At 37.6% G+C, this 144,179-nt stretch overlaps 3 protein-coding genes and 1 pseudogene across 4 annotated transcripts in view; 3 read left to right on the top strand and 1 right to left on the bottom strand.

Moving 5' to 3' along the window:
- The window catches only part of KIAA1586 (KIAA1586 ortholog), an 8,942-nt gene extending 1,485 nt beyond the window's left edge, over nt 1-7,457 (top strand). Inside the window, exons 3-4 of the mRNA XM_028097695.2 lie at nt 3,528-3,608; nt 4,633-7,457. Coding sequence (XP_027953496.1) covers nt 3,528-3,608; nt 4,633-6,807 — 2,256 coding nt within the window. The 3' untranslated portion in view covers nt 6,808-7,457. The remainder of the gene's footprint in view (nt 1-3,527; nt 3,609-4,632) is intronic.
- Nucleotides 7,458-36,653: 29,196 nt separating this feature from the next.
- On the top strand, nt 36,654-125,808 carry ZNF451 (zinc finger protein 451). Of its 2 annotated transcripts, XM_028097555.2 has the most exons (15): nt 36,654-36,765; nt 37,331-37,414; nt 46,181-46,261; nt 70,939-71,064; nt 75,458-75,569; nt 80,995-81,145; nt 82,407-82,533; nt 90,837-90,990; nt 91,466-91,613; nt 94,461-96,070; nt 100,403-100,546; nt 101,613-101,743; nt 103,555-103,741; nt 111,126-111,194; nt 124,007-125,808. In XM_028097555.2, exons 1-15 carry the CDS (start codon nt 36,745-36,747, stop codon nt 124,051-124,053), a joined length of 3,192 nt encoding a protein of 1,063 aa, XP_027953356.1. In that variant the 5' UTR covers nt 36,654-36,744; the 3' UTR covers nt 124,054-125,808. The 2 variants fall into 2 exon arrangements, with proteins under 2 accessions (XP_027953356.1, XP_027953357.1); XM_028097556.2 differs by lacking the exons at nt 70,939-71,064; nt 75,458-75,569; nt 80,995-81,145; ... (7 more) ...; nt 111,126-111,194; nt 124,007-125,808 and adding an exon at nt 47,764-57,968.
- Nucleotides 125,809-127,592: 1,784 nt separating this feature from the next.
- On the top strand, nt 127,593-142,638 carry BAG2 (BAG cochaperone 2). The gene is made up of 3 exons (XM_028097717.1): nt 127,593-127,789; nt 139,020-139,129; nt 141,254-142,638. The coding sequence occupies exons 1-3, from the start codon at nt 127,677-127,679 to the stop codon at nt 141,664-141,666; spliced, it is 636 nt and encodes a 211-aa protein (XP_027953518.1). The 5' UTR covers nt 127,593-127,676; the 3' UTR covers nt 141,667-142,638.
- A 372-nt stretch (nt 142,639-143,010) lies between these two features.
- LOC148164108 (chromobox protein homolog 3 pseudogene) lies at nt 143,011-143,707 on the bottom strand (annotated as a pseudogene).
- Nucleotides 143,708-144,179: the final 472 nt, after the last annotated feature.

Raw genomic sequence — 144,179 nt, 5'->3', positions numbered from 1 at the left:
CGTCTCTAAGCATTAGGAAGTGTAAATGTGCAGATTCCTGGGCCTCACTCCATACCTACTGAATCAGAATCTGAAGGTGGGACCCAGGACTCTTCACTTTGGAACAAATGAAAGGAAATACGAATCTGTGAACCATGCTTTGTAAAGCCTTGGTTTAGGGGGGAGGAGGTTATGATGTATTTTGGGATGGTTTTCACCCAAAACTGTAAAGTTGTGCAAAGGCTCTGTTTAAAAGTGGTGTCTTGGCCAGCTAAAAACTTCTCCAAACCAGTGATTAGTTGAGGTTTGTTGTTAAAGGTGTATAATTTTTGTTTAAATGAGTAGCAGTTTAATGTTTGTTAATTGGTATAGGTTTAGGGCAACCTGATAAACCAATTTTTTTCCCCAAATCTCAATTTTTTCCTAAATCAAATAAAATCCCCTCTTTAAATGTTGCGGTGTTAGGATGTTGTTTCTTGTTCTAGTAGGGACATATAGAAATTCTTTACAAGATCATTTTCTTGACATTCTTCCCCATTAACAGTACATATAGTAACCCCCATTTTCTTTTTTTTCACACTTGGGGCCTTATAAATTTGGGGGTGCCAAGATAGGTTTTATGCTATTCTGCTTTCCTGTGTTGTAGAGTAAGTGATGTAGCTATGGAAATTGAAGAGCCACAGTGTGGGGTTTTTTTTTGTTTTTTTTTTTTTGTAATGGAAAGCATTTGTAAAGAATATTTCAGGGGTCTTCGGGAAAAATAATTTTGGTTCCTCCTGACTGTGGTATAGAAACAAATGAATGAGACATTATAAACGGGATGATATTTTGTGCAACTAGAACTAGGAGTGACATGGGTGTTATGACATGTCCCTTTGAGAAACAGAATCTGCAAGATTAAGGTTGGAAAAATAGGTGTAAGTTTGTGTAAAACTCTGTGGAATAAACTGTTATAAATTCTTATCAAATTAACATATCAGCTTTTCTTCAGCTGAGATTTAAATCTTTCTTAATTTGGGGTGCCTGGCTGGCTCAGTTGTTAAGCGTCTGTGTTCCACTCAGGTCATGATCCCAGGGTCCTGGGATCGAGCCCAACATCGGGCTCCCTGCTCCGCGGGAAGCCTGCTTCTCCCTCTCCCACTCCCCCTGCTTGTGTTCCCTCTCTTGCTGTGTCTCTGTCTCTCTGTGTCAAATAAATAAATAAAATCTTAAAAATAAATAAATAAAACTCTAAATTTAACTTTAAATACAGAGAATCTTTTGTATGTTTGCATTCAGAGTTTTGTACATCCAACTTGATAGAACCTCTTATTTAATTTAGCCTTGTTTCCAAAAAGAGGATGAAATATTTGATAGCTCCATAAGGAGAAGTGAATTATACAAGCATTCCAGGTTTTATTGCCCTAGATTTTATTGTCCTTCACAAATACTGTTTTTGAAGATTTGTGGCAACCCTGTATCAAGCAAGTCAATTGGCACCATTTTACCAACAGCATCTGCTCACTTTGTGTCTCTGTCACGTTTCAGTAATTCCCACAGTATTTCAAACTTTTTCATTATTATTGTATTTGTTATGGTGATCTGTGATCAGTGATGATAACTCACTGAAAGCACAGGTGATGGTAAGCGTTTTTTTTAGCAATAAAGTACTTTTTTAATCAGCTGTGTACATTTTTTTTTAGACATACTTAATAGACTACAGTATAGTATAAACATAACTTTTATATGCACTGGGAAACCAAAAAATTCATTTGACTCACTTTCTTGTGATACTCGCTTTATTATACTGGTCTGGAACTGAACCTATAATATTTCAGAGGTATGCTTGTATACTCTGAATGGAATTCAGTATCAGAAAGAAGAGAGTAAAAATACCCCTACTGCCTTTATTTATTTATTTTTTCAGATTTTATTGTTAAGTAATCTCTATATACAACATGGGGCTCAAACCTACAACCATGAGATCAGGAGTCACACACTCCTACAATTGAGCTAGCCAGCCACCCCCCTATTGCATTTAAATGTTTCCACATTAAAAAAACAGTGATAATTCAGCTTTAACATATACTCAGAGACAGGGCAGGGCGTCTGGGTGGCTCAGTCATTAAGTGTCTGCCTTCGGCTCAGGTCATGATCCCCAGGGTCCTGGGATCGAGCCCCGCATCGGGCTCCCTGCTCGGTGGGAAGCCTGCTTCTTCCTCTCCCACTCCCCCTGCTTGTGTTCCTGCTCTCGCTATCTCTCTCTGTCAAATAAATAAATAAAATCTTTAAATAAAAAAAATACTCAGAGACAGAATTTACTTCCCTTTGTAACCCCATCCTATGCTGGGCTCTACCAGGGTATGCTTATTTCTCTTTTTTTTAATAGTACCATCCAGTAAAGATGAAATGCTGCTGGGTACAGTTCTCTGCTTGACGGTTCTTCAGATACAAAAAGTTACTACTTGATGTATTCTATTATGGGTTCCTTAGTCTTTCTATAAATCGCTTTCCAGCCTTCAGTCTGCATTATAGCACAGCTTCCTCTTTGTGTTCTGCCATATACATATATGCGTGCATGTAGCTAAATAAACACAATATCCTGAAAGAAAGGAATGATAAAAATTTGTAGGTACAAAAAGAGCCCTTACCTTTGACATAAAATTTTATTGTAATATACATACAGAAGAGTGTACTTCCAGATTGTTCTTCTGGCCTTCACTCTGGTTTAGTACTACGTTACTATTGTCTGGATTATCTTGTTACTAGTCTTCCCACACTTCATACTTTCCTAATGTTGAACCACAGCTCTAATGTTATCCCCATCTCAGCACTATTGATTGGTTCATTTACCTATAGAGTAAAATCTAGGTTTTTCATCCAGGTATTTAGGGCCTGGTGTATTCTGTAGGTAGTATATATGTAAAGAAAGAATTGAGAAAATCAGGGCTTGATGTTTGCTTGTGAAAGGATACGGAGGATAAAGCAGAGCTATTTAAGAACTCTGATTTTGGGGCACCTGGGTGGCTCAGTCGTTAAGCATCTGCCTTCGGCTCAGGTCATGATCCCAGGGTCCTAGGATCAAGCCCTGCATCGGGCTCCCTGCTACGCAGGAAGCCTGCTTCTCCCTCTCCCACTCCCCTTGCTTGTGTTCCCTATCTTGTTGTGTCTCTCTCTGTCAAATAAATAAAATCTTAAAAAAAAAAAAAAAAGAACTCTGATTTTGAGCTTAGATATCTAAAAGATTATTGATAGTCATCCAGTTAAAGAATATAGTACTATGATGTATCTTTTTAATACTATTCCTGCACTATTTTTCATTTCCAAAGGAATCCACATGGCTTTATTCCCCTATGTAGATTTAGTTTCTCTTTGGGTTTTGTCATCATTGCTTATTCATCTACTCTTTTCTTGTGCTGCTTCTGTTTCTGATTATTCTGTGCCACCTGCAATCCTCCTTAGGAAGGAAGAAGTTTTGCTAATTCCAACAACAAAAACCTACTGATTGTAAATGCAAGTGTGGTTTGAATGGTTTTCATGACTTGTAAATTTGCTCAATTGCTTTTTAGGAAGGACCATCAAAAAGTGTTCTTGAATACTTTGATTTGGTCTGTGGTGATAATGAAGAGCCTAGCACCTGTCATAGTGATGTAAGTATATTATATTTGTGGTTTTTCAGTTCTGTCATTAAGTGCAAAGTGTGTTGGTGGTGGCTTGAACTGACTTGGAAGAACTGATTGTAAGATTTTCAGGAGAAAAAGATTTTGTGAGCTGATATGTTAAACATAGCCATTATTAAAAATTAAAGTATATGTTAAAAATTGAAGTATATAAAGTTACAAGGAAATAAATTATTACATTTAAGGTAGTAAATACTCAAAAATCATATCTTAATTTGAGATTATTTACACCTATTGTATCTGAGTGGTAGAAATACTATATAACAGCATGCTCCTGCAACTTGATTGGAGTATTTACACCAAGGTAAATGTCAAACTACAAATCGGGGCTTGATTTATTATTTATTGATTATCTAAACTTAAGAAAGTGGTGGATAAAATGTTAATTCAGATTAAGCCTAAAAATGTGATACATCTCTAAATTGCTGGACTGTGTGCTGTATGAACAATTGAGGAAACCTTGTAATACTTGAAAATTCTTCTTTGATTCAACAAAGATGTTGATGTCATTGATGAGCCAGTGGAGTTCTGGTATACATCTTCACTTTCACTTTTCATCTTATTAAATGAAAATATTAACCACTTTTCACATTGGAGCTATACTCATTTGTAAATCATATGAGCAACTTCTTTGTTCAATTGGATGTTAATCAAACATTCAATTTCGTGACATTATTGGCTATAAAATTTTTAAAACCACGCTTGCCTGACTCAGGAGGAGCATGCAGCTTTTGATTTCAGGATCGTGAGTTCAAGCCCCACATTGGGTGTAGAGATTACTAAAAAAATAAACTTTATAAAAAACTGATAGTGAATTTTTCAACAAATAGCAAGTCATATTGAAGTTACGGGTACAAATTGAAAATCAACGTTAAGTATTTTAATTCAAAATTTATTTCTAAAATTTTATAAAGAAATCATTAACAGAAATTTTTACATTAACCCTTAAAGTGTTATCAAGAACTTTACTTATATATGTGAAATTATTTTTCAGATTCTGTTCCCTAAAATGCCAAAACGACAGGGAGATTTTTTGCGTTTTTTAAATGTGAAGAAGGTGAAAACAGACACAGAAAGTAATAGCAAAAATCGTTGTGGATTGTCTAAGTCAAAGGAATCAAATTTCAAATATGTTGAACAACCAATCATTGAAGAAAATCCATCATGTTCATCAAAGGAAGAAACAGATAATCTTGTGCTTCCAGATTGTTGGAATGAAAAACAAGCATTTATGTTTACAGAACAGTACAAATGGCTTGAAATAAGAGAAGGTAGATTAGGATGTAAGGATTGTTCAACAGTTCGGCATTTGGGATCGAAAGCAGAAAAGCATGTCCATGTGTCCAAGGAATGGATTGCATATTTAGTAACCCCTAATGGCAGTAATAAAACTACTAGACAGGCTTCTCTGCGGAAAAAAATTAGGGAACACGATGTTTCTAAAGCCCATGGTAAAATTCAGGATTTGTTAAAGGAATCAGTTAATGACTCAATTTCTGATTTAGTGCATAAACAAAATAATAAAAATATTGATGCTACAGTAAAAGTTTTCAATACTGTTTACAGTTTAGTAAAACATAATAGACCTTTATCTGATATTGAGGGGGCAATAGAATTACAAGAGAAAAATGGAGAGGTCAACTGTTTAAATACACGATACAGTGCAACAAGAATAGCAGAACATATTGCAAAAGAAATGAAAATGAAGATATTTAAAAATATTGTAGAAGAGAATGCCAAAATCTGCATCATAATTGATGAGGCATCTACAGTTTCGAAGAAAAGCACTCTAATGATTTATCTCCAGTGCACAGTTCAGTCGGCTCCTGCACCAGTTATGTTATTTGTTGCTTTAAAAGAATTGGTGTCAACCTCAGCAGAGTGTATTTTCAATACAATACTGAGTTCTTTAAATGATTGTGGCTTTACTAATGAATATTTGAAAGCAAATTTAATTGCATTTTGTTCTGATGGTGCTAATACAATCCTGGGAAGAAAGGCTGGAGTAGCTACAAAGTTGTTAGAAAATTTTCCTAAAATCATTATTTGGAACTGTTTAAACTATCGATTGCAATTGTCGCTTGATGATTCAATATCTGAAATAAAACAAGTTAATCATTTTAAACTATTTCTTGATAAAATTTATTCCATTTATCACCAGTCTAATAAAAATCAAAACAAGCTTTTAGAAACTGTAGCTAAAGATCTTGAAATTGAAATTATTAAAATTGGATGGGTGATGGGACCAAGATGGGCGGCATGTAGTTTACAAGCTGCTACTGCTGTATGGCATGCATATCCTGTATTATATATGCATTTCTCTAATTCTTACTCTGGTTTGGCAAAGAGATTAGCTAACATTCATTTTTTGCAAGACCTTGCTTTAATGATTGACATTCTTGAAGAATTGTCACTACTTTCAACTGCATTACAGTCCAGATCAACTAACATTCAGAAAGCACAAAAATTGATCAAACGTACCATAAGAGCTTTGGAAAATTTAAAAATTGGTACTGGAAAGCATGAGTCTCAAATTGAAGGTTTGATTAAGTCAGATAAGTTTAAAGATATTCCATTTAATAAAAATAATAAATACAATGCTCTTCCTAGGAGTATGTTAATAGAAAATATAATTGAACACATGCATTTACGTCTTGTATCTGACAGAAACCATGATGAAAGTATTTTTAATTATTTTGACTTGCTAGAACCTTCTACATGGCCTTATGAAGAAATAACTTCACCATGGATAGCTGGTGAAAAAAAATTATTTCATCTATGTGAAATTTTAAAATACAAAATTGATTTGAATGATTTTCGGGAATTTGTAAATAATAATATAAAATCAATCAATGTTTCGATTCCTACAACTATACAAAAAGCTAAAAAGATAGTTAACACTATTGCAATCAATAATGCTGAAGCTGAAAGAGGTTTCAATTTAATGAACATAATTTGTACAAGGGTGAGAAATAGTTTAACAATAGATCACATATCAGATCTAATGACAATAAATTTATTAGGGAAGGAGTTAGCAGATTGGGATGCAACTCCATTTGTAAAGTCCTGGTCAAATTGTAACCATAGGTTGGCTACAGATACAAGAGTTAGGCAAAAATCAACAAAAGCCTTCTATGGGAATCAGTTAGCTATATGGAATTTACAATAAAGGGTATTATATATGTTATCATTTGTAAATTGTGTGCTACACATCTTATATATAAAACATTTTTTTAAAGCCCATTTTTAAACTTACATTAACATGTTTAAAAGGCATTCTCCAAAGAGATAAAGTTGATTGTTTTTAGGAGCTATATAGTTTTTTACAGATTGGCCCATGTCTCCTAGAGTAGGCCATGGTGTATATTACAAGGAGTCCTGTACAGAACATCCAACCATTTCCATTTCTCTTGCCTTTTAGTAAGGATGCAAAAGTTCAAAGCCCTGGAAATTATATAAAATAAATGAGAAATAGAATAAAAACTGCAAGCTTTTTGGCTGTTAATCACTTCTGTATGTGCTAATACAGTAATCTCTAGCTATGGGTGGCTATTAAGCACTTGAAATGAGCTCAGTAGGACTAAGTTAATTAATTAGAAAAATGCATTGTAAAATACTTTTAACTCAACTTTTTTTTTGTAGAAATACATTTAACTTGTTACCTTGTTCATGATTCTTGTAGTGTGCCTGTCAAACTCCTGTGTCATGTGTAATATTACTTAAAAACACATCAGTGAATTGGTGTCAACAGATGGATTCGGTGCACATTATTTTTTTCTATGAATTGGATGTAACAGCATCTTTACCTGAGTATTTTATATAGACAATAGGAATTACAGTGATAATGTAAATCATAATTGATAATTAAATTGAATTATTTATTTTAAATATATTTTTCTAGTTCAGACATGAATATGCACATTTTTTAATTTAAAATGGCTTACTGAAGGCTTACTGAAAAAGAAGTAGAGATGCAGAAACTAGTACTACAACTGGAACAATAAACAGTGGAAGAAGGTATGGTATGCATTTCATGATGAATGGTTAATTGCAGTTGGCTGTGGCTGAGAAAAACTTATTTAACAAAGACAGTAAAGTGGGTAATACTGAGACAGTTTCAGCAAATGCATAATGAATGAAATCTTTCAAAGTAAAATTAAATTTAGTCACTTGAAATCAGAATTAAATGTTGAACAAAAAAATTTTTAAACAATTTTTAAAGGGTTGATTATAAGTTTAGCCAGCTATAAAACAGCTTGGATTTTCACATGACAAAAAATTGGTTTTGAATAGATAATAAAATATTTCAGTAATAGAAATTGTTAGAAAATTATGAATTAAAGCCTTAAAAATGTTTTATTAAGAAAGTACAAAGTCCTGGGGTGCCTGGGTGGCTCAGTCGGTTAAGCGTCTGCCTTCGGCTCAGGTCATGGTCCCAGGGTCCTGGGATCCAGCCCTGCATCGGGGTCCCTGCTCAGCGGGAAGCCTGTTTCTCCCTCTCCCACTCCCCCTGCTTGTGTTCTCTCTCTCTCTGTCTCTCTCTCTGTCAAATAAAATCTTTAAAAAAAGAAAAAAAGTAGTACGAAGTCCTTAAGTAACCAAACATTGTAGAATACAGGACCTTCCTAACTATCAAAGATTAATTGATCCAAAATCTGAAAAATAAGTATTTTTCTTTGGATGAGTTATGTAATGTAAGAGCTGCAGATCAAAACTTGGAGTACATTTTGTCTCATAGGACTTAAACATTTATGCAGAAATAATTTGAATTCATGGCCTAAAAAAATCAAACTTGTGTAGCTTTTTTTTTTTTTTTTAAAGTAAGCTCTATGTCCACAGTGGGGCTTGAATTCATGACCCCAAGATCAAGAGTTGTTTCCTCTACCAACTGAGCCAGCCAGGTGCCCCTGTGTAGCTATTATTTTTTTAAGAACTTTTTATTTATTCATTTGAGACAGAGCAGGAGCAGTGGGGAGAGGCAGAGGGAGAGGGAGAAGCAGACTCCCTGCTGAGCAGGGAGCCCACGCGGGGCTTGATCCCAGGACCCGGAGATCATGACCTGAGCCAAAGGCAGACACCAACCATCTGAGCCACCCAGGCGCCCCTTTGTAGCTGTTTTTTAATCTCTCATATTTGTTAGAGGAGTTTCAGATAGATGAGAAAAATTACTTCTCTTACAATAAATAGCATTCTAGGTAGGTTAGGTAAAATGTCAGATCTTACTGAAATTTTTAAACGAGACATTCCCCTTATTCATTCTACCTGTATGATATATTTTTTTCTTTTTAAGATTTTTATTTATTTGACAGAGAGCAAGAGCAGGAACACAAGCAGGGGGGATGGGAGAGGGAGAAGCAGGCCTCCCACTGAGCAGGGAGCCCGATGCGGGGCTCGATCCCAGGACCCCGGGATCATGACTGAGCCAAAAGCAGACGCTTAACAACCGAGCCACCCAGGCGCTCCCTGTATGATACATTTTGAAGATAGTTGTGGTCAATTTTTTGAAATGGTCTCTATGACAGGTCTCATGGGTACAGTTAAGTGTTCATTATATGAGCGCAAACACTATGAATCAACATCAGCTAATAGGATTGCTGAAAGAATTAAAAGACAGTTTAGTGATCTTACGTACTTTGCTAGTTGGTTGAACTGTGGAAGAATTCTAAAAAACTTACTGTAAACACTAGTTCAAGATTCTCTTGCAGCAACAGAAATGCTAGCCAAATATTTAATAATCAAGGAGAAAAAGGTGGGGGCACATGGATGGCTCATTTGGTGGAGCATGTGACTCTTGATCTCGGGGTTGTGGGTTCAACCCATATTAGGTGTAGAGCTTACTTTAAAAAAAAAATGGAGATGAACCATGAGAGACTATGGACTATGAAAAACAAACAGGATTCTAGAGGGGGGGGGCGGGGGGATGGGTTAACCTGGTGATGGGTATTAAGGAGGGCACGTTCTGCATGGAGCACTGGGTGTTATACGCAAACAATGAATCATGGAACTCTACATCAAAAACTAATGATGTAATGTATGGTGATTAACATAACATCATAATAAAAAAAATGGTGGTTTTCTCCCCAATATATGGCATATGAATGACCTAAATTTGAAGCTCCAAGAAAAAGAAAAAGCTTTGTGCCCTATTTAGACAAGCACTAGAATTTATTTTGAAATAGAAACTTTAAAAAATAAATAATAATTTTACACATTTTTCTAATATGAATCGGCATGCACAAGATTTTAACTGTATTTGACATTGTTATGTAAATTTCCTATAAAAATTATATGAAAAATGTTTTATTAATTTGCTTTTAAATTTACTCATTAATTTGGAATTCTGTGTTAACAATACTGAGCTGACCCAAAATTTATTGGATTTACTTAGACAAATACAATCTTTTCAAATTGATACACTTTTGCTTTGAAAGTAAACCAATTCTTTTTAAAAAGGATGAACAGGATTTTTTCGATGTGGATGTAAATAATAAAGGAAAATTATTTTCTTTCGGTTATTGGAAAACAACTGTTTGGAACAATTTGGATATATGAATCTGCTTTTCAACTGTAAATTTTATGAAATTTATATATAAATCAAGTACTTGTGATGAAAAAAGGCATTCAGATTAACAGATGTGCTTTATGTGTAAAATACACATCAGATTTTAAAGACTTAGCATGTACATTATCACATTGATAATACGTTGAAATAATATTTTGGTTATTTTGAGTTTAAAGTAAAATTAGTATCTATTTTTACTTTAGAATTACATATGTGGCTTACATTATTAGTTCTGTTGGACAGTACTACCCTATATGATGGTTACTGTCAAATCTGGATTTCTCCAATCCAGACCTCACTCTTGACTTCAAGAACCATAGTCAACTGCCTTCTCATCGTTTTCACACTGTCCCATAGGTATCAAACTGAGTATGTCCAAAGCTGAACTTATCAGTCCCTCACTATATTTGTCTCAGAACAGCACAGCCATCCATCTATTTGCTCAAATTAGAAATTTAGAAGACATTTGAGAGTTTCTTCATTTTGCCCTGTCTCTTCCATCTTTTTAATATCTCTGTAATCCGTATTTTCCTCATTATCCCCACTGCAGTTATTTTAGTTCAGGCAGGCCCTTGTTTTTCTTCCTTAGTGTACCTTAATAACTTCCTAACAAGTCTCACTACCTTCCTACTTGCCCTCTTCTTAATCCACCCTCCACACTAACTCAGGAATGGCATTCTAAAACACACATTTTTACAAATTTTATTAGTTAGACATTTAGACTCGGATAACAGAAAGCCCAATTTAAATCACTTAAATAGATTTATAATTTTGAATAAGAAATCTGGAGATGGCTGCAGGCTTTGCTTAAGTAGTCCAATGGCATCATTGCTGTGTTATCTGGGACACTTTTGGTCTTGCCCTTTGGGTTACAGCATATCTGGCTAGTTTTAGGTATAACCGGAGTTAAGTCAAGAAGGCAAGGGGTAGAGCAAACCCTGGATAGTCATCAGGAAATCGGTAGCTTTGCCGGAAGCCTTTGCAAGTAGATTTATATTTTACTGACCAGAATTTTGTTAACATGACCATCTCTCACTGCAAGAAAGGCTTGGAATGTGAGCCTTTACCTTTCCTAGTTTCTTCAGTAAATGTAGACAACAGAAAAAGGGGAATGGATAGTGGGTTAGCCAGTCTATGAAATTTACCATATTTCTCTACTACTGAAAATCCTTCACTGGTTTCTCAGTTTCTTAAAGATAGTAAAGTTCAACCTTTCTGATTCCCTTATAAGGAGGCATGCCCCTACTAGATAGTGAGTTTCTTGAGTCTATAACCCTGATTATTAATGTCAAGCACATAGGAGAAGCTCAGTGAATGTTTTCTTAGTATGTGAGGTTTCCTACATGTCAGTTCATTTTTATGAATTGTTTACATCTTCAAATATTTCTATTTCCCAGTGGACTTCTAAGAGAAATAAGATACTCTACAGCTGTTAATTTCAGACATATTGGTATGCCTTAACTTTTCACATTTACTTTGAAGACATGCTGAGGTATTCTTTAAAATGAATTGAAAATATTACTTGTTTTATTTAATATTGTAGATGTGTTAATAGTTTGGACCAAGAATTTTCATTTATTTATTTCCTATTTCTTTTAGAGAGAGAGAGCTCACGTGCTCGCTCAAGTAGGGGGAGGGGAGAGGGAGAGGGAATCTCAAGTAGATTCCACGCTGAGTGTGAAGCCCAATGCATGACCCTGAGATCACGACCCAAGCCGAAATCAAGAGTCAGAGGCTGGGCGCCTGGGTGGCTCAGTCAGTTAAGTGACTGCCTTTGGCTCAGGTCATGATCCCGGAGTCCTGGGATCGAGTTCCACGTCAGGCTCCCAGCTCAGTAAGGAGCCTGCTTCTCCCTCTGACCCTCTCCCCTCTCATGCTGTTTCTCTCTCTCTCCCTCTCTCTCAAATAAATAAAATCTTAAAAAAAAAAAAAAGGCTTAAATGACTGAGCCACCCAGGTACCCCTGGACAGAGAATTTCAACAAGAATTTGTTGAATATGTAGCATTTTTTAGAAATTGCAACTGATAATGTGAAAAACAAAAACATCAGTACTGCCACCCAGTTTCTTTTTTTCTTTTTCTTTAAGATTTTATTTATTCATTTGACAGAGCGAGAAAGCACAAGCAGGGGAAGCAGAAGGAGAGGGAGAAGCAGGGGGTTGGATGCAGGGCTCGATCCCAGGATCCTGGGATCATGACTTGAGCCGAAGGCAGACGCCCAACCATCTGAGCCACCCACGCGCCCCATGCCACCCAGTTTCATTACTTAAATTTGTGTTTTAGTTTCCAAGCGCATTGGTTGCAAATGATATTTCTTTATTTGTCATGAGTTAATGAAAAAGTTCAGTCTCAATATGTAATTTATGTGTTCATTCACAAAACGGGGCAATGGTGTACTTTGGTAGTCTTTAAGTTTAAGTAGTTTTGAGAAGTGGTGCAGATTTGGCCAAAAAGCATGAGAAATGGTAAATAGGCAAATATAAAAGACCATTTTCTTGTTAATTTCTTTAAAATATAGCAAAAGTGGGGCGCCTGGTGGCTCAGTCAGTAAAGCATGCCACGCAACTCTTGATCTTGGGGTTATACGCTTAAGCCCCACATTGGGGGTCGCAATTACTTAAAATATTTTAAAGAATAAAATATAGCAAAAGTTATATCATTGCTTCAGATGTACTAGAGCATAAAAAAGTAGCCTGGTAAAATAGCGAGGTATATAGTTGCAAAATTCTATGTATTACATGAGATGGTACAATATTAACTAAGTAGAAACAAAGTTAAGAATGTATTTTTTTAAAGATTTTATTTACTTATTTGACAGAACATGCGCAAGATGGGGAGCAGCAGAGGGAGAGGGAGAAGTAGGCTCCCCGGTGAGCAGGGAGCCCAACTCGGGGCTCCATCCCAGGACCCTGAGATCATGACCTGAGCCGAAGGCACATGCTTATCCAACTGAGCCACCCAGGCGCCCCAAGAATGTATGTTCTAATTTTTTTTTAAAGATTTTATTTATTTATTTAACTGACAGAAAGAGAGAGACAGCTAGAGAAGGAACACAAGCAGGGAGAGTGGGAGAGGGAGAAGCAGGCTTCCGGCCGAACAGGGAGCCCGATGCGGGGCTCCATCCCAGGACCCTGGGACCATGACCCCAGCCAAAGGCAGCTGCCCAACCAACTGAGCCACCAAGGTGCCCCTGTATGTTCTAATTCTTAGAAAAACTATTTAAAAAAGAATTCAAAGAGTTAGAATTAAAAAAGAGATCAATGGAATTTTGTTAAATGTTCAAATACTCAGAAAAAAGGGCAGGAAAAGGTACAGAAGAACAAAAAACAGGACAAACAAAATACAATTGTAGATTTAAATATAGCCATAGTGGGGCACCTGGGTGGCTCAGTTGTTAAGCGTCTGCCTTCAGCTCAGGTCATGATCCCAGGGTCCTGGAATCAAGCCCCGCAATGGACTCTCTGCTCTGCGGGGAGTCAGCTTCTCCCTCTCCCACTCCCCCTGCTTGTGTTCCCTCTCACTGTGCCTCTGTCTGTCAAATAAGTAAATAAATAATCTTTAAAAAAAATAAAAATATATATAGCCATAGCAATAATTACATTCAATACAAATGATCTAAATATACCAATAAATAAGGCAGATAGCCAAAATGAACAAATAGCAATACCCAACTCTGTCCACAAGAAATAGATTTTACAGGGGCGCCTGGGTGGCTCAGTCGTTAGGTGTCTGCCTTCAGCTCAGGTCATGATCCCAGGGTCCTGGGATCGAGCCCCGCATCAGGCTCCCTGCTCAGCGGGAAGCCTGCTTCTCCCTCTCCCACTCCCCCTGCTTGTGCTCACTCTCTTGCTGTCTCTCTCTGTCAAATAAATAAATAAAATCTTAAAAAAAAAAAGAAATAGATTTTACATATAAAATCACAAGTTGAAAGTACCTGAATGGAGAAATGTTCCTGTTCCTCCTGCTGCATACAATTAAAAACCTTGAATATATATAAACGACCCCCAATATAAACAAAGGGGTGCCTGGGTGGTTCAGTCCCTTGAACGTCCAACTCTCACCTTCTGCTCCGGTTGTGATCTTGGGGTCATGGGATTGGCCCACTTTGGGCTCCGCACTTTGTGGGGAGTCTGCTTGTCCCTCTCCCCTCTGCTCCTCCTGCTTGCACTTGCTCTCTCAAAGAGAGAGAGAGAGAGAGAGAGAGAGAAAAGAAGAAAGAAAGAAAGAAAGAAAAAGAGAAAGAAAGAAAGAAAGAAAGAAAAAGAAAAGAAAGAAAGAAAAAAAGAAAATAAAATAAGTAAAATCTTTAAAAGAAATAACAAAAAAAAAAACACACATAAGACTGAAAGATGGACAGAAGGCAAACCAGGTAGGGGTCTTAGAACCATACAGTGGTGAGTTCCCTGATTTTTCTATTTGCCTCATATATCTCAGGCTTGGAGCAGAAGAAACTAGCAACCTGGAAATGCCAGTGGACGCAGACAGAAAAATAAATGCCTGCCCTCTCATAGTCAAAGGATCAGGAAAGGGCAGGCTAGCAAGACAATACATATTATTTTATGAAACAAGACGAAACCGGAGAGGGAGACAAACCGTAAAAGAGACTTTTAATCTTAGGAAACAAACAGGGTTGCTGGGGGGAGAGGGGGGAGGGGATTGAGTAACTGTGTGATGGACATTGGGGAGGGTATGTGTTGTAATGAGCACTGGGTATTATATAAGACTGATGAATCACAGACCTATACCCATGAAACAAATAATACGTTATATGTTAATTGAATTTAAATTAAATAAATTAAAAAATAATTAGAATTTTTAAAATATTGGGGAAAACATTATTTTACTACACAGTAATGTCTCTACTTCAGGCAAATACATGTTCAGTTATAAATCTAACATTGGATTTTGTTGGAGAATCTGCAACCTCCCTGGCTGTGAACATAGAGAGACATCTGTAACATCATTGGTTCTTTTGATGGAGCAAAATGCTTGCTGAAGAAGCTATATGTAGATTCCACCCTAATTATCAAGAGATCCATCAAACCAGAGAATTTCTAGTAGCCAAATAAGCATGAAGTATGTTTACTTTGGAAATACGTATTTCCCCATCCCAAAATAAAATTGGTATATGAAAAAAATTTAAGTTATATTCCTACCTCAAATCAAATTCCAGAAAAAAAAATTAAAGATTGAGTAAAGATAAAATTGAAGCTATACAAGAAAAATAAACATTGATGAATATTTTTATGTTCTTTAAAAGGAAAAGATACTCTCAACATAAAAGTATTACAGCAAAAGTGCCAAACAAAAAAACTAATGTATGAGTTCCCGCATGTGTATTTTGTGGACTTGCTACATGGAGATGATAGTTTCATTAAGATTTTTACTTCGGGGGTGCCTGGGTGACTCAGTGATTAAACGTCTGCCTTGGGCTAAGGTCATGATCCCAGGGTCCTGGGATGGAGCCCCGCATCGGGCTCCCTGCTTGGCAGGAAGCCTGCTTCTCCCTCTCCCACTCCCCTGCTTGTGTTCCCTCTCTCCCTCTCCCACTCCCCCTGCTTGTGTTTGTCTCTCTCTGTCAAATAAATAAAACCTTAAAAAAAAAAAAAAAAAAAAAGATTTTTACTTTGTGGTGTCAAGTGTGGTCAGTATTTTCATCTGTTCTATGATACCTTTTTTCTGTGAATGTCATTAATGCATTTGTCATTTTTGCAGCTTTTTCACATTTTTCCTTACAAAATTTTTGTGCTAATATTGTGCCATAGCTTTTCTTCAACATTTATTTATAATGACATGGTTTCTCCTGGTCCAGCTTTTGCATTTGAGTTTATGGTTGGTGAGAGGGGCCAGGGCTCCCTGCCGGGCTTCAGACCTTTCTAAGGCCCTCTCTTCACTGTCATAGAGACCACTGACTGATTGCAGCCACGATGACTCCCCTCAGAAATATTTTGTGTAGCCCTGTTCCCTTTGGTCCTCTGACCCAAGCTGAGTCTGGAAGGATTTCTGTCACCAGCCCTGCATTCCCAGACCTTTCACCAGCAGCGGCAAATAGTACAGGGCCCTTGCATTTACCAATGAGCCCTCGACCTTCATAGAGTAAGATTCTGCTGGATCTTTCTGAGATCTGCTGCTAGGAGCCCTCTTAGATACTCTCTGTGCATTTTCTCTGTATCCCAACCTCATGACTTCTTCTGAAGCTCACCCCTCAGTTGTTAGATTTACAGGTTAAGGAATTTGCATTTCTGGATGAGTTTCTCCTTTTCACAAAGTATACTTTTGCTGGTACTTTCTGAGTTTTACCATGAGGCCCCTTGCTGTTTTCTTTGCATTTTCTGTTTAATTTTGATTGGTTTTCTTTAGGGCTCTACAGATTTTGTCTGACACCTATTTGCTAAAAAATGGGACAATATTTTTTTAATCTTTATTTCTTTTTGTTGTTTCTAACTTTTTCTTGTTGTTTGATTTCTCAGGGGAGGAGAAAAAGTAAAGTTACCAATGTGTCATACCAGAGTTACATCCAGTGTTGCTATTTAGAAGCCTAATGCAACTCTGATTCTCATTTTATTCAGAACCTGTCTCCTCATTCTCCTTGAGACTCTTTTTATCTTCTCTGATATGCTAGAATTGGATGAAAATGTGCCTGTTTTGTATCTTATTCATTGTTTGGAGTGCATGATGGACGCTTTCAATCTGAATACTTGCATCCTTCAATTCTGGGAAAATTTATTTTATTACTTTTTATATAATTTTTATTTAGTGTACTCCTCCCCATTTTTCATTTTGCCTCTTTCTGGAATTCCAATTACCCTGGGAATTCAATTATTATGGACTGAATCTCTAAGTCTCCTATCATTTCTTACAGTTTTTTAAGTCTTGGCTTCTTTTTTCTGTTTTCTGGGAGGTTTCCTTAGCTATATAACTTCCAGCCATCTATTGAATTTTTTATTTCAACTGTGAAAATTCTAATTTCCAAGACCTGTGTCTTGTTCTCTGTTGTTTCTTTTTTTTTTTTTTATTAAAATACCATGCTTATTTCTGGATTCCCTTTATCCTGCTGAAAAAAAATTTTTAAATATTATTTTCTAGGCATTATTTGTTTCACCCAAGATCCCTTTTTCTTATTATCTTAAATTTACTTTTCCTTTCCAAGGCCTTTTGATTTGATTCCTGGATGTTCTTTCATATTTAATGTTACCTGTGGAGCTTCACTTGTGAGTCACTGGTTAGAAAGCCATCTATTTTGGGGGACATCCTTCATATCAGTCTGATATTGAGCCTTGTGCTTAGTGCTGAATTGCTCTCCAAATCTTTTGGTTCTCCCGGCTGATAATATTTTGCATATAGGACCGGGAAAAGGGACTGAAAGTGACAATGTTTCAAAAACAGACTTTCAGTGACTTCCCTTTTCAGCTCCCACTCATGCCCACAACTATACCTTGTGCCTTGGGCCCTGTATGTCTCCTTTTGACTAAATGCAAAGAATGTCTTGTGAATAGGTATGTGGAGATGTTTAGTAGGAGGGGTTTACAGTCTCTCAGCCTCTATGTTATGTGGAACCTTAATCTCCACCATCCTTTGTATCTTATGTCAGTTCTGAGTCCCTCTTGGGTTTTCTGGGGCAAACTGGTTTGCTTCCTCTTCCCTGTGAAATCAGTTACTACTCTGTTTCCTGTCTCCCAAAGTTTTCTCAACTGTCTAATGGAAACAATGCCAGATGATATCTCATAAGGTTGTATGAATCAAATGAAGTTTTACGTATGTAATATGCATAACAGCACCTAGCTTGAAGTAATCATTCTACAAATGGTAGTTATTAGTGTTATATAACCTCTCAAAATCCCAGACACTCCTGTTCATATTAATTCTCTAGATGATGGTGCCCCCCCAAAAAATCTCTGTTGTTGTCTTTGTGGATTTAATTTCTATATATTCATCTTAGAAAAAAAATTGGGAAATGAAAGAAATTCATTCTTTAATTCTGCCATTTCAATGTCTTAATTACTAGATATTTATAAATTATAGCATCTGATAGTTAATAACTATTCTTTAAAAGATTTATTTGTGAGAGAGAGATCACATGTGCACAAGCACAGGGTCGGGGGTGGGCAGAATGAGAGGGAGCAGACTCCCCTCTGAGCGCAGAGCCTGATGGAGGCCAATCCCGGGACCCTGAGATCACAACCCATGCCAAAATCAAGTGTTGGCCGCTTAACCAACTGAGCCACCAAGTAACCCCTTTAATTCAATATTCTTTAAGATTATCATTACTATTGGGGTGCCTGGGTGACTCAGTCAGTTAAGCATCTGCCTTCGGCTCAGGTCATGATCCAGGGTCCCGGGATTGAACCCCTTGTTGGGCTCCCTGCTCAGCGGGGAGCCTGCTCCCCCTCCCTGCTTGTGCTCTCCTGCACTCTCTCTTTTCTTTAAAAAAAAGTATTATTACTATTTTCATTAATTTATTAATCCAGATGAGTTTTACAATCATTTGACTGGTCTTCCCCCACTCCATTCTCCCCCAAAATACCCTTGAAATTTTTATTGGAATTATACTTAAGTAGTTTTCAAATCTGGAAAGAAGTTATATCTTTACAAAACTGATTCTTCCAATTCAAGTACAAGGTGTTTCAACTTACAGTTTTTCTTTTCCTCAGTAAATATTTGCATTTTTAAAATATAGATCCTATATACTTATGGATTTAATTCCTATGCATTTCATATTTTTATATTATATGTTGCTACTCCAAATGGGACATTATTTTTATTTTTATAATTGGTCATTGCCATATAGAAAAATAATGATATTTATATGTTTTCCTTTTAAGTCTCCACATTACTCTTTTGATTCAAATCAGTTTTACAAGAAGGGGGAAAAGGTTTCTTCCTCAAATAATGGTCATTTACCTCTTCTTTCTAATACATTTTGCTCCATTCTTTTCTTTATCTTAGAGCATTGCTTATGACTTATAGACATTAGAGTAGCAGTAACAGGCAAGTTTATTTTCTCCCTTACTTAAATAGGAATGTCTTTAGTGTCATTATGGCTGATTACTTGGTTTGGTTGGAGATAAGACATTCTTTTTTTTTTTTTTTAAGATTCCATTTATTTATTTGAGATAGAGAGAGCATAAGCAGGGGGGCAGAGGGAGAGGGAGAAGCAGGCTCCCCACTGAGCAAAGAGCCAGACGAAGGGCTCAATCCTAGGACTCCAGGATTATGACCTGAGCCAAAGGCAGGTCTGACTGAGCCACCCAGGCATCCCGAGATAAGACATTCTTTAACAAGCGTCCAACTGATTTGTATTTTGCTTTTGCTCTTTAAGCAAAAAAAAGTTTACACATAAACACACATACATGCACACGCACCCATCTCACACGTATTCTCATTAAAGGAAAACAATTATTTGGGGTTCTAAAATCTGGGACCGTTGTGGCAGATAATCAAGCTCCTCAGAGGAAAAAAGTAGGCCATTTTGTATTTGAGAGTGGCAGGATCCAGAGGCAAAAAAGAGGGAAAAGGAAAAGAAAGGAGCTCTGTCTAGCTCCTTGGAGATACCTGCCACATAATCCTGGTAGCACTTCCAGGGTCATTTGCTTCCCACGTAAATCTATTTTATGATCATGCTAGAATTGTGTGAAGACTACACCTCATGATTTTTAAAGTAATCTATTTGGCATTATTTTATTCTGTCATTATGAAGTAAGTCGAATATGTGAACAGCAATTGCTATATCATTGGTTCAAAAGTTATTGAATAGGTAGGGCCATTTGCTCCTTAACCAAATGATCCTGATTGTATTATTCCTGTGGGTTATTTCATCTACACTTTTTCTAATTTTTGTCTACCACTCACTTTCTAGCTCTTCTCTTTACTTGTAACTTTCAGTATCCTTACCTCTAGTAAGTTCCTCTGTCTCTGGTAATTTGCTGCTTATGATCATCTTGGACTCAAGAATGCACTAAACTGGGGCACCTGGTGGCTCAGTCGTAAAGCCTCTGCCTTCGGCTCAGGTCATGATCCCAGGGTCTTGGGATCGAGCCCCGCATCAGGCTCCCTGCTCCGTGGGAAACCTGCTTCTCCCTCTCCCACTCCCCCTGCTTGTGTTCCCTCTCTCGCTGTCAAATAAATAAATAAAATCTTAAAGGAAAAAGAAAGCACTAAACCCACTTAATGTAATTAAAGAGTAAATACACTATGAGGGTCTGAGGATACCACCCATGGTTAGTAGAATAATTTTTATGTGATGACATTTATTTTGGGTTCTAGAGAGCTAACAAAAATTATTTAGGGGTGCCTGGATGCCTCAGTCCGTTGAGTGTCTGCTTTCGGCCCAGGTCATGATCTCGGGGTCCTGGGATCGAGCCCTGCGTCGGGCTCCCTGCTTAATGGGGAGCCTGCTTCTCTCTCTCCCTCTGCAGCTCCCCCTGCTTGTGCTCTCTGTCAAATAAATAAATACAATCTTTAAAAAAAAAGATACTCTTAATTTAAAGAAATATCAAAGATCAGAATAGTGTATGTAAAATCCTACAATTTGTAAAAAACATATGTGCATGGTTATACACACATGGACAATTTGGAAATGTAGATAGGAAAGTGGTAGGAGTGGTTACCTCTGGGCCATGTGTTTGGTAGAAGACATTTTTCAATATGTAAGCATTTGGATCTTTAAAATAAATATTTCACTATGTGCATGCATTACTCATTCAAAATTAGTATAATTTATTAATTTAAATAATTTTTAAAAGATTTTATTTATTTATTTGAGAGAGAGAGAGACACACCAAGTGGGGGGGATGGGCAGAGAGAGGGAGAGAGAGAGAGAGAAGCAGACTCCCCGCTGAGCAGGAAGCCCAGTTAACAATGTATCTTTAGGATAATTGCACGTAAGTACATAAAACTGCTGTATTCATTAAGTTTTTTTCTTGAAGCATAACATATATATAAAACAACGCATGAGTTGTAAGTGTCCAGTGTGATTTTCCACAAATTGAACATACCTATGTAACCAGAACCCAGATGAGAGCAGTTAACATTACCAGCATCCCAGAAGATCATCTGTGCCCCTTACAGCACTATGCAATCACTATTTCCCAATCATAACCACTATCCTAATTTCTTTTTTTTTTTAAGTAATCTCTACACCCAACCTGGGGTTAGAACTCAGACACCCCAATCCTAATTTCTAAAAGCCAATTTTGTATGGGTTGCTAATGTTTCTATTGTTTGGATATATCCTACTTTATTTGAAACCACTTTAAGATGGACATTTAGGTTGTTTCTGATTTTTTATTGTTACAAACAATGCTGCTAGGAATATCCCTGTGCATGGGCCATTTCAAATACTTGAGTACAACTGAAGGATAAATTCCTAGAAAAGAATATTATACATTTTGACAGATATTACTGAATTGCATTTCATTAATGTACAAATTTATAATTCTAGCAATCCTTTAAGATGCCTCTTTCCCCATATATTTGCTTATAAAGCATATTAAAAAATTTTTTATTTTTATGGGGTGCCTGTGTGGTTCAGTCAATTAAGTTTCTGACTCTTGGTTTCAGCTTGGGTCACGATCTCCTCGTGGTGGGATTGAGCCCTGTTTTGGGTTCTATGCACAGTGCGGAGTCTGCTTCAGATTCTCTCTCCCTCTCCCTCTCACCTACACTCTCTCAAATAAATAAATAAAATCTTTAAGCAATTTTTTTTATTTTTACAATATGTATAGGTGAAAAATAGTATCTCTTTATACTTTTAGATTACATTTCTTTTTATGGATAAGTGTAAGCATTTTCATATATATTTAGGAGGTATTTTATTACTTATGAGCAGTCTGTTCATGTCCTTTACTTTTTAACTTACTTGAAGTCATAAGTGTTAAGAATAGAAAGGAATCCATGTCTTCATTTTTATTTTATTTTATTTTTTATGTAATCTCTCTACCCAATGTGGGGCTCCAGTCCACATCCCTGAGATCAAGAATTGCATGCTCTACCAACTGAGTCAGCCAAATGCCCCTCCATGCCTTCATTTTTAAATAGTGGAAATTAATCCAAGCAAAGTTATGGCTCAATATTATTGTATTTCAGATATTAATGGCTACCAGAATCATTACCTCTAGATAAATGAGACATAACTATACACGAAAACTTGAAATGGGGCAAAAGATAAATTAGGGGATTGAGAAATAAGCTGATGTCCTCAATGAAGATCTTATGAACTACAAAAACAGACCCAAGACCCAAGTATTCCCTCAAAGTTCTTAACTCAAGCCACAATAATAGACCCAAGGTCCAAGTAAATCCATAAGAAACATCTCCCTCCAGTTAAAAAATCTTGCTTTGAAGCACCTGGCTGGCTCAGTCAGTGGAGCATGCAACTCTTGATCTCGGGGTTATGAGTTCAAACCCCACATTGGGTATAGAGATTACTTAAAAAAAAATCTTAAAAAAATTATTTAAAAAGTCCATAATCAAAAATCTTGCTTTGACTGTGATGAGCACCAGTTGCTGTATGAAAGTGTTGAATTACTACATTGTATACCTTAAACTAATATTACACTGTATGTTAACTAACTGGAATTTAAATAAAAACTTCAAAAAAAATAAAACAAATACTCTAACGCAGAAAAGAAAAATCTTGCTTCGACCCTGAACCCATTAGTAGATAACCTCACTTCTCCAACCCTACCTATTCCAGTCAGCTAGCCACATTACAGGACCTATATTTAAACCATTCAATAGAAATACTAATACCCATTCAAAAGCCCTTCCTAACTTCCTTAGATTATGATTCTCCTAAGCTTTGCCCTGGTGTGTGTGTAGGGGGAAAAGGGGTTCTCCCTTGATGTAACAAGCTAAATATACTTGACTTATTGTGACTTAGGCATGTCACTGTTGATCTTCCATTGGTGGGCTTTGGCAATTTAGAAGTCCCACAGAGACTCTGTTGAGATCCCTATTATCATGGACCAGGATCCTCAACATGGTAACTATGTGCATATCTGAGACTGCTTAAGTCTACCTTGCCCATGCTGATGTGGTACTTTCATAACTGAATCTGAGCTTTAAACTTTCATGGTGCCTTTCAGCATAAGTTTATTTATTTATTCTTTTTACTCCTAGAATTAAGAATAAAATGTTAGATTCTGATCAATTTGTATTATTTTGTCTTTTGGTTAGATTTGGCTTGTATCATTGTCTCCTGTTCCTTTTTACCTTTCATTTCGATGTCTTCTATGTTGTTTTTCTGTAAAGGAAAAGTCTTTGAGGAGAGGGCAAACATCGGGCTGATGAGCCTATCATTTGAGTTAGCCCTGAAGACTCAAGAACAGAAAGTCTTGTTAGAACGTCATCCTTTTGGGGGTGCGTGGCTGGCTTGGTAGAGCATGCGACTCTTGATCTTGGGGTTGTAGGTTCGAGTCCCATGTTGGGTGTAGAGATTACTTAAAAATAAAATCTTTAAAAAAAAAGAATGTCATCCTTTCAACAAATTTTGTCTTGGGTCATCTTTTAGAAGCTTATAAAAACTCTTCTCAGTATTGGTTTTTGTACCTCTTAGAACTGACTTGATTATCTTCACCTGTTTGAAACTAGGATTGCAAGTTGTCAGGCCCACAGGCCTTAACAATAGCCATTAGTTAGTATATGGAGACAAAAGGTGTAAAAACAACACTATCTCTTTCAGTTTTCATGCGTTAATCTACTCTCCACTAGGATGGACACTTGCTTCTTACATATTTTCTCATTACTGTCCTAACTAATTCTCCTACCTTTCCAAGTGGCACAATTTTACCAAGGGTAATTGAGAAATATAGTAGGCACTTTGGGGAACTTTAATTATGAGTAAAATTGGACATTTCAGGGGGGCATATCAGAGATGATAAATTTTGAATTAATCAAGAGAATTTAAATCTTGACTTCCCTGAATTATACCAAATAGCATTTTTATTAGTATGTCCCTAAGCAATTGAGGCTTTGTTAGAAAAGATGGACATAGGAAAACCAAAAAAAGGATCTAAATGTTTCTGAGGGCCATAGAACTCCATCCAAACATCATCCATGCCAGCAAAGGTTCACTGGGGGGGAGAGGGGGGTCCTAGATTTCCACCCTCATCAGCCTGTAAGGGGGTGTACTCATCTCCATCCCTCCCCCACTGGGCTAAAGAAGAAAAGTCACATTGTACTATCAACTGACACAGAAAAGGCATTTAACAAAATTCAGTGCTTATTTGTGATTAAAAAAAAAAAACTTTCAAAAAACCACAAAAGCCCTATAGTTAACGTTATACTTAAGGTATAAGAGTAAATGTTTTCCCCCTGAGATCAGGAACAAGATGAAGATGTCTATTTTCACCACTCTTCTTTAACATAATGCTAGACATTCTAGCCAGTACATGGAGGCAAGAAAAGGAAATAAAAGGCATACAGATTGTAAAGGAAGAAATCAAAACTGTCCCTATTTGATCCGAAGGGGTACGTGCACCCCAATGTTTAAAGCAGCAACGTCCACAAAAGCCAAACTGTGGAAAGAGCCAAGATGTCCATTGACAGATGAATGGATAAAGAAGATGTGGTATATATACACACCATGGAATATTATGCAGCCATCAAAGGAATGAGATCTTGCCATTTGCAAGGATGTGGTTGGAACTGGAGGGTGTTATGCTCAGTGAAATAAGTCAATCAGAGAAAGACATGTATCACATGACCTCACTGATATGAGGAATTCTTAATCTCAGGAAACAAACTGAGGATTGCTGGAGTGGTGGGGGGTGGGAGGGATGGGGTGGCTGGGTGATAGACACTGGGGAGGGTATGTGCTATGGTGAGCGCTGTGAATTGTGCAAGAGTGTTGAATCACAGATCTGTACTTCTGAAACAAATAATGCAATATATGTTAAGAAAAAAAAAAGAAGAATATAGCAGGAGGGGAAGAATGAAGGGGGGTAAATCGGAGGGGGAGACAAACCATGAGAGACGATGGACTCTGAAAAACAAACTGAGGGTTCTAGAGGGGAGGGGGGTGGGGAGATGGGTTAGCCTGGTGATGGGTATTAAATAGGGCACGTTCTGCATGGAGCACTGGGTGTTATGCACAAACAATGAATCATGGAACACTACATCAAAAACTAATGATGTAATGTATGGTGATTAACATAACAATAAAAAAATTTAAAGAAAAAAAACCAAAACTGTCCCTATTTGCAGATAAGTGACTATATAGATAATCTCAAGGAATCTCAAAAAAAAAAAAAAACTTGCTAAAACCAAATGAGTGAGTTCAGCAAGGTCACAAACACTAGATCGATATATAAATCTCAACTGTATTTCTGTATACTAGCAATGATCATATAGACACCAAAGTTAAAAATACAACACTATTTACCATCACTCAAAAAAATCAAAACGAAACGAAACAGAACCTCAAGTATAGGAGTATATGCTAAAAACTACACAATGCTAATGAAGGAAATCCTAGAAGACCTAAATAGATGGAGAAATGTGCTGTGTTCATGGACTGGAGTACTCAATATAGTAAAAATGTCAATTCCCATAAAACTTATATACAGCTTTAATGCAATTCCAATCAAAATCCCAGCAAGACTTTTGTAGATTTACACAAGATTATTCTAAAATTCATATGGAAAGGCAAACGAACTAGAATAACTAAAACAATTTTGAGAAAGAAGAATAAAGTGGAAGTAATCAGTCTACGTGATTTTGAGACTTACCATATAGCTACAGTAATCAAGATTGCATGATATTGGTAGAGGGACAGACATAGTTCAATGGAACAGAATGGAAAACTTAGAAATAGACCCACGCAAACATCTCCAGCTAATTTTTTTTTAAAGATTTGATTTATTTATTTGACAGAGACACAACGAGAGAGGGAACACAAGCAGGGGGAGTGGGAGAGGGAGAAGCAGTCTCCCTGCTGAGCAGGGAGCCCGATGCAGGGCTCCATCCCAGGACCCTGGGATCATGACCTGAGCCGAAGGCAGACACTTAACGACTGAGCCACCCAGGTGCCCTCCAGCTAATTTTTGATAAAGGTACAAAAAGAGGAACTATAGCTTTTTCAACAACTATTACTGAAGCAAGTGGACATGATAGTCCAAAAAAATGAACCTCAACCTAAACTTCATACCTTATAAAAAATTAACTCAAATGAATCATGAACTAAAATGTAAAATGTAAACTATAAATCTTTTAGAAAAAAAAACAGGATAAAATCTTTGGGATCTAAGGTTTGACAAAGTGTTCTTGGAGTGAACACCATGATCCATAAACGAAAAATTGATAAAATGGGCTTCATCAGAATTTAAAGTTTTGCTCTGTGAAATACACTGTCAAGAGGATGAAAGACAAGCTATAGAGTGTGAAAAAATACTTAGAGACCACATATACAATGAAAGACTAGTATCTAGAATATATAAAGAGGTCTCAAACACAATAGTAAAAATTTAAAAAAAATCCAATTAGAAAATGGGCAAAAGACATGAAGAGACATTTTCACACGCAGACTATACAAATGCCAAGCACACGAAAAGATGATCAATATCATTTACCATTAGTAAAATACAAATTAAAACTATAATGTGACAGTACTACACACTTAGAATGGCTAAAATAAAAAATAGTGACAATACCAAATACCAGCAAGAATGTGGAGAAACATCACTCACCTATTGCTGGTGGGAATGTAAAATGTTACAGCAGCTCTGGAAAACAGTTTGGCAATTTCTTTAAAAAAAAAAGGGAAAAAAAAGTAAACATGCTAAAACCATACGACTTGGTAATTGCACTCTTGGGTATTTATCCCAGAGAAATGAAAACTTATGTTCACATAAAAACCTTTACAGAAATGTTCATAGCAGTTTTATTTGAGACAGCCAAAAGCTGGAAACCACCCGCATGTCTTTCAACATATGAGTGGTTAAACTGTGTTACATCCATACCATGGAATACTACTCAGCAATAAAAAAGGAACATGAAAGAACCTGGACGAATCTCCAGAAAATTATTCTGAGTGGAAAAAAAAAAGCCAATTCCAAGTTATAAACTATGTGATTCCATTTATATAGCATTCTTGAAATGATAAAATTATAGAAGTGGAGAACAGATTAGTGGTTGCCAGGGGTTAAGGAGGAGGTAGAGTAGGGAGGAAAAAGGGTCTGGCTAGAAGGGGGCAACAAGAGGAATCCTTGTGGTAATAGACATATTTTGTATCTTGGCTATATCACTGTCAATATCCTGGTTGTGATACTGTACTACAGTTTTTTTGTTTCCCCTTTTTTTTTTTAAGATTTTATTTATTTGACAGAGAGAGAGAGAGTGAGAGCAGGAACACAAGCAGGGGGAGTGGGAGAGGGAGAAGCAGGCTTCCTGCTGAGCAGGGAGCCCGATGCCGGGACCCTGGGATCATGACCTGAGCTGAAGGCAGCCGCTTAACCGACTGAGCCACCCAGGCGCCCCTTTTCGTTTGTCTTTTAAAGCTTTTATTTTTAAGTAATCTCTACACACAATGTGGGTCTCTGACTCACAACCCCAAGACCAAGAGTTGCACATTCCACCAACTAAGCCAGCCAGATGCCCCTGTCCTACAGTTTTGAGTAATGAATAATGTTACCTTCAGGGGAAACTGGAAAAAGGATACATAGTATCTCTCTATATTCTTTTTGTTTTGTTTTAAACAGCTTTACGGAGATAAAATTTACATACAAAACAACAAACTAAAGTGTATAATGTTTTTTAATATATTCACAGATAGGTACAACTATCACTACAATTTGACTGTAAAATCTTATCCATATATCCCCTTCCCCAGCCCTAAACAACCACTAATTTATTTCTCTGTAGGCTTCCCTGTTATGGACACTTAATATGAATAGAATCATATACTATGTGGTATTTTGTGATGGTCTTTCACTTAGCATAATGTTTTGAAGGTTCATCCATGATGTAGTATGTATCAGTACTTCATTCTTTTTATGGATGAATAATATTTCACCGTGTATGAATATACATTTTATTTACCATTTATCAACTGTGAGTATTTGGGTTGTTTCCACCTCTTGGCTATTATGAATAGTGAGTGCTTCTATAAACATTCTTGGACAAGTTTTTGCATGGACATATGTTTTCACTTCCCCTGGATATAAATCTAGTAGTAGAATTGCTGGCCTATATGGTAAACGTTTATGTTTAATCATTTAAGAAGCTGCCATACTACTTTCCAAAGTAACTGCAAATTTTTACATTCCCACTAGCAGTGTATGAGTGTTACTATTTTTCCACATCCTTGTCAGCTCTTGTTATTATCTGACTTTTGATCTTAGCCATCCTAGTGAAGTAGTATCTCATCATGGTTTTGATTTGCACTTTACTGATGACTAGTGATATTGAGAATATTTTCATGTGCTTACTGGTCATTGTATATCTTTATATTCTGGATACACATCTCTTAGCACATAAATGATTTACAAATATTTTCTCCCATTCATTGGGTTGTCTTTTTACTTTCTTAATGGTGTCCTTTGAAGCACAAAGGTTTTTAATTTTGATGAAGTCTAATTTATCTAGTGAGTTTTTAAAATTTTAGTTATTACACTTTCCAACTCCAGAATTTCCACTGGGTTTTTTCTTATAATTTCTATCTCATTATTGGTATTCTGTATTAGATATGACAATGTCATACCTTCTTTTGCTTCTTAATCATGTTTTCCTGTAGTTTTGTGAATGTGCATAATGGCTAATTTGAAGTCTTACAGATCTGTTTTCAAAGGAAATTTCTGTTGCCTGCTCTTTTTTTTTAATGCTGTATGGATTATACTTCTTTGCTTGCCTTTATTTTGTAGGAAACTGGACATTTTAGATAATACATTGTAGCAGCTCTGTGTACTGGTGTCCCCCTCCCTTCAGGACTTATTATTTGCTCATTTATTTAGTGACTGGCTGGATTATTTCAGTGAAGTCTAGGTCCCCCACCCAGGTAAAGCCTGTATGTTGCTTCTCAAGGAATGTGCAATGTCCCACAGTCACCATGGGATGACATTGGTTTTGCTTGGGCTCTCTCACTCCTTCCCTGATCATACCCAACAGATAAAATGCATTACTTCCCACTGGTCATTCTACTATTTTCAACAATGCCCTGGAAGATAAATTGCTCTACAAAGTAATCCAATCAAATTCTCTCTCCTTTGAAGGAACAGTTTCTGAGATCACTGTTTGATATTTATTTTGTTCTCTTAGATATCTTAGTCCATGGTTCTCATGAAAACTAGGCAGCCTCCAGTTTATCCTGTATTTTGAATGTCCTCCCAATTGCCTTTCACCACAATTTGCACCGTTCTTGCAAGTATCTACAGGGTTGAACTTCACCACCTTTTGCAAATGAAGTCAGCTTCTGTTTGAGTAGATTGGGAGCTTTCTGTTTCACAGCCTGCTTTTCCTCCAAGGCAAAATTTCTAAACTAGGGCTCTGGGCAATGGCAAGCTTTTCTTTTAGTGCCATTCCATTCTAGGAGCTGAACAGTCGGTGGAGGAGTGGAGGCATCAGCCTGAGGTTCTCTGGTCTTCCCTCTCCTGGAATAGATCATTGTTTTACCAGGTGAGTCAAGGGTGGTAAGGGGCTCAGTCTTCTCAGTGTGCTGTGTTCAAGGTAGAACTTCTGATCCATTAGTGTCAGTTGCATGGAGAAGGTGAATTGCTACCTCTCAGCTGCACTCACCTGAGATTGAACCTCAGCAACAGGTAGCTGGGGACAAGATGACAAATGCAGATATCCTGCTCCCTTCCAGGAAAAGAGCTCTCTCTAACTGAGAGCTAGGGGTTAGGGAGTAGAAGGAAAACCCTTTGTTCCTGGCTGCACCAGTCTGGAATGGAGTCTCTGTCTCACTGAGGTGGGAGGGGAGTGGTAGGGAGTGATCTTGGTTGGAATACTACAGACTCTTCCCTTTGTTAACAGAATTTTCATAGATTTTCTTTAATAGATGTTTCTTCATTTGCTATTTATCCTTAGGACTGCTTCCATAGGCTTTAAATGGTTTTTTAGATACAATCCTCACCAGTTTCACTTGGGAACAGGTCATCATATCTCCTTACACTATCATGCCAGAAATACTATGAATTATTTTTTAAAAAGTGTATGTGAATGTAAACTTATCTCAAAAGAAAATAAACTGGGGCACCTGGGTGGCTCAGTTGTTGAGTGTCTGCCTTTGGCTCGGGTAGTGATCCCAGCGTCCTGGGATGGAGCCCTGGGATGGGCTCCCTGCTCAGTGGGAAGCCTGCTTCTCCCTCTCCCACTCCCCCTGTTTGTGTTCCTTCTCTCACTGTCTCTCTATATAAAATGAATAAATAAAATCTTTAAAAAAATAAAAAAAGAAAATAAACTGGGGGCACCTGGGTGGCTCAGTCACTTAAGCGTGTGCCTTCAGCTTGGGTCATGATCCCAGGGTCCTGGAATCCAGCCCCATGGCAGGCTCCCTGCTTCTTCTTCTCCCTCTGCCTGCCGCTCCCCCTGCCTGTGCTCTCTTTCTCTGTTGAATAAATAAATAAAACCTTAAAAAAAAAAAAAAGAAACTAATCACAACATAAATATATAGCATGGCTAAACTACAACTAAGACAAGTGTTATAGGTCTCTTGGTAGTAAAAGTAGACCCACAAAGAAAGCAGTTAATCAATTATCTCTGATATTCTAACCCCTAATATCTACAAAGTGATTACCAGGTAACACGCAAGGAAGGCTCTTGACATGATTCTGAGTATCTGTATTCTCTGTACAAACATCAAGAAATCATGTAATGAATGGAATTTTTAAAAAGGAAGTGAATGAGTTCGTAATTAAAAATTTTAAAAAAGAGGGGCGCCTGGGTGGCTCAGTTGGTTAAGCGACTGCCTTCGGCTCAGGTCATGATCCCGGAGTCCCAGGATCGAGTCCCACATCCGGCTCCCGGCTCAGCGGGGAGCCTGCTTCTCCCTCTGACCTTCTCCCATCTCATGCTGTTTCTCTCTCTCTCTCAAATAAATAAAATCTTTAAAAAAAAAATTTAAAAAAGAGAGGAGGCAAGACTCTTCCTTATAGAAAAATGCCAACTGAAAAAAGTTGAGACACAGTAGAGTTGGAATATTACCATTTTGTAACCATCATAGTAAAAATTGGTATCATCAAATTATACTCTCTATAAAGGAGTAAGTTTCATGAAGAGCATAATGTCTGCGTGGCCTGAAAGTATACCCCCACAGATTACTTATTAGTTGTAAGGGGGGAAACTACATAGTGGTGATACTGGATAACACCTAGAGCAGATGATTAAAATTAAAATCCTTTTTGTTTAAAGATTTTATTTATTTATTTGAGACAGAGAGAATGAGAGAGAGAGAGCACATGAGAGGGGGTAGGGTCAGAGGGAGAAGCAGACTCCCTGCTGAGCAGGGAGCCCGATGCGGGACTCAATCCAGGGACTCCAGGATCATGACCTGAGCCGAAGGCAGTTGCTAAACCAACTGAGCCACCCAGGCGCCCTTAAAATTAAAATCCTTAATGAGGGGCAGTTAACCAACATGTGCTTCTAGATGCAATAATCTAAAACACTTCAACATCGCTTACAAGTGTTTTGTCTGGTAACGTAAAACTTGAATCTAACTGTGAGGAAACCTCTGACAAACCAAAATTGAAGAACATTTTATAAAATAATTGGTAGTTGTACTTCAAAAACATTATCATGAAAGATAAAGGCTGAAAAACTCCAAATTAAAGAAAATTAGAGCTATGACAACTCAATGCATTATGTGATCCTGGACTAGACAACTGATAAAAGGTGATAAGGACCGTAGATCAGGGGAAAAATTTTAATAATACTATTCTTTGGACTGCATGTTTTTGTGTCCCCCAAAATTCATATGTTGAAACCCTGATTCCCAATGGGATGGTATTTGTGGAAATGGGACCTTTGGGAGGTAATAGGTCATGAGGGTGGAGCCCTCATGATGGGATTTGCGTCCTTATAAGAAAGACACAAGAAGGCTTGCTTTTCTTTCTGCTCGCCATCATGCGAAGATCTAAGAAGACTGCAAACCAGGAAGAGTGCCCTCACTGAGAACCAAGTCTGCTAGCATCTTTTTTTTTTTTAAAGATTTTATTTGTTTATTCGACAGAGAGAGTGACAGGGTACAAGCAGGGAGGAGTAGTAGAGGGAGAGAGAGAAGCAGGCTTCCCACTGAGTAGGGAGCCTGATGCAGGGCTCGATCCCAAGACCTTGAGATCATGACCTGAGCCGAAGGCAGACACTTAACCATCTGAGCCACCCAGGCACCCCAGTCTGCTAGCATCTTGATATTGGACTTCCCAGCCTCCTGACTGCGAGTAATAAATGTTTGTTGTTTAAGCCACCTATTCTATAGTAAATTGTTATAAGCAGCCCAAGCAGACTAAAACAAGTACTATGGTTATGTAAAAGAAAATCCTGATTCTTAGGAAATACACACTGAAAACATTAAGGTGTAAGGAGGCATGATAAATGCAACCTACTCTCTGATGATTTAGAAAAATATATGTGTATCCTTATGTCTCTCTGTTAGTATAGAGAATATGATAAAACAAATGTTTTTTGTGCAATTTTTCTTTAAGTGTGAAACCATACAGAGATGTTTTGCTTCTGCTTAGGATTTTTCATTCTCTCTTAGCTTGTGTGAAGAGACATATTAAAAATGATTTAAATTCCTTCACAATTGCTCTTCAATAAATGGAGTTTGACAATTATTCTAACATGTACATTATCACAGAGGAAGTTAGAGAGATCTTAATACTTATGGTTGGCCAGCAAGACTGTTACAATTACATCTACACATATACTATTGCAAGAAGACCAATTCCTTTAATGAATATAAAGCAGTTTTAATACTTTTGGTTGTCTATGGTGTTTTCAAAACTTGGGATGCCTGAGTGGCTCAGTCAGTTAAGTGTCTGTCTGTTTAAGTGTCTGCCTTTGGCCTCAGATCATGATCCCAGGGTCCTGGGATCCAGCCCCCCGCATCAGGCTCCCCACTGAGAGGAGAGCCTGCTTCTCCCTCTCTCTCTGCCCCTCCTCCCCTTGTTTTCTCTCTCCTTTGCACTGCTCTCTCTCTCTCAAATAATCTATTTTTTAAAAAATTTTATATATTTATTTGATAGAGACAGAGAGCATGAGTAAGGAGGAGAGGCAGGAGGAGGGGAGGGAGAAGGAGGAGAGGGAGAAGCAGACTCCTCACTGAGCAGGGAGCCCAACATGGGGTTCCATCCCAGGACCCTGGGATCATGACCTGAGCCGAAGGCAGACGCTTAACAACTGAGCCACCCAGGTGCCCCTAAATAAATAACCTTTTAAAAAAACAACCTCTTATGACACCCGACAAGCTGAACCTCAAAAGTTTTGTTCAGTGGCTTTACATGGAGAAATAATGTTACTACAGTGCAAATACAGTTAATGATGATCCTCCAAGTATTTCTAGAAAGGGGGTAGTAAGTTTTGCAAATTACTCAAAAGGCACCAAAAACTACTCTCCCCATTTTACTCATACAGGCAAATATATCATTGCTTGAAGGGGGAAAATGTCCATATTCTAAAGAAGTAATTATTACAGCTTGCTCTAATAAGAAAAGTGGCACGTACTTCTGAATTAACCATAGAAATGAACCACCCTCATTTGTCCCCTCCAACAGGCTTCTTTTCCTTATGTGCAACACTTGTACAGAATTCCAGACCTGAGAGGAACAAAGAAAATGTACCTATAGATCTATGGGCTAGCCATTTATACTCTTTCAGAGCCGAATGCTTTTTGTTCTGCTCCCATAACTCCCAGAAAATGATTATGTCAACTGGTTCCATGTTATCCTAAGATCCATCTTCTTCCCTGAAGAATATTCTGTTTTGGAATAAATGCCTATAAATCCATTTCTTTATTAGAAATTGTTGAAGAGGCTATTCCAGTTGCCAGGTCTTAAAACCAGAGCATTTAATCCAAACCAAATATGGTTTTTAATAACAGAATTGCATGGGATGTATTTGTGCTTTTACTAAAGCATACTAAGATTTGGTGCTGTGTGTATATGAATTATTTTGCCCGAGCTGAATACCCCTTAAGTAAATTACAGGTTCATGCTACTTTCCCTTTTTTTCAGATTTATGAAAATATTGGATAATAATTCTCATTGAGGGTTTGAGCCTTTCTGATGCATTTAATTTGCCTCTTGGTGGCATTCTCTTAGTCAAGAACCTGGTCTCCAGAATCTTAAATGCTGTTATGCAGGCAATGTTCAGACAGATGGTTCTATAATCATTCAACACAAAAAGCAAGTCAATAGAAAACTGATGAAAACAAAACTAAAGTCGAAGCCTATACTCCTCTGTTACATGGTGAGTTGAAAGAATAATATCAACATAATGTCACTGATGTCGATCTAGAAATCTTTTATGATGTTGCTTAGAACACAGTCTAAGAACTAAATTTGAGGAGATATCAAAGCCAGTGATGGACTCTCTTCACAATCTTAACTCATAAAGCAAAATAATGGATCCATGGCCCTAAAAAAAATTTTCCTCAGTCACACAAAAAAACATTTCCCCATAGTTAAAAAGTCTCCATTTTGAACCCTGAACCAATCAGCAAACAACTCTACTTCTTCCAAATCTAACCAGTTTCCTACTATACACACTGGCCTTAATATCACCCATCCCAATCTCTTCTTAATTTCCTCAGACTGAGGGGCTCCTAAGCTTTGTCTATGGTTTCTTCTTCTTTGCTACACCAAGCTAAATAAACCTGGCTTTGTGGTAACTGTAGGCATGTCTCTAATATTCTATTAGTGGGTTTCACAGGATTTTCTTATGAACACATAGTCCCCCTACCCAGAAAAAAATTACTATTAATGTGTAGGTAGTTTTCCTATTTCAGGCATGGCTTGGTGGTTTGACATGGTTCTGGTCATATTATATATCTTGCATTTTTGAAAAGTCAGAATTTAGAAATTTTAGCTAAACATTTTCAGTGGAGATAAAAACACTCTATAGTATAGAGTACATGCCAAAGCTTAACCATTTCATTTCCCAATCACTAGACATTTAAATGTTTTCCAATTTTTCTATTACAGACAAGTCTATGATAAATAATATTTTGCGTAAAGATTTTCCTACAGATTAAAGTGTCCTCAGGATAAAGCCTTGCAATGACAACTGAATTGAAGAGTGTGAGCATTTGGTGGCTCTAGCCACATAAAGCTTGTTTTCCAAGAGTTTTACCCATTAATTCCTACCTGTAACTGGTCTCTCGTTCTCAGTTTGCTTCTGGAATTCTCAAACTTAGGTAGAAAAGCAAATGAAATCATAAAGCACTTGCTGGAAATACAGGAAATACCAAATATTAAGGATAATTACTATAGACATAAATACTCAGATGGTAGATTTACATACAGACAGGCAAAAACAGGCATCTAAGATGTAAAAGAATTTTCCGGCTTAAAAGGTCCTTTTCAAAATTATCGGTGTGAAAAATAAGCCGGATTTTTTTGTAAGATAATAACGTGAGAAAAACCACACAGGTGAACATGAGTGAACTATTTTATAGAGGGCTTTTTGACTGTGAACACTAAAAAACGGTAAGCTATTTTAGTAAGGTAGTATCTGAGAATATCCTTAAACAGCACGTTATTATCACTGGTCTAGGGCTTAGTATTAGTTAGCTAGGCCTTGGCCCCCTGTCATTTTAGGCCCCAGACTCTGTTGCTTCGCCAGGTTTCTTCAGGGCAACCTGGTGAGTGGAGCTCTGGTCCTCAATTTTCCTTCTCAGGTGGATTAATATATGCTGTGGCTCAGAGAATGAAGCTAGGTGAGTAACATAAGGACACCTTGGATTTCTTTCCTTATCACAAAATTCAACTAAGCCTCCACATTCCAGGCCCACTGCAAAAAAAAAAAAAAAAAAAAAAGGAAAGGAAAGGAAAAGGAAGATGAGAATTTAGCCCCCATCATCCGTATTTACGGCCAAAACTGATGCCGGTGAGCTTGGCTTCCACCCCCACACAATATCCAATTCCAAACCCCCCACCACAACCTCGTTACGGCCCTTCACTGTAAAACAGACCCTAGCCGGCCCACGGCTCTGCAAAGCTGCAGCTGACGTCAGCGTGGCAAAACGCATGCGCCACACCTTGGAGTCCTTTTCCTCTCTTTTCCACCGAAGCCGGACAGTCTCAGGAACGACCAGAACTACAACTCCCAGCGTCCTGCGCGGCCCGGGGAAGGCAGGCCGGGACTGTGAGAAAGAGGCTCCGGGGGATAGCGAGCCAGAGCCGGCTTCTCCTTTTGAAGCGGTTTCACACCTCTTTCCGCCCGCGGCGTCGGTGGCGTCGGCGGCGTCGGCTCTCACGCAGGGGCGGGTCACGGCGGCGCGAAGCGGTGCTGGGCGGGAAGGGAAGTCGTGGCGGCGGCGGAGGCGGCGGCAGCGGGGACAGCGGCGGCGGCGGGGGCCGCAGGAGCGGTGGTGCTGTCAGTTAGGCCGTCGGAGAAATGGGAGACCCGGCGTCGGAGGTGAGTGGTCGAGCGTTGGGTCGCGGCATTCTCAGCCGAGCGGGCAAGGGCTTTGTGTTTTGTTGGGTGTGAGGCCTGGTGCGCGGCGGAGCCGCAGCGGCGGGGCGATAGCCTCCGCGTCTCGGGCCGAGCCCAGCGTTCCGGCCTGGTGCGGGTCTGAGCGAGGAACCAGCAGTAACAATGGCCGCCCGACCGCCCCCGGCCCCCTGCGTCGGCCCCGGAGGTCGCTGTTGCGGCTGCTCTGGCCGTGAGAGCGACATTTTGAGACAGGCTCGCTCTTCGGCGGTGTGCGTGCATCCCTCCTCCTGGAGGAGATTGGGGAATTCGCGGGGGCTGGTAAGTCGTTTTCGGCGTCCGCTCCCTGTGGCTGCGCGTCTGCAGAGGCATAACCCGACTCCATCGAGTCCTGTTCTTGGTCGGATTTGCATGCAGTTGTGCTCAGTTCGGTTTCCTCAAGAGCTTGCTGTGTTACAGAGCTCTTCCTTTTTCGTTGCTTTTGGGACAAATCTCTTCCTCCAAGTACGTGGCTGTATATAGATAAGCATGTTCTGCCTTATCTTTATAGATAATAGAGTCTGTCCCTGCAGCCGGGCCTGAGGCATCTGAGGCAACAACGGATGAAAACGAAGATGACATTCAGTTTGTCAGTGTAAGTAGCAACGATATTCGGGTTTTTCCCAGAATCCCAAACCTATGCGTGGTAAGCCATTATGTGATGATACCTCACCTGTCCGTTCATCATTCAGCAGCGAGGTATGAATGTCTCGCAGGTACTAGACCCTGGGGAGCATGGCGTAGGATTAGGACATTTCCCGAAGGGGGTCTCTGAGCACCTGCAGTGGCCACCACAAAGACTGTGCCCGAAAGGACATGGTGCGCATTGAATCACGCTTCTCGTGCCTTCGTGAGCGCCATTTTATACTTCATCTAGGCGAAGTTCTGGTCTCTTAGAGTGTGTGTGGAAGCAGGGCAAGAGCGTCCTTTCAGAGATGACCTGCAGGTTAGAGGGAAGGGTCGGCTGAAGATGAGGAAGGAGGTAGAAAATAGAAGGGTTGCCCGAACTCAAAATCTGAGTGTTCTGGAGCTTCATAACATGAAGGCAAGTAGCTTGAAGACTTCACCAACCTCTGAGATCATCATGTTACAGCATAGTACAAGAGTTGATGTTCTTGTAATAATGAAGATCCCTGCATCACCAGGAACACACATGGTTTTCAGACTTCCTTCCCTTTGGGACAGTCGTCTCTAAGCATTAGGAAGTGTAAATGTGCAGATTCCTGGGCCTCACTCCATACCTACTGAATCAGAATCTGAAGGTGGGACCCAGGACTCTTCACTTTGGAACAAATGAAAGGAAATACGAATCTGTGAACCATGCTATGTAAAGCCTTGGTTTAGGGGGGAGGAGGTTATGATGTATTTTGGGATGGTTTTCACCCAAAACTGTAAAGTTGTGCAAAGTCTCTGTTTAAAGCGGTATCTTAGGGGAGCCTGGGTGGCTCAGTTGTTAAAGCATCTGCCTTCAGCTCAAGTCTTGGTCCCAGGGTCCTGGGATCGAGCCCCACATCGGGCTCCCTGCTTGCTTCCCCTCTCACACTCCCCTTGCTTGTGTTCCCTCTCTTGCTGTCACTCTCTCTCTGTCAAATAAATAAATAAATCTTTAAAAAAAATAATAATAAAGTGATAGCTAGCTAAAAACTGCTCCAAACCAGTGATTAGTGTAGGTTTGCTGTTAAAGGTGTATAATTTTTTTTTAATAGATTGTCGGATGTGTATTTGTGTTCATTGATTTGGGGCACTTTGTTAAACTGGTTATTAAATGATATCCTTTACATACCCCAACATTAGGGCCATTGTGGTGGTCTGTTGTATTGTGGTTTAATGGGTTTATTTAGGAGTCTTTACAAGATTTTGTGGGAGGGAGGCAGCTTTCTTCACCATTGCCAGTGCATATTGTGCTTTGTCCTTTTATTTCAATTCCAGTATAGTTAACATACACTGTTATATTAGCTTCAGGTGTTCTCTGTCCTCACTTTAACTTAGAAGGATTTCCGGGATGGGGTGAATCGAATTGTATCCTGCCCCTTCTTCACAGTGGACTAAAATGTGTTGGTAATGGGATTCCATGTTCCTTAGGACAAATATTTCAGGTTTCTGAATATTGGTATATTTGGAGAATATTTATCTTGATATTTTGTGCAAATAAAGGAATGAGATACTTTATAAACTGTGGGCCTTGCTTTGAGAATCACAGATGGAATTAATAAAAAGATTTGAAATCTTTTTTTGGTACTTGCGGAGTGAAAAATTATAACTTGGGATTAACAAGCTTAATAAGGTATTAAGCTGAAGTTTAAAATATTCTTAAGTTTTAAATAGTCTTTTAAATTTTAAACGTAGAGAATCTGTATATCTTTGCCTGGAGAATAAAAAATATACAATCAATGCATTGTGTATTCATCTTGATCCAACATCTGTTTATCCCTAGGGGTTGGCAAGTAAAGGTTCAAAGTTCTGATAGTGCAAGTGAAGAATTTTATGTAATAAGTGCAATTACAATAGTAGAAGAAACCTATTAAAAACGTTTCTTCTACATTTTTAGTGATAACATTTAAATGATAATTAATAAAACCTTAATTCTATTTCAAAATAAATTCAGAGACAGAGCCTTCTGCTTCTTTCTGTAAACTAATCTTATACTTGACTCCTTCAGGTAATGCTTATGCAATAAAGGTAACAAACTGTTCTCTGCTTAAGATTTCTTCAGATACAAAAAGGGCATTTTGGTGTTGCTTCTTGATTTACTCTGGTTTGAATTTCTTAGTTCACTCTCATTAATCTAATTTTCCCATCTTTAATCCACATGGTGGCACAGCAGTCTTTATGTGGTTTGCAAAATATATAGTGTCTGGAACCAAACAGCATGCTGAAGGGACGGAATAATAAGGCTGTGGAGGTGCAAAAATGAGTTCTTTCATTTGCATTTTTTTTTTGAAATGTACATACAGAGAATTGCACTATTTTTAAGTGTACTGTTTGATTTTGCAAAGTCAGTAACTTTGTGATCTCAAATGAGAATGTTACCATAACAAAAACTTCCAAGATTTTGCTCTCATTTTCTGTTAAGTAGTATAGGTATGTCTCCACCCACCCCGTGCCCCACACCCCACTATTGGAAAGTAGAAATCTTTGAAACCTATGAAAACTTCCATAAACTAAGATGGCATACAGTGAAGAAGCAATTACCATTAATGTATGTGGAAAGTTTTTTAGCATTTCCAGACCAAAAAAATAACCCCTTTTAGGCTTTTTTGATACCTTAGGACACATTTTGCTAACGGATGCATGAAATAAATCAAGATATGGTACAGGCGCTTGCAGATAATTCAAAGCTGTGGCAATGAGATGTTGAGTTTAGTTCCCAGGGAAGGAGCTCGCTTGGCTGTGCTACTCTCGCTACTTGGGGTGCATTGCTGCTTCTATAATGGCTTGCAACAAGACAAACACTGTACAGTAGTTTGGCTTTTTAAAAAAAAATTTTTTTGTATAAGCTAAAATCCTCTTCAGATTTCCTTCAGTTAGTGAAAATGGGTACTAATGTAGGTTTTTTGTTAAAGTGAAGTGATGTTGAATGCAAGCTTTCCAACAGTGAGAATACAATACCTCTCTGATCCCTTATTCAGCCACCATCTTTCTGTCTTTGAAACTGCAGATATTTTAGTTAATTTTACTCCCAGAAAACTTATTTTAGCTAAGAGCTGATGACATTTTCACAGTGCTACTTTAGCTATAAGATATAAAAACTGCTGAGACAACGTATTGTAATCTCAGTAATAGCTCATGAGATTTAGGTTTCAGCCAAGGTTATCGGTATTATGTGAAATCATTGAGCATGTAGAAATAGTGAAGAAAACCAAGGTATAATTTCATAAATAACTTCAGAAGCACGTAGGTGAAAGGATAGTACTTTAACTACAGTAGAAAGGAGTCATGGGCAAAAATATCAAGGTATCTTTTGGCTGGGTATCTTGGGCCTGTAATTAGATCAGTAAATAAAAATAATGTTGGAGCTCATGATATGTAAAGTCATGAAGGAAGTACTCTAGAACTACAAAGATTAATTGGAAATATATCCTACCTATAAGTGTCCATATTTTAATGTGGGAGATAAGATAGGTGATGAGAACTGTGTAAATAGTTCTGGTAGAGGGATGCCTGGGTGGCTCAGTCGGTTAATCAACTGCCTTCGGCTCAGGTCGTGATCCCAGAGTCCTGGGATCGAGTTCCACATCAGGCTCCTTGCTTGGGGGGGAGCCTGCCTCTCCCTCTGCTGCTCCCCCTGCTTGCACGCATTCTCTCTCTCTCTCTCTCTCTCTCTCTCTCTCACAAATAAACAAAATCTTTAAAAAAAAGTTCTAGTAGAAAGTAGTTCTTTTATAAAAAGTACATGGTGCTGTTTTGAAAAAAGGCAGACTTTTTGGCATAAATAACATTTAGTATTTGTATTTAAAAGCGCATTTTGAAAAGAAATAAGGAAAGCATCAAGATGGGAAAAGCAGAGAGGATTATGTGTAGTTCTGGAGGATAGAAATTTTTTAAGTAGGAGAGGAAAGGGTGGGCCAGATAGTGTAGATGTTGAATTGTGGACTAAATTTGAACTTAAGTAGTCAGTTGGGAACCATTTGAAATTTTTGAACTGGGCAGGACTACAGAAGTAAACTATATCCCTAACTTCTATATATGGAAATACATGAAAAAAGCACATGTATTATATATAAGGTTTTGTTTTATTTATTTATTTATTTATTTTTAAAGATTTCATTTATTTATTTGACAGCGAGAGAGGGAACACAAGCAGGGGAGTGGGAGAGGGAGAAGCAGGCTTCCTGCTGAGCAGGTAGCCCCATGTGGGACTTGACCCCAGGACCCTGGGATCATGACCTGAGCCGAAGGCAGACGCTTAATGACTGAGCCACCCAGGCGCCCCTATATTTAAGGTTTTAGATTAGAGTTGTGCATCTATGCTCAAATCCATATTCTTTGTTTTAGACTGGGGTAAACTACATTTCTTGTAGACCATATCTTAGTGTATTGACATCCACTTACACTTAACCGTCAAGCGACGTGGGTTTGAATTACATGGATCCACTTGTACGCAGATAAGATTTTTTACAGTACTTTAAATGTATTTCCCTTACGATTTCCTTAATATTTTGTTTAGCTTTATTGTAAGAATACAGTATGTAATATATACAACATACAAAATATGTGTTAACTTTGTTATTGGTGACACTTCCAGTCAACAGTAGGCTTTTAGTAACGTTTTGGGGGAGTCAAAAGTTATATGTAGATTTTCAATTCCGTGTGGTGGGAGGGAGGCTCAGAGCCCATAACCCTCATGTTCTTCAAAGGTCAACTGTAGTAGTAGGTAATTGGTGTCTGGCTTTGTATGAGAATCATTGTTCTGACAGGAATGAAAGCATTTTGTGTCATTAAAAAATTTTTTTTTACTTAGAATATTAATTCAGCTGTGTTCCTAAACTATTTTGCTTGTGCCTGTGCTCCTAGCCGTAATCATGTGGCCTTGGGGAGTAGAATCCCTTGATTTTGTTACTGGTACAAAAGGGATGAGAAGAATGATGGTTTACTGGTTGATGGATGGAGCAAATTCAAATAAAATACCTTTAGTTGGAGGACTACATGGATTTATACTTGTTAAGAACTTAAGCAGTCATTATAAACATTTTAAGAAACCATGTTTGACATTTATATAATAAATATTTTGGGGGGGAATTAATAACTTATTTTTTGGTTAGTGTTATGAGTTATTCAGAGTTGGGGACAATAGTGGTAAGTCCCATTTTCTCTTATTGAAGGAAAACAAAGTATCTCAAAAACTTAGGTAATAAGGCATTGATTTAAAAATAGTATGTAGGGTTGCCTGGCTGGCTCAGTTAGTAGAGCATGTGACTCTTGATCTTGGGGATGTGAGTTCAAGCCCCATGTTGGATACAGGAATTACTTAAAATTAAAAAAAAAATTGTTTGTTTTTTTAAGATTTTATTTACTTATTTGACAGAGAGAGTGCACAAGTAGGGGGAGCGGCAGGCAGATGGAGTGGGAGAAGCAGGCTCCGTGCAGAGCCCGATGTGATGCGGGGCTGAGCAGGATCCTGGGATCATGATCTGAGTTGAAGGCAGACACTTAACCCACTGAGCCACCCAGGCGCGCCCCTCCGCCCCCAATAGTAGTATGTATACTTTGAACTTAGCCTCAGAATTATAATGACCACACAGCCAGTTACATATTTAGAGAACCAGGTGTAGCTCACTTAGTTTTCTCATTTGTTAAATGGAATAATAGTAATAATTCACTATTTCACCTTGTAAAGTAATTAGGGATTAAATGAAATAATGTATATGAAAAGTTCAGCACAGTGCCTTTATAGAGCCCATACAGCAATGACAAATGTTATTGATTAGTAGTAAAATAAATGGAATACTAAAATGTTTTGATTCTTTAAGTTATTATGTTAAAACTTTTCCCGTATCCAGTGTGGAAATTAGCTAAAGTGTAGAGTGTTTGTTTTTAAGTAATATTTTCCTTTGGGATACTTCTCTTTTTAACCCAGCCTCTGCCTTTTTGCTTGTCTCAAATATGTGTTTTCATCTTCTACTACTCTTTCGCTTATAAGTTCACAATTATTTGTTGAGTGAATGAATACGTATTTTAAATGACTTTTGGTTTTTCTCATTTTTGGTTTTTCTATCTTGGCTCTTTTTATTCTTTTAATTAGTGTGAATTATGAAGTTATTTTTCTTCAGTAGTTCAGAAATGGTTGCATATTAGTCTAATGGTTCACCCCAGTAGTAAATCTCTAATAGTCTTCTCTCATCATTCCCTGCTCTTGTCCTTTCTACTATTTCTGCAGCTGTTTTTAAATCCCATCTGTACCATTTTCCTTATTCTGGTTTTTTGTTTTGGGGGGGTTTTCTTGTTTGTTTCTCCCCATTCTACTTTTTGCTTTACGTTCTGTTACCTTCCTTCATCTCTCTTTTTTTCCTGTCTGTTCATGGAAGCTTTCTCTGCCCCACCTCTGTGTATTTCTGATAACCTGAGACTTTCTTGGTGTGCTGTTTCTATGGACGTACATTTCTTGAAGAGACAAAACGTGATGTGATTATATGAACAGGAGAAGCTATCATATTTTACTTCTTTCTTTTTGTGTTTTGTTTTGTTTTTTGTCTTTTTTAATTCTTATTTATTTATTTGACACAGAGAGAGAGAGAGAGAGAGAGACAGCTAGAGAGGGAACACAAGCAGAGGGAATGGGAGAGGGAGAAGCAGGCTTCCCGCGGAGCAGGGAGCCCGATGTGGGGCTCGATCCCAGGACCCCGGGATCATGACCTGAGCCGAAGATAGATGCTTAGTGACTGAGCCACCCAGGCGCCCTTCTTTCTTTTTGGATTGAATGTATGATATTGCCCATAGCAGTGGTAGATTTTAGTCTTAAGGTAGGTGACTCATCTCTGTTGATCGTAACTGGAAAATACTCTTTCCCTCTTTTCTAAACCTCCACTTTTACAGCTCAGGCAAAAATCTTAATTATTTATTACATGATCCCTGCCCAGAAGTTCTGCTCTCTGGTTTTATTTTAGTGGCTAGATATAAAACCTATCTGAAAGGATAGCAGTTTTCTGCTTGGGGAGAAGTGGTAGCCTAAGAGAGAAACAAGTTATGTTTGAGACTAGATGCCTCCTCTCAGGAGGAGGATCTTTAGATCTTAGCTTCTGTCTCCTCTCTTCTTTTTCTGTTAGTTTTTACACCAAATATATCACTTTGGTTTGCCAACAGTCAGCTTTCTGCATCTTAAGAAATCTTTCCCTCAGCTGAATTCGCCTCCTATGTTCCTTACTCTTGTTCTCAACATACTAGATTTTTAAAAATAATATTCTTTACTCATGGCTTTTACTGCCTCTTTTTTAAGATTTTATTTTTAAATAATCTCTACATGCAGCATGGGCCCGAACTCACAACCCCAAGATGAGGCTGCATGCTCTGCCGACTGAGCCAGCCAGGTGCCCCTACTGCTTCATTTTCTACTTAATTTTTTTAGAGCGTAGCTTCTGTATGCTTGCTACTTTATTAAAAGTTGCTCTCAGGCATTTTAAAAATCTTGTTGCCAAATTCAGTGGCAGTTTTTTTGGTTGTCAGCATTTTGGGCCACATTAGCATTGACAACTTTTTGTTGAGGTTTTCTCTAGCTTCTTTGAATTTATGCATTCCTGATTCTTTTCCAGCCCCTGATTACCTGCTTAGCAGTTCTTCCTGAGTCCTAAAATTCGGGCATTTTCTCGAGAACCTTCTTAAGTTTCTTCTTTCTCCTCTTTGCTTTCTTTGTTGGCTCTGTCACAGTTTCAGTTTAGTCTTTTAGGGGAGCAACTCCCAAATCTGCTTATCTAGCTATGGTCATACATCCAGATTACAGCCCTGCATTTCCAGCTATCTGCCAGTTACCTTTGGGTACCACTGGTACATCAACCCATTATGTCTACAAGAATGTCAGCTTCCTGTTTCTGTATTCCAGATTTATATTAAATGGCATTAGTATCCTTCCAGTTGCCCAAGCTTGAAATTCTAAGGACTTTTTTGATTCCTTGTTATTGTTGGGGTTTGGTTTTGTTTGGGAGGGGTGTGTGTGTGTTTTTTATAGCCAATCTTTTTTTTATTTTCATTATACCCACGTATTCTCTTATATGTGTACCACAACATATTCTTTTTGCCATTATTTTAGTTTTGTATTATTGGACTGATTAATTATCCTGCCCTCCCCACTTTCCATACTTGTCTGTGTGATATCTATTTAAAGCACAGCTCTCATGTTTTTCCTATCTTTGTATTTATTGATTCCCTTTCGCCTGTAGAATAAAATCTAGGCATTTAGGCCTAGCATTCAAGGCCTGGTCTGTGATGCAGTCAGAATGGTTCCAAAGAGGATGAAGAATCAGGTTTCATGTTTGACTATAGGAGTGGGAGATAAAGCTGAGCTGTTAGTCAAAGAACTGCATGTTTTTGAACTTGGTTATCTAACATAGTTAATACTCATCCCATCTAAAAAGCATTGAATCATACTATCTGCTATCTTTGTCCTTGTAGCAGTGTTCCTTTATTGTTAATCTTTTCCTCAAAAAATCAACATTGTCGTAATATTCTACCAAGGTTTAAACTCTTAGATCTTATCGTTTCTTATTATGCATGTATCTGAATATTTTTCTGTTTGTTCTGATTACTTTCTGCCACCCATAGGCTTCTTCTTTAGAGGAATTTTTGCCAATCCCAACCAAAAAAGTGATGTTTTAAATGACTAGTTCGAATAACTGTACATGATTTGTTAATTTGCTCAATTCTTTCATAGGAAGGACCATTACGACCTGTTCTTGAATACATTGATCTGGTCAGCAGTGATGATGAAGAACCTAGCACCTCTCATAGTGATGTAAGTACATTATATTTGATTTGCATTTCTTTCACTTCTGTCATTTAAAAGGCATTGCCTAAAGAGAGTTATCAAGTCAATGATCACTGTTTTTAGGAGCTATAGTATTTTAGAGAATGGCCTGTTTCTGTAGAATGAACCACAAAAGGTGTCCAATGAGTCCTGGCCCAAAATATCTCCTACTTCCAGTTTTGTTTCTTTACTTTCAGTGAGGATGTGAAAGGATAACACAACACAGGAAAGTTCTAAGCCTTGAAGATGGTATCTGATAAAAGGAAAATGGAATAAAAACTGCAAGCTTCTTGGCTCCTTGTGCCCTTCTCCCTTCTCCTTTCCTGTCTCTCCTCAGGTGCCATGTATAACTGGATCCTTTTCTTCCAGAACCACCTGGCCACAGAAAGTTTGTTTTACCTTGGAAGGAAGGATATGTGAAGATCCTTTAGGAAATGGAATGTGGGAAAGGATTTAGGTGGCGTAGTACTTCAGTCGTCACTCCTTTTAACCTTGTTTATCCCTCACATATTTAAAGTTTTTTTTCTCTTACCTGTGATTTTTCTAGTTGTGGGTTTGACCCTTAAACTAATACTTCCCTTACTCTGAGAATCAAACTAGCTGAGCCCTTGGTAGCAATCTTGTCTTTCATTTGTTTTAGCCCAAATTTCTATACTGGGTTATTTTCTTGATGGGTTGAGAACTCCTGGCTCTTGTTCAAGGTGGCCAGAAGACTTCTTTCTCTATGATACAGGGGATTGAGACTTGGACTTGGAATCAGTATACATAGGTTTTAGTCTGAGCTTTACTCCTTATTAATTCTGTGACTTTGGATAAATTAAGAAGCCTTTAATCTTAGTTTTTTTATCAAATAAGAGTAATACCTACCTCACAGGGTTGTTGTGAGGACAAAATGAGGTACAAAATACATAATGTAAGCTCTTTGGAAACTACAAACAATAAAGTAGGACTATGCAACTGGAAAGTTTTGTTATTCATGGAGACTGAACAGGAGAAAATTTTAAAGGGGCTTAAAAGTGACTCTGCAGCGGGGACTTTTAGAAATATTTTTTGTTCTCAGTGGAACTTTTCTCAAGTTCTCTGTACCATTTTTAGCTTCTACTTGTTGACTTACATACACTGAATGGGATTTTTTTAAAAAGATTGTTAATCACCAGTAGTCTCACCACCTCTTCGTATCCTAGCATGGGACCAAGCAGCAGGCCAGGATGGCAGCACTTGAACTGGGCTTGTTTTCACTCTCTTTTTTCATAGACAGAGTGCCACAGTAATGGCCATAGTTGGTATTGGGTTTTTGGGTAGTGAAGCTTGTGGATTTGACTTCTGTGATCCCTTTGCTGATCTGTAGTGGATTGCATCTTTCATTGTTGTTATAATAATTTAAAAAATTGAGTTCTACTTACTGGACATGCATCTCTGCACTTGAAAGTTAACATATTAAAAGCATTTTTTTTTCTTCCTTGGTTTTCTTGTTCATGTGGATAACCCAGAGAATGCCTGAGTCTAAGGTGCCATCCTCTGAGAATCATCGCCCAGAAATGTGCTCTAGCTGCAGTGTTCCTCTTCCCATTGGAGACAGCAGCTCCTCCTCTGGGAGTTGCACCAGCAGTCCACAAAGGATAGTTTCTCAACCTTCTTCTGTTGAGAACCCATTGGAGAACCAGAAAAATGATCAAAATAATTCAGATATTAAGATCTCTGAGACAGAGACACTTAAACCATCACAAAATTATCAGACTCTGCCTTCATCTCCAGTTCTGGTCCCCCAAGAATCTTTGGCCTCTTCAGAGGTCAAGGAGGATTTACCGGTAGAGTCTTCTTCAGCTTCACAGCATGGACAGGATGCCATCCTTTATCTTCAGACACAAGTGGCTGAGATGTCCCGAGTGATCCGTGATCTGCAGTCTAGGAGCTGTTTTAGATTTCATCATTCTAGGCCAAGTGAGAACTCCTCAGTGCCATGGGATATCTCCACCTCCAAGGATGAAAATTTATCCACAGTTGATGAAGAAGCTGACTGCAAATCCCCCTCAGCTGATGACAAAGGGCAGCCAACTGACCCCAGTCAGTCTAGTTTCACAGGTCTTTTGAAAAGAATGGAACAGAGAGGTGTTATAAAGAGAGTAACGTTACAGTCTGAAGCAGAATCATGTGAAGGGAAGCCTGATTATGTGACCTCTAAGAAACGTTTGGTTCCTCCATTGCATCCTCTTCTGAGAATTGCCACCACTGAGGTTTTTAAAGACCCTGCTGATTGCCATCCTTCTTCCTTCATGGGGCACAGGGTATATCCTGTGGCCAAGGATACCTCTCCTTTCCAACCAAATCCACCAGCTGAGGGCCCTATTGTAGAAGCATTAGAGCACAGCAAAAGAGGAAGCACAACATCTCCTCTAGATTCTACCTCAAAAGAAATGGAGGTCATGGGTTGTAGATTCTACCATGCTGCTTCCATTGCAGCCCGAGCTGCTAGCTACATGGCCTATATGACTCAATATCAGCGTAAACTCTGGGAAGATATGGAGGATCTGGTTCATGACCCAGAGTTTGATCGTGGAAAAGCAAGATGTATAATATCTGATGGTATGGATGCAGGCCTTTGGCAGCTTTGTACTACTAGGGACATAATGGATTCTGTAGTCAGAGTTATGGCAATGGCAATAGACTACAGAAGACAAGCCTGGCTCCGACTTACATCTCTCACTAAGAAAACCCAGGAGAAGATCTCACACTTGCCCTTTGATGGTACTTCCCTCTTTGGCCAAGATGTGAATGCTGTTGTTGCAGAAGAAAACAGTATTAAAGAAAATGACTATAGAGACCACAACAAATACTATAACCAACATCGATACTTTTATAGTCATGATCAGAAAGCACATTATCACAATAGAGGATATTCCAAAGGAGATTGGTACAAACCTCGAAACCACCCCTATAGATACAGAAAAAAGGGAGAATCCCCAGAACGCCATGGGTACAAGAATTAATAGCCTGTTCGCGTTCAGCAGCATAGTCATCCAAGATCCTATTTTACTTGCTATTCCCCACTCAAACAGGATCTACAGGTAGGAGTTCACCTCAGAAACTGATGCATGTCTGGAATTATCACAGCTAACATTTAAATTCTAGACTTTTCAAATGAAGTACATAATAAAGAGACTCATGTTTTATTGGCCAAGTGAGCAGTAGAGACTTTCATCTAAGTAGGGTTGGACAAAGGTTTACCCATTATTTCTGGTCCAGAATAAGTTCAGAGGAGGGTACTCAGGAATCTGAATCCTCTTGTGATTAAAGAAAAATAAAAAGATTTGTTCCTCAGGAAAATCTTACTGGTAAACTGAGGACTAGCTGATTTGGGGTCTGGAAATAACCTATTAGATCTTTGTTTACTAATACCAGAGGCAGATCCTTCGTTTTTAGGTCATCAATGCTTCCTTGTTCAGGCGTCAGCTTGTCAGATCTTCACAAAATGACAAGTCTTGTACTCTGTTTATGTCAGGATGATCAACTTATCAAGAGTCCATTCTACTCTCAAGCTCTCTCAGACTTCAGAATCAACCATGAAGCTGTATGTCAAGAACTGGAATACAAATAAAATTTTGCCAAATCCAGTTTGCTTCCAGTGGGATGGCTAGATGTTACAGGTCTACTGTGGACACCAGCTGGAAAAAGACTTTCCTACCTGTAACATCTCTAGAAATTTTCACAGTAACTATCTTTATCGAGACTGATGGCTACCGTGTCATTACCACTCAGAGCTACATGTGAGAGAATTCTTTTGTTATCATCACGCCTAAGTCTCCGTCCTATCAAGCTCTCAGATATAAAGAAGCTGTGAGACCCAGTCATGGTGTTCTCTCAGGATATTCTGGGCCTTTCACCAAGATGACCTCCTTAAACAAACCTACCTTCTAAACAGTTAACTTTTTTGAGCTTGATAATTCATCACTCTAAACACAAAAAAGATATGTACATTAGTGCCCTGGATGTAAAGGATGTTATATCATCCAGGCATGCAAATCTGAACTCTACAAGAGAATTCCAAACATGCCTGACAATCTGGTCCTCTTATTGAAATAAAGAAAGAGGGATGCCATCAAACTAAATGATACTGAGAATTCTTAAGTGTTAAGAGTATTACTGTGGATACCATAAAGAGAACATCTCACACAGCTCTGTTTCTGGATATCTATGTAAATGATATCCATTAGAGATTTCTTAAAAGTCTGAAATCGAGACTTCAACAACATGTTCTTGGTTTACTGGTCCCTTAATCTAGTCAGACTCTTATCACGAGAGACGACGTATGTTTTTGCTCCCAGTTGGTTGCATTAATAGTTCTTCACAATTCTGGAACTGGCAGCAGATACCTCAATTGTATATCCCACAGTATCTTTTTAATCTCAAGGCAGTGGCTGTACAGTATACCAGCCCTTAGATCCTCGTTTTCGCAGCATGACTTCAAAAATGGAGAAAGTGTCAAGTTTGAGGGGTCTGAATACATCACCTAGTATTATTTGCTTGGCAGCCAAAAAAAAGTTTTTTTATCAATAGACTTAAAATTTTGTAACTTGATTTGTCAAACATCTTCATTTATTTCATCTGCTTGATCAAAATATTTTGGGTCTACTGTTAGTGGAATATAACACTGTTTTAGGGTTCATGTGGTTTCTGTTTCTTGCCATAGTTCTTGCACAGTGGTGATTGACATTTTCCCTAGTGCCCCACTTTTTGATGGTTGAAGCTCATTCCCCCTCCATTGTAACTATCTTCACCCTTTACTACTATTCTTCCTCTCCCTATTTGTGCTAGAGGTTGAAGACGCAAACATCCCTACTTAGAAGAAGCTATTTTATTTTGCAGATAATTTCAGAGTACTCTATTGGTCCTATTTTTAGATTAAGCCTAAACAACAGGCTTGATAAAGGAAATCGTCTTGCAAGCAAATTTGGTCAAGTCATATCTAGAGTTAGCATATACCTTTATTTTTGTATATTTTCCACAGTGTTTCACTTCTGCCTTTTTTAGGTCCATGTCAGTGATGTAGAAACTCTCTCAAATTAAACTCTAGAAGAGCATTGATTAACTACCTTAACAAGGGCCTAAAAAAAATCATAGATTTTTATAGTTTACAATATATATCACATCAATCAAGCAGTCTCATGTGCCCTTGACATGGCACTGTAGGTTTTTTATGAAAGGAATAGTCACAGGTGAACTTACTGGAGAGAGGAGACCTTGGCACTAGTCTATGTGGCTGCACAGTTGTTCCCAATTAGGCAAGGCTACTTCAGTCTGTTCCCACTTTCCCATTTCTCCCCTTTCTTTCCCTGAATTAGATACTGGGTTACAAATGTGATGATTTTTGAGGTACTCTTATTTTCCAAAATCTAAACCAAAATAAATGATGCGTGAAGATGTGATTCTCTGAAACTGCTATGGCATTTCCACTTAACATGCTCCTTTTCAATTTTTTGTTTTGAATTGTGGTCAGAAAAAACAACAAAATTCACCACCTTAACCATTTTTTAAGTGCACAGTTCACTAGTGTTTGCTGTATTTATATTGTGTAGCTCCTCCTTAAATATTTATAAAACGGCATTGCTATTCTCTTCCTCTTGTGTTATTTATGTTGCTCAGTATTAAAGTAACATTGCTTTACCACTCTCTGACTGATAAGCGCAAACGTCTCCAGAAAATTTTCCTAGAAGTGGAAAGGTATTGCGGAATCATCGAATTGTTGATCAAGTAGATAACTTCTGAAAGGGATTTGTTAGTTGAGTGGGGACTGTCTCAGAATGCAGTAGAATGGGAACAGCTTTTAGCTATGGATGAGTTGGTCTCTTGATTGCAGAAGAAACAGTATCCTTAATCTGTTTGTTTTAAAATCTTTCTCTGGCATACTTGGATGATGATGGTGTTATAAAATACAAGGGGGACTTGGTCTGAGGAGACAACCCCTAAAGCATATGGAATTCAAAATTGGATACTAAGTTTTCATACTGTGCCTGCCACAGGATGCTCCATTAGGTAAACCTTGGATGTTTAAATATCTCTAGATTTTCTAGGAAGCTTTGGGATAATTGCAAATTTAATGATTTGGTATTCTCACTGGGGATGCGTCTAATGATCCTTTTTCTTCAAAATGTTATTTCTCCACCAGACATAAAATGTATGTGAAGACAATATGATTTCTTGCAGTTATTGTGTACAGAGAAACTGTTTCCATTGTTATATGAAGTGCCTTTTTAAATTTCACCCTGTTGTTTAAAACTTAACATTTTGATGTCATGCATATGTTGCTGGTGATATTTATGTGAGTTCTGTACAGTGACTTTTTTTAATCTTGTAGTTTATTCATCATCTGTACAATTGCACTAAATGTACTCTCCTTCTGAATGTTAATTTGTTTTCTCTATAGCACTGTTAATCCATTTCAGAAGGTTGTAGAGTATGCCCCTCCCCCTTTATTTAAATAACTTCAGAGTAGTTCTTGTTCTTTTTAGTTATTAGTGATTGGCTCAGTTTCCTGAGCATTAAGGCAGCTTTGTTTTCTATCTGCACGTTCTCGATTTTCGGATTGAGTCATTTGTCTCATTAACTAACCTTGTTCTAAGCCATGGTAACGCAACTTATATTTGATAAGTGGATGTGTTTACTTGGTAAGAAGAAACAAGAGTATTAGGAAAAGCAGTAAATTTGCTGACACTTTATCCTTTCTTTTTAGACCAGTGTGACAGTTTCCTTATCAGTGTAATTGCATTTAAACTTTTTTTTTTAACTGCGTGGCAGCTTCTTTATAATTCCATTTATTTACTTAGCCCTCAAAATAACATTTTGAGGGGAACATAAACTCTTTCAGGATACTTGGATACTATTTAGTATATTACATTAGTACTATACTAACAATTTACTGAATGATACCTAAGTGACCTGATTGATAATGTCCTTAAGGGCCCAATACATCAGGATAACCTCTCAGGTACTAAATGAGGAGGTTGGAATAGACACAATCCAGAATCCCTTCTAGTTATAAAATTGGATACAGAGTTAAATGACATGGATGAGCAGAGTTAAATGCCACATTCACTATTCTTGAGGATATAATTTGGTGGGATTCTGATGAAGGTTAGAAATCATGGACTAGAACTTTGTAGAAATAGTTTAAAGATTGCAATAACTGAAAACTTTTTTTTTTAACGTGAGGCATATTTTGCCCCAGACTTGCACTGTTTTAGGTTTCCTTGTCTTTTGAAATTTACCATTCTTAATGTTAGTGGCTAGTCCAATAATTGATTGTGATATCTTTGTGCATCTTATGCATGTCATTCAGTTGGCCAGGTCCATTCTATATAGTTTCCATTTGTGGATACAGAAACCAATCAATTCTTCCGTTTTTCACTTAAGAAAATACACAGGCGGAAGTTTTATTTAACTGATGATCACTGTTGAATGCAAATCTTTTAGTTATTTTTCCAGAAATAACGAGTTTTGTAAGCCATTAAAATATTCTTTTGTGGAATTTCCCTTCCTGGATGAATGATAATATTGTTTTGTTAAATTTTTTTTCTCTTGTTGATTAGTGGGATAATATTTTTGTACTACTTTGTGTTTTTGTTTGCTTGACTTTATAGTAATGAAAACTTTTTATAGTAGTGTTTGGTACCATTGAGATTTCTTATTACTGGAAATTATATGTTTGCTTCCAGTGGGGTATATCTGGAAGTGATCACAGTCCAACCGTGTCCTTTTGATGTTATTGTTTCATTCTTTATATTGATCTTTTCTTCCCCTTTGTGTAATACCTTTCTAGAAGGATGTCTGATCGTCCCTTAATCTCTTTGATGTAGATTATATTTTTCATTCTACCAGTAAATACTAGCCAGGATTTGATGTGGCTTTGTATTTGTGTACTTAAATACAATGCCTTCAGCATTATTGTAAGAGATTTTCTAGTTTTCTCTTTTGTCCTTTTTTAAAAAAGCAGCCAGTCCAGTTTCTGGAACTATTACTTCCTGGCTATTGAACTTCAATCAGTTTTTAATGCCTTCTTATTTAATGGTAGTCTTATTTTTCTCATTTTGCATAGTTTTCACACAAATGTATTACTACATATGATTTATCGTTAATTGCAACTTATAAAAATTCTAAGCCCATCACCATGAAGTTCTAGAACAGCTCTGACATAAACTGTATCTTAAAACTAACCAGTTTTCTCTAGGTCTTAAGGGCTTTACCTATTTTATTGAGATAACTATTTCAAATGATCTCTTGGATTTTCTAATGCCTTGTCAAGAATTCAGCAAGAATTCTCAGTTGTCTGTACTTTCTTTTAGGACTTTGGAGATCTCTCAAGTTGTATTGAGTTTTCTAATATTCCTAAGTCTATTCCTTGGTAGCAGTGAAAGTAAATGGTTTATATCTAGTTGTATTTTAAACTCTTCTTTGATCATAAATGCTTCCAGTGTTATTAATGAGTTCTGTTAGTAGTCTCTTTATAAGACCTATTTTCATGTGCTATTTTTTCCCATCAACTGTCTATCATATGCCTTCTCTTTTCTGTCATTGCCCATAAGAGTAGGTCTATCACATCATTCGGTTTTGAGGGCTACAGTTAGACCTCTTGTCAACTCCCACTTTTATCTGTGATGGCTATGTTTCACACTACTTAGTGTGCATTTAGTACTAATATCCTATAATAACTATCATGTTTGTGGTCCCTTTATCTGTACCACTTTCAATTACTAGGGCAACATGATTTGGGTGATTGGGGGGAGCATTTTCCAAGTCACTAAACAGTCTCAAATTTTCAGTTCCATTTTTTTGAACATATTTAATTACATTAAACATCCTTCTGGGTGTGCAGCCCTTCCTTTCTGCCTTGGTTCAAGTATAGTCAGTGTTTAATCAGCCTCACTTAGATTCTTAGCAAGAGTTGCATGCAGGTTGGTCTTTGTCTAATGGCTTTTAACAACTCCTGTTTACTTTTAGCAAAAATACCTTTTGAGATCTTGGAAGCACCTTGATAGCCTTGGGCCTAACGGTTGTCTTCCTGCCCAGGAAGCAAGTAGAGGAGAGAATTTTCATCTATAGAGCTCATATTTACTGCACTGTGTGCCAAAAGTTACAAGGCATTCTTGAGGAAGAAATTCACCCTTATTTTGCAGATGAGGAAATGAAACATCATTAAACACGTTGCTCAAGTGGTGGAGCCTAGCTTTTGAATATTGACTCTATTCCTCCACAGTCTCAGTTTAGCATTGTACTAGGCTGCCTCTTTGTATTTTCAAGGCTCAACTCAAGTCTTAACTTCTCTGATAAGCTAATTTGACCTTTTTTCTTCTTCCCTAAATTTTGTGTTTATGGCTTTACTCCCATCCCTTCGTACCTGATGTCTTCTATTATCTAATTCCTGGTCATTTCACTTGTCAGATCAGAAATTTTCCCATTGAGATTTCACTGTGTGGGACTAAGATTGTCTTGTATGGTCATTGGCTTGTTTCACATATTCCATTCATTTTCTGCACTGATCATTTTAGTCAAGGGTCTTTTTTGCTTTTTTTTTTCTTCTGCCTAAAAAAGTTTAACAAAAAGTTAAACCGTTTTGTTTCAGATACACAAAGTTTGTTTTTTGGGGGTTTTTTTCTGGCATCTTTAGGATATTGGCTAGAAAGGAAGGTGGAATGGTGCAAAGCACATGGCATTTAAATTCTAAGACCTTGATCTGAGTATTAGTAAGTCACTTATTTTCTGAGCTTCAGTTTTCCTACTCTCAAATGAGGTAATGCCAGGAAGTACTTTGAAATTTCAAAAGCCCAGTATAGATTTCTTTCATAGGTGTGCTGTTTCTACACACGTAGATATAACTGTGGGATGGTATTGGATATAAATACAGATACATTTTAAGATGTATATTTAATAGCATGTAATTGTTCATGTCATCAGATTATGTTCCCCTTGTTTACAGTTTTTAAGGCTCAACCATTAAGCTGTATTACAAGCCCATCAATGGACTAAGTCATTGAAAGGCATATTTAAAGTAAAATAGTCTCTTAAGTGCAGGCTAAGAAATGCTCATTATAAACAATAAGGAAATAAAGAGAATGTAGAAGGAAGAGCTAGGTTATGTAGGTATGTGTATATGATTTTTGATGGATGCTGTTTTGTTACTTTGTGTCTGTGTTGGCAACAATCTTCTATCATAGTTTTCAATACCTTTGTGCAGGCAGACACTGAGGAAGGTCTGGGGGAACCTGGAGTTAATAAGAGATGGTATATTCTCTTAAGAGAAAGAAATAACACAATGTAAATTGTCCTGTTTAGAGGCATGCCTGCAGTGAAGTTGAACAAAAGAGGGCTATCTAGAGGGATCAAAGAAGCATTTTTTACTTAGCAAATACTTAAGCTGAGGTCTGCAACATGATTGGAGAAGAGATAGTTGGACCAGTGGAGAATCAGGAGCCAGGCATTGAGATGAAATAGGGCATGCAAAGGCGTGTGGAACATTGCGTCTGGTTTCAGAATTGTGAGGAACAGCCTTTATGGGGGACAGTTGGTGAAGATTAAGTTGAAGAAAGGATAAATTACCCATGAAAATGTATTGGTTCCTATCTATTCAAAGTGTACCAAGTTTGTGTGGCTCTCTGTAAGGTTATAGAAGTCGTCTGTCTAGAGTTTGCTTTGTACCAAAATCCCGTGACCATCTAGAGCAATTCTTTTTCTTCTCTTAACTGAGACAAAGGAAGGCTTTCAGTCAGTGCACCTCTAGTCCCAGGGACAACTCAAGCAGTGAAAAAGAACTAAGACACTGGTAGAGAACAACTTTGAAGATGAACGGGAGAATGACACTGAAGTGGAATGTGACAGACCATTATGGGTATACAGTTGCATACTTCAGGACCTCCTTTGGCATTCTGTCCTCAGTGTAGCTAAATGTGCCTCATTTCCCTGTACATTGGCTTACAGATAATTTGAGGGTAGACTTGGGGAAAATTAAGGTATTTCTAAAAATGTTGCTTCATTGGGATTGGAGGTGTTGTATTGAAGAAAGACCTGTGAACCTTGTGCCAGTGCTATCTCCAGCAGCACCCAAAACACATTTTGTCAACTTCCTGTTTGTTTTTTCTATGATTTGAGTTTCTTTTCTTGCTTTTGTTGCCACTTTCACCTTTTCTTTTTTCTCTTCATAATTCATCCTTTTTCTTTCTGTGCCAGAGTTACAGCAGTGGCACTCAGGGTTACAGTTATAATTCCCCTTTGCAACTTCAGAGATACTTAAAAATTCTCAACTTCCAAATGTTTTTGTTTTGTTGTGGTTTTGTTTTTGTTTTTTTTTTATGGTCCTGTACTGAAGGAGAATCAAAGTCATTCTTCCTAGGAGGGGATTTTTATAAGTATACTTATAAGATACTGGCAATTTACCCAAAAGACAATACAGGAGGAAGAATCTTATTTAACAGGTTTGGTGGTACTAGCCTTCTTAACTGAGTAAAGTACTTTACAGAACGGGGTATATCTGTATGTATGTTTTTTTAAGTTTGCCATATAAAGCAGATGTTCTGTGTACTTTGTATTTGTAAACAATAACCAGTTGGGGGTGGGAAGATGATTGCTTTGTACAAAAGGGTTGTTTCCTGGTTCCAAAGCTTTGCTGCTGGAGATGGTAAATAAATATTGTACTGCTTCGCTGTGTTTATCCCTTCTGCTCTCTCTGTATTTGAATATAAAATACTTGAGAAAAATTGTTGCTTTTCAAAATGTTATTTTGGGGGGTGGTTTGAGCTGTAAGTTGGGCGGAAGGGGCTTCTGGTAAACAGAACTTCTGGAAATGCAAACTATGGACCACAGCTTTAGGATGGGCAATAATAAGCAGGCTTTTAAATTTGAGTTTGTATGGAATAAAGCAGTTGTTTAAGGAGTTTTATTCAAACCCAAGTGCACTGGTCAGATGGATAGCTATAATTAATGATTTACAAAGTTAATTCATTCCACTTCTGCGGTCGGTTACTCCTTTGAGCTTTCTTTAAACTTGGGATCCCTTCTTTACACAGAAGATAAGGATAATGGCCAGAATAATCATTCTCCATTGGATGCCCCGCTGACTAGTTTGTGTCAGCTGACATTCAGGAAGATACTATAACAACAACAAATAAACCTCTGCCTTGGATTATTCTCTATATCCCCTCTTCCTATCCCTCCCCCCTACCTCCTACAAAATTCATCTTATTACTGGCTTTTCTGTAGCCAGAAAAGTACTTTTGGTGAGTCAGATAGGGAACTGGGTTATTGTGATCACTTCTCTGGATAACTCTTTTTTATAGAGTATTTTCTCCTAGCTTATATCACCCTGTACAGAAGTGAAAGTCCATTTCAAAGGGAAGATCCTTTGACTATATTCATATTTCCATTTAAAAAATAACGTTGTATAATGCCAAATTTGATAGTTACTCAAAAGCTAAAGTGCTTTTTAGAGATTAGCTGTAATTTTAAAATAAAAGTTGCTCATTATAAAAAAGCCTCAAAATGGTATAATGCCACAAACTATTGTAAAATGATAATTTCTTCTGTGAAACCCTGCTTTTTTTCAGTATTGTGCTTCTAGAAATTGCTTAAAGCAGAATTATTCCTTTAATTTTGCATTTCCTTTGACTTGATCTTGGCAAATATTTTTAGAAAAGTGGTTTAGCTAGTTTATGGCAGTTAAAAAGTGACTTAGAAGCTCAACTTTTGGGTGAGCAGATGAAGGGTAAAATTAAAATGAAAAATATGCCTGTATTTAATATTTGAAAAAAATTTTATTAATGAGACCTTAAAAAAGTTTATTAAACAGATTATAGCCCATTTTCTCAGCATTCAATACCAAGCCCAGGTCTTAACTACCACAGGGGAGTTGGCAAGTATATGGCACTTGGCTTCTTAAACCATAATACACTGAAGGATTGAGAGTGAATGGTTCAAGAAACAGGCATTTGTAGATGAATTCCAGAAGAAAGCCCGCCTGTGAAATTCTCGTTCTAGTAAAATTACTTTTGAGACATTATTAGCTTCCATGCGAATAAGTATATTAAACACCGAGTAAATTACCTTGGTCATTGGAAAAGCTAAGAGTCTTTCCAGTCTTATACCCCAAACAGGAAAAGAGGAAGGTCAGGTACAGCAGAATAAGCTAATATTTTTAAGTTTCAATTTTTAATTTGCCTAATTATATTTTTTAATAATTTAAGTACACTTAAAAATACAAATGAGTATGTGTACTTTGCAGTTTAAGCATATATGTATTTAAAGAAAAATACAAAATTTTAAGTATGTTTTAGCTAAATGCTTTTGGTTTAAAATAGTAATGGTGTTTGACATCAAAACTGTGTAAAATACACTTTACCAATAGTCATTAAGGCTGTTGAATGTGACTTGCCTTAGTTATGATTAATATCTCTTTCTGTTAGGTTTGGAAAATAATGTAGCCTAGTCATTGGATTTCTAGAGAGAAAAAGCTAGAGAGGGGAAAAAAAATAGTTTATTAACGGATTATTTTCCTTCTAGGTATAAAATTTCCATCTACCTTTATGAAGGATAAATGTTAAACTTACATTTTTGCAAGGGATTAATTTAAACCAAATCCATTATTCCCAAACAAAAGAGTGAGATCCTCAGTACTTTTTGTCATTATTCCATCTTGTTGGTTAAAAATTGAAATTTTGTTAATTTTATTACATATGCTGATTGTAGAAATACTAGAAAATGAAAATAAAAAAAGAAAAATTCTCCAGACAGAAAAACTGTTAACATTTTGATTTCTAACCTTCTAGATTTTATTTATGTATTTTAATAAAAGACAAGATTATTTTCACTTAAATGTAAGTGAGGGAAAGAAAACATTGAAATATATACAGATTATAGGTTCATTGATTAGTGGTGTTTTGTGCCGTTTTGTCAGTCTGTTGATACTGTATGATTTATTTTACAGTTCACATAGATCAGTTTCACATTAATGTTAAAAATTTTAATAGTTTCCAGGAAATATTTGTTAGCTCCTTAAACTTGATTAGTAAGTGAAAGTATTAATTACTTTGTTGAAAATTTTGTCTAAATATGGAATTCGCATTGAATGTGACTCCTGATATTTTATGATCAGGATTTTGAGTTCATGATGAGAACCAATTTTAAGTTCAACTGAACTGATTTCAAGTTTGAGGTGTTATTGGTCTGTAGCAAAAAGAAAATTCAGGGTGGTGCAGCTAGTTTTTCATAAGGATAAATTTGTTTACTATGAGACTACTAAGGGAAATTTTAAAGTATTAGCTTGAGGTGTTGTGTCTTACTCTTTAGAAATCATGGTGACCATTGATACTAGTTCCTTAAAAAATGCCCTTACATGGGGCGCCTGGGTGGCTCAGTTGGTTAAGGATCTGTCTTCAGCTGGGGTCATGATCCCAGGGTCCTGGGATCGAGCCCCATGTAGGGCTCCCTGCTCAGTGGGGAGTCTGCTTCTCCCTCTCCCTCTGCCTGCCAGGTCACCTGCTTGTGCTCTCTCTCTGTCAAATAAATAAAATCTTAAAAAAAAAAAAATGCCCTTACTTGACAAAATAAGAGAATCCTGTGTCAGGCTTTCCTTTTCCTTTTGCCCCCAGTTAGGTTGACCCATTGAATCCCATCGTTCCAGATTAGATCCATAGGAAAGCCCTCTTCCTTTCCTTCCCAAGTTATACCTGCTTCTAGACTTGGAATTTTTGCTGTGACTCTACCACACTACATTAAAGCTTAAACATTTTGTCCTCAAGAACAAAAGAATTCTTGCTTACTTTCACCTGTATAGGCATACCTTGGAGATATTACAGGTTTGGTTCCAGACCACAAATACTTTGTTGCTAAAAAATGCTAACCATCATCTGAGTTTTTGGTGAGTCTTAACCTTTTTGCTAGTGGAGGGTCTTGCCTTGATGTTGATGGCTTCTGACTGACCAGGTTGGTGGTTGCTGAAAGTTGGGGTGGCTGTGGCAATTTCTTAATATAAAACAATAGTGAAGTTTGCCACATCGATCAACTCTACTTTTCAGGAATGATTTCTCTAGCATAGTAGTGTTCTACATCCCTTATTGTCACTTCAACAATCTTCAGAGCATCCTCACAAGGAGTAGATTCTATCTCAAGAAACCTCTGCTCATCCATAAGAAACATTTCCTCATCTGTTCAGATTTTATCATGAGCTTTCAGCAATTCAGTCACATCTCAGGCTCTACTTCTAATTCCAGTTCTCTTGCTATTTCTACCACATCTACAGTTACTTCCTCCATGGAAGTCTTGAACCCCTCAAAGTCCTCCATGAGGTTGGAATCAACTTTTTCCAAACTCTGTTAATGTTGATATCTTAACCTCTTCCCATGAATCATGAATGTTCTTAATAGCATCTAGAATGGTAAGTCCTTTCTGGAAGGTTTTAATTTATCTTTGCCCAGATCTTTCAGAGCAATCACTATCTGTGACAACTTACATTCTTACAGAGAAATAATGAGACTTAAATAAGATATATATAATAATATAATAATAAGACTTGAGAATTAAAGTTGTTCCTTGATCCATGGCCTGCAGAATGAATGTTGTGTTAGCAGACATGAAAACAACATTCTCTCATTGTACATCTCCATCAGAGCTCTTGGGTGACCAGTCCATTGTCAATGAGCTGTCAGATTTTGAAGGAATGTTTGTTCTAAGCAGTAGGTCTCAACAGTGGGCTTAAAATACTCAGTGAACCATCATGTAAACAGATGTGCTCTCATCCTGGCCTTATTCCATTTATAGAGCAGAGGCAGAGTAGACTTAGCATAATTCTTAAGGGCCCTAGGATTTTCAGAATGGTCAATGAGCATTGGTTCCAACTTAAAAAAAAATCAGCTGCATTGGCCCCTAACAAGAGAGTCAGCTTGTCCTTGTAAGTTGGTTTTTTTTTTTTTTTAAGATTTTATTTATTTATTTGACAGACACAGCGAGAGAGGAAACACAAGCAGGGGGAGTGGGAGAGGGAGAAGCCGGCTTCCTGCTGAGCAGGGAGTCCGATGTGGGGCTCGATCTCAGGACCCTGGGATCATGACCTGAGCCAAAGGCAGACGCTTAACATCTGAGCCACCCAGGTGCCCCTGTCCTTGTAAGTTTTGAAGCCAGGCATTGACTTCTCTAGCTATGAAAGTCCTAGATAGCATCTCCTTTCCAATAGAAGGCTGTTTCGTCCATATTGAAATTCTGTGGCTTAGTGCAGCCACCTTCATTAATTCTCTTGGCTAGAGCTTCTGGGTAACCTGTAGCTTCTACCTCAGCACCTGCTGCTTCATCTTGCACTTTGATCTTATGAGACGACTTTTCCTAAGCCTCATGAGTCAACTTCTGCTAGCTTCAAACTTGTCTTTTTCCTTACCTCTCTCAGCCTTCACAGAATTGAAGAGTTAGGGCTTTGTTCTGGATTGGGTTTTGGCTTAAGGGAATGTTTGGTTTGATCTATCCAAACCACTAAAATTGTCTTATATCAGCAGTAAGGCTGTTTTGCTTTCTTATCGTTTATGTGTTCACTAGAATAGCACTTGTAATTTCCTTCAAAAACTTTTCCTTTGCATTCACAACTTGACTGTTTGGTGCAAGGGGCCTAGCTCCCAGCCTGTCATGGTTTTCAATATGCTTTTCCCACTAAGCTTAATCATTTCTAGCTTTTAAAGTGATAAATGTGCAACTCTTCCTTTCACCTGAACACTTAGAGGCCATCATCAGGTTGTTGATTACCCTAATTTCAATAATTATATCTCAGGACATAGGGAGGCCTAAGGCAGGGGAGTGAGACAAGGGAATGGCGAGTCAGTGGAGCCGTCAAAACACACACAACGCTTATGCAGTCTTATATGAGTGCAGTTCATGGTACCCGAAAACAATTACAATACTAACATCAAAGATCACAGATCGCTATAACAAATATAATAATGAAAATTGAAATATCTTAATTACCAAAATGTGACACAGGCATGAAGTGAGCAAATGCTGTTGGAAAAATCATGCCAACTGGGCGCCTGGGTGGCTCAGTCGTTAAGCATCTGCCTTCGGCTCAGGTCACGATCCCGGAGTCCTGGGATCCAGTCCCGCATCGGGCTCCCTGCTCGGCAGGAGGCCTGCTTCTCCCTCTCCCACTCCCCCTGCTTGTGTTCCCTCTCTCGCTGTGTCTGTCTCTGTCAAATAAATAAAATCTTTAAAAAAAAAAAAATTGTGCCAACTGACTTGCTGGATGCAGGGTTGCCACAGACCTTCAATTTGTAAAAAACGCTGGATCTGCAAAGTGCAATAAAATGAGGTATGCCTGTACAGGCTTAACTTTCATGGATATGTGCTCAGATTTAACCAGTATTAATCTGACTGCCATTTCTAGGACACAACCCAGAATTGCTTTCTACAACCCGAGTTTTAGATTTAAAAAATGTAAAGAATAGGGGTGTGTGGGTGGCTCAATTGGTTAAGCATCTACCTTCGGCTCAGGTCATGATCTCAGGGTTCTGGGATCCAGCCCCACATTGGGCTCCCTGCTCAGTGGCGAGTCTGCTTCTCCCTCTCCCTCTCTCTCTCTCTACTTGTGCTCCTACTCTCTGTCTCTCTTTCTCTCTCTCAAATAAATAAAATCTTTTTTAAAAAATGTAAAGAATATACTGGAGGATATAAGAAGTCATAATGTCCAAGGTGAGCACAGACAGGATCAGAGGCCCTATTAGCCTGGCTTCTGAAGTTCTGGAACAGCTTTTCCTTCTGTACCCCATGTGACCCTCATTTTGTAACTTTCCAACTCCTGATCATCCACAGATTTTTTTGTGTCAGACTATTATTTTAACCATATTATTTTTTTAATTAAAACTTTTATTTTTTTAAAAATTTTTCATAGTTACTGAATTAGAATTTGCCTTTTAATGTTTTCTGACTTCACAACTTTCTCCTTAATTCTTTGAAGATCCCACACAACTTCCCCAACGGGAGGGGAGAGGTTATGAAAGAAAAACTTATGCAGGGAGTGATCTAAAATAGAGGCAAATAGACTCTCCCCTCCCCAGTATATTTCTTAAGACTTTCCTATCCTTCTCCCCAAAAATAACTGAGTGAATAGCATTTTCTTGCAGCTCATTTGCTATCACTGTGGACTCAATAGTATTCTTTAATAGTATCTAATATGGAAGTTAATACAGGGTGACCACAGCATGTGTTTCAAGAAGAATGACTGAAAATCCTATAGCTGCTAACATTTTATTTTTACCATTCTTACATTGAGAGCCAATTCCATTTCTAGCTTGAGAATTTAGTCTGAAAGTCTGACCTTAGAAAAGTTCTAAGGACCTAAATGCTTATTGATACCACAGGCTTTGGGGAAGATTGGCAAATCTAACCTAAGAACAGTCCTAGAATTTTGTGATTTCACATTAAATTACAGTTCAGTATTTTGACACTAATGGAATAGTGGAAAACTCCCAAACCTGAGACTATGGTGTCCCCTTTTCATCTTAATTTTACAGGAAACATTTAAGACACTTTCATCTAGCCTGAAACGAGTTCACTTTCTGCCCATATTCCTGACAAATAATACTATAGCTTTGGTTCTGCAGTTGAATCAGTAACAAGGTGGCCTGCAGTGAATGTTTCCCCCTTGCCTTCTGATAAGTTAAAATTTGTTTCTGAACATATTGATTCCTTGAATTACCTATTATACTTCTATGCAAAATAAGGCTTTCTGTGACCTAATAGGTAAAATCCCTAGTATGTATTTCAATATCCATGATCTCTGTTTTTCCAATGTGTATATGTTCTCTCAGAACCACAGAAGTATGTAATTTAGTAAGATCTAGAGGCTTCCCCTCATCTTGGATCACTAACAGTGGAAATCCAAGGGATTTGGCTTTCTGGAGAGAGTGAGTGTTCATAAATAACCCATTACTTGTACCTGGCTTTAACCAGCAACCTTGATTCCAAAACCTAAGTTGTGTTGGAAAAATAATCATATGAATATCATCCCCTGCCTCATATAATAATTTTTCCCCATTTTAGGAGAAAACATTTATATTAAGGACTTCATTTTTCTCATAAATGGTAGCGTTTCAATGTTGAAGCTCATTCTTTCTCTAGCTCTGCCATTCATTCCTTTTTATCTGCTCCTAGTAAATTGTCTTTCTCATTACATGCTTTCCATATAGGTAGCCAGAGGATTTTTGTTCTGTTTTGTTTTCGTTTTTGTTTTTAAGAAGAAAATAGAAACTTTCCCCATGGAGGAAGAAGAGAGGGAAACCAAACTCAATTTTAAATGTCTTTTTGAATTCAGTATCAGAGCTGTTAGGTCTTTTGAGCCCTTCAGAGTCATGAAAGATGATAAATAGATCAGAATTAGTTGGGAATCACAGAAGTAATCTTTTTTATTAACATAACCAGATAGTTAATTAAAAGATAACATAGGCTACTGATAGCTAAATATGAGGAAAATAATTTTAGCAAACGGTAATACCAACAGGTTTTGCTTTTTGACCGCCAAAGAGTAATGTTCTAGGGCCAGAGATTAATTTTAGAATGAGGATGAAATTTAAACAAATGTTTTAATATTGATTAAAGGGCTGAATAATTTATCTTCCAAGTCTGTGAGTATAGTTTGAAGGGAATAAAGTTCTTATCTAAGGGGCGGCTGGGTGGCTCAGTCGGTTAAGCTTCTGCCTTTAGCTCAGGTCATGGTCCCAGGGTCCTGGGATCCAGCCCCACATCGAGGTCCCTGCTCAGCAGGGAGTCTGCTTCTCCCTCTGCTGTTACACCCGTGCTCACTTGCTCTCTCCCTCTCTCTCTCTAACCAATAAAATCTTCAAAAAAAAAAAGTTCATAGTTAAATTTTGTGACAAATGGATTACTAAAAATTTTTCCCTTTGGATATATAATCTCTGTGTTTCAAACTTTAGTTTTCATTTAGTTTTGTGTCCAGAGTATATTTGTAATTTATAACGTAAAGCAGAGAATCATTAATTGTGTTTTAAAGGAAACTTTAAGAAGAGTAAATATTATGTAAAGTCTTCCTGAATGAGTATAACTTCAGAAGTATTTCAGGGGTGCCTGGGTGGCCCAGTCATGCTCAGGTCATGATCCCAGAGTTCTGGGATCGAGCCCCGCGTTGGGCTCTCTGCTCGGCAGGGAGTCAGCTTCCTCTCCCACTCCCCCTGCTTGTGTTCCCTCTCTCACTGTGTCTCTCTCTGTCAAATAAATAATATATTAAAAAAAAGAATATATTTCAGAATGGTTGTTTTGTGGTGGCCTAGGAAAAAGTAAAATGATAGTGGAACCATAAATTCAAAAGTAGCTCTTCCTGGATTAGGATTACTTTAGTTAATCCAAAACATGGCCGCCTTTCTATCCTCAGAATATTGTGATCCATCAACATATTTTTATAGGTAAACCCTAATTTATACCTTTGTCTACTTCATGCGTTATTATGACCAAGCATGACTTTTGCTAGAGTTTAAAACCTAAAAAATGGGGACGCCTGGGTGACTCAGTCGTTAGGCATCTGCCTTCGGCTCAGGTCATGATCCTAGGGTCCTGGGATCAAGCCCCGCATCTGGCTCCCTGCTCAATGGGAAACCTGCTTCTCCCTCTCCCACTCCTCCTGCTTGTGTTCCCTCTCTCGCTGTGTCTGTCAATTAAATAAATAAAATCTTTTAATAAAAAAAACAAAACCTAAAAAATGTATCTGTGTCAGGAAAAATAACATACTCTAGGCCCATGTTTAAATATTATTAACTTCCTTAAATTAAAAGATTCTTTTAGGATCTACTCTAAATTTTCTTCTCGGGGTGCCTGGGTGGCTCAGTCGTTAAGCGTCTGCCTTCGGCTCAGGTCATGATCCCAGGGTCCTGGGACCGAGCCCCGCATCGGGCTCCCTGCTCAGCGGGAAGCCTGCTTCTCCCTCTCCCACTCCCCCTGCTTGTGTTCCGTCTCTCGGTCTCTCTCTGTCAAATAAATAAAATCTTTTAAAAAATAAATAAATTTTCTTCTCAAGGTAGCATCAATGTTTGAAATAGATAATATTTTTGTCTTCCCAAAGAGTACGTTTAATTTGCTTTTAAGACAGGTAAATGCGCCTTTACTAAAGGATTGGAGCTCAGATAAATAGCTTTTTGTGACTCATTTCTAGTAAGCTGCATTGTCCTGTGACTTGTAAAAGAATATTTTGAAGTTAGGAGAATGTCATCTATTACCTGGTACAAGGGTGTAGGCTGACCAAGTAGTCAGAAAGTGAGTTGGAACTACTTGCACCCAGAGTAATTCTGTGAGTATTTCTTACTGCAAAGATGTAGCCTCATACTGAAAATGCCATTTTGGCCTTTTTATATATATACTCACTTCTGTGTAACTTTTGTGTAGTTGGAAAATCATACCTGTTGTTTGACATGGATGATGCATTTCTGTCCCACTGTAGATAAAATTTGGGTTGTACATACATGACTGATTTGCCTAAAGAGTGTATTTTAGGTAGTAACCCAGTCTTTCTAGTTGAAAAAGATTTTAATAGACTATTGTTTAGAGAAGTTTTAGGTTTACATTAAAACTGAGAGGAAGGTACAGAGATTTCCAATATATCTCCTGCCCCTACACACGCATAGCTTCCTTCCTTATCAACATCCCCCAACGTAATGTTTGTTTTAATCATTGAACCTACAGTGATACATCATTATCACCCTAAGGGCTCACTGTTGATGTGTTGTACATTATGTGGGTTTGGACAAATTTATGACGATTTTTTTTTAAGATTTATTTATTTGACAGCGCACAAGTAGGCAGGGCGGCAGGCAGAGGGAGAAGCAGGCTCCCTGCTGAGCAGGGAGCCTGATACGGGGCTCCATCCCAGGACCCTGGAGTCATGACCTGAGTCGAAGGCATATGCTTAACCAACTGAGCCACCCAGGCACCCAAGGTATCCACCTTTATAGTGGATATAAATCATACAGAATAATTTTACTGCACTAAAAATCCTCTGTACTCTGCCACTCATCCCTTCCTCCCCCCAACCCTGGGCAACCACTGATCTTTTTTACTGTAACCATAGTTTTGCCTTTTCCAGAATGTCATATAGTTGGAATCGTGCAGTATGTGGACTTTTCAGATCGACTTCTTTCATTTAGTAATATGTATTTAAGTTTCCTCCATGTCTTTTCATAGCTTGATGGCTCATTTAGGTGGTGGTGGGGGGGAGAAGGGCAGAGGGAGAGAGAATCTTAAGCAGGCTCCACGCCCAGCATGGAGCCCAAGGCTGGGCTGGATCTCACAATCGTGAGATTATGACCTGAGCCAGAATTAGGAGTCGGACGCTTAACCAACTGAGCCACCCAGGTGCCCCTTGATGGCTCATTTCTTTTTAGCACTGAATAATATTCCATCATCTGGATATACCACAGTTTATCCATTCATCTACTAAAAAACATCTTGGTTGCTTCCAAGTTTTGGCCATTATGAATAAAGCTACTATAAATATCTAATTACATAGGTTATTTCACCCCTAACTACTGTTTATTTGATTGTTGTTTTCTTAGAAAGATCATGTCATCTGTGAACAGAGAGGGTTTTATTTCTTCCTTGATTTGCGTTTTGGTGTCTGACATTTATTGGGGGAAATTCTCAGCCATTATTGCTTCAAATATCCTGTTACTTTCTCTCTTTCTCCTGGTATTTTCATTATGCATATGTAACATTTTTTTGTAACAGTTCCTAGATATTCTATTTTGTGTTTTTTCAATCCTTTTGTTTTTCAGTTTTGGAAGTTTCTGTTGACATATCCTCAAGCACAGAGATTGTTTTTTCAGCAATGTGCAGTCTACTGATGGGGCTATCAAAGACATTCTTAATTTCTGTTACAGTGTTTTTGATCTCTAACATTTCTTTTTGGTTCTTTCTTATATTTCTATCTCTCTTATATTACACATCTGTTCTTTCATGTTGTCTGCTTTTTCCATTAGAGCCCTTAGCATGTTAATCAGTTGTTTTGAATTCCTGATCTGATCATTCCAACATCCCTGTCATGTCTGCCTTTCTATGCTTGCTCTGACTCTTTAAACTGTGTTTTTCTGCCTTTTAGTATTCCTTGTATGTTTTGGTTGAAAGGTAGACATGATGTATTAGGTAAAAAGGGCTGTGGTAAATGGGCCTTTACAAAGTAGTGGTAAGTACAGGGAAGTGGTAGCACTCTGTAGTCCTGTGATTAAGCCTCAGTCTTGTTGAGCTTATGCCCCTGGACTGTGACCTTCAGCACTGATTCTCAGTCCCTTCTTTTAAGCGGGAAGGATGGCTAGAGTGGCCTGGAATTGTGTATTTCCATTCTCCCAGGTTAGTTAGGCTCCAATAAAATTCCTACAACCAGGATATGTTCTGGTAAAATAGTTTTTGTTGAGGGCATGTCTTGTTAAGAAGAACAGAATGCTCTGGCATATTTAAAAATGCTTACTTTTCCTCTCCCCCGGCTGGAAGCAGTGTGAGGGGATTTTTCTCCAGTTTTTACTGTGAGAACCTGGTGTAGAACTCCAGGAGATAAACTCACAGAAGTGTGAGGGCTCTCCGTGACTGGGTCATCTTGTGGTTTTTAACTCTTAGACTTATCCCATTGAGTGTCCAGCAACTCATCAGTTATAGTTCAGGTTTTTCCTCAATACTGGTTTCTGCTGAGGTTTCCACTCTTGGGTTTCTGCTCCATTAACTTGTGATCCTCTGTCTCTGCCCCTCTGTCTCTCTTTTTTGGAGCACCGGTTTACACTGTAACCTCACTTTTCTGGTCTAAGAAAGAGATCTAAGAAGAGCTGTTGACTTCTTGGTTTGTTCAGCTTTTTACTTGTCAGGATGGAATAGATAGATGCTGGACCAGAAACTGGAAGTTAGATCTATTTCTTTTTTTCTTTTTTCTTTTTTTTTAAGATTTTATTTATTTATTCATGAGAGACAGAGAGAGAGAGAGAAGCAGAGGGAGAAGCAGGGTCCCAGGGAGCAGGGAGCCTGATGCGGGACTCGATCCCAGGACCCTGGGATCACGACCTGAGCCGAAGGCAGACGCTTAACTGTCTGAGCCACCCAGGCGCCCAGATCTATTTCTTTAAATCATTTTCTCTTAAATAAATACTGTTCTGGCATTACTGAAAAACCAGAACCAAGGATGTTTGTATGTTAGACCTTTTTCGGGGGGACTAATGGCTTAATGGTATTACCTTATAGACTCAGAGCAAAGCAACACCAAACCCTTCAGTATCCAGATGATTATAAAGTAAATAAAGATGGTAAATTGTCTTAGCAGTTAGTGTATCTAACATTTTGAAAACCACAGATGCTGGTGGAAAATTGGCTGACCTACAAAATACCACATAAAGCATAAAATACATAAGACACCTTCTTAGAAATTTGCTAATGATAAAAATAAATGGTTCCTGGCGCACCTGGCTGGCTTAATCGGAAGAGCATGTGACTCTTGATCTCAGGATCCTGATTTTGAGCCCCACGTTGGGGGTAGAGGTTACTTAAATAAGTAAACTTAAAAAAAAAAAAAGGTAAATGGTTCTTTAGCATAATAACTCGTTAGTAAATGAAATCATTATCCCAAAACTAATTTTGTTATTTAAAATAAATGAACATTGTTTTTTCAATTATAGGATAATGTTAAGCATAAAGACTATATTGACCATCAGAAGGATAAAGTTGCTTTAACTCTGGCTCGTCTAGCCCGCCATGTTGAAGTGGAGAAACAGCAGAAGGAAGAAAAGAATAGAGCATTCAGGGTATGTGGCTATTTTAATTGGTGTTTTACCAAATCATGGAATTGTTTATAATAAAACAGTAACAGAAATTTGTTATCAAAAAATGTATACTTGAATCCAAGTTCAGCATGGACTCTAGATAGCTCATCACTTTAGTACTTCATGATAGCTTTCTATATCTCTGTCTTTAGTTTGTTAGATTCTGATCATATATATATATAGGAGAAAAACTAGAATTGAGTGGACTTTATTTTGGGGAATTAAAAATCATGGGATTTCTTTATAGCAGGTGAACAGTTACGGGTTTCTGGTTTCTATATCACAAGAGTGAAAAAGAGTTTATTGGTGCTTTTGTAGACATAAGGTGTTAAAAGGTTATTTTCTACTAAATAGAATCAGACCACTTTCTCAAACTTCAGCATGCCCCTTCATATTAAATCTGTTACTAAAAGGAAGAAATTTTAATCAGGTTTGTAGAAGAGCTGCTATGTGGAAAATGAAGCCTAATTTAGAATCTCTAATGATAACAAATCTTTTTCTTCACTTGCTTTAGAAGGCCCCAGATGAATGACCTAAAGAATCTCTCAATATTGGGGCACTTGGCTGACTCACTCGGTGGAGCACGTGTCTCTTGACCTGGAGGTCATGAATTTGAGCCCAACATTGGGAGTAGAGTTTACTTAAAAAATTTTTTTGAATAAAAAAAGAATCCCTCAGTACTAACAGATGTTTATTAGGAGTAGAAAGTTGATGAGTTGGGTAAATGAAGCTTCATCCTAGGAGTTTAAAAATGGAAATTGAGGGGTTCCTGTTTGGCTCAGTCAGTAGAGCATGCCACTGTTGATCTTAGGGTCCTGAGTTCAAGCCCAACATTGGGTGTAAAGCTTACTTGGAAAAAAAAAATGGAAATTGAAATCATGGCTCTGCCAGCCCCTGTTTGGATTCCAGCAGGTCACTTAGCTTTTGCAGACTTTGGGCTTTATTTAATCTGTATAGGGATGGAGTTGGAAATGATCTTCCAAGTTAAGATAAGCACTATGATTTTTTAATTTTAATATCTGTGTTTTGATTCCTTGTCCATTGGTTATCATAGAGGAATTTATATATTTCTATAGCCTCTGTTTAGTATCTCCTAATCTGGTATAGAATAAATTAATATTCTTTACATTTAGAAGTAGATTTGTTTGGGGACTTTATAATGTAATACCAATTAAATTAGAGCATAGTATTCTAGGTGTATGTTTAAAATGCTTACTGCAAATACATACATACATACATATATACGTAAGTAATAAGTAAAATGCTTAATGCATAGAGATATAAAAAATAGGTTTGTTTCTCTCCTGGCAGAAATACTGTTCAATTTTAAGGAAGATTCTTTTCCAAAACTATGTTAAGTGTATTGTTTATGGGGAAAATCTCTTTGACAGAGGGATGATTTGCAAGCTGTCCTTTTCCACATATTTCCTGAATGATGCTAGCTTCTTTTTCCAGGAAGTGTTCCCACATAGATAATAAAATGTTTGTAATGAGTTCAGAATCTTACAGGCACTATGGTAACTGGGGCTTTTCTCAAGGGTGGTTTCAGCTTCCACTCATGTTAAGTGTTCATTCATTTTTTTTTTTTTAAGATTTATTTATTTATTTATTTATTTGACAGAGGAAGAGAGACAGCGAGAGAGGGAACACAAGCAGGGGACAGTGGGAGAGGGAGAAGCAGGCTTCCCGCTGAGCAGGGAGCCCAATGCGGGGCTCGATCCCAGGACTCTGGGATCATGACCTGAGCTGAAGGCAGACGCTTAACGACTGAGCCACCCAGGCGCCCCTCATTCATTCTATTAAAGACTTTATCTCAGCATTGAAGAAAGTTTTCTGAAATTCTGAAATTCTTGTTTAACCAATTGTAAAGAATAAATATATATTTAGATTTCATTCTTTTCTAAGGGAAAAACCAACTAACATATCTTAGTTCATTGCTTGCTATCCATTAATGATTTTTTTAAATTTGGTTTCCTGTATGGATAACTTGTTTTTTAAAACTCAATGACAGGAAAGAAAAATGGAACTACCCAGAAAGGAAGATAATCAAACTAAAATAAAAATGATTCTTGAGGAATTCTAGTGGCTGATAACTCTGACTAAAACTAGATAATAGTAGAAAATATCTTCCAACTATTCTTAGGCCTTTGTGAATTATTGATGTATTACTATTAAGGTGATTTCTTTATCTTCTGTGATGGAGTGATTTTAATGAAATAAAGAAAATTCATTAAAATCTTCACTGGATATGGGGCACCTGGCTGGCTCATTCAGTAGAGCATGCAACTCTTGATCTCAGGGTCATGAGTTCAAGCCCCATGTTGGGTACGGTGCCTATTTAAAATTAAAACAAACAAACAACAACAAAAACCCTCTTCACTGGATAAATCACTTTCAGAGATAATGTTGTCTTGACTAGTTGAACAGCTACCAGCTTTGCTTATTGATACTCTAGGAGTTAAGATGACTTGCAAGAAGGGATATAACCCTCAGGTTTGTGGAAGAAGCTTTGTAACAAAGGAAAAGGGTGGCTAATTAGGGGATGACTTTCAGCCAATAAATGTTTTTTGAGCATTGACTGTGTATGGCCACAGAGTTCAAATTCTATTGTAAAAAATGCCAGAGAACATTTTTAAAAACCTGTTTATTTTTAATTTTTGGCAGTTCTTTAAAATAAATGGCTATTAGCTGGCATCTAGTAGTATTTGATCTTATTTATATTAAGAATTTTGTAAGGAACTTTGATAAGTGGTTTAATTTTATACATTAGAAAATGTCTTTAGAGTCTGCCAGAGGCTTGTCATACTGCTTTCTTTAGGTAAACTAGCTTTGTTCTCCAAACATGTTATTTGGAACACTACTATAGGATGTGCTTTGAAAAAAAAAAAAAGTGTTGATTTGTTGAGATACTGCATATTACATGCACATTAACACTTCAAGGCTTTGGAAGTCCTGCACTAAAGGAACTTTTTAAATTTTGTATTAAAATAAGTGTTTATATACTTAATTTGGTTATAGAGAATTTTTTTAATGCTTGTTAACATTTTTGAGAATTAGTATTCTATGGCTGTAGTTTGAACAATGTGTAAAGATTTATTTCTGATTGAAATCTTGAATCTCCCTGTTCCCCTCCTTACCATTTCTGATAGAATATCCTGTTGCTTTGCTAACTAGGCCATTCATTATTCTGGCCTATATCTTACAAATCTAGCATTTGTGCTGTGATTTCTTTTTAAGAACAAAACCTTGTTGAGATGCAATATGGTGTACTGGTTAAGTGCATGGATTCTAGAATCAAATTGTGAGAGTATAAATCTGGCATTGTTAGTTATCCTTAGGCAATTTATTGACCCTTCTGTACTTCAGTTTTCCCATCCTAAAATGCAAACAATAATAGTACCTATTTCACAGAGTTATTGTGAGAATGAAATCTATTATGCTTTTAGAATCATGCCTGGAACGTGGTAAGTGGTGAATTAAGTATTGTTAGATGCAGCATGATTAGAGATTATGCAGATAGATTTATAAATAATATATAGGGGGACTTAGAGACTTTAACAGTCTAACGCATAAGTCTAGTTTCATGGTTGGCACTGGCCTACTGCCTGTTTTTGTAAATAAAATTTTATTGGAACATAGCATTGCCCATTTGTTTACATGTTATCTATGGCTGCTTTCATGAGAGTTGAGCTGCAAAACCTAAAATATTTACTGTCTGGCCCTTTATGGAAAAAGTTTGCCAACCCTAGATCTAGATGGTGATAAATGCTGGCATATGCTAAATACTAATGAAATCTGCTCTTATTAATACTATTCACTGAACAAATATTTAATAGGCTTCTGTATACTTCAGACTGTATGTGGAAACTGAAAAGAATGTATAAAAGTTTAAAAATGAAAATAATCATTCATATTTCCATTCCCAGAGATAGTGATGTTTTATGTATTTTCAACCTTTGTTCCCCCTCTGCAGATACAGTTATATATAGCTTGAAATTAATCTTTATTTATATTTGGCCTCATTTATTTAATACTATTTGGTGACCTACTTGATATAAAAAATAGTATTTCTGCTTCACTGAAAGTTTGGTTAGTGTTTCTAATTGACTTTCATGAAATGCATATACCATAATTAAACAGTACCCTGTTGTTGGAGATGTAGGTTATAGCGAACTTTATGCAAATATAAATGACATTGGGATCAACATTTCAGAGCATGAACCTTTGTTTTCACTTATCTTTTTGGGATAGATGTCTAGAAGTGGAGTTAAAAGGATAATCAATATTTTCTGGTCACTGATGTGTTAAAATCCTTTTCTCAAGGAAATCAGATTAGTAATTATGGGTTAATTGATTTTCTTCTTAATACCTTTAGGAAAAAATCGATTTTCAGCATGCTCACGGGTTACAAGAATTGGAATTTATTCGAGGACATTCTGATACAGAAGCAGCAAGACTGTGTGTGGACCAGTGGCTAAAAATGCCAGGTACTCTTTAGAAATCAGAGTGGAACACTGAGGTTACTGACCTTCCCTAAAGCTTTAAGGGGTTATATCTGTATTATTCAGTTGCTAATAAGTATATAAAGTATTGAAATTTAGTTTCAGTGATACTTAATAATGGTCTACTTTATCGGTTGTCTTCCAACATTGACAGAAGTATGTTTTGAATATAATAGGTCATCCTTGACTTTATTAGATATTGCTCATTTATTTACTCATGTTATTTCATAGTTTATTACGTGAAATAGTGCATGTGTCTATGGGAGGGGTTTTAATAGGTTATTTGAAGTCAGGAAAACTTCTTTAATGAAATAGAATTTAAGCTGAGATCTAAGGGATTAGTGTTTACTTATTCATTCATCAGTACAGCCTGTGTAGATATTTTATAAGGACATGTCCACATGGGAGGCATCTAAAGCATTGGGTAGCTTCTTCACTAATTCTGCAGACCTGAGATTCCCAAAAGAGTCACTGTGGAACATTTTCCCCCCCACCAGATAATTTGGTGGAGTTTGTTTTGTTTTGTTTTGTTGTTTGTTTGTTTTCCCTTCTTCCATGGCAACTTTTCTAGCCTGTCTTGTAGAAGAAACACTGAGCGTTTAAGAGGCTTGGGATATCCACAGAAACCTTAGCTGTGGATTTAATCCAGCAGAACATTTAATTGCAAAAAGTCATTAGAAGTATCTGTGCACAGGATGCCTGGGTGGCTCAGTTGGTTAAGCGTCTGCCTTCGGCCCGGGTCATGATCCCAGCGTCCTGGGATCGAGTCCCACATCGGGCTCCTTGCTCAGCAGGGAGCCTGCTTCTCCCTCTCCCTCTGCTTGTGCTCTCTGTCAAATAAATAAAATCTTAAAAAAAAAAAAGTATGCGTGCATTGCTCAATTTGAACCTAGATATCTTGTTGTTCTAAAGCTAGTTTTCAGGGGCGCCTGGGTGGCTCAGTCGGTTAAAGCATCTGACTCTTGATTTTGGTTCAGGTCATGGTCTTGGAGTTCTGGGATCGAGCTCCGCATCAGGCTTCCTGCTCAATGGGAAGTCTACTTGAGGATTCTCTCTCCCTCTGCCCCTCCCCCCACTCGCATTCTCTCTCTCAAATGATTAATCTTTAAACATAAAATTTAAATATAAAGATTTAAATCTTTAAATATAAAGTTTTCAGAGGGCTTTTCTTCGAATCAAATTACCACTGATAATTCCAAAGTTCTCTGACACAGTTTTTCCCTTGTTATGTTGGATTAAGAGGTTTGTATGTATGTCTCTTCTATCAGACTACATCCTCTGTGGGGACAGAGACCAAGGTTTATTAATCCTTTTTTTGTGTGCGTACCTAAGAAGAGTGCTCAGCTTAGAGATACTCAATAAATATTGTTTGAATATTACCCAAGGTAGGCTATAAACATTTGCATATGAACACAGAAAAGAAGTCTAGTAGAACTTGGGTTCCAAATGTGACTGTCATTCAACTAAACAAAAGAGTTGTTCGGCATTCGAGACCTACTTTAGAAAAGATACTTGGAAATTATGGTAAATGGTTTTGCCTCTTCGGGTGTTCTCGTTAAGGCTCATATTTAAAAAAAAAAAAATCCCTCTTGAGATGGCTTCTGTTCTCAGTAGAAGTTAATGACTTAATTCAGCTATATCAGAATCACCTGGGAGCTTTTAAATACATACTTGGGGCTCATCTCCAGAGATAATGCTAGGGTATCTGTAGTTTTGGGAAGATTCCTAGGTAATTTTGATAGGAAAATGGAGTAGAACTATAAGGCTTTATGATCTCTAAGATCTCTTCTAAAAATAGTTTATCTCATAACACCTTGAAGTGTCCTGTCTAGACCCTTTAGAGGTCTGATCCCTGGCCTCCACATTGGCAGAATATTTTAATTCACTGTAAGATGAATTCATGAACATTCATATGATTTGTCTGGTCAAGTCAGAACAAAATGACTCATTTAGCTGTGTCTTTATGATACTTTTTTTTTAAAGATTTTATTTATTTGAGAGAGAGGGCAAGAGCACAGAGGGAGAGGGAGAAGCAGACTCCCTGCTGAGCAGGCAGCGCCATGCAGGGCTCAATCCCAGGACTCTGATATCATGACCTGAGTTGAAGGCAGATGCTCAACCAACTGAGCCACCCAGGCACCCCTGTCTTTATAATTCTTGACAGAACTTGGTATTTTCTGTGTCTTCAGGACACACCTGATTCATTGGTGGCTGATAAGCTTGAGCCTGGAGTTAAGGTTTATGCTTTAGTTATGCTCCTTTTATGTGGTGGTTTTATTTTTTTGCTTGCTCCCTGCAACAACACTGTAACACTGAAGTTTAGGATCTATTGCTAGAACAGCTGCTTTAGCATTGGACTATTATTTGATATGGTGCTATTCCATAAATTAGCTTTGGAGAGTGCTGAGATGTTTGAATAGGGTATAGCTGGGGAAACAGAAATGAGTCATTGTTCTCTTTAATTATAAAAAGTGAGGTTCTACTTCTAAGTAGCATTAAGGGACTTGTTTAATCTATTCCAAAGTATCCAGCTATTGTAATTCAGCTCTTTGATTAGAAGCACTTTATTTATAATTACTCTACTGAAATTCATCTTTTATAGACCTTTATAATTAGGCCAGTTTGCATACATTTGAATACTTAGTAACTTAAAAACAGTACTCTCTATTCTATTTAAAGAAAAAAGCTATTTAAATTTCTGTATTTTGCCTTTCCATCAGCAAAGCTTATTTTCTTTCAATTGATTGTTTTCTCCAATTTTATTTTAATCCAGAGTCTCTATTTGGCTAAATAAAGGTCATTTTTTTTTTTTAAGATTTTATTTATTTATTTGACAGAGAGACACACAGCGAGAGAGGGAATACAAGCAGGGAGAGTGGGAGAGGGAGAAGCAGGCTTCCCGCCGAGCAGGGAGCCCGATGTGGGGCTCGATCCCAGGACCTGGAACCATGACCCTAGCCGGAGGCAGACACTTAATGACTAAGCCACCCAGGCGCCCCTAAATAAAGGTCTTAATTGGCAATATCTAGAATGTGTATGGACAATAAGTAAAAATTGTCATAATTCTGACTACATAAAAAAATTAAGGATAAAAAGGTATATTGTCATTTAATGCCTCTTTAAGATTAAAATATGATTGATGTTATACTGTTCATTGTTTGTTGGCAGAACACATTTATAAGCATTTTAGCAGCTTTTAATGGAGGCCTTCCCCCTCCCCCCCATAAGGACTCAAACGGCAGGAAAACAATTGAAACCTTAAATTTATATAATAACCATTTGAAGATCTTAAAATTAGATGATGATAAAAGAATAGTGATCCATTCTATTTAAATCCTTAGGGGCTTTGTAGAAACTGCCATAAAGATAAATACCCAGTTTTTTGTTGTATGAAATATTCAAGGCATTGAAACAATCCACAAGAAATAATAATACAAGGGAGTCCATAATCAAATCATCTGTATATAACTGCCTGATATACAGTCAGAATCCTAGCAGTTTTACATTTCATGGTTTATATAATGTAACTCTAAATTTTCCATCATATATCATACATTGGGAATTTCCCTGGAACAAAATTGGCCGGGGGTATTAGTCCGTAAGAGTGTGTGTCTGTAAGATGAAAACTATAAAGAAAGAAAGGGAATGAAGAATGGACCAGGATAAAGGGAGATTAAGAAAAACTAGTGAAAGGGGTGCCTGGCTGGCTCATTCCATAGAGCATGTGACTCTTGATCTTAGGGTTGAACAGCCCTATGGTAGGTGCAGAGTTTACTTTTTTAACGAAGAGAAAGGAAAAAAAAAAGAGAAAGTAATGATGAACAAACTTTGAAAGGAGGAAAAGAAAAGGACGCCTGGGTGGCTCAGTCGTTAAGTGTCTGCCTTCGGCTCAGGTCATGATCCCAGGATCCTGAGATTGAGACCCATATCGGGCTCCCTGCTCCGCGGGAGACCTGCTTCTCCCTCTCCCTCTCCCCCTGCTTGTGTTCTGTCTGTCTGTCTCTCTCTCTCTCTCTCTCTGACAAATAAATAAATAAACCTTAGAAAAGAAAAGAGATAAAATAGAATAAATAGAAAAGAGAAAGATAATAACAATAAGTAAATCTCTGGTTTGTCTTCTGTGAATTTATTACTGAGACCTGCATTACTTGATATCCAGGTTGGAACTAATTGATCAACGCCTGGCTTCCCCAGAAAGTACCACTCTTATTCCCCTTGCCTCCCTGAACTCTCCACTCTTCCCCACTCTCCCGGTTGCATTCTTTAACGTAGTTTTCAGAGAACTCAGGTCTTTTATGATATAGGTAAACTTTCTAGTATGTTTAAGATAGTTAAAAGAGAAAAAAGAATGAGAAGATCTTTGCCAGTTTATATAAATGAAAAGGGAGGTAGTGGTTCTGTAGAGCAACTGATTTTCTAATCAGTATTTGATCTTTGACATTTGTTGGCTATTGAACTTAAACACATTTTTTTTTTCTCAAGAGAATGTTACTTAAAGATGTTAACAGCTTTCAGGGCACTTGGCTGGCTCTGTAGGTAGAGTGTGTGACTCTTGATCTCAGGGCTATGAGTTCAAGCCCCACATTGGGTGTAGAGGTTACTTAAGAAAAAAATTAAATAAACTTAATCCACATCACCTATTTTTTTTTAAAGATTTTATTCCTCAGAGAGAGAGCGAGCACAAGCAGGGGGAGCAGCAGGCAGAGGGAGAAGCAGGCTCCCCACTGAATAAGGAGCAAGATGCAGGACTTGATCCCAGGACCCTGGGACCATAACCTGAGCCGAAGGCAGACGCTTAACCAACTGAGCCACCCAGGCGTCCTATCTCATCACCTATTTAAAAAAAAAAAAAGAAAGAAAGAAAGAAAGAAAGGGGCTCCTGGCTGGCTCAGTAGGTAGAGCATGCAACTCTTGATCTTGGGGTTGTGAGTTCGAGCCCCATATTGAATGTAGAGATTACTTTAAAAATAAAATCTTTTAGGGGCACCTGGGTGGCTCAGTCAGTTGAGTGTCTGACTCTTGATTTCAGCTCAGGTCATGACCTCAGGGTTGCGAGAACAAGCCCGCATTGGGCTCCACGCTGGGCATGGAGCCTGCTTGGTTCTCTCTCTCCCTCTCCAGCCAGTCTCCTCCTCCCCCTCCCAGCTCACTGGAGCGCTCTCCTCTCTCTCTGTCCCCCTCTCAAAAAAAAAAGTCTTGAAAAGTGTTAACAGCTTTACTTGTCCCAAACACCTGTTTATCTTTAGGTGATCATATCTTTTATAAGAAAGACAGTAAACATTTCATTACAATTAGGATCACCCAGTTGATGCTGTATCACAATTTTTATCATTTTGTCATAATTTTGATTACCAGTCCAAGGACAAATATCTGAAATAGGAACATAAGAATTTGTATTCCAATGATACAGGACTCAAAACAGGAACAATTAATTCTGGAACAAAAAGTTCATTCCGAAGAGGAGGCCAAATGCGGGTGTCTGGAAAACCAATTTTATGTCCCATAATGCACTGTAACAAGGAATTTGATAATGGGCACCTTCTCTTAGGACATTTAAAAAGGTGAGTATGATAGAATAGTGGATGCTGAAGAGGAAATGAGTTACAATGTGATTGCATAAAATGAAAGCATGATACACCTGTGCCATTGTAATCATAACTTGATATTCCAAACTCAAATCGTTTTGTGCTCTTATGATACAGTTATTTTAAATTTACATTTCTTAGGTTTCCTACAAGGCTTAAAGTCAGATTTTTTTCTAGTGATATTTTGTCTTTCAAGGCATATAGCCTTTAAGTATGTATTTATTTTTAATATATGTCTCATAAAATTCTGAACAGATTTTTTACACTGATACGCAGTTGAATCAGTTTTAGAGAAATCCAGCCCATAAATACGAATTTCAAGAGACACAAAGCACTTAAAGATATTTTGTCTAGCCTAAAGAAAGCTAATACGGTATTACAAAACAAATGTTAAAGGCAAGCCAAATGTAGCAAAATTCATAATAAATATTCTATTTATGAAACCCGCCTTATTAATTTACTGAATTTTTGAATAGTAGAGCTTGAGAAAGTAAATATCAAGGGAAGGCAATATTAAAGGCATTAAGCATTCTTACCTTCATAGTTTCTCCTTCTAATAGTTTAAAGATGGGAGTTGAGAGTTTGGGGGCTCTTAGCCATTATCATTTCCAGACATCTCACCCTACTTATGCATTAACCTATCTATAAAGGCTCCTAGAGGGAGCTTCAGCATTCTACAAATAATTGGGCAGCATACTGTATCTAAAGTATTTTTATTAAAAGTCTTCAATTGTAAAATGGCACATACTTACTAAATGATGAAAATGAACATTAAAGGGATTAAAAGCCATTTTTAAGAAACAGATGTGTGCCAGAATCTTGACATGAGATTATTATTCCATTGGTTCATTCACAACTATTTGTGAATTTTGTGGTAAATAAGGCAAAAAGGAAAAGAGGATGGCTCTATAATTTTCAAATTGGAATTTCACCATTTTTTTGGATCTTGGGTACATTTTATTTATTGCATCCATTTTATTGGATCTTGTACTTTTATGAAATCTTGAGCTAACTATTGATCACTGTTTGAAGGGATTACGTGGCATCAAGGAGCCATTTGATAATTTCTTGAAGATGAAGAACATTCTTTGATATTTCAATAGAAAAGTATAAATTTCTGAGTGTGTGTGTGTATGTGTGTGTGTGAACAAATGAACAAATGCTTAACAAATGAAGCAACATAGTGTGACTCCTAAAATGTGGACTTTTCTAATGTTACCTCTCTTTTGCTGAGTAGGTTTGATCACTCTCCATGTGATCCAACAATTACACTACATGGACCATTCATCAATTCCTTTGCTTGTGTAGTATGTTACAAAAATTTTGTTACTCAGCAGCAATATAGGGATCACCTTTTTGCTAAGGTAAGAAGAGCATGTCCTAAGTTAAGAGTAGGTATTTTTTTCTAGAGAACCATGGAATTCAATATAGGTGTTTTCTTGCTGCTTTTAATCACCTGCAGTCACCTGCAATCACCGAACACCAATGATATACATAAGGATCAAAATTGTGACTGTTTATGGAGAATAAAATGATTTGGAACATTAAATTTTTGTGGACAGGTAAACTTGATTACTGAAAGCCAGCAGTCCTAAAGATTATCATAGAAACCCTTCCCTTGATGGAGTTGCTCTGTGGAATTAGCCTTGTTCAAGATGCTCATAATGAGAACTAGAACCTTGACCTTAAGTCCACTGCCTTTCACTGCCTGTTGAAATGTTGGAGCCATGTAGGAAATAATGATTCTTTTATTAATGGTAGTATTAAGAAATCTAGTATTTAAAAGGCTGTGTTATGTAACTCTCATTAAGCATTAAATCTCAAGGGATACAAGTTGATTCATGGCATATTTAAATCTGTATAATATAGTTCTGTAATAACTTTTTCATATTTGAAATTACATATCTTTAAGGACTTATTAACATTACAGAATGTTAATTGTGCAATATGTTCACTGTGGAAAAAAATTTTTTTAAGTTTTTATTTTAAACACTCAGTGCTCATCATGACAAGTCCACTCTTTAATCCTCATCACCTGTTTCACCCATCTCCATACCCACCTCCCCTCTGGTATTCATCAGTTTTTTTCTCTATTGGTTTCGTGCTCTCTCACTCTCTTTTTTCCTTTGCTCTTTTGTTTTGTTTCTTAAGTTCCACATATGAGTGAAATCATTTGGTATTTGTCTTTCTCTTACTGACTCTTTTCACTTATCATATACTCTCTAGCTCCATCGATGTTGTTGCAAATGACAAGATTTCATCCTTTCTGATGGCTAAGTAATATTCTGTTGTATATATATACCAATTCTTTATTCATCAGTCAGTGGATACTTGGGCTCTTACAATAATGCTGCTGTAAATATAGGGGTGCAGTATCCCTTTAAATTAGTGTTTTCGTATTCTTTGGGTAAATACCCGGTGGTGCAGTTACTAGGTCTTAGGGTAGTTCCATTTTTAACTTTTTGAGGAACCTCCATGCTGTTTTCCACAGTGGCTGCACCAGGGTTCCTTTTTTTCCACATCCTCTCCAATACCTGCATTTCTACCAGCGGTGCACCAGGGTTCCTTTTTTTCCACATCCTCTCCAATACCTGTTGTTTCTTTTGTTTTTGATTTTAGCCATTCTGACAGTTGTAAGGTGATATCTCATTGTAGTTTTGATTTGTATTTCCCTGATGATGAGTGATGTTGAGCATCTTTTCATGTGTCTGGATGTCTTCTTTGGAGAAATGTCCGTTAATGTTTTCTGCCCATTTTTTAATTGGATTATTTCTTTTTTGGCCATAGAGTTGTATAAATTCTTTATATATTTTGGATACTAACCCTTATCAGATATGTCCTTTGCAAATGTCTTCTCCCATTTAGTAGGTTGCCTTTTAGTTTCGTTGATTGTTTCCTTCACTGTGCAGAAAATTTTTATTTTGATGAAGTCGCATTAGTTTATTTCTGCTTTCCTTTCCATTGCCTCAGGAGACACATCTAGAAAAATGTTGCAATGGCCAATGTCAGAGAGACTGCCTGTGCTCTCTTCAAGGATTTTTATGGTTTCAGGTCTCACAGTTAGGTCTTCAATCCATTTTGAATTTATTTGTGTGTATGGTCCAGTTTCATTTTTTTGCATGTAGCTGTCCAGTTTTCCCAACACCATTTGTTGAAGAAACTGTCTTTTTCCCACTGGATATTAATTTCTCCTTTGTTGAAGACCATATAATTGTGGGTTTATTTCTGAGTTTTTTGTTCTGTTCCATTGATCGATGTGTCTGGTTTTATGCCGGTACCACAGTTTTGATTACTCTACCTTTGTAATATAACTTCAAGTCTGGAATTGTGATAACTCCAGTTTAGCTTTTCTTTTTCAAGATTGCTTTGACTATTCAGAGTCATTTGTGATTCCATACAAATTTTAGGATTGTTTTTTTCGAGTTCTGCAAAAAATGCTATTGTTACTTTGATAGGAATTGCATAAAATTTGTCAATTGCTTTGGATAGTTAGCGACATTTTAATAATTTTTGTTCTTCCAGTCCATAAGCATGTAATGTCTTTTCATTTCTTTATATCATCTTGAATTTCTTTCATCGGTGTTTTATAGTTCTCAGAGTACAGGTCTTTCAACTCCTCGGTTAAGTTTATTCCTAGATATTTTATTTTATTTTTATTTTTATTTTTTTTAGATTTCATTTATTTATGAGAGAGAGACAGTGAGAAAGGGAACACAAGTAGGGGGTGTGGGGGAGGGAGAAGCAGGCTTCCCGCTGAGCAGGGAGCCCGATGCATGAGTCGATCCTGGGACTCCAGGATCATGACCTGAGCTGAAGGCAGATGCTTAATGACTGAGCCACCCAGGTGCCCTAGATATTATATTGTTTTTGCTGCAGTTGGTTCAATATTCGCAATAAGAGAAAGTATAAAAAACATCATCATTTCAGTAGGTGCAGAAAAAGCATTTGACGGTACAACATCCATTCATGATAAAAACCCTCAACAATGTGGGTCTAGAGGGAGCATAACCTCAACATAATAAAGGCCATATGTGAGAAACCCATAGCTAACATCATATTCAGTGGTGAAAAACAGAGCTTTTCCGCTAAGGTCAGGAACAAGACAAGAATGTCCACTCTAACCACTTTTATTCAGCATGGTACTGGAAGTCCTAGCCACAGCAATTAGGTAACAACAACAAAAATAAATAAGAAGGATCCAAATTGGTAAGGAAGAAATAAAACTTTCACTATTTGCAGATCACATGATACTTTAATATAGAAAACCCTAAAGACTACCAAAAACTGCTAGAACTGAAAAATGAATTCAGTAAAGTAGCAAGATACAAAATCAATGTACAGAAGTCTGTTGCATTTCTATACACTAATAATGAAGCAGCAGAAAGTAAAATTAAAACAGTCTGATTTACAACTGTACCAAAAACATTTATAAATATTTTTATATAAGTGTCTGAATTGTTATATAAGAAAAGCAGTGTGTTGTAAACATGAATTCTTAAATATTTGTTGAATAAATGCATAAATTTTAAATCAGTGAATAACATTCTACTGTATGAATATATTAGAGTTCATTTAATTTTCTATTATATGTATTGTTTCAATTTTTCTATTATTAAAAACAATACCACTTTAAATATCTTGGTAGCTAAAAACCTATAATCACAGCCATGAGTACAACTATATGCTGAGTGCTCTGAATCCTTGCAAGCCATCAAACCGGGGGATGGTCTTGGGGACTCCCAACACATGTGGTAACCTTGATATTGCTAAGAGGTTACAGTTGTAGGACAGTGATATGAAAATAATGCTTTATATTTTTAGAGCTAGAAGGACTCTTAATTCTAGAACCCAATTACTTCCTTTTTAGGGACACCAAAGAGACGGAGTGATTTAGAATGGTAGCAGTGTTCAGGGTGGATTCATAGGTGCAGAAAGGTGACCAGTTTAGGTGACTTTTATAGTAATTTGAGATGAAAAAAGACTTTGCTTAGGTAATGGTATTTAGAATAAAGACCTTAAAGTTAAGCTAAAAGAAATGATAGGGGCTTTCTATTGTTGTGACAAAGGTTTGAGGAGAGAAAAGAAAAAGGATACACTTGGACTGTATTATGTAATTTTTGGGGGGGTTTTCAGGTGGTCACTAATATGCTACCTTTTTCAAAACTAGAGTCTTTCAGGGCATGTTTTCCTATTCCAGGCCATTAGTGTTTTGTTTATTTTAATGAGCATATTTATCTTTTTTTCTTTAGTAAATCTGAATAGGTATTTTAACCTTAAAATTAATTCTCATTTGTGTTTTCCCAAATTTCATTAATTTGTTTCTTTTTTTTCTGGGAATCACTCATTTCATGTTGTTTTACCTTGTCTCCAGGAAGTAAATTTATGTTTAGCCTTCTGGGAAGGATTCAGGTAAAATAGAACAAAGGCTTTCGTGTCACACAGACCTGGATTCTTCTGTCACTTTTATTAGCTGTTATGTACTCAGAAGTTACTGAACATCTGTGAGCTTTATTCTTCATCTCTAAAATGGAATTGTTATACTTACATGCAAGATTGATGAGAGAAAGTATAATACTATATAAAGCACTGAGGACCTAACATAGCTCTCATTAAATCCTCCTTATTAAGGGTGCTTCGGTGGCTCAGTTGTTGAGTATCTGCCTTTGGCTTAGATCGTGATCCCAGTGTCCTGGGATTGGGCCCTACTTCTGGCTCCCTGCCCAGTGGGGAGCCTGCTTCTCCCTCTCCCACTCCCCCTGCTTGTGTACCCTCTCTCGCTGTCCCTCTCTCTGTCAAATAAATAAAATCTTCTAAAAAAATAATTCTTATTATTCTTTTTTTTTTTAAAGATTTTATTTATTTATTTGACACAGAGAGAGAGAGAGAGCACAAGTAGGCAGAGAGGCAGGCAGAGGGAGAGGGAGAAGCAGGCTATCCACTGAGCAGGGAGCCCGATGTGGGGCTCGATCCCAGGACTCTGGGATCATGACCTGAGCCGAAGGCAGCGCTCAATGGACTGAGCCACCCAGGCACCCCAATTCTTATTATTCTTTGGAGAGTCCATCACAAGAACTCTAAAGGAAACTGGTATGCATTAGATTATAATTGCCTATCTTAAATCAGCCAGAAGAGGTCACTAGAAGATTGTATGCCTATGAATTCTATTTTGTAAGGCTGGCATTCTTCAGTGAAAGAGTATGAAATGATCACAATTTGCATTTTTGCCTTGCTTCCTTCCTCTTTCCCTTTCATCTCCAGTTTCTTCTGTCTGAGCCAGTGCTTCTTAAACTTTACTCACTAATCACTTGGGTATCTTGTTAAAATGTAAGTTCTTACACTAGATCTGAGGTGGGGCCTTAGATTCAAGATTCCTAACAAGCTCGTAGTTGATGCCAATGCTGCTGGTCCTTAGGTCACACTTTGAGTAACAAGTGTCTAGTTGGTTTTGACATTAAAGACATTCATTGGGTATACCACTAGATAGCTTCCTGCTTTTCTTCCTTTTTGGTGGTGGTGGAGGTGTGGAGGTGGTGGAGAACATATTGTAAGCTCCAGTGGGCCTCAGTGTCATTTGTGGGTCAGTAGGGCCATTCTATCATTGAAAGTGATTTCTCCCTCTTGTTAGCCCATCCTCCCTACCCTAGGCAATCTGTAAACCACTTTCTGTCTCTATGGTTTTGCCTTTTCTGGGCATTTCGTATAAATGGAATCCTATAATATGTGGCCTTTTGTGACAGGATTCTTTCATTTACCATAATTTTGTCAAGGTTCATCCATGGGGTTTTTTTTTTTTTGATATTTTATTTATTTATTGGAGAAAGAGCACGAGCAGGGTGAGGGCAGAGGGAGAAGCTGACTCCCCACAGAGCAGGCAGCCCAATGCAGGGCTCGATCCCAGGACCCTGTCTGGGGTCATGACCTGAGCCAAAGGCAGACGCTTAACCAACTGACCCACCCAGGCATCCCAAGGTTCCTCCATGCTGTTAGCATATATCCGTACTTCATTCCTTTTTATTGCCAAGTAATGTTCCATTGTTTGGAAATATGCCACTTTTTGTTTATCAACTCATCAGTTGGTGGATACTTGGGTTATTTCTACTTTTGGGCTATTGTGAATAATGTAAATGTACAAGCCCTCATGTGGACATATGTCTTCTCTTCTAAGTTAAATTTTGGGGTCATATGATAATTATGTTTAATTGTTTGAAGAACTGCCAAATTGTTATCCAACACACTACCATTTTTATTTTCTTAACAGCAATATATGAAGGTTCCAATTTCTCCACATTATTAACAACACTTACTGTGTGCCTTTTAAAACAGCCATCCTAGTGGGTATGAAATAATATCTTATTGTAGTTTAACTTTTTTTATGTATACAAATGTGTATGATGTATTTTATTTTAATGTAATCAGAAATATAATAGTACAAAGGAATTGAGTACTTTAACTTATGAGACATCCTTTTTCCCACTCCTTCCCCTACTTTGTACAAGGAAATATGCTGTACTTTTGCAGTAGGTATATTTCAATAAAATTTTATGTAGAATCACATTCTTGTTCTACTGAGCAAACACTTTAAACAAGCTTTATATTGAATCCATTTATGACTCACAATTGATCTAAAAATTATTTTATTAGCATTCTTCAAGTAAGGGACATTTCTATAAATTTGTGTTTAGGAAATGCCTTTATTGCACTTATTTAGAACCTTCTCATTGGAATGCAAAGTATCTTCTTGGATGTTACCTTCTGTGTGGCACTCACAACATTAAAATGAGATGGGGAGTAGTGAAAAGAGCATGGAATTTATAACCAACATATAAGGCTATGTTTGAATGGTAGTTTTATCTCTTCCCAGGGTACTATTTGATTGGAGGGAAACTACATTTTAGTTTTCTCATTTGTAAATAATGAAAATAGTACTTCATGGGATTATTAGATTTTGACCCCCCTAATGTGATGCTTTACATGTGCTCAATACAAATGTAAATTTCTTATTCCTTCTATTGCATCTCATAAACACTACATATAGTATTTCTTTTTTTTTTTTTTTTAAGATTTATTTATTTGTCAGAGAGAGAGAGCACAAGCAGGGGGAGCGGCAGGCAGAGGGAGAAGCAGACTCCCTGCTGAGCAAGGAGCCCAGTGTGGGACTCCATCCCAGGACCCTGGAATCATATCCTGAGCTGAAGGCAGACGCTTGACCAGCCGAGCCACCCAGGCATCCCACATATACTATTTCTATATCCCTAATGTTAATGATAGTAAATTTAAGAAGACACAATACAACTTTTAAGGCTATTATTCTAAAGACCATTACACACATACATATAAATATACACTTTAAAGTATTTCCAGTTTTGGGGCACCTGGTTGGCTCAGTCTGTAGAAAACATGACTCTTGATCTTGGGGTCATGAATTCGAGCCCCACATTCGGGACAGAATTTACTCAAAAAAATTTTTTTTATTATTTTTAGTTTTGAGATAGAGGAGCCCCTTATCCAAGTTTTCTGGACACTAGAAAAGACATACCTGTTTCACTACGTCAAAATTTTTAAATGACCACATACAAAATTAATAGATGTTTGAAAAATATTTGCAAAATGGAGCATGGCACAGTTAGTTTTGATAATGAAGAAAAGATCCCAGTTGACCAGGAGAGGAGAAAACAAAAACAATTGAAACAAACGATATGAATAAACAATCCACAGACTATGGAATATCTATAGAATTGTATGAATTAAGTGCTCAAACTCACTAGTAGGAAATAACTAATTAAAGTAACAGTGAGTATCACAATATCTCTCAGACTGCAAAAATGAAAAAATGATCTATAGGAGCTGTTGTGCCAGGTTCAGTCACTCCTAGGGAATATGTAAAGTGATAGAGCCTTTTTGAAAAACTATCGTATGGTATCCTTTAATATTCAAGTACTAAACCTTTTAACCCAATAGTGCCACTCGGAATAATGAGAAAAACGCACCTATAAATAAGGATATGTGTTTAAGGTTGGTTACAGTACCATTGTTTATAGTAGCAAGGGAAGAAAAGCATGGAAATGAATAGTTGACTAAGTCTTAGTAACTGGAGTAGTTTGGCACCATTGAGAAGAATGAATTAGAGACAAGCCAGTTGATTTTTCGGGATTTCCGTTAGGTATTGTGGAATAAGAGAAACTAAGTGGCAGAAGAGTCGGTAAGATGACATTATTTGGTAAAACACTGGCAGTCCCCTGTATGTTTATTTCTATATATTTTTGCAAATTATTAAGCATGGAGACATTTATGGAAGAACACATAAACGTAGATTATATTGCAGAGTAGAGTGAAGAAGGAAAATGAAAGAAAAAGTATATGTGATATGAAAACATTTATCCATTAACATAATATAGATGTATATAAAAAAAGGAAAAACATAAAAGTAAATGTATATTTATTGTCACAGAAAGATGGTCAAGTTTTGTTTTTAAGAAAAAAATTTTTAATTCACATATGGAACCTCATTTATGATAAAAATTCCATTGTTCACACTCAGGGAAGAAAAGTTTTCATGTTAAAACCTGATACAGAATACTCCAAATAATTAAGAAATTTTGAAAATTGATTTTAAAAGACTGAATATTGATTTTAGTTGTCTGTAATACAGCTTTGCCTTGTATTTTAGGAAGCTGCAGATGATGAACATAAAAACAACCTTCTTCCTCAGATTATTCAGTGTTTTGCGTGTCCAAATTGCTTCCTGCTTTTTAGCAGCAAGGATGAGTGTTTGAAGCATATGTCTGGAAAGAATCATTTCCGTCAGAGTTTTAAACTGGGTGGTATGTTAATACTCTCTTCTGAAAATTATTGAACTACTTTAATCTTTGCTGATTTACCATACTTCTCAGATAATTCTTGAGAAAACTTATCCTCACATTAGATTGAAAACATAAAAGTGAAAGATGGTCCTCATTTTTATTTTTCAAAAAGATTTCTAAATATTGATCTGCACCTAACAGGTTTACTTACTTTGAGGAATGAAGAGAAACTTGGGAAGAAAATATTTATTTAGGATGATGTTTTTATATATCCATAATATTAGGGAAGTTGGATGTTACTCTGCATTTAAGACTCAGATTTTGAGCATGAGTTCAGCAACTTTTGCACTTAAGGCTAGAAAATTACTTCCCTTAGATTTTTATCAGGTAAATAATCTTTTACTTATGCCAGCCAATGTTGAGAAAGGCAAGGGGAGGAAGGTTAGGTTGCTATCTACTCAAATCTTTGCAAGTTATAGTTTATTTTGTCTTTCAGATGACCAGGGGATAGCACATCCAATATCATTTCCATCTTTTGCAAAGAAACTTCTGATCTCTCTGTGCAAAGATGTCCCATTTCAAGTTAAGTGTGTGGCCTGCCACCAGACACTACGTTCCCACATGGAGCTCACTGCCCATTTCAGGTTTGTACAGGTTTAGTCGGGCTATAAGGGAATCCTGCCCTAGTAGCTCTTCACCAGAGGGAGGATTCAACAAATGCTTTTCTATTCTATGTTTCTCTGCTTTTAAAATGAGAATGTACATTAGTCTGGCAATTAATCAAATTTAGCAAAATAAGAGAAGTTAAAGGTGTGGAGAAAGTAGATATATTGATATTGCTGTGAATGTAAAATGAACTAACAGCTCTATGTGTATTTTTTCTCTGTGTGTTATGTGAGTAGTATGTATATAGGGGAGGAGCAGGTTAAAATAGAACCTTGGCTTTAAGTCAGCCAGAATGAAAAGTATCATATACATATGAAAGGTTAAATTTCTGTGAAAGGCCAAATTTATCAAATAATCATTGGCTTTACAATGGAAATTATCAATGTGCAATCCCCAGTGTATCTTTCACCCAGCTTCAGTAATTATCAACACATGGCAGTCATGTTTCATTTATATTGTCACCCCCTGCAAGTTACTATTTCAAAGTAAATCATGTCATTCTGTCTATAAATACTTCAATATATAACTATAAATGGTAAGGACTCTTTTTTTAATCCTATAATACTGTTATCACACCTTAAAAAACTGGTATTTTTTAATAGCATCAAAAAGTAGTCAGTTAACCAAATTTCCCTGATTATCTCACGAAGTTTTTTATTTTACGTTTGATTTGTTGGAATCATGATCTAAACAAAGTCTGTACGTGTTTTCTGTTTAGGTGCTGTGTCTTTCAGTCTGTTTTTCCTTTTACACCATTAAAATTTTTAAAAGTTTCTATCTACTAAATGACAATTGTTAAAGTTTAAATAAAACATTTGTTTAAATAAAACAAATATTTTCACAAACCTTCAAGTAAAATATGTTCTCAGTAAACTTGAGGCAGTAGAATAAAATTACTCTGTATGTACTCAGTGTAACTTCCAAGTTTAACAGTCCTGGTTCTGACTTATATTTCATGAGTTGAAATCCTGGTTCTGCCTCTTATTTTTATTCTTAATTTTTTATTATGTAAAATTTCAACAGAAATGAAGTCAACAGAATAGTATAATGAACTTCCATTTACCCATTACCCCAGCTTTAATAATAATCAACACTGTCATTCCTGTTTTATGTATACATCTGTATGCTCCTTACTCCCCTTCATTATTTTGAAAGTTCTGTTTTTGAGATACAAATTAAATTCATTGCAGTGTACACACCTTAACTTTTGTGAGTTTGACAGATGGCTACATCTGTTAACCTACACTTTTATCATAATATATTACTCTCTGTGGAAAGTTCCATTGTGTCCCTTCCCAGTCATTACCCACCCTCTCACCCCTGCAGTCTCTATTCTGGTATTTTTTCTGCCTTGCATTGGCTTCATCTCCTTTAGAACATCATGTAGATGGAATCATATAGCATATACTCTTTTGTATTTCTCATTTTATCTGTGAGATTCATCTATATTGTTTAGGACATTGTTCCTTTTTATTGGTTAGTAGTAGTCTGTTACATGAACTCAGCACAATTTGTTTTTTCATTTTCATGTTGATGGACTTTTGGATTAAAGTTTTTAGCTATTGTGAATAAAGCTGTATATATTTTGTACACGTCTTCTTATGGACATAGGTTTTCATTCATCTTGGACTAATATCTAGGAGTGGAATTGCTGGGATCAAAGAGTAGGTGTATATTTAATTTTATAAGAAACTACTAAATATTTTCCCAGTGTTCCAGTTACTTTGCATCATTGCAAAATTTTGGTATTACCAGTCTGTTTCATTTTAGCTGTTCTTTTGAGTGTCTCTTTATGGTTTTAACCTGCATTTTCCTGATGAACAATGATGTTGGGCACTTTTTCTTGGGTTTATGGGCCATTCATTTATCTTTGTGAAATATCTAAGTCTTTTGCCTAGTTTGAAAATTGGATTGTTTGCTTTTTTTCATAGTGAGTTGGGGTTCTTGATATATTCTAGATACAAATATTTTGTCAGAAATATGAATATAATTCTCTCCCAGTCTAGACTATATATATTTATACTATGTCTTTTGATAAGCTGAAGCTTTTAATCTCCTTAAGTGTAATTTAGTAGTTTTCTTTCTATGATTGTTTTCTCTGTCCTGTCTGAGAATCCTTTGCTTATTCTTCCTTCAGGAATATATTTTGTTTACTTCATTTTTTATGAAATTCAGCTTTTTTTTTTAAGTTTATTTTTAGCTTTTATATTTATTTCTACAATCTGTCTCAAATAGATTTTTGTTGATCTTTAAAAACAACCAGAATTTGACTTTACTGATGATTCTCTATTGTTTGCCCATTTTTTACTTTGTTGATTTCTGCTCTTTAAACTTTGGGTTTAATTTGCTTATCCTTTTCTAGCTTAAGGTAGCAGCTTAAATTGCCTTTGGACCTCCTTTTTCTGTATAAACATTTAAAGTTATAAATTTTCCTCTAAGCATTGCTTTACCTTCAGATTTTGATAAGCTGTTTTCATTTTCATTCATTTAAAAATATTTTACCTTTTCCCTTTTAATTTGTTCTTTGACCCATAGATTTATTAGAAATTTGTTGTTTAACTTCTAAAGAGTTAGGGATTCATTTTCCAAATACTTGTATGAATTTTTTTAATCTTGATTTTAGTTTGACTGTTCTGCATATGGATTAGAAACAGACAAAATGTAGGTAATACTCAGGTATTTTGAGATGAAATTATTATCTGCATTTTTATTGAAAAATATCTTTCAGTATTTTATGTGTACATTGTTTATAATTCCTATGAAAAAGCAGAGTTACTGTATTTAGAAAGTACTTACAAAAGAGTTTATTTTTTTATCCAATTTAGAGTTCGTTGTCGAAATGCTGGTCCTGTAGCTGTAGCTGAGAAGAGCATTGCCCAAGTTGCAGAAAAATTCCTCTTAAGAGGTTATTGTCCAAATTGCAAGCAAGTCTTTATGGATGAAACCAGTACCCGAAATCACAAGCAGAATTCAGGGCACAAAGTCCGAGTCATTACCTCAATGGAAGAATCAGTCTTACTTTATTGCCACAGCAGTGAAGGGAACAAACCTCCTTCTGACTTGCATCTATTACTAGATCAATCAAAATTTTCATCACTTAAAAGAACTATGTCTGCTCAAGAATCTAGCTCACAAGATTGTACCACTGTTCCAAAAAAGAAGATGAATTTAGAAGGTAGAAGCCATGAAGGTATAGCTTGTGTTCAGAAAGAAAAGTCAGTTGTAAAAACTTGGTTTTGTGAATGTCATCAACGATTCCCAAGTGAAGACGCAGTGGAAAAGCATGTTTTCTCAGCAAACACAATGTGTTATAAGTGTGTGGTCTGTGGAAAGGTGTGTGAAGATTCAGGGGTCATCCGTTTACATATGAGCCGAATTCATGGAGGAGCACATTTAAATAACTTTCTTTTCTGGTGTCGGACATGCAAAAAGGAGTTAACGAGAAAAGAGACTATCATGGCACACGTGACTGAATTTCATAATGGGCACAGATATTTTTATGAGACAGATGAGGTAGAAGCTGAAACTTTGCCATCATCTTCTACAACACTGGTGAGTAATGTGACTGCTGAGAATCCTTCTTCAACTATTACTATTATTGATCATTCTCCAGCAAACAGCCCTCCAAGGGGTAAATGGCAATGCCGAATTTGTGAAGATATGTTTGAGTCCCAAGAATGTGTAAAACAGCATTGCATGTCTTTAGCAAGTCACCAGTTTCATAGATATAGCTGTGCCCATTGCAAAAAGACTTTTCACAAGGTAGAAACACTATACCGCCATTGCCAAGATGAGCATAACAATGAAATAAAGGTTAAGTACTTCTGTGGGCTTTGTGATCTTATCTTTAATGTGGAAGAAGCATTTTTAAGTCATTATAAGGAGCACCACAGCATAGATTATGTGTTTGTGCCTGAAAAAACTGAAACTTCAATTAAAACTGAGAATGATTTTCCAGTAATAGAGACTAGTAATTTGTTAACCTGTGGTTGCCGTGAGAGTTACATCTGTAAAGTCAACAGAAAAGAAGATTATAGTAGATGTCTCCACACCATGTTGGATAAAGGTAAACTGTGGTTTCGCTGCAGCTTGTGTTCAGCAACAGCACAGAGCGTAACCGACATTAACACTCATATCCATCAAGTGCACAGAGAAGAAAACAGTGAGGAGGAAGAGGAGCAACAGTATGTGATCAAGTGTGGCACCTGCACTAAAGCATTTCATGATCCTGAGAGTGCTCAGCAGCACTTCCATAGAAAACATTGCTTTTTACGGAAACCCAGTGTGGCTCATTTTGGATCTGAGAAAACAAGCCTATACAAGTTTGCTGCTAGTGCCTCACGTACAGAGAAAAAACTGAAACAGACAGTAAGCTATCCAAAAAATTCAGACATAGAGAAAGGAGCTGAGAATGACCTAAGCTGTCAGAATATAGGTATGGCTTTTCAACTCTAATGTCTGTGCACATTTCATACGCTGATAGAGAAACGTGTATTGTAGACATCATTTTTGTGAAAGCTAATAATGACTCAGTTTTGAAGTAAGAAACATGGTAGGATGATCAGTTAATTAGTGTGTACACTTTTTAGGGATGTATATTCCTAAACACTAATAAATATTAATATTTAAATATTCAACTACTCTAAACTTAAGGGGATGAAGAGTATAAGCTTTTTTTTTTTTTTTAAGATTGTTATTTACTTATTTGACAGAGAGAGACAGCGAGAGAGGGAACACAAACGGGGAAAGGGAGAAGTCGGCTTCCCGCAGAGCAGGGAGCCCGATGCGGGGCTAGATCCGAGGACCCTGGGACCATTACCTGAGCCGAAGGCAGACGCTTAACAACTGAGTCACCCAGGCGCCCCGAGTATATATTAACTTTTAACAATGTGTTTAAGATAACATTCTCTTTTACAAAAAGCATGGGAATTTTGAGAGATAATGGAAATTGATAGTCTTCCTGAAAGTCAGATTTGAAAGTTATCCTGAACATTTAGATTCTTCTTACCATTTAGATTTAGGTTCATTAAAAAGATAAATCAAGTGAATTATTTTTGTTTCTATTTTGACTTAATTCTTTTGTTGTTGTTGGCTGATTCTTTTTTTATTAAAAAAATTTTTTTTATTCCAGTGTAGTTAACATATTAGTTTCAGGTGTACAATATTAGTGATTCCCCAATTCTATATAGTAGTCAGTGCTCGTTATGATAAAGTGTACTCTTTTTTTTTTAAAGATTTTATTTATTTATTTGAGAGAGAATGAGAGATAGCACGAGAGGGAAGAGGGTCAGAGGGAGAAGCAGACTCCCTGCTGAGCAGGGAGCCCGATGTGGGACTCGATCCCAGGACTCCAGGATCATGACCTGAGCCGAAGGCAGTCGCTTAACCAACTGAGCCACCCAGGCGCCCGATAAAGTGTACTCTTAAGCCCTTCACCTATTTCATCCATTCCCCCATCCACCTCCCGTCTGGTAATCACCAGTTCTCTATATTTAAGAATCTGGTTTTTTGTCTTTTTTTCCTGTTATTTCTTAAATTCCACATGAGTGAAATCCTATGGTATTTGTCTTTCTGGCATTATACCCTCTAGATCCATCCATGTTGTTGCAAATGGCAAGATTTCATTCCTTTTTATGGCTGAGTAATATTTTGTTTATATATATATATATATATATATATATATATAAAATGCACATACATACCATGTCGTCTTTTTCCATTTATCAGTGGACACTTGGGTTGTGTCCATAATTTGACTATTGTAAATAATGCTGCATTTAACAAAGAGATGCATATATCTTTTTGAATTAGTATTTTCATATTCTTTGGGTAACTACCCAGGAGTAGAATTATTGGATTATATGGTAATTCTATTTTTAATTTTTCAAGGAACCTCCATATTGTTTTCCACAGTGGCTGTACCAGCAGTGTATAAGGAAGGGTTCCTTTTCCTCCACATCCTCATATTTTGGCCTAATTTTAGAAGTATGAGGAGAAGTCTTAAAGATCACTTCAGAATTTGTATATTTTTGTTATGATTTTTTTGGAAGCAAAACTATTACTTAGAGTTAAAATGGCAATTAGAAGTAAAGTTACAGGGGCTCCTGGGTGGCTCAGTGGGTTGGGTGTCTGCCTTTGGCTCAGGTCATGATCCCAGTGCCCTGGGATCAGGCTTCTCATCGGGCTCCCTGCTCAGTGAGGAGCCTGCTTCTCCCTTTCCCTCTGCCTGCCACTCCCCCTGCTTGTGCTCTCTCTCTCTCTCAAATAAATAAAATGTTTAAAAAAAAAAAAGAGTTACAAGTGGCAGCAAGAAACCGGGGAGAAAACTGAGGTATAGATTCCTTTGTAATTACTCTAGACTTTACTTCTTGCACCATGTGATAAGACTAAGTAAGTCTAGAAGAGTACAATGTTTTTATTTCATTTAGAAGTATAATTTTAAGTGTATATTCTTTTAAATAAATATCAGATTTTGGTAAATTATACAATATATACTGGGGACAGTGAGGATATATGAAAATTTCGGCTAAAATGTTTTTTTAAAGATTTATTTATTTTAGAGAGAGAGAGTGCACGCATGAGCAGGAGGGGCACAGGGAAAGAGAGAAAGAGAAACTCAAGCAAACTCCACACTGAACACAGAGCCTGACTCAGGGCTTGATCTCATGACCCTGAGATCATGACCTGAGCTGAAGCCAAGAGTTGGACGTTTAATGAACTGTGCCACACAGGTGCCTCTAAAATTTTTTGATAAACTATTTTTGTGAACTATTGAGTTTATGCAGCCTTGCTCTATAGCATGTGTAGATCTCAGTATCATTTTTAGTCATGGCATGTTTTATGTAAGAGATGATTACATGACCTGCTACTGACTGATTCAGCTCTACTTCAAACAGTAAAGCAGTGGTCACACTGTTTTTATGTTCTCTTGTGCTTTTCTTTTGTTTTTCCGATTACTTTTTGGGAATTTATGTTGGTCAGTGTTTGGTAGATGATTGTAGTAGCTAAATCTACAGTTAACTAAGAATTTAAAAAAAATTTTTTAAGTAATTTCTGCACCCAACATGGGGCTCAAACTCACGGCCTGGCGATCGAGTCACATGCTCCACTGACTGAGCTAGCCAGGGACCCCTACAATTACTAAGAATTTTAAGACAAGATAAAAGAAGATGGATGGCTTGGAAATGGGGAGGGGATGGCAGTAGTATATTTGAAGGAGTCTCTATTAGGTAGAGTAAAACCTAGTCATTTTAAAAATAGTTTAAAATATTAAGGTTTACATTGCTAACCACTAGAAACTTCAAGGGCTTATCATTATAGAAAAGTATGAAAGAAATGAGAGGGATGGAGGACAAGAGTTGGAAAATGGTGGAAGAGGAAAGAATCTAAGAGAACCAAGAAAAGATGTGTTTATGGTGGGAGGTACTGGTGTGCTACCAGGACCTCTTATGCACCACTTTATAGGTAGCAGGGTTATACGTTATTTCATTTCTGCTCTCTAGGGTTTTAACATAGCTAATAGGTTACTAATAAATCAGTCTAGATTGGGAAAAGAAACTTCTGGTGGGAGAAGTTCTTAACAGATAACCTTGAAATTTTATTTTGATGGATGGTACAAGATTTTGGTTATTTAGCCTCAAAACTTGGTCTTCTAGTTCCTCCAGTACATTTTTTTTTTTAAAGATTTTATTTATTTATTTGTCAGAGAGAGAGCAAGCAGCACAAGCAGGGGGAGCTGCAGGCAGAGGGAGAAGCAGGCTCCGTGCTGAGCAAGGAGCCCAATGAGGGACTTGATCCCAGGACTCTAGGATCATGACCTGAGCCAAAGGCAGACTCTTAACCCACTGAGCCACCCAGGCGTCCCTCCAGTACATTATTTTTTTTAAAAATTCCTTGTACAAATTACTTTTACAGAAATCCTTAGCTATAATGGATCTGGTAATGATGGGAGCAGTTTGGGAGGTAGCGGAAGCTATAATGCTTTTGGCAATTACAACCAATCAATCTTGAAATTTTGGACCCATGAAAGAAGGAAATTTTGGAGGCAGACTCTCTGGCCCCTGTGGTGGCGGAGGTCAATACTTTTCCAAACCACAAAACCAACATGGCTATGGCGGTTCCAGCAGCAGCAGTGGCATAGCGGTGGCAGAAAGTTTTAATTACTGCCAGGAAACAAATTTTAGCAAGAGAGAAGAGCCAGAGAAGTGACAGGGAAGCTGCATGTTACAACGGATTTGTGAACTCAACCAAACAGTGGTGGCAGGGCCTAGCTTCTACAAAGAAGACATGTTTGAGACAATACTCGTGTATGGGCAAAAAATCTCGAGGACTGTATTTGTGACTAATTGTATAACAGATTGTTTTAGTTTCTGTTCTATGGAAAGTGTAAAGCATTCCAACAAAGGATTTTAATACAGATTTTTTTTTTAACACCCATGCTGTTGATGGCTAAATGTGATAGCCTCATTATGACGCTGAATAAATATGTCTTTTTAAAAAACAATTAGAAAAAGAAAGGCAGGCTTTAGGGTCAGTGGCATGTATATATAGAAAGAATAATGAAATTTTTGAAATGTTCAGAATATTTTTTATCTGGTGTTAGTATACTGTGTCATGTACAAGTTTGGACTTCATGAAAAGGTTTAGAAATTAATAATATTCAAAATTAACACTTTTGTATAGTCTCTAATATCTTTTAAACTTGAGCAATTAAAATGTTTTTAGCTAATTCTTAACCAAACTCAGGTTAATGTTTCTCTCTTCTCAGATGAAGAAGTTGTTGAGCTTCCAGATTTGGATTATCTGCGAACCATGACTCATATAGTCTTTGTAGACTTTGATAACTGGTCAAACTTTTTTGGTCATCTACCAGGGCATCTTAACCAAGGAACATTTATTTGGGGTTTTCAAGGTATGGTTGATAAGGAAAACATTTGAAATGATACCCTCTCCTCTTTTTTCCATTAGAATATGTTTCACGTTAAAAGGACTGCTTTTGAACCTTCTTGATTAGAACATACAAACATAACTAGAATATTGTCACTTTGCATTATAGCTACTCTGCTAGAATATTTTTCTCGTTACATTTCTGTGTGGTAAATGTTAACTCTCTTTGGTGACCTAAAGTTTGTGGATCTTTGAAAAAGATCCTTTATTTGAAATTGAAAAAGCCTTTATTCAACACCTGCAGTGTGCCAGGTACTGTGCTTGGTATTAATTCATGTTTACTGATTATTATATTTATCTCCTTTTTAAAATATAAGAAAGTATGCTGAGTTTATTTTTTTCCAAAGTATAAAACTAATAAATAGTAGAGTTAGCTTTTGAACTTGGTTGGGCCTCATGGCTACAGAACTAGTATGATTTTCAACCTGCCACAACTGCCTCTTCAGTTCATCCTTACTGTTATTCATCTGAATATCTCTTTACAAACCATTGACCAAACAGGGAGAGAGACTTCTTTGATTTACAGAAGGTTAGTATAGTGAACATCCAATAAAATTCATGTTTGATAGGGAACAACATAAAAAGAGGAGGATTGGATTTAAGATAGAAATGTACTGACCTGGATAAAGTTATCCAGTACAGTCTTTTAGTAAATTTAGCTTTGCTGATTGCCCATAATTTCTATCCACTGAGTAGCCTTGACATATTTGTGAAAAAAACCACTAATATAGTTTTATAGAAGTATACCATTCAGAGACTTTTCACACACATTACTTTTGATTCTCACTAACATACCTCTGTGTTTCCAGATGAATAGGCAGATTGAAGGAAGTCGGCCTATTTTGCCAAGATTTTGTAAAGCAACAAAATGGTGATACCCACACGGAATTGAATTCTGCATTCTAATCTAGTACCTACCCTCTAGAAAAATTTTTCTCTAATAGTGTTTTTTCATGATTGAGCTTTCAGTTGTATCTAGTGTTCTTTTTTTTTTGTTTGACTATCATTTATGCCTTTTCTAAAAATAATAGGAGGAAACACCAATTGGAAGCCTCCAGTCAACTGTAAGATCTATAATTACCTGAATAGGATTGGATGCTTCTTCCTTCATCCTCGTTGTAGTAAAAGGAAAGATGCTGCTGATTTTGCCATATGTATGCATGTGAGTGATTGTTTTATTAAAAATCTAACATGAATCTAGGACCCATTTGGAATTTCCTTTCCACTTGGATCGTAATGACATAGAGCATGCTTCAGTGCTGTATTTTTGTATAAAGCCTTCTGCATTGGGTTCTACTTATGACTAATGAGGGCAAGGGCCCATATCATACTTATTTACTGCCTTTTTCCCCAATTCCTAGCAGACTGTCAGCTACTCATTGTAGACCCTTAACTATTTATAGAATAATGATTAAGAGATGACATTATACTTGATGTATGCTAAGATACTTTGACATTTAACATCTCTGAAATTGGGGGGCACCTTAACAGTCACCATTGGTCTAGATGGGATTTGCATTTGCTTCTCTTCCAGTCACCTAGAGAAGCTACCAACCTGAGACCCATTTTAAATTAAATTCTCTGCTTAAGGATTTATGTATCACACTGATAGCATGAATTTGCTCTGCAAATTTGTTTTTTAGGTATTTCTGTGTGTGTTTTTTTAAAGTTTATTTATTTATTTATTTATTTATTTATTTATTTATTAAGTGGGGAGGGGGCGCCTGGGTGGCTCAGTTGGTTAAGCAACTGCCTTCGGCTCAGGTCGTGATCCTGGAGTCCCAGGATCGAGTCCCCCATCAGGCTCCCTGCTCAGCAGGGAGTCTGCTCCCTCTGACCCTCCCCCCACTCATGCTTGCTCTCTCTCTCTCTCTCATTCTCTCTCTCAAACAAATAAATAAAATCTTTAAAAAAAAAAATAGAAAGTGGGGAGGGGCAAGGGGGAGAGGACGGGAGAGAGAATTTTAAGCAGGCTCCATGCCCGGTGTGAAGCCTGACACAGGGCTCCATCTCACAACCTTGAGGTCGTGACCTGAGCCGAAATCAAGATTTGGACCCTTAGCCAACTGAGGCACCAAGGCACCCCTTAAGTTTTTTATTTATTTAAGTAATTTCTACACCCAACATGGGGCTTGAACCCATGACTCCGATACCAAGAGTCACATGCTCTACCAAGCCAGCCAGGTACTGTCCCTCTCTGCAAACTTGTTGGCTGCTGCTTACATTTTAAACCATAAGACATTTCCTTTTCCATTTATTCAGTGCTAAGATTGAGTTATGCAAATTACCTTGCTTACCCTCTCTCTATGGCAGATTTATTTCTTACATATTATTACCCTTAGATTAAGTATGTAGCCCTTATAGCATTCCAGCTTTATGTACTTCTTTTGGCTTTTTTTTTTTTCTTGGTGGCACATAAAATATCTGACAATTGATGGCATTTTACATTTGATTAAACATGGCATATTTTATTTATGAAGGAGATCTTTATATCATATTTTGGTGGGAGCTAGAAAACAAGCTAAATATATTTTTCTAGGGGTGCTTGGCTGGCTCGGTCAGTGGAGCATGCAACTCTTGATCTCAAGGTTGAGTTCAAGCCCCACGTTGGGTATAGAGATTCATTTTAAAAAGTAATAAAATCATGGGGCGCCTGGGTGGCTCAGTCGGTTAAGCGGCTGCCTTTGGCTCAGGTCATGATCCCAGGGTCCTGGGATCGAGCCCCAAGTCGGGCTCCCTGCTCAGCGGGAAGCCTGCTTCTCCCTCTCCCACTACCCCTGCTTGTGTTCCCTCTCTCGCTGTCTGTCTCTGTCAAATAAATAAATAAAATCTTTAAAAAAAAATAAAAAGTAATAAAATCTTAAAATAAACAAATACACCTTTCTAGGTATGTGTTCATTCTGAAATAGATGTAACTTAATTTAAACCTCAAGTACTGATTTCTATCAACATATGCATTTTGTTCCAACTTAGGCTGGCCGTCTAGATGAACAACTACCCAAGCAAATTCCTTTCACCATCCTCTCAGGAGATCAAGGTTTTCTGGAGCTAGAGAATCAATTTAAGAAGACTCAGAGGCCAGCACATATACTAAACCCTCACCATTTAGAGGGAGATATGATGTGTGCCTTGTTAAATAGCATATCTGATACCACCAAAGGTACGCAGCTGCAGTCACAGTGCAAACCGCCCAAGAGGAGGAGACTTCACTGCTGAGAGAAACCAATAAACTGCTGTCCACTAGTGAACTGTTGGCTGCTCACTAGAGCATCGTGTTCTCATACTTATTTTTTCCTTTTCTTTCATTCTTTAGTGTTTGAGAATTTTCTGGAGCCTTTTCTGATCTATTAGATAAAATCTGTATTCGTGTATATAAAATATATATTCATGATTTGAAATATGTTAGTGCAATTTTGCAAAGCTCAGAATCCAGATTTTCACTGTTTCTAATACCAAATTTATCTTCACTTTTTCAGAAAGCTAATTGCTTATAGGTTAAACCAGAAAGCAATAAATAATAATATGAAAAAAAAAAGACAATTTCAAGAGGTTGACAGGGACAAAAATGAAGCCCTGAGAGATCTTTAATTCCTTGGAAGGGGTCAGCACCTCCTGCCCTAGTCCCAGGATTTACACTCTTCTCTGGCTTTCTGATACTGTTCAGTGAAAGGGTGTGCTTATGTGCAGTTTCACTAAGAAGTACCTAAGAAAGGATGTAATTCTAGGGATTCAGATTGAGTTTTTTTCATAATTTCTGAAATATGGTAGAAGAAAAGAACAAATTTTTAAATATCCTAATGGTTTGCAGCCATGACTAAGATTTGAAGATACTGATGTATGACCTCAATGAAAAACTATTTTTGGCATTTATACTCTATGCCCTAAGTTTTCCAACTCTCCTCCTAGCTGTTTTTTTCTTTCAGCATGTTTGGAGCCACATCTTGATTGAAAACCCATTCTGAAGAATTTTACTCTCATCACTGAATTACATTGGATGAATTTACTTCTGCAAAGTTAGGAATCGTTAATCTAGTAACCCAACTGCTCTTTAAAGGAAAATCAACTCTGTTTTACATACATATGTCATGCCTTAGTACTGAATTTTATCTTTCTATTCTGTAATTTTTGTTTTCATCCCTTTGCTTTTCTTATCTTTGGTTGCTGCTTTTTTTTTTTTTAATCTTTTTCTTTTATTCTTTTGCCATCCTGTCCCCAGTCCTTAACATCTACTTAATGTCCTGTAAAAGTACTTAAATTTTTATCTTTGCCGCCCAAGGCTGACCCTTTTTCTCCTTTTCCTATGCTGCTGCTTTGGGGAACATCTCTTTTGTAATTGTCACTGTGAAAACTGTTAGGGATTTGCTTCTCTTACCAACTTTCTTTGGAAATGAGAGCTGCATATAAGTAGGTCTGCATGGGTATATTAGGGTTGGAGGTAAGATATAGGTTATTATTACATGCTGATTGTTCCCCTCTGAGTACCCCTATGCGCTAGGTGTTTTTTTAATCATTCGTTCATATTCAGTGCTCTTTTGAGTTTACTGCTCTTTGGGGACACCTGTGTACTTTATTCTGAATTTTTGTGAAATACAGAGATAGTACAGTGCATAAAGAAGGGCATGGACTTTCTTTGGTTTGAATGCTAACTTTGCTGCTTTGCTGTGTGATTTCAGGCAAGTTACTCAACTTTTTCTGACCCTCACTTTTTATATCTATAAAGTCTTAAGAATTAGTGATATGTATAAAGTATCTAGCACAGCATATAAAGTACTGTGGGTGCTTAATAAATAGCAGCTGTTTTTATTATTACTACCGTAAGAAGAAAATGCTTTTTTTTTCCTTAGTTTTTCTTTTCAGTAGATTTTATTGTGGTAAAATATACAGAACATAAGATTTACCATTTTAACTGTTCTGAAGTATGTACTTCAGGTGTTTCCTACATTTACATTTTGTGCAGCCATCACCATCATCCATTTTCACAGCTCTTTTCACCTTGCAAAACTGAAAATTTATATCCATTTAACAGTAATTCCCCGCTCCCTTTTTCCCAACCCCTGGAAAACACCATTCTACAGTATTTTGACTAAATACTTCATATAAGTGAAATCACACAGCATTTGTCTTTTTGTGCCTGGCCTGTTTAACTTAGCATAATGTCCTCAAGTTTCATCTGGGTTATAGCAAAGGTCAGAATTCCCTTCCTTTATAAGGCTGAATAATATTCCATTGTATGTATAGACTTTATTTTGCTTATCCATTTATCCATCAATGGATACTTGCATTGAATCCATGTTTTTAACTATTGTGAGTAATGCTGCTATGAATATAGATGTATAAATATCTCTTCAAGACCTTGCTTTTATTTCTTTTGAGTATGTACCCAGAAGTGGCATAGCTGGATCATAAGCTAGTTCTATTTTTAATTTTTTGAGAAATTTCCATACTGTTTTCCATAGCAACTATATCATTTTACATCCCTACAGAGTATACAAGGGTTCCAGTTTTTCTACATCTTTGTTAACACTTGTTATTTTCTAGGTTTTGTTTGTTTGTTTTTGATGATAGCCATCCTAATGGGTGTGAAGTGGTATCTCATTGTGGTTTTCATTTCCACTTCGCTAATGATTAGTGATGTTGAGCATCTTTTCATGTGCTTATAGCCACTACATTTTAAAAGTAATGAGAATTATTAAAACTAAGTGGCCAGAGATATGTATAGTCCTTAAATCATGATGTTTCATTTAGACCTAGATTTGAAGATGCTTTTGTAACTAATTCTGAAATTCAAAAAAATAAGTTATACTGAATCACAGTATGTTCAGATTCAGTTTAAGACAATTTTTTTTTTTTATGGAAGACTTAAAGACATCAAATTGCCTAGTAGTGAACTTTGTAACAAGAAAATCAAAGAACAGTCCTTGGATAACTTTATTCTATCACCTTTCCTAACAAATGGCTTTGTAAATAGTAGAATAATAGTATTTGTTTAAAAATGATACTTGATACAATGTTGGGACTTAGAAGATTTCTCAATGTCCACAAATACTACAGTTCTTCTTGGGCCTTTAGGTATTTTTGGTTACTCTAAGAATGCCAGGATAACTCCTTCCTTCCAGCTTATTAGCACAGTGTTCCTATCTTCAGATTTAACAGCTAGACAGTTTCTTAAGGCAGTGTGGTTTTGGGGTGGAAATCAGTGGACCTTTTTGAGAATCTGACAAAAGCTTTCAGTGCTGCTTTCCTCAAAAATGAACATGTATATATAATACCACATGCAACTTCAGGGGATTTGTGGTCTCAAGGCTCCTAGTTATCAACCATACCACAGAACTCTCCTTAGGATATGACAGCAGTTCATACTGTAAGTAACATCCAGTGAGAAGTTCTCTTATATTAATCATTGATTTAGAGACAGTCTGCTGATTTTTCAGTTTTTTTTAAATCTCCACCATAGCATAGACAAATGATAGAAGTTTGAACCTCTTATTTCTAACTTTTTAGAAATTTTCCATTATTAGGGCCAGAAAGTGATATTAGACTGGAGCTTCCTATATAAACAAGGAAGAATCTGTTGAATAGTGTCATGAGAATCAGTGATTATGTGATATCTTATTTTTAGTCTTTGCCAGTTTTTCGGTTAATTGAAGGTTTTTTTCAGGAGGTGTTTATCTTAGTAAAAATAGAGATACTCAGAGTGGCTGATATGAATGATGAATGTCCAGCCAGTTGGCCATAAGGTATTACTTTTTAGCTTGGCATGGAGGGAACAGCTAAGTAGCTTTACTACTGGTACTTTTTTAGATCTCTGACTTAGGGTAAATCATTTACTTTTTGCAGCAAAGTAAGCCTGTAGACTAAGTTTGAGATTTGAATATGTCATGGCTTTTGCCCTATAAAAATCCCTCTCCTTCTAAGCATCAGGATTCCAGCACCAGCATTTTGATTACAGCTAGGATAAATGTATAAATATAAATCCCTGTAGAGATATTTTAAAACATTTATTAATTTGTCCTTAATTGACCCCTTTGGCCCCCTTATCCTTTATCAGCTCTGTTTTATAGTGTACTCCTCACTGTTTTAAAACTTGCCAAGATACATGGATCCTTTCTAGTAATTCTAATCAAAGGAGCCAGGTAGACTTTCTCTTCTTTTGGACCTTTTACATTTTATTCACAAATATATGTTGATTCTAACTCAAGAGTCATATTCCAAAAATGCGGTTATAACTTGTCACCTAAATGTTCTAAAGACGAGGGGCACCCGAGTGGCTCAGTTGGTTGAGCTACTGGTTTTGGCTCAGGTCATAATCTCAGGATCATGGGATCCAGCCCCAAGTTGGTTCTGTACTAAGTGCAGAATCTGCTTGTCCCTCTCCCTCTCCCTCTGCTCCTTCCCTTTTGTTCCTACCCCCACCCCGCCCCCGCATGCTCTCACACCCTCTCTCTCTCTCTCTCTCTCAAATAAATAAAATCTTTGAATGTTTTAAAGAAGAGAAGGGCGGGGGGTACACCTGGGTGGCTTAATTGGTTAAGCATCTGACTCGATTTCAGCTCAGGTCTTGCTCTCCGGGTCATGATTTTAGACCTTGCATTGGGCTCCACTTTGGGTGTGGAACCTACTTTAAAAAAATTTTTTAAATAAAAGAAAGGGAACTTTTTTTTTTTTTTTTAAGAGAGGGAGGCTCTGGGGAGGGGCAGAGGGAGAGAGAAAATCTTAAGCAGACTCCATGCCCAGCGCCAAACCCGAGGCGAGGCACGACTCCATCTCACAACCCTGAGATCATGACCTGAGCCAAAATCAAGAGTCAGATGCTTAACTGACTGAGCCACCCAGACTCCCCAAAAGGGAACTAATCTTTATTGAAGGCTATAATGTGCCAGCCACTATGCTAGCTACTTTTTATATTTGTAATGTTTGAAGACGTTTAAAAACATGTTTAAAGAATAACTTCCACGTTATTTCTCTTTGCAACACTTTGAGGTAGGATGTGTTAGATTGTCCCATTTCATAGATGAGGGAGCAGAGGTCCAGAAAGGTTAAAATAAGCTACCTGCAAGTATTTTTCTCCTTACCAGTATCTCCTGCTAAGGCTGAGGCTTTTACTGACAAAAATGTCTGATTTTGTGATGTAGAGAATTCAGTGTGAATCATTGATTCTAACCATTTCCTTGAAAAATATAATGAGAGACTTTTTGCTGCAGTGTAATGACATTGCAGAGTTTGTGTAAAGATACCAAATATAAGAGTTGTGGTTGTTTTTTTTTTATAAAATTTAGGAAGATGCATGGGAGGAGCAGAAATTAAAGAGGTTTGATTGTGGGTTCTGGTATTTCTGATTATATGTTAAACATAGCTAAGGAAAGTGATCAGCACAATGAAGTAAATTCCCTTTCATCGTAATTAAAGCCCCTATCTCAGCCCCACTTTTCTGTGACTGAATTTCTGCATTACCATTTTTTACTATATCATTGGTGATAATTGCTTATATAAAAAATTCTGTGGGCTCTTAAATATAACACAACTTAGCCAGATCTTGTAACTTAGTTTAAGAACATTGACTTGATTTATGTAAAATTTTCTTTTTAAAAACACAGTTTTGTGTGTTCAGTTGGGGCTTATAGTTCTTTAGTAGTTAAACATCTTCCTTGCAGTTTTCTGTGAAGTATTAACTTACCTAGAATATTTTTTCTTAGGTATTACAAGGATGAACTTAAACAGAAGCTATTATGAATTAGTGAATTCACACTGAAAACAGATTTTACTATGCTTTAAGATAATTTTTTTTGAATATGAACACAAGACCTAGGACTTTGTCATATCTGTTTACCTTATGTTTTCATTTTGGAATGAGTGGGTGGAAGGAAGCCTTAAGTATGGTTGGTATCTATAGAGCCATATCAATTACACAGATTTTTTAAACCGTCTTAAATATTGAACATAAAAGTTCACCTATGTGAAAATGTGGCTGATTGAAGTAGCATCAATGCTCTATCCAGGAGGCATTATATAAAATAATTGTTGAACTTAATTTTAAAAGTCTGTCTGCCTGTTTCTTCAGCCTGTTAATGAGACTGTCTCTAGGCTGTTGCTTTTGGGCAACATCCTAAAAATCTATATGATACAATTCTTTTTAAGGTAATGAAAATAGGAAAGAATATTAATGATTTTCTCTGCTCTTCAGGGGGGTGCTGTTTAAGGGAAAGGAAACCTTTTTAATTTTTGCAACTGAGGCTCATGCTGATCCTTGTGATTCAGACCTGCAGTTTTGCCTTAGGCCTTGTATGCAATGATGAATTGTTCAGTCCAGTTAAGACATGCTGCTTTTGACTGGCATTAACTTTGAATTGTAATAACAAAAACCTTGGGTACTTTCTCTTTATTTCTAACGTTTTAAGGCTTAAATTATTGTTCTTCAAATTGTCAATGGAATGTTTTATTTCCCTAAAACATTGCTTGAAATACTTGAATTCCTAGGTATATATAACAGATTGTAAAAAAACAAAAACGAGTATTTTTGCTAGACTGGCAAAAGATGACTTAAACAAATTTTTGCAGCAGAGAAATATAAGTGAAATATAGTGGTTTTCATTTATAAATACTTAAAAAATCTTTAATTTTTAAATGTATATTTGAATTTTTACATATTTTCCACAGAATCAAATATGTCCATATGACTTATATTCAGTTATTTAAACCCTGATTCAGTCACTATGATGTATATATTGATTTAAATGTAGTTAAAGTGATAAATCCAATATTTGGTCACTGGTTCAAATTTTAAGTGACTTTGGCAATACCTGCTCAGCCAATGTCATTTTTATAGACTTAGATCTTTCATTATGAAAGTATTTAAGATGTCAGGTAAGTGAGTTTGTGCCATGAAGAGGCATTGCTAATTTAAACCTATGGTCTCTGTAGCAGTGAATGCATGATTTTCAAAATAAGAGTTTTATCTTAACCATTCTTAAAAATTTTTAAGATGATTTCATGCAAATTAAACTTTGGAATTTATTTGCTAGATTTAAACAAGCATACTAGCTTTTCTTAATTTCCAGTTTTTTAAATAATAGTATTTTATATTTCATCAACAGTTGTGCTAAAAGGAATTTTTCAAATGATTTGAATACAGAGCTAAAATTGAGTTGACTATTTCATGAGTTCCCCCCCCCCCTTAATTTAAGTAGTATTTGGTAAGCATTTTTAAAAAGCAAACCTACAGGGCACCTGGGTGGCTCAGATGGTTAAGCGTCTGCCTTCGGCTCAGGTCATGGTCCTGGAGTCCCGGGATCGAGTCCCGCATCGGCTCCCTGCTCCTTGGGAGCCTGCTTCTCCCTCTGCCTCTCTCTCTCTGTCTCTCATGAAGAAATAAATAAAATCTTTAATAATAAAAAAAACCTACAAGGAAAGAGGTATAATAATGAATTGTAATTAGTAAGCTTGGATATAGAAGAGGTCATCGAAAATAGTATTGTTTGAGAATACATAAGTTATGGCACAGTAACTTTTTCAGAAATAAATTTGCATTTATTGATTCTGCCTTACAGAATGTGACAGTGATGATAACCTGGGTATAAAAAATACTTCAACAGAAGAAGAATTGAGATCCACAGAAGGTAACCTAATGAAGTTAATCCTTTTTCTATTTGACTATATCTGTGTGTTTTTTAATTGCTCCCTCTCTTGCCTCTTCACCTGCTCTTCACCTACTCCCTCCTACCCCTGAATTTCAAAAACATTTTTTCCTTGTTTAAAGGAGAGTTTGCATTTTCCCATGTAAGATGAGTTAGGGACAAAAGCCTAAATATTTTGACCCCTTGCAGAAAAACTTTGCAAATGGGCTAGAAGGTTTTGGTTTCCAAATTTTTCTTTATTTTAAGTAGTATTAAATTAAGAATATTAAATGTTAAGCAGTAGAATTATGAAAACAAGCACTTACATGCGAATATTAATAGACTATTTCTATAAATTATTTTCTTCTTAAAGGAAAAGCTATTTTCTTCCATAGGTTAAAAAGAACTTTTGTATTAACCTCACATCAAGTCATTACCTGGCTGTACCACTATTTGGTTGGCATATGCCCATTTATTCACTTTGGTTTTTTGCATAACAGACTGTGCTTCTTAATAACCATGGGGAAAAACAAAACAGTGATTTTAGAGAATAGTTTAAGCTTCACAGAAGAATTGAAACCATTATACTGGCACCTTTAACATTAAAGGACAACAGTAGGAGCCTTAATATATATTCCAATAAAGTATTTGTTATTGGAGATTTGAGAGTGGGTATGTGGAGACTAGAAAGTAGGGAGGAAACTGGCTAAACAAGCACAGACAAAATGGCCCAGCTGATTTGTTTTCTGTGTATTTGCTTGATCTCTCACATAATGCAATTAGTTTAATTAAGAGTATACTAGAGCTTTGTGCTATTAGGAGTTTGGGAATTTGAATCTGGCAGTGAAATTTATTCATCCATTCAGTGAAGTAGAAAACTCTTATCTGGGGTGCCTGGGTGGCTCAGTCGTTAAGCGTCTGCCCTCAGCTCAAGTCATGATCCCAGGGTCCTGAGATCAAGGCCTGCATCGGGCTCCCTGCTCAGCAAGAAGCCTGCTTCTCCCTCTTCCACTCCCCCTGTTTGTGTTCCCTCTCTCGCTGTGTCTCTCTCTGTCAAATAAATAAATAAAATCTTAAAAAAAAAGGCAACTCTAATCTTTCTTTCTTACAGCCAAAATTCAGTGGTTAAGTGAAGTTGGCAGTAAATCTGCAGCCTAATTTGAAGCAAGTTTTTTGACCAACTTGTTTTCCCAACATGGTTTTTTCAAGATCTTGCTCACTGCTTAGCAGCCACATAATGATGAGTTAAACAAATGAAAGAACTTTTGTGGGTTAAAAAAACAAACAAGGGGCACCTGGGTGGCTCAGTCGGTTAAGCGTCTGCCTTCCTAAGCATGTCTTCGGCTCAGGCCGTGATCCCAGGGTACTGGGATTGAGTCACGCATTGGGCTCCCGGCTCAGCAGGGAGTTTGTTTCTCCTTCTGCCTCTCCCCCTGCTCATGCTCATGCTCTCTCTCAAATAAATAAAATATAAATAAATAAATAACCTGCCACCTAAGTTGTTTATCAAGGCCACTAAAAGTTAAACACCATTGAGCATCTAAGTAGTTTAGACTTGGCAACCTTCATTTGCCACTCATGACTAATCCCATGGAAGATGCCACACAAAATCATAACTTTTAAATAACCACTCTTGGGAAGCCTTCACAGTTTTTATGGTTCCTAGTTAATCCAGGAAATCTGAGATATGTATAATGCAATGTGTACCAGAGTTTCTAACATTTTGTTATCTATGGTTATTTTATGATTTGGAGAGTTTTTACATTTTTGTGATTCTTTAGTTTGGCAAAAGGATTACTATTAAAGAATTCAAGAAAAGATTCTCTAAACTTTTAACTAGTTATGAGGTAGGAGAAATCAACTGGAAAAATCAGAGTGTTAGATATGTGCTTTATTTTCTGATGCTTTTTATAAATAGGTTTGAAAAACACATAGTGTTCCATATAAGTTAAGGGATATATTTCCTCCACAGTTTCCTCTGATGCCTTTCTTTATCCCCTTCCACCCAACAGGAACTAGCTCAAATATCTCTTAGGTTGAACCATAGAGAACTGACATTCTGTAGACATTTTTGGATGGTCAGTACTCGATTTACCATCTTTAGAGAGAGTGAACTAGTGCCTTCTCTGGGCTCCCTCTGAACCATACCAGGTAGATTTAAAATTTTTCTCTATTATCCTCTTTAGAAGTAAGATTATGTTTGTTGTTGTTTTTATTTCAACAGCACCTAGCACCTAGTGTTTGGCACTAAATAATTGTTTGTTGAAGAATAAACTTGTAACAAACTCAGAACATGTTAGAGCTACCAGGACCCATCTCTTTATAGCTGAATAAGGGAAATTAAGATAGAGGCGATTTGGTTGGGAGAAGAGTGGGTGATTTTACTGACCCTACACCATGGAAGCAAAGTGATATTTTAGTCCAGACCTAACAGCAAAACTCAAAAAAGTTTAAATTACTTCTTAAGCCTCTTTTCATTCTTTCCCTTCCCAACAACACTCTAAATGCCTGACAAATGGTAGCAAAAGGCCTGGTAAATCTGCTTGTGACTTTTACCTTGAGGAATGGTAGTTTCCCTTATCTACCCTCTCCTTCCACCACCATGATTTGTTTCATGCTTTGTTATTCTGTGTAGACCAGTAACAGACTCTTGACTACCCATGCCAATCATAAAGGTCCTCTATAATCTATTTTGTATACCAGACAGGGGAAATAGAGGCCACATAATGTGGTGGTATAGAGTGCAGACTTTGAATTCAGACTGCCTTGGTTAAAACTCAGCTCTGCTACTTATGAGTCAGGTTATGTTGGGCAAGTTATTTAACTTCACTGTGTGTCTGTTTCTTCATTTTAAAAAATGGGAATACTAGTATACCTGTCTTACTAGAATAATCTGGTACGTGGTAAACAGTACATGTATTAGTTACCTGCATATCTTATTGCATTTGATGATACTCTACCTATCCCTTAGCCTCTGCTTGCTTTTTTCCATTTTTCTTTTTTTTTTTAAGATTTTATTTATTTATTTGACAGAGAGACAGCAAGAGAGGGAACTCAAGCAGGGGGAGTGGGAGTGGGAGAAGCAGGCTTCCCATGGAGCAGGAATCCCAATGCAGGACTTGATCCCAGGACCCTGGAATCATGACCTGAGCTGAAGGCAGACGCTTAACGACTGAGCCACCCAGGCCCCCCCCTTATTTTTCTTTCTTATCTTCAAACTGGATAAATTGTTCTGTCTTCAAGTTTGCTGTTTCTTTTTTCGGTTTGCTTAAATTTGTTAAACTCCTGTAATGAATTTTTCATTTTAGTTGTCCTTTTCAGCTCCAGAATTTCTATTTGGTGGCTTTTCATAATTTGTTTCTTTATCGATATTCCCATTTTGTTCATACATCGTTTTCCTGGTTTCCTTTAGTTCTTTGTCCATGGTTTACTTTAGCTCTTAGAACATATTTAAGATAGTCGGTTTAAAGTCTTTGTCCAGTAAGTCCAATGTGTAGGCTTTCTCGGACAATTTAACTCATTTTTTTCCCCTTTAAATGGGCCATACTTTCCTGTTTCTTTGTATTCTTTGTGTTTTTGTTGTTGTTGAAAACTGGGTATGCAAAATACTACAGTACCTCTGGAAATCATATTCTGTCTCTTCCCCATAGTGCTTTTTGTTGAAGGCTACAGTTGTCCATTTGTTTACTTTTACAAACTAAACAACATGGGGTTGGGACAGTGACACCCCCCCAACATACACACCACCAAAAATTTATATATAACTTTTAACTTCCCAAAAGCTTAATTACTGATAGCCCACTGTTGACTAGAAGCCTCACCAATAACAAACTGTTGATTAATGCATATTTTGTAGGGGCACCTGGCTGGCTCAGTTGGTTAAGCATCCAACTCTTGATTTTGGCTCAGGTTATGATCTCAGGGTCCTGGGACTAAGCCCTGTGTCAGGCTCTGCACTCAGCTCAGAGTCTGTTTGAATTTCTCCTCCTCTGCCCCTCCCCCAGCTCACACATGTTCACACCCTCTCTTTCTTTGTCTCTCTTAAAATAAATAAGTCTTACAAAAAAATCAGTACACAGGCACTTGGGTGGCTCAGTCAGTTAAGTGTCTGCCTACAGCTCAGGTCATGATTTTGAGGTCCTGGGATTGAGCCCCATGTCAGGCTCTCTGCTTAGTGGGGAGTCTGCCTCTCCCTCTTCCCGTGCCCCTCCCCCCACTTGTGCGTGTGCACGTGCACACTCTATCAAATAAATCTTTAAAAAAAAGTCAATATGTATTTTATATGTTATATGTACTATATACTGTATTCTTACAATAAAATAATCTACAGATAAAAATATTAAGAAAACCATAAGGAAGAGAAAATACATTACAGTAATATACTGTATTTATAAAAAAATAATTCATATATAAGTGGACCCTCACAGTTCAAACCCATGTTGTTCCAGGGTCAGTAACATTTTTGCAAAGAACTGTATTCCTTCTCATGTCTGATCATTGAAGTATCTAAGCGTCTATTCTTTTTATTTGTTTTATTTATTTTTTTAGTAATGTCTGCACCCAGCGTGGGGCTTGAACTCACAACCCTGAGATCCAGAGTCACATGCTCTTCTGACTAAGCCAGCCAGATGCCCCTAAGTTTCTATTCTTTTGGCTTGTGTTCAGCTGGTGTTTTCCCAGGGGTTGTCTTGAATACCAAAAGCTTAAAAAAACAAACAACAAAAAAACACCTTTCCCAGTGTTTACAAATTGGCTCTGTGCTAGAACTCTTCAATATTTAGCCAGGCTTACACTGATGTACAGATCACCCAGTGGTGAAAGCTTTGGGTCTCTTCAAGTATTTTCTCAGCATGCATCCTGTCCTACGCATTTGCCCAGCTTTCTGAATTCCCTAGTATACATAGGTGCTTTTGTTTTGTTTTTTTAAGATTTTATTATTTGGCAGCGCGAGTGAGCACAAGCAGGTAGAGCAGCAGGCAGAGGGAGAGGGAGAAGCAGGCTCCCCGCTGAGCAGGGGGGAGCCCAATATGGGACTCCATCCCAGGACCCTGGGGTCATGACTCGAGCCCAAGACAGCCACTTAACCAACTGAGCCACTCAGGCGCCCTACGTAGGTGCTTTTGAATGCTCTGATTTCCCAAAGAAATTTTCTGTGGCTTTTCCTTCTGGGTATCAGGCAGTGTGTTGTATGTCCCAACCATAATCTTTAGCCACAGGCTGTGGTATTTTTTATTCTTACAATGTTTTAAGCAATGCTCAGTGCTTTTCTGTCCTGAATGGGTTCTGAGCTAGGAAAAACAGAGATGAGTGCTTTGTATCAGTCCTTCTTGTAGCCCCCACACAGATTAAAACAGACAACACAGTAATTTGTAACTTTTACTCTGCTCCATATGGAACCAGGGACCAGGGTCCCATGCTAGGAATAGGTGCTGCTGCCAAGTCAAGGTTTGGTGAAGAAAGGGCAAGTAAAAATACAACAAAACTTTTCTACTGTGTTTATGTTGTCTTTTTCTTGATTTAGTGTTTGCTTGGTTTCTCTGAACCTTTGAGGTTTTTTCAGACATTTGACAGTTGTTTCAGATGGTTTCTAATTGTGTTTAATTGTTTCTGTGAAAGGACGGGTGTTTAGAGCTGCCTACTCCACCATTTTGTTGAACTCACTCCAAGACTGATTTTATTCCTTCTTTAAATGTTTAATACCATTTAGTCCTGGAATTTTCTTTCTGGGAGGTTTTTCTATAATAGATTTATTTTCTTTAATGTATAAAGGTGTTCAGATTTTGTTTCATTTTGTGTCAGTTTTAGAGAATTGTGTTTTTCAAGAAATTTGTCCATTTTACCTAGATTGTCAAATGTATCAAATGTACCTTTTATTTCTATAGGATCTTGGGTGCTATTTCCTCGTTTGTTACTGATACTGGTGATTTTTGTTTTCTCTCCTGATCGGTCTAACTAGAATTTTATCAATTTATTTGATCTTTTCAAGGAATGAACTTTTTTTAGTTGATAATTTCTCTCTCTTTAGGCTGCTTTCAATTTCATTGATTTCTGCTCTTTATTCCATTTTTCTACTTTGGGTTCAGTTTGCTTGTCTTTTATAGCTTCTTAATGAGTTAAAATGTTTCTTTTTAATAGAAACATTTAAAGGTATAAATTTCCCTCTAAGCCAGGGTCAACAAGCTTTTCCTGTAAAACACCAAGTGGTAAATATTTTAGACTTTGTAGTTCTGTTGTCTCTGTTAAAATTACTCAGCTTACTATTATAGTATGAAAACAGCCATATACAATACATAAACAAATGCATATGGATGTGTCCAGTAAAACTTTATTTACAAAAATTGCCTTTGGACTGGGTTTGGCCCACAGACTAGTTTGTCAATCCTCTACTTTTACCATGTTCCACGAGTTTTCGTATCTTGTATTTTTGCTATATTTCAATTTGAGAAATATTTTAATTTTCCTTGGATTTTCTTCTTTCACCTATTGACTCTTTAGGAGTATATCGTGTAGTTTCCAAATATTTGAATGTCTTAGTATTCATTTCTAATTTAATTTTGTTATGGTAAGAGAATATACTCTGTAAAACTTAATGTTTTTAAATTTATTGAGATTTTTATGGCCCAACATGTGGCCTGTCTTAGTAAACATTCCATATGCACCTGAAAAGAATGTGTTTTCTGTGTTTATTGTGTAGAATGCTTTATAAATGTCAATTAGGTCAAGGTGATACCAGATCTTTATCCTTATTGATTTTTTTTTAAATCTAGTTGATCTATCAGATATTGCAGTAGGGATAATAAATTCTTCATTAGTAATTGTGTATTATTTTTCTCTTTGGTTCTGTCCATTTATTCTTTTGTATTTTGAAGTTTTTAATTGAAAAATTCTTTTTTATATTTCTGATGTGTCTTCCTAATGAATTGACCCATTTATCATTATGAAATGTTCTTTATCTCTGGTAATACCTTTTATCATGAAATCTTCTTAAGATTTTATTTATTTTTTTTTTAAAGATTTTATTTATTTATTCATGAGAGACAGAGAGAGAGAGAGAAGCAGAGGGAGAAGCAGGCTCCCAAGGAGCAGGGAGCCTGATGTGGGACTCGATCCCAGGACCCTGGGATCATGACCTGAGCCGAAGGCAGACGCTTAACCATCTGAGCCACCCAGGCGCCCAAGATTTTATTTATTTTTGAGAGAGAGAGTGAGCATATGGGTGGAGGTAAGGGGAACTGGGAGAGGGAGAGGTACATCTCTTATAGACACCATGAAGTTCAATCTTATTTTTTGATTTACTGTAACAGTCTCTACTTTTAAAGAATGGATTATTTAGTCTGTTAATATTTAATTTCTTACATGGTTGAATTCTTGTCTGCCATTTTGTTTTCTCTTTGTCCCCTCTTTTATCTTTTAGTTCCTCCTTTCGTACCTTCTTTTGGATTATTATAATACTATATTTTACTGTATTGTATTTAGTTTTTACTGTTTTATTTATTTATTTGAGAGTGAGAGAGAGCACAAGCAGGGGGAGCAGCAAGGGGAGAGGGAAAAGCAGACTCCCTGCTGAGCAAGGAGCTCAACGTGGGGCTTGATCCCAGAACCCCTGGGATCATGACCTGAGCTGAAGGCAGATGCTTAACCGACTGAGCCACCCAGGCGTCCCTAGTTTTTACTATTTTAATAGGTCTATGGGCTTTTTAGCCCTTTGTATTATTATTATTTTTTTTTAAAGATTTTATTTATTTGAGAGAGAATGAGAGATAGAGAGCACGAGAGGGAAGAGGGTCAGAGGGAGAAGCAGACTCCCTGCTGAGCAGGGAGCCCGATGTGGGACTCGATCCCGGGACTCCAGGATCACGACCCGAGCCGAAGGCAGTCGCTTAACCAACTGAGCCACCCAGGTGCCCCAATTTTTTATGGTTGCTGTAAAGATTTACAATGTATATTTTTTGCTTTTTATAGTGTATTGAGTGCTACTATACTCCACTTTATCTAAAATGTAGAAACCTTCCAATACTATAGGTTAGTTTATGTCCTTCCCCCAAGTCTCTATGCTGTAGTCGCCATATGTATTACATCTACATGTATTATAAATTCTACCAGAAAATCTTATTTTTTTTGCTTTAAACAGTGCTGTGAATTTTAAAGAAAGAAAAGAAAAAAATATGTATCCTTTTATATTTATCCACAGCTGCCATTTTTAGTGACCCTTCATTCTTTCCAATAGAGTTTCCCTCTAGTGTCATTTTTCTTTCATCAGCTGAAAGGATTATTTTTAAAAAATTTTTTGTAATATGCATTTTGCTAGTGATGAATATTCTTTTTTGCTTATTTTTCCTTGAATTTTGAAGCATGTTTTCTCTAGCTTTAGAATTCTAGTTGACAAATATTTTTCCTTTCAGCACTTTAAAGGTGTCCTTCCATTGTCTTCCAGCCTCCATTATTTGTCATGACAAGTCACCATAATTTGTATTTTTGTTTCCCTGTATGTAATATGTCCTTTTTTTACTGTTGCTGTTTCAGTATTTCTACTTTGTCCTTGGATTTAAGTAGTTCTTGATAATGCCCCTAGATGTGGTTATCTTTGTATTTATCCTACTTGGAGTTTTCTTAGTAATTATGTTTCCCCCAATATTAAGGATTTTTTTAAGTAGTCTTTACACCCAGCGTGAGGCTTGAACTCACAACCCCAAAATCAAGAGTCATGTGCTCCACTGACTCAGCCAGCCAGGCACCTGTTTCCCCCAATTTTAGAAATTTTCACCCATTATTTCTTCATAATTTTCTGCCCCACTTGGTCTCTCTTCTTTTGGACTCCAGTTATACATGTTAGGTGGCTTAAATTTATCCATAGGTGTGTTCGTTTTCTTCTGATCTTTTTTCTCTGTTGGATTTTTTTTTTTTTTTTAAGATTTATTTATTTGAGAGAGAGCACAAATGGGGCAGGGGCAGAGGGACAAGCAGACTCCCCGTTGAACCTGGAGCCCGATGCAGGACTCCATCACAGGACCCTGAGACAGAACTTGAGCGAAAGTCAGACTTAACCGACTGAACCACCCAGGCACCCCTTTGTTGGATAATTTCTGTTGTTCAACCTTCAAGTTTATTAATACTTTTTTCCTACCTTCTCCAGTGTTAAGCTCACTGAGTGAATTTTCCATTTCAAATACTATATTTCTCAGTTCTAGAATTTCTGTTTAGTTGGTTTTTTAAAAACTGATTCATTTCTCTGTTGAGATTTCCTATCCATTCATCCTGAAGTCCATGAAAATAGAACTTTTCTAAAATTCTTTTCTGCTAATTCCAACAGCTTGATTGTCTTGGGGATTAGTTTCAATTGGTTACTCTTCCTCTTGACTGTTCAGTTACATTTCTTTTTCCTTTTTTGATGTTTATGGATGTTGTGGATGTACATTACAGATTCTTTTGATTCTGCTGTTTTTTATCTGAGGAATGTTGTTTTTTTTTTTCAGCAGTTACCTTGCTAGACCTATACTCCACAAACTCAGCCTCCTCCACATTAGCAACAGCTAAAATTGCTTGCTGCTTTTATTTCCCAACTGTTGTTTTTCACTGAGATTCTTAGATCCTCTCCTTTGTGTGCACAGTTCAGAAGTCCACTAAGAGTGTAGATTTGGAGGATCCTATCTTCTGTTGCTTTGTTGTTTCTTCTGGGATACCTTTCTTTTTTTTTTTTTTTAAGATTTTATTTATTTATTTGAGAGAGAGAATGAGATAGAGCACGAGAGTGGGGAGGGCCCAAGGGAGAAGCAGACTCACTGCTGAGCAGGGAGCCTGATGCGGGACTTGATCCCGGGACTCCAGGATCATGACCCGACCTGAAGGCAGTCGCTTAACCAACTGAGCCACCCAGGCGCCCCTGGGATACCTTTCTTTCATAAACCTTCCCTGCAGCTTCACTTTCTAGCTTCTATGACTGACCCAGACTCTGTCTATGATGCCTTAAGCCACAGAGTTTGGCTTTCTGGGTTAAGTTCTGTTACCTTGTCCCAAAAGGATTGACGAATGCCCCGATGCAACAAAACCATAAAGCTGCACGTTGAACCCTGTGCAGTTTGCTGCTTTTGGTGATCAGCTTCTGTCCTGTTTCTACCTAATTTTCGTTGCTCTCCAGTGCCTTAAAATAGTTTATAATTGTTGTCTATGGGAGGGTTAATCCAACATAAGCTACACTATTATTAGAAGTGGAACTACTTGATTGTTTTTGTTTTTATCATCTTTTAACTGCCAAATTTAATTCATAGAAGTTCACTATAGACAATATTTTTTTATTCATTTCTGCTATTTTATTTTTAGTTTTCTTTTTCTTTTAATCCGTTTGTAAATTATATAGTTTCTAGTTTTTGTGGTTATATTGGCATTTTGCCACATTTTATTTATATAATTTAAAGACTAGACTAGGGTGCCTGGGTGGCTCAGTTGGTTAAGCGACTGCCTTCGGCTCAGGTCATGATCCTGGAGTCCCGGGATCGAGTCCCGCATCGGGCTCCCTGCTTGGCAGGGAGTCTGCTTCTCCCTCTGACCCTCTTCCCTTTCATGCTCTCTATCTCTCATTCTCTCTCTCTCAAATAAATAAATAAAATCTTTAAAAAAATAAATAAATAAAAAATAAAGACTAGACTATACCTACAAAGTGTCTGCCTTTATACAACAATAAAAGGACTCTAGAACACTTCAGTTCTGATCCTCTCCCCCCAATTTATATGCTGGTATTCTCCAGTGTTTAGTTCTGTGTGTGTATATGTGTATTGTATAATGCACACAAAAATTGTACAAAACATCTCACAAAGCTGGTAACCATGCCTCAGGTTAAAAAAATAAAACATCACCAGCACAGTAATTTGCTAGGGCTGCCATAACTACATACTACAAACTAGAAGGGTTAAAACAGCAGAAATTTACTGTCTCATGGTTTTAGAGGTTAGAAAACTAAAATCAAGTTGTCTGTAGAGCCATTTTCCCTCTCCTAGCTTTTAGTTATTAACAGGCAGTCATATGCACTCCTTGGTTTATAGATGCATCACTCCAATCTCTGTCTCCATCATCATGTGGCCATCTTCTTCTACCTGTGTGTCTGTCTTTACATGGCATTTCTTTCTTATGGGGACACCAGTTGTGTTGGATTAGTGCTCAACCTAGTGACCTCATCTTAAATTGATTACACCTGCAAAGACCCTATTTTCAAATTAGGTCACATTCATAGGTACTAGGGATTTGGACATATGTTTTGGGAGGAACATAATTTATCCATAACAACCAGTACTTTAGAAGTATCCCCCTCATTCCCTCTTCCAATTACTCCCCTGCACTCCTTCCCAAATGTTAGGGGCCACTGTCATGTCTTGAAATACTAGTTTAGTAGTGCTTGATTTTGAACTTTATTTAAACTGCATCATACAGACCATCACTGTCCAGTAGAATTTTCTGTAATGATGAAAATACTCTATATCTGAAGCTGTATGGTTGCTAATAGTCACGTGTAGCTGTTAAGCACTTGAAATATTGCTTAACTGAGGAACTAAATCTTGAATCTTATTTAATTTTAATTGATTTAAATATAAATAGCCACGTAGAGTCAGTACCCATCATATTAAGACAACATGAGCATGGTCTGTACCCTTTTATGTTTGAATGCCTTTTTTTTTTTTAAAGACTGATTTATTTATTTGAGAGAGACCAAGAGAGCGGCGGGGAACAGAGGGAGAGACGGTCCCAGGCAGACTCCATGCTGAGCACGGAGCTTGACATGGGGCTCCATCTCACGGCCCTGAAATCATGACCTGAGCTGAAACCAAGATTTGGATGCTTAACCCAACTCTGCCACCCGGGCACCCCTAGCCTGTAGTATTTTAAATTACAGAAACATAACACCAGTGTTCCAGCTGAGAGGAAGGTGTAGCTGCATCTTAGAGGGATCACTGGTACCTATGAACCAAGACCTCTGAGAGACTTTGGACTGGATGGGATGAAATAAATCTGGTGTGAGAAGCTGGTTGAAGTCCAGGAAATGGAGAAACACTTGTAAACCCAAGAGTGTCTTTCCTGTTCACTATTGTATTCCTATGCCTGGTATACAGTGGGCATGCAATAAATATTTGTTAAATGAGTGCATATATATATAATATATGCTTCTCAAAACATTATATAGCCATGAGTTTCACTCTTTGCCTGTGATGCTAGAAAGCTTAAAATGAAATTTTTAATGCCTGTGAGATTTTGGCATTTCATGGTTTTGCCTTTCTATTTCTATTTTAAGTCTTAAATGCATTGCCTCAACTGATTATTTGTCAGTGATTCTAGAAGTTTGTTGACTTTTTTTTTTGAAGATTTTATTTATTTATTTATTTATTTATTTATTTATTTATTTGACAGACACAGTGAGAGAGGGAACACAAGCAGGGGGAGTGGGAGAGGGAGAGGCAGGCTTCCCGCGGAGCAGGGAGCGCGATGTGGGGCTCGATTCCAGGACCCTGGGATCATGACCTGAGCCGAAGGCAGACGCTTAACGACTGAGCCACCCAGGCGCCCCTAGAAGTTTGTTGACTTTTGTCCCTAAATGGAAATAACTTGCAAGTTCCTTAGTAAACTCATATGTTAATTCAATCTGAGGTTATGTCCAGATATTCATTATTTGAAATACTCAAGTTTTATGAAACTGCCAAGTCATCCTAGTTTTCTCAACTTTGTATTTCCTTTCCTTCTTGAACAGACAGATGTAGTTAATGAGATTTACATAAAGCACATTTATTAGTTTTCTGCCCTAAATATTAAAATTCTCTGTTTTGTTAATGCAGATGTGGAATTAGAAGAAGCTATTAGAAGAAGTCTTGAGGAAATGTAATTGTAAAGATATTACCACACAACATCAAGTGGCCTTGAAGAGACTCAGGATAATGAATTCTTGAGTTTGTTTTCTAAAGGAGACCAGAAATCTGTTAGTACAAATGTATTTGGAAACATGCTTTTTTTGCTTTTGCATCTGATATTTGCTTTGTATTTTTGTGCTATTTTGCAAAAATGTACAGAGGAATAGAATACATGTTAATGCAGATATAATCATGTATTCTAATATAGTTATCACAGTTTCCCAGTTAACTTTGAATTTATATATTTAGGTTAAAAAAACTAAAAAATAGAGAAGCTCTTGACTATTGTTTATATGTTTCCCAAATAGCATTAGTTGTTTAATTTTATTTGTACTCTACAGATGATTCTAGTTTATTTTTTTAGGAGTGAAAATGAATATAAATAAAGCTGTCATAGCTCAGTTTTTCTGTAAATTCTATTTCTTATGTGGCACTAATATAGACTACCTTTGAGATCTTTGTTTATGATTATTAGAAGAGAGTAATGGAAACTGATCATGGAAACAGATTAAAAACTTTTACCAGCAATGTTCTTTGTGGGTTTCACTGAGATGTATAGTCCTGCTTTATTGGAGCAGCACATTGCTGGAATTAAAACAAAAAAACCCCTAATTTCTTTGAAATTATTAAAAAGAAACCTTTTCCATTCCTTTTACCTGCTTAGGCTTTCATGTGACTTGTATTATCTAATGTTTAAAAGGGAATGATGTCAAAATGTTTGCATAGAATTAAATGTATTTTTAATAACATTAGTCTTTTTTTATATATATTTGTGTAAACATAATATTCTTCCAAAAAATAATGTTGATGGTTTACTCAGGAGTAATCTTCCTTAACCTTTAAAATTTTTATTTCATTGGAAGTGTCTTCATTTTAATTATTCATTAAATAAATTGTCAGTTTCCTACATTTGGTATTACACATTTAATTTTTAGATGGTCAGGCTCCATTGTGAATAATAAAAAACATTACATAATTAGAAGACTAAGAAGGGCTTGTCATACTCTTTGTGCGTGTGCTTCATGACCATAAATGTCTTCCCTAAAGATTTTAAGTAGTAATTACATACCAAACTTAAAATTTTCTATAAATATAAATTTGTCTTTAAAACAAAAAAATCATGGCTAGGATTTTCTTCTTTCTCTGCAACTTGATATTTAGTGTAAAATAGCATTACTGTTTTTTTTATTACTATAATCTTTCTAGTCCACATTGGAAACAAATTTGTGTTTTTATTTCTTACGATGTCAGTTCTGTCCTACTTTCTTGCATTTTTTTTAAGTAGACAGACATGTAGGTTGAGAATTTGCCATTTTTCCAAAATGACCACATTATACTTTTAATTTGTATGTTAAAGTCTTCAAGCAGGGTTTTAGGAGGTAGTCATGACTGGACCTTAAAGACATCTCCCCAATCTTGCTCAATAGTGAGGAGCAGAGAAAGGATGATCCAGAAAGAAGAGTGGTGAAAAACAGATGTGGGGAAGAGAAATCTACACCTCTTTGCTAGAGGTGCCACACACATATATGATATACACTGATGTTCTGTTAAGCTTTTGTGGTGTGTATAGTAGTATAGTAGAGAGTAAATGAAGTTTTTTTATATGACAGTAAAGGGATATTTCATCATGACCCTTAAAAAAAGATAAATGGGTTGTTTAATGTTTTCATTAATAATTGTCACTGATTGTATTTTGATTTGTTAAGCAATTAAAAATCATTTTAAAATTACTTCATATTTTGAACTTAATTTAGACACAAAGAGGAGAGGTAATCAGTGAATGATATTATAGAAAGTTAAATGGATTATTATCAAAAGTAAATGTTTCCAACATTGATAAAGATGTGTATCTTTTCATTACATCATTCATTTATTTATTCATTCACTCACTCCCTCACAAAGTATTGAGTACTTACCATGTGCCAGTGACTATTCTAAGCACTGGGGATATATACCAGTGAGCAAAGCAAAGCCTTTATGGAGCACATAACAGGGGAGGGGGGGGTTGGATAGAGTGCTTATTATTGCTTATTATCATAAGCAAATATATCCAATGGTGGTAACTAATGAAGGCAAATAGAGAAGGGAAAGATTATGTTTCTGAAACTGAGTGGTGTGATCTGGCTTTTGGGGAAAGATTACCTTTAGTTACTATATTGAGAACATATACACCAGAGGCAAAAGTAGAAGCAGGAAGACCAGATAGGAAGATGTTGCAGTAGTCCAGGTGAAAATTGATGGTGGCTGGGACCAGAGTGTTAGCCGTGGAACTGGGGAGAAGAATCCTAGTATATTCTAAAAGTAGAGCTGAGGGGATTTACTTATGGATTGGATCTATAGGATAGAGAAAAAAAAAAGAGTCCAGGATGATTCTAAAATGACATGATAGACTTTCAAACCATTCACAACATGTCTTTGGATTCCAAGTCTGTGTTGTGATAATGGCAAAATATAATTAATGAGGTCAAATAATCCGCTACAAAAATAGTGTATTAGTATGTAGATTAAGTTAAGAGAGAACTGGAATCCAGACTGAAGGCCCTCATCTCTGTTCAAGTATTTAAATGGCTTTGATCTCAGATTAAAGGTTGTGATTCAGCTTAAACTGTTATCATTTTATGTGCCCTGTACATTCTCATCCTTGCAATATGAGGCATATGGCTATAATGACATATTGCGCAAAGCACAAGCTTTTAAGTACATAAATCTGTACTCCCAATCCCGTTCCGCTTTTACTGACCTTTATAGTATCTGCCCTAGTGACTTGCCGCATCTTTTTTAATTAACAGGAGATTTAAGCAAATTGGGTGTGAAAGACAAAGATGGGGTAGGTTTTTTTCTCCCTCTAAGCTTCAGTGGTGGTGTCCAGGCTTTCATTATTTCCACCTCGGGAAAGGGACTGGTAACAAGACAGGGTCAGGTAAGTACACACTGCCAAGGAGCTGCACTTAAATGCTACCTGTGCCACAAAGGAAACTTTTCTCCCCATATCAAGGATTTTTAATGGTTTTGGTTTTGCCGTGAATTACGGGCGCTGGGAGAAACTAAGCGAAGCTGTCACTGAGAAATACCCACAGCCTACTGTTAGGTACCTTCGCGTGTCGGGGAGTTGGCTACATTCAGGCTCCAGTGTCGGGGGTGCACAAGAGTAGGGGGGCTGTCCTGGGGGGGTCTCCCTTGGGCTTTGGGTTGGTCCAGAGTCGGGAGAGAAAGATCCACGATCACGTTAGGCCCTCCCCTTCCTGCGTCCACCCCTCCACGTGCCTCGGAGGCCGCCTGTCTTTGCTCCTCTGGCCCCGGGGCCCTGGCGGCTCACCCTCGACGCCCGGTGACCACAGAGCTCCCTCCCGCAGCCGCAGCCGCAGCCGCTCCCTGCCAGGCACCGTAGCCCCGAGCCCAGCAGGCGGCGCGCCTGCCGTTGTTTGGCCACGCGGCGGCGGCGGCGGTATCGGCGCGTCCTCCCGGGCCGCCCCCCGCGGGCGTCAGAGGGAGGCGGGCGCCCCGCGCGGTGACGGCGACGCCTGCGGCCGCCGGACTTTCCACTCGTTGCCACCGGAGAGGCCGGTGACCTCTTGGCCGCCCCGCCTCGGAGGCTCAGATGGCTCAGGCGAAGATCAACGCGAAAGCCAACGAGGGGCGCTTCTGCCGTTCCTCCTCCATGGCCGACCGCTCCAGCCGCCTGCTGGAGAGCCTGGACCAGCTGGAGCTCAGGTGAGCGGGTCGCGGGCGGAGGCCGTGCGCGGCGGGCCGGCCCGGCACAGCCCCGGCGCAGGCTGCAGCCGGAGAAGTTGCTTGCCTGAGATTTGTTCTCCATGGAGGTGGTGCAGTTTTGTCCGGCTCTTAGTGGATTTTCCTTTCCGACCGAGAGAAAATGCATTCGATTTAAGCAAAAACCTGTGAGCTCATTATTGATGGCCCCATTCTCATTACCAGACCTGAGCTTTTGGGAACGGAGAAAAATCAGAGAAGGTAAAAGTTAGGGTGACGTTATTTGAGGTTAGAGACTGTGACACTCCGGGTCTGCTGAACTTCTAGAATTTTCTGAGTGCCAGTATGTGGTCTTCCCAAATGTTTTTTACTCTTTTCCTATTATGCATTTTTTAAGAGCGGCAGCAATTTAGTGGTCCCTGATGTCGAGTGATAAGTTTCTTTCCTCCAAAACACAGCAGAGCAAAAAATAAAAAATCCAGGAATCTGTCTGATAGCAAGGATTAGGGAGGAATGGGACAGATGAGGGACTGCGGGGTGAACAGTGGCTAGGTACTTGGTGGAGTAAGACCCTGCAGCTTTCATTTTCCCCCTTAACCCCCGGCATGCTGTATTTAGCCATTCCGTTAGTTTCTCAGTATTTATTGTGTATCTCCTTCCATAGAAGACACCTTCTTGAAAGTGCTAGTCATTGGCCTGAAAGCATAAGATAGTCAGGTTTTTTCCCCCTCTTTACTGATTAAGATTTTATTAAGTAATATACAGTGTTGTGCTTGTATGCAATTTCTAAATAATGTATAGTAAATTTTGGAAATCCTCGTTTCTCTTAACAGCGTATGAAAACTTTTATGTACTTCCTGTAAGCGTTTATATCACCAAAGTTACTGTGTAAATTGTGTGCAGGTGTAGGTAAATGAAAATCTTATTGAGGCCCCACAGCTCCCAGAAACTACACCGTTTTTTCCCCCCGCAGTTTTCACCAGGTTCTGGGTGAGCAAAGAAACATGTAAGCCAAATTTTAAGAAGCAGTGCATGTATGTCTTTTATCTCCCTCAATTTATATATCAAAACAAGAAGAGGTGTTTGTCAAGAAAGCGCATTAATAACCACAGTATATCTCAGCAGTTGAGGCATTCATTATTATTATTACCCTGAGAAAAGAGTCAGAAAATGAGAAATTCTCCATCCACAATGATTTCATGGATGACAACAGACAGAGAAACCTGAGCCAAAACCACATTCTGGGGTTCTGCTCAGAATGAGACAAATGGAACAAGAGAAAAGTAATGCTTCCCAATGGTTGAGCTTGATGCATTTACACCCCGGAGAAAGTGCAACAAGACTGAAGATCAGTAGTGTCCCTCTGAAAAATAATATTTCTTTTCATGTAGCAGTATTCCAAGTAACTCACATATCTCCCCAGGTATTTAGAACTTTGAGGGTGTGTTCTTAACCATTTCAGGGCTCTCTGCTCTAGTCAGAAAAGATTTTTTCTGAGAGGAAATAGGAGGACGTTGCCCCTCCCTTCTTTAAGCTGAGTCATTCTCAAACTTGAATTTACACCTCATGTTAGGTACTCATCTTTAAAAGAAAGCCTCTGGTTTTGAGTATTCGTATATTCTAATGTTTGATTAATGTGAAGTGAATTGATTACTGTATACGAGTGATTAAATTATAACTTGCTTAATTAGCCCTTGAGCTGAGGAGGAAAGACTGGTTAAAATGTGCAAATTATGGATTTTAAGGATTTCTCTAGCAATTTTAAACTTTGGTAAGTTTTGTTTCTTCCTTAAAAAAAAAAAAAAAGTGGGCGCCTGGGTGGCTCAGCCGGTTAAGTGCCTGCCTTCGGCTCAGGTCATGATCCCAGGGTCCTGGGATCAAGTCCCTCATCGGGCTCCCTGCTCAGCAGGGAGCCTGCTTCTCCCTCTCCCTGTCTGCCTCTCTGCCTATTTGTTCTCTCTCTCTCTCTCTGTCAAATAAATAAAATCTTTAAAAAAAAAAGTAATACTGATCTAAGGAGTGTTTTAGAAGGTAGTAAAAATAAAGAAAAATGCTAATGATGATCCATTAAAGTTCCTTTGAAACCACATGGGCAGTGTCACAGAGCACCACATTGTTAAGAACTAGCATCATGCCTAGAAGATTTATTTGTAAAAGAAACATATAGGTAGGGGAGCCTGGGTGGCTCAGTCGTTGGGCATCTGCCTTCGGCTCAGGTCGTGATCCCAGGGTCCTGGGATCGAGCCCCACATCGGGCTCCCTGCTCGGCCAGGGGCCTGCTTCTCCCTCTCCCACTCCCCATGCTTGTGTTTCCTCTCTTGTTGTGTCTCTCTCTGTCAGATAAATAAATATTTATTGATTGACTCATAAAGCAGTGTTTTAGGTAGAATAAAACACTAGTTTAATACTTAGAAGTTTACGTGTAGTTCCTCAACCATATTAATTTTGTCAATTGTGGTAGAACTTCTTCCATATGAAACTGAAGACAGAATTATGCTAGATGCTTTATGACCTAGAATATGAACTAGTGGTGAACGTGATTTTTTAAATGCTTTAAAATGTTTCGCAGCATTCTACGTATCGTTGAAGGAATTCCATTTGCTTCTGTTACTTTACCACGACACTAGCCTCTTTCTTGACTCTACCTCATCTCCTTTTTTGCTTCCTCCTAAAAAGATGATTCCCTTCTCTCCCAGTTTTTTAAGATTGTATTTTTATTTGAGAGAGAGTGAGCAGGGTTGGGGGAGCAGAGGGGGAGAGAGAGGGAGGGGAAAGACTCTCAAGCAGACTCCACACAGAGCCCCATACAGGGCTCGATAAACACAACCCTGAGACCATGACCTGAACTGAAACCAAGAGTCAGACCCTTAACCGACTGAACCACCTAGGCACCCCTCTCTCCCAGTTTTTTGACTAATTCTAAATGGTGTCAGATTTTTGCATTCATCAGTGGCTCAAGACACCTTGCTTTTATTAGTACTTTTTTAACAATTACCATAATTTATAAATAATACATGCTAACATTGATTCATTAAATGAGCACTGACTCTATACCAGGCCCCATTCCTTTGTGGAAGTTACTATCACCTCCATTCTCCAAATGGGAAATTCAGGCTTAGGAAGTTAAATGACTTGTCTAAGGTCCCCCAGCCTAGAACCCAGGAAGATTGGCTGTAGAGCTTAATAATTCATGCCTGTATTCTCTTAAAGTTAGATGTGTCTTATTGTTACCAAGGTTTGCCTCTTGGTGGGTGTCAAGCCAAAAGACACAACCAAACCAAAGAATAGGAAAAGAAAGGGTTTTTACTTGCAACAAGTAAAGGAGAACATGGGGGATCTTTCCCAAAGAAGCATCTCCCAGAACAACAAAATTGGGGAGGTTTTAACTGAGGGTGTATACATGTTCATGAAGAGGCTTGCACAGTGAGGAATACAGCATGGAATTGGGGTGACTAAGTCCAAGCCAAAGTCATGAGAGCCGGGAAGGGTCAGCATGATCAGTTCTCTGGCTCCAGTTGGTCTGGTATCTGAGTGCTCAAAGGGGTTTAAATCCGACAGAGATAATCAGGAGTGTGCATCAGGTCAGTCTTCACTTCTGAGTATGATTAGCCTGTCTCCTGGCCTTGTGGGGACTGTTCTCACATTCTTTCACAAGATGGGTGGGGGCCTAAAATGACTCTTCTTATGTCAAGAAAGCTATGTCTGTCTGTCTTTACCCAGAGATCCCTAACTCTTTCTGCTTACAGTATTTCAAAATGTAGGAATAGTATATGGATGAATATATGATTTTACTGAAAGAGGTGAAAATTCCATTTATTTATTTATTTACTTTATTTTTTGAAGATTTTATTTTTAAGTAATCTCTACACCCAACACGGGGCTTAACCTTACAACCCAAGAGTCACATGCTCCCACCAACTGAGCCAGCCAGGTGCCCTGAAAATTCCATTTAAATTGGTTGTCAAATTCGGGGCGCCTGGGTGGCTCAGTCGTTAAGCGACTGCCTTCGGCTCAGGTCATGATCCCAGGGTCCTGGGATTGAGCCCCACATCGGGCTCCCTGCTCAGCGGGAAGCCTGCTTCTCTCTCTCCCACTCCCCCTGCTTGTGTTCCCTCTCTCTCTGTCTCTCTCTCTGTCAATTAAATAAATAAAATCTTTAAGAAAAAAAAAAGTTGGTTGTCAAATTCAGTAAATATGAAATACCTACTGAGTGCCAAGTACTGAGTGGCTCCTAGAAGGCTCTGGATGGTAAGGAAGATGTTTGGGATATGGGTTGTGGAGGATGGCAGAGGGGAAGATGGTAGGACTGGGAGATTGATTGTTCACCAGTTTCCCTAAACTGGTCGTGTTGTAGCTCCTTCCCCCTGCTATCAGCCATCTGCAGTGACTTCTTCGGCAGCCAGGGAATGAAGGATTGGGGCCGGGAGTGAGATAGATCATTTGGCCAAAAGTTTCCTGTTGCTTAAAGTTTCTTAGGGTGTGCCAGTGTCCCAGGAGTCACAAAACAAGTAACATCATAGTTAATATTGAACAACAGCCTGTAATTTAAAAGAGCATTTCTCATATACGTTGTCATTTGAACCTTACAAAATCCTTTGAGGTAGAGGAGGGCACATGTATGTTATCTCTTTTAGAAATGAAGGAACTGAGGTCCAGAGGGATTGAGTGGCCTGCCTGAGGCCACAGTACTGATGATGTAGCTCCTAGCACCAGTCCCATTAAACACCAGCTCCATTTTCATATTAAAGGGTCTCAGTGATGAATGTATTTTAATACTTCGGTGATGATTAGGAAAACTTACTCAAAATCTTACATTGCCTAGAATATAAATGATCATTGTAGCATTCTTTAGATACAAGGGTATTTTTTTAAAGATTTATTTATTTATGAGTGAGAAAGAATAGGGGGAGGGCAGAGGGAGAGAGAGAATCCCGAAGCAAACTCCCCTCTGAGCACAAGAGCCTGATGTGGGTCTTGATCCCAGGGCATGATCTCAGGCCAAAATCTAGAGTCAGGCACTCAATGAACTGAGCCACTTAAGCACCCCACCGGAGTATTTTTTTTTTTAATTTTTTATTTTAATTCCAATATAGTTAACATACGGTGTTATATTAGTTTCAGGTGTACAATATAGTGATTCAACAATTCTATATGTTACTCAGTGCTCATCAAGATAAGTGTACTCTTGGGGTACCTGGCTAGCTCAGTCAGTAGAGCATGTGACTCATAATGTTGGGCTTGTAAGTTCAAGCCCCATGCTGGGTGTAGAGATTACTTAGAAATAAAATCTTAAAAAAAAAAAAAAGGTAAGTATTCTTAATCTCCTTCACCTATTTCACCCATCCCCCTACACACCTCCCCTCTGGTAACTGCCCATTTGTTCTCTATAATTAAGTCTTACTTATGGTTTGTCTCTTTCCCCCCCCTTTGTTCATTTGTTTTGTTTCTTTAAAATGCCACATGTGAGTGAAATCATATATAATTTGTCTTTTTCTGACTGACTGACTTCACTTAGCCTTGTATTCTCTAGCTCCATCCATGTTGTTGCAAATGGCAAGATTGCATTCTTTTTTATGGCTGAATAATATTCTGTGTATTGACAGACACTTGGGCTACTTCCATAACTAGGCTATTGTAGATAATTCTGCAATAATCATAAAGGTACATATACCCTTTCTAATTTGTGTTTTCATATTCTTTGGGTATTACCCAGTAGTGTGATTATTAGATCGTAGGGTGGTTCAATTTTTAATTTTATTAAAGATTTTATTTTTAAGTAATCTCTATACCCAGCATGGGGCTCAAACCCACAACCCCAAGATCAAGAGTTGCACACTCCACCAACTGAGCCAACCACGTGCCCCCATTTTTAATTTTTTGAGGAAGCTCCATGCTGTTTTCCACAGTAGCTATACCAGTTTGCATTTCCACCAGCAGAGCGTGAGGGTTCCTTTTTCTCCCCATCCTCGCCAAGTCTTGTTTCTTGGATACAAGAATATTAAATACGAGATGGGACTATGATTTTAAGAACTTGTTTTAGAAATTATTTTTTGGGGGGTGCCTGGGTGGCTCAGTTGGTTAAACATCTGACTCTTGATCTCCGCTCAGGTGTTGATCTCCGGGTCATGAGTTCAAGCCCCATGTTGGGCTCCACACTGGGTGAGGAGCCTAACTTAAAAAAAAGAAAGAAATTATTTTTTTCAAATAAATTCATGATAGGAGCATTTGCCTGTTCCTTTCCTTTTTATGAAAGCACCAATTCTTGTTATTTATAAGCCTGAGTTCACAATGTTACCATTATGTGTGTCATAAATCCATGAAGCTAATGTTTGCCAGCACCAATTCTTAGACACACCACACGTGTTAACTCATAATTGTTTTAGTCAGTGCTGTCAGTCATTGTGTTAAACTCTTTACCTGCTTTACTTCAGTCACAACCACTCGCTCATTATCCCTTTTTCATAAGTGAGGAAATTGAGGCAAAGAGAACTTAAGTAACTGCTCCAGGGGGGCACCTGGGTGGCTCAGCTGTTAAGCGTTTGCCTTCGGCTCAGGTCATGGTCCCAGGGTCCTGGGATCGAGCCCTGCATCGGGCTCCTCGCTCCACGGAAAGCCTGCTTCTCTCTCTCCCACTCCTCTGCTTGTGTTCCCTCTCTCGCTGTCAAATAAATAAATAAAATCTTAAAAAAAAAAAAAAGTAACTGCTCAAGGATACACAGCCAGTAAGTGGCAGAGCTGGTTTGAACAGTGTGACTGAAAAGCCATCGCAGCTTCACGGCATGGTCTGTTAGACAGTGGATCCGATGGATCCGCAGTAGCTTTAGTCTGGTGAAGTGCCTCTCAGGCCTCTAAGTCTCTCAGCCATGTGTCCTTTTGATAGCTAGGCTGCAGAGATTTGTGAGGTGTGGGAGACCCAAAGACTATCCAAGAATGTGTGCACTTCAGTTTTGCCCTCAGAAGAATTTTCTGACTGAAATTTCTTTTTGTCAAAGCCAGCTTCGTCGCAGTTTCATGCAGAGAGTTTTCCAGGAGTACAACTCAGGTCAGCCTTGGTATGAAGAGAAGTTCTTAACCAATTTTGGAAATGTAGCTCTTCTAGGATCTGTTAGTAAAAACATAACCACCCTTCTCCGCCAAGAGAAGTGTTGTCAAATGAGGTGTTAAAAAAACATGAAGGATAAGGTGAGGTGGTCCAACACTTGTCTAACCAGAGTTCCAGAAGAATGGAAGACAGGGAATATTTGAAGATACGATGGCTAACAATTTTCTAGAACTAAATGGAAAGGTTGTAGACAGATTTATATGTGAGATGAATTTAAAGATCTCAGTGGCTGAGAAACAGTACAAATATTACTTAAATAAACTAAGTAGAGATCTAGGTTCAGCTAGAGGGAATAGCAAATGTCACTGGTGCCAAAAAACAAACAAACCCTTGAAATCTTTACATTCTGAAGAATGGCGTTTTATCTTTGCTATGAAGTGAAAAAGGTATACATAAAAACGTATTTGAGAAGTCCAATAAAAGATGAAATCTGGTTTTCACAGGGAAAACGCCCTGGCAGTTTCTAGCATTGGGGGAGAAGCAAAAAACCACAAGACTCAAAATTTCCATCTAATGTGTTCTGTATTTGGTCTCATTTAATGGCAAAATGTCTTCCTTATATGATCGACTTATTTTTTTTTCTAGAGTGTCTCCTTTTAAACCATTTTCTTGTTAACAACTCCCTGAACTTGCTGTTGTAACGTGTCGTAAATGAAGCCTTCCTTTTTTGAATAACATTCAGTTCTCTATCATTGTACATTGAGTACAAACTCCAGTGAGTCTTGAAAAATTCATCTCTTCTTTCAGCATCTTCTCATTTACCAATCACATGATTTATCTGTGTCATTTAAACACTGGAGTCATGGTTTGTGTTTTTAGCATAAATATTTCATATTAGTGCCAACTCAATCTCATATTTAGTGGGCCCTAGTTTATCTGTCTGAGGGTTTGCTAATGTAAAATGTGTAAGCATGTAATGGATGGTGCTGGAAGTGGGCCTGCTGTTGTATTATTGCCATTTTATAGAATACTGTTTTTTTTTATTGTATTTTCCAGCCACATTTATCATGTAAGATTCTTACCAGCTCTTGCTTTTACTGGCTCTTATAAACACAAAGTTCAACATATTTTTAGTACCTTGAGGAACAAAGAGACCCTGTGACTTTGTGGTCTATCGGTGCTATTTTGGTTTCTAACAGGTGGATGGCTGTTGGGGAAACGTTGCAGTTGGGGTGGGCAGGGGAGGCCTTAAATGGAATGGACATGTGCTCAAACATTAGTGAAGTTGTTCCTTCTGTGCCCACTTACGGCAGCAATCAGGATTAGATCTTCCATGATCTCATGTTTCTAAGGCCGTCTGAATACTGAGGATAAGTCTGTCACTGTTCATTTTGCAAAAACTGGCAACTTATATACGGAGTAACGTATAACAAGAAGTGCCTTTTTTGAATAACATTCAGTTCTCTATCATTGTACATTGAGTACAAACTCCAGTGAGTCTTGAAAAATTCATCTCATCTTTTTAAATATACAGGATTTTCTTTTCTCTTGCTCTCATGATTCCACAGCCTTGTTCTTTAGTGACTGGGTGTGTTCATATGAATGTGTAGTAAGTGTGTGTGTGTTTATACTTGGGGGAGTTAGGCAAAGTAGTGCTTCTATAGTTTGATACAGGCTTTATACCTGCTTGTGCTCTCTCTCTCTCTGACAAATAAATAAAATCTTTTTAAAAATCTAGAAGAATCAATAGAATCAAAAGACAAATCAAAAAACTAATAATGTAATATGGTGATTAACATAACAATAAAAAAATTTTTAAAGACAAATCATTAAAATTAATAAATAAGTCCATTACCAATTACAAGATGAACCGTACAAAAACAGCATTTCTCTAACCAGCAATAACCAGCGAGAAATTATAATTTATAATTTAAAGTATTCACGGGGCACCTGGCTCACAGTCTGAAGAGCATATGACTTTTGTTTTTTTGTTTTGTTTTGTTTTTAAGATTTTATTTATTTATCTGACACAGAGAGCATCTTTCCTCATTGGAGGAAATCCATTGAAAGATGGATTTTTGGTAGATATAATGTTGGGAAAAAACAGTTCACTATTTGGAGAAAAATAAAATCCTTACCTAAACACATACAGGTGGATTCTAGATGGACTAAGACATAAATATGAGAAAGGTAAAGCAATAAAGTTGATAGGAAAAAAGGTAAGAAAATACCTTATGACGTAGGATGGGAAGACCCTGAAGTAAAATTTCAAAAGCATAAACCATAAGGCAAAATAAAGCCAAGAAAAGATTAATTTGATCACTTCAAAGTAAGGATATCTATTCAGTGAAGGATATCCCAGACAGAATTCATATATGATAGGATGGAAGGAGATGATTATGTCTGTAACTAATATGGGATTAATTCCTTGAGTATGCAAATCAACAAGAGAACAATAACCCTGTTTAAAAAAAAGGAAAACAGGGGCACCTGGGTGGCTCAGTCATTAAGCACCTACCTTCAGCTCAGGTCATGGTCCCAGGGTCCTGGGATCGAGCCCCGCATCGGGGTCCCTGCTCAGCGGGGAGCCTGCTTCTCCCTCTCCTGCTCCCCCTGCTTGTGTTCCCGCTCTTGCTGTGTCTCTCTCTGTCAAATAAATAAATCTTTAAAAAAATTAAAAAATAAAAGGAAAACCAAAATAGGCAAAGGCTATGAACAGGCTAACAAGAATACAAAGGGATGTCCAAAATTATTAGTAATGAAAGACATGCAAACTAAGTACGAACATATCACTGTATACTTAGTAGACTGGCAACAAATAGAAAGTTGGAGAATGCTGAGTAATGGTAGGGCTGTGGGAGCACAGGGATTCCTATGCTTTGCTGCTGGGAATATTGCAAAGGGGTTCAGGACAGGGCCCCCTCCAGAATGCGCCACTTTGGCATGTCAGTTATTTTGAGCTGAAGGCACTTGAGAGCCTGCAGGCTCATGAGAAACTTCTGCCCCTCCCTTAAGCACACAGAAGAATCTAAATTAGGGGTCTTTCCCAGAATAAGGGTTATAAGTAGAGATAAATTTTATCTGAGTGGCCCATCTGTATGGCGGGGCAAACATCTAATTAACAAACATCTGCTCTTCTTATTACCCTATGAAGTGTATTCTTTTCTCTGAAGTCCCAGACCCTTACCCCCTTCTTCATTCAAAATAACACATACCTCATTGTGCCTGTCTTTGGAATTTCCATGTCTTTGTGGATTCCCCTTAAGTACACTATTAAATTTGATTTTCTCCTGTTAATTTGTCCCATGTCAATTTGATTCTTAGTCCAGCTAAGGGTACTTTGAGGGGGTAAGAATGCTTGCTTCCTGACAATGGTCTTGTCTGGCCATTCTGGAAAACAGTGGTAGTACTGAGTTAAATTGAGGGTGCACATACCCTGTGTCCCAGTTCTGCCCTGAGATATACCCTAAGGAGATTCTCATTCAAGTCCATAGAAGACATGTATTCATTGAAGCGTGGTTTTTGTTTTGTTTTGTTTTGTTTTTTTGTGGTGATGAAAAGTAAGGGGACAAAGTGAGCCGTTTCCACTGGGAGAGTGGAGGTAAAATCAGGTGGATATACACGGAGTGTTATGCAGTAAGCTACTGATTAGATGTTCACTTAGGAAGCTGGATGGTTCCTAACAAAATAATGCTGAGTGAAAAAAGAAACAATGAGATATAAATTGAAAATAGATAAAAATACAAATATAGATTTTGTTAAGAACAAATACAAAATAGAATGATTGCCATATGAGTGGGAGGAAAATGGGGGTGGGGTAGGTGGATTTAAAACAACAGAAGATTTTTTTAAAAATTTTAAAGAGGGATAAAGAATTTTTTTTGAGATTTTTTTATTTATTTATTTGACAGAGAGAGCACAAACAGGCGGAGTAGCAGGTAGAGGGAGAGGGAGAAGCAGGCTCCCCGCCGAGCAAGGTGGCCGACGCAGGGCTCAACCTCAGGACCCCAGGACCATGACCCGAGTCGAAGGCAGTTGCTTAACCAACTGAGCCACCCAGGCGACCCTAAGAGGGATAAAGAATTTTTGAAAAGTGTTCCTAGTGATCTTTAAACTTGAGTTGGAGCAAGTGAGAGAGATGAGGAAAAGTAAGCTTCCATGTGGTAACTTTTGTTTCCCCAATTTATGTAGGGTGGAAGCTTTGAGAGAAGCAGCAACTGCCGTTGAGCAAGAGAAAGAAATCCTCCTGGAAATGATCCACAGCATCCAGAATAGCCAGGACATGAGGCAGATCAGCGACGGTGAGAACGTTTCCCCAGACGGGAGCTCATCTTTTCACTCCTTTGTGGGGTTTAAGATATGGGGTTTAGGTCCATTTTCGCTTGACTTGAGGAATTCGTACACTTGGCTTTGGCATTTCCCGTGAGCACAGACTGCAGCTGCAGCTGTCAGTTTATTACAGGATCCTCTTACCCAGGGGTCACCCTGCTGGCCTGCCCGCTACGTCAAGGGCGTGGCTGGAAATGGTAGAAAAGGCCTCCAAGCTCCAGAAGAGGTGGCTCCAAGCAGTAAGGGGCGATGCCTTTGACCTCAGGTTCACACTCCTAACTTCAGTTCCTCAGAAGTTACTGGACTGTAGAAGCTGTAAAAGCAGAGAAGACAAAAAGAGAGGGGTTGAGGTGTAACTTAAGGAGAAGAAGGAGAGAAAATGCAGGGGAAAGAAATTAGGTGCCCAATAAAACCCCATTAACGTAAAAATGTGCTATCATTTCTATATGAAAAGCATGACTGCCCAGGGAGGAACAGGGCACTTGTGGTTTTCTGTCACTGGCAGCCATCTTCCTACTTCAGTTGCTCCGGGGCCTCCCGAGAGAAGCCAGTGGGCCGGTGGCTGGTGCCAGGAGCGTGCAGTCTAACTCCAGGCCCCGAACTGTTAGACACGCACTGAGGGGTCAAGATCCAGCCAGTCTGTTCACCATCCTCTCCAGAGATCGATGAACTAGGAAGAGAGTTACAGAACAGGCCAAAGGGGAGATGGCTGACTTTTTCATATAAATAATGAAATGTGGATCCCTTTTCCCACGATTGCCTCTCTGTGCTGGCCAAGACTTACACCACTGGCCTGCTTAAATTTCCCTGGCAAGGATGAAGTCAGGGCCTACTTTTGAAGCCAGCTTTTTCTCCACTATCATGGCTAAGTTTGCTCAGCCAAAATTGGGGCATTGTATTCTGAGACACATGCAGAATATGCCACCCCAAAGTGTGGCTCTTTGGCATAAGAATTATTTCAAGCTGATTATTTTTGAGAAGCTGCAGACACAGGAGAAGCTCTGAAAACAGAGTAGAAGTCATTCTTTTGTAAGGGAAGTTTAAATTTATAAAGGCTATTTCCATTTGCAAGGGTGCCTCCCTCTGTGTACCAGGAAGAGAAGGACGACTATAAATCACAGAAACTGTTATCTATGCAGAAGGCCTCTACTAAATCTGCAAAACAACCTTACCCTGGTTTATCCTGCTTTTCCTGGTAACCTCACTAAGGAGGGGAAGGCCTCCCTCCACGTCTTAGTCCTTAGCTGAACATGGTTTTTAAGATGGTGTCTTGGGCCATCCATCTCAGGGAGGTGGGCCATCTCAGTGTCCCTGAAAACCTCCTATGTATATGTGAAGTATACATGTTCATAAGCTTCTGCTTTTTTTCTTGTTAATCTGTCTTTTATTATAGGGTTTCTCAACCAAGAACTCAGAAAGGTACAGAGAAAATTATTTTTCCCCCCCTACAGCACATCCTTATCAAGAGATCCACCGTGTCTGATCTCTTGCTCTAACCAGCACAAAACCCTGGTTATGCACACTATTCACTCTATGTTAAGACTTGATCTCAATCCCAGTTACAAATGCATACCTGCCCAAACGTTTTCAAACATGACCACTTGAGAAGTCATCTGGTGTCCCATGTATAAAGTCATCCCATGTGTAAAGACTTGCAGGGAGGGGTGCCTGGGTGGCTCAGTCGGTCAAGCACCCGACTCCTGATTTTGGCTCAGGTCACAATATCTGGGTTGTGAGATCAATCCCCACGTGGGGCTCACAGGCTGAACATGAAGCCTGCTTGAGATTCTCTCTCTCCCTCTCCCCCTTCGCCTCCCCCGCCTGTGTGCACATGTGTGCACTCTCTCTCCCTCTCTCTCTCTCTCAAAAATAAAAAATAAAGACTTTAGGGGAAGGTATTCTGCAACCTCTCTCTGTAATATAATACAGTTCATCAGTTAATCTTATGTGCTATAGTTTTGACTTTTACCTTTAAAATTTTCGTAGCCAAGGTGCTTACAGAAAATAGTTTTAGCCACAAGTGAATGCCTTAGTGTTCTCAATATACGTAAGTTTATGTCTCATATTGATTAATGTTTCAAACTTTCTACATTTAGGAGAAAGAGAAGAATTAAATCTGACGGCAAACCGTTTGATGGGACGAACGCTTACCGTTGAAGTCTCTGTGGAAACAATTAGAAACCCCCAGCAGCAAGAATCCCTAAAGCATGCCACCAGGATTATTGATGAGGTCGTCAGTAAGTTTCTGGATGATTTGGGAAATGCCAAGAGTCACTTGATGTCACTGTACAGTGCATGTTCATCCGAGGTGCCACCTGGGCCTGTTGACCAGAAGTTTCAGTCCATAGTAATTGGCTGTGCTCTTGAAGATCAGAAGAAAATTAAGAGAAGATTAGAGACTCTGCTTAGAAATATTGAAAACTCTGACAAGGCCATCAAGCTGTTAGAGCATTCTAAAGGAGCTGGTTCCAAAACTCTGCAACAAAATGCTGAAGGCAAATTTAATTAGTTTTGAAACATAGGAGCACTTATAAATAATGACATAAAAATGATTAAACATTTGTTCTTTGTGTTAGGCATAACATTTGATACTGATTGTTGTTTCACATGAGGAAAATATTCCAGTGTCATCAGTTTTGTGAATAACACAATTAAATCTAGAAATATTTTAATTATCTTTCTAGAAGTTTTTAGATTGAATTCATGTCTTGTATTAGGCTCTAGCACCTAATATATAGAATATATATTTTTTACTATTCTGTGGATAAATACTTAGTATATAGGAGAGAGTAACTGCTCAGCCTGGGCCAAAAGCATTATTGTTCTTTCTTGGGCTTTGTCTGGCATAGAGATCCTCGGGCACATGGGGCATTTGGTTGACTAGAAATTCTTGACAAACTTACCACTCATCTACTGTTAAGTAAGTAGTGTGCTTAAAAGGACAAAAGGAATCACAAAATAAGAATCGTTCCCAACATCTTCTTTTTCATAAAGCACTTTTTTTGGACATCTGTATCAAATTATTTTGAATTTAAGATTTATGCATCTGATAAATGAATATATTTCTTGATATATATGAAAACATGACATAAAGTGTGAAAGAATTCACATCTAATGTTATCACTGTGAACAACTATATGTCCACTTCATCTTTTTCCAAATGCATCATTTCTCTAAATTTTTAATCATTGCAGAAATACAGTGTTGTAACTTGCCTTTTTTAAAAAATGCTGCTATAAAGTCTGTTTGTCAACTTTAAAACCTCTATCCTGTATTGTTGTATAATTTACTTCCCCATTCCCCTCATTGGACATTTAGTTTGTTTCCAGTTTGTTGCTTATTCCTGCAACATATTTATATACAGAGACTTTTTTCCTTCTTTCTTTTGTTTTTGATTTTCTTTGTATAAATTCCCAGTAGTGGGATTTACTGGGTCAAAAGGTATATACATTTTCATGGCCTGACATATTTCCAAATTTTTTTGTATGAGACTTACACCAATTTGTACAGTCTTCAGTAATTAAAATGTAGCTCTTTCACTAGAAGCTTTCCAGAGTTGAGCATTGTTTTTTCTAATATTAGATATGAAATAACAATTTCATTCGCATTTTATTTACTAACAAGGTTGACCAATATATTGATTATTCTTTTTTCTGTGATAAATTAAGCAACTATAGAACACTTTTATTTGTTTGAAGTAACTAGTGCTATTGATACACAAAAACCTCAACTCCCCTTAAATACTACTTCAAAATGAATACATCATACTCAGTTTTCATGAGAATGTAGGTATTCTTTCACACTGGGGAAAAAAAATGTCAATATCCAGATGAGCTTTATATATTTAGATCTCTCAATGCAAACAATATTGAGCTTCATTTTCTGGGCAAAAATGTCAAATTAGTCTCTCTTCATAAAAAGCAATTACAATCTGAGAACATTATGGTTTTGATTACCATTGCTAAGTCTGCCTCACTTAAATCTTTCCATTTCATGGGAACATTCTCATTGATAACTGTGGCAAAGCCTGTTGATTTGTCAGTTGACTCTCATTTGCTATCATCAGGTTCACTGTCAGATAAAGGTTTTCTTTTTGTGCCATCTTTATTAGCTTTTTGAAAATTAAGCAACAATCAAGTTTTCTTCCAAGTTCTCAAGGACTATCAGCATCTTTAAATCCCTTCCACCCTGGGAAATACTCCCCCTTCCCATTCACTCATTCACTCCATGTCAGCATAGGACATTTTCTTTTCTTTCTTTTTTTTTTTTTTTTTAAGATTTTATTTATTTATTAGAGAGAGAGAGCACTAGCAGGGAGAAGAGGGAGAAGCAGGCTCCCTGCTGAGCAGGGAGCCCAACGCCAGACTCCATCCCAGGGCCCTGGGATCATGACCTGAGCCGAAGGCAGGCACTTAACTGACTGAGCCACCCAGGCGCCCCAGCCTAGGACATTTTCTACCACAAACTATTCTGGCTCTACCTCCTCAACCTTTGTACTTTTCACATTGTTCTTTTCCCATTTTTTGCAGTGGAGTTTTATTGGAGGCCATTCATTCTCACTGACTTGAAGAGCTGTGATCTACCATCTCCAAGCTGCCTCAGTCCCTGGCCTGTAGCATTTCCAGCCCTCTGTACCTTGAGCCACATTCACAGGGCAGGGACCTGAATGTGTCGATTCTTTTTTTTTTTTTAAGATTTATTTATTTATTTGAGAGAGCGAGAATGAGAGAGAGAGAGCACATGAGAGGGGGGAGGATTAGAGGGAGAAGCAGGCTCCTCGCTGAGCAGGGAGCCCGATGCAGGACTCGATCCTGGGACTCCAGGATCATGACCTGAGCTGAAGGCAGTCACTTAACCAACTGAGCCACCCAGGCGCCCCTGAATGTGTCGATTCTTAACATTTTTATTTATTACAAGACTGGAAGTGTGGGGTGCCTGGGTGGCTCAGTCAGTTGAGCATCCAACTCTTGGTTTCAGATGAAGTCATGATCTCAGGGTCGTGAGATCGAGCGCCACCTTGAG

Source organism: Eumetopias jubatus, unplaced genomic scaffold, assembly GCF_037043125.1.
Source record: "Eumetopias jubatus isolate StellerSeaLion01/CBP00866 unplaced genomic scaffold, mEumJub1_p1.0 scaffold_6, whole genome shotgun sequence".
Classification (NCBI taxonomy): Eukaryota; Metazoa; Chordata; class Mammalia; order Carnivora; family Otariidae; genus Eumetopias; species Eumetopias jubatus.
Note: the sequence above shows the minus strand (reverse complement) of the source record. Positions and strands in the feature narration are given on the sequence as shown.

Bases quoted from the DNA above. Each gene is read 5' to 3' on its own strand.
- ZNF451 (XM_028097555.2), top strand. From the start codon at position 36,745: ATGGGAGACCCGGCGTCGGAG. The intron at 91,614-94,460 runs GTTTGTACAGGT...TATCCAATTTAG, and splicing joins GAGCTCACTGCCCATTTCAG to AGTTCGTTGTCGAAATGCTG. The intron at 111,195-124,006 runs GTAACCTAATGA...TTGTTAATGCAG, and splicing joins AGAATTGAGATCCACAGAAG to ATGTGGAATTAGAAGAAGCT.
- BAG2 (XM_028097717.1), top strand. From the start codon at position 127,677: ATGGCTCAGGCGAAGATCAACGCGAAAGCCAACGAGGGGCGCTTCTGC. The intron at 127,790-139,019 runs GTGAGCGGGTCG...CAATTTATGTAG, and splicing joins CTGGACCAGCTGGAGCTCAG to GGTGGAAGCTTTGAGAGAAG. The intron at 139,130-141,253 runs GTGAGAACGTTT...TTCTACATTTAG, and splicing joins CATGAGGCAGATCAGCGACG to GAGAAAGAGAAGAATTAAAT.